Raw genomic sequence first — 112,388 nt, 5'->3', positions numbered from 1 at the left:
CTCCCCACCCAAGTGGTCATTCAGAAATGTAGATTTGCTCGTATCCGTCCACTACCTGAAAGTCACCAATGGCTCCCTGTAGCCCTCAGGAGGGAGTCTAACATCCCTAACATGGCCTACAGGGTCCTGTGTGATCTGACCCTTGCTCACCTGTCCAGCACCATCTCCTTACACTCCACCCTTCACTCTAGGTTATTCTCTTTCTTGTGCCTGGACCCTTCTTCTCACCCCTTATCTCCTTCTGCCTAACTCTTTCTTATCTGGAAAGTTCCAGCCCCAAATTTCTTCCTCTGGAAAGCCTTTTAGGATCTCTCAAGACCAGGTTAGGTGACTGTTTCAGAAAGTCAGCCATCATATCTGTTGGTCCATGGCCCCTTCCAACGATGAAAATGTCCTATCAACTGTCCCTAGAAGGGGCACCATGCAGCCGCATGAGCCTGCCCCTATCTGCTGACTGGTGACTGGACAAGGGGTGGACACTTGAGCCAGATGCAGTTAATCCGTATAGACTTGCCATTTATATAATTTGCCAGCTGCAAAAAGTACTTGAAAACATGGAGGAAATGAGGCACTAAGCAGCAAGAAGTGAGGGGGAGAGCTGCATAGACAGAGGCCCTGATGTGGAGTAAAGCCCCTAAGGCGGTTGGTTTTTTTGCCACTTTGGCACCAGTTAGGATTTTTAGTTGTAAGTAACAGGAAATGTTCTGCCTAATTTAGGCTGAAAAGGAATTTATTAAAAATACATTTTGGACTTCCCTGGCAGTCCAGTGGTTAAGACTCCACGCTTCCACTGCAGGGGACAGTGGTTGGGGAACTAAGATCCTGCATGCCACGTGGTGCGGCCAAAATAAAAATAAAAATATGTTGGCTACTTCACAGACTTCTCAGTGAGGGCTACAGAACCAGACGTGGGACTGTGTAGCTAGGAGCAGTGCCCAGAACCAGGCTGCAGAACCAGTCTGGTGAGCAAATCTCTGCTCCTGCTGCAAGACCAGGTCACAGAAGCTTGCTCCACTGCAGCTGCTGAGCCAGGAACTCAGTGTTACCACAGCCTCCCGACTGCAGAGAGAGAATCTTGCATCATCCCTACCCCTTTGTGATACTAGCTCCTGATTCAGAGTCTGGGTGTGAGTCTGATCGGTCTTGTACCTGTGACCCAGCTGCAAGGGAGTCTGGGAAAGCAAGTGTCTGGCATTTTCAGCTTCTGTAATAGGAGGCAGGTTCTGCTTCTCCAAAGATTTCTCAGTTGAAGGATTCTGCAGACATAGAGAAGAGATTCATATACTTTGGCACCTACTGAAATGGTCCTAATGTTTTATTTTCTTCACATGTCGACATCCTGAGTTGTTTCTAATTTTGCATCTTTGAATGTTTGGGATTAATCCTACTTGGCCGTTATGAATTATTCTTTAAATATAATTATAGGTTGGTTTGCTCACATTTTATTTAGAGCTTTTACATCAAAGTTAGAAAATAGGAGTGGCCCATAGATTTCTTTTGAGGGGCCTTTGTCTTATTCTGTTCTTTTGTTGTCAGAGTTATACTGGCCTTGTAAAATAAGTTGGAAATTTTTAAAGCCTCTGGAAAAGTTAGAGATCATAGGGATTTTCCATGCAGTTTTGGTGGAATTCATCTATAAAACCGTCTGGACCTGATGACATTTGGGGGAAAGCGCCTTGAATACCTTTCCAATTCCTACTCTAATTGTTTGTCTATTGAAGTTCCTACATCTTGAGTCAGTTTTGGTAACTGATATTTTTCTAATAAAATATCTATTTCATGTGGCAGTTCAATTTATTATTGCAAGTTTGAGTATTTTATACTTTTAGCATTTGTTAAAATCTCCATATCTGTAGTTATGACCCCTAATGTTGTTTGTTTGTATTTTTGCTCTTTCTCTTTTCTGTCTTCCGCCCTGCCCTTTTTTCTTTATTCACCAGACTTGCCAAAGATTGGTCTATTTTATTGGACTAAAGAACCAGATTTATTATTTTTACTAGTCAATTGTTGGTTTTTTATTTTTTTTTATTTTTATTTATTTTTTTTTTTTTTGCGGTATGCGGGCCTCTCACTGTTGTGGCCTCTCCCGTTGCGGAGCACAGGCTCCGGACACGCAGGCCTAGCGGCCATGGCTCACGGGCTTAGTTGCTCCGCGGCATGTGGGATCTTCCCGGACCAGGGCACGAACCCGTGTCTCCTGCATCGGCAGGCGGATTCTCAACCACTGCGCCACCAGGGAAGCCCAATTGTTGGTTTTTTAAAATTTGATGACAGATGTCTACTTTTATCTTTAATAATTTCTCATACTTTGAGCTTATTTTCTTTTTTAAACTAATTTATTTTTAAAGGATTGTCTTTTCAAAAAATATTTTTGTTTATTTATTTATTTACTTGGCCACGCTGGGTCTTAGCTGCGGCACACGGGATCTTCGTTGTGGCATGCGGGAATGTGGGACCTTTTTTTTCAGTTGCAGCATGTGGGCTCTTAGTTGCGGCGTGTGGGATATAGTTCCCCGGCCAGGGATGGAACCCGGGCCTCCTGCATTGGGAGCACGGAGTCCTAACCACTGGACTACCAGGGAAGTCCCTAAAATTTATTTTATTGAAGTATAGTTGATTTACAACATTTTGTTAGTTTCTGATGAGCTTGTTTTCATGTTCTCTTTCTACCTTCTTGAGTCGAACTCTTCGTTGACTTATTTTCAATCTTTCTTGCTTTTCAGGTAAATTCACTTAATTTATACTTTTCATTTGAGTGCTGCTTTGTGCCATCTCACATTTTTTATCATCTAATACCTAAGATGAATGTTTGTAATTTTTATATCCAGCATCTATTCCTCTAAAATAAGAGGACCCCCATTTCCTTTTAAGAGATTACACCTCCCCAGATTAGTGCAGACTTGATGGGAGCAGGTATTCTGGCCTCTTGCTTTGGAAACCAAAATGTCTTTGGAAGTTTCCTTCCACTAGATCCTTCCTGTTACCACCTGAGTTCAGCCCAGAGATGTGACCTAATCATGGACAACCATACTCCCTCTCCTGGGATTTCAAATGGTGAATGAGGTGACAAAAGAAGAGAAAATAGACCTGGACTTGATTCATTTCAACAAAGTGCTCAGGAAAAGCTGTAGAATAGTTCCTGCTACTAACTCCTCAGCCTCGCCTAATCCCTGAGCAGTCCTGGATTTCCCGTGTTCACTTGTACCCCGTGAGCTTCTGCATCTTTCCAGGAAGTCTGTGTTGGATTAAGTTAGGTAGAGTTGATTTCTGTTGCATGCATCCAAAGAAATCCAATTCAGGGCTCTGGTGTGGTTCATTTTTAAAGAGTTAGAGCAGAAGTCGTTAGTTGGAGGTCTACTCAAGACCCATTCAGCTTTTCCTCTTTTTTTTCTTTTGAGAAATTACTCCTACCCCGTCCTTAGAATTTTTTGTGCGAACGGCTCTATCCCAGCTGCATGAGTGAGGTTAACCTAAGTTAGTCACTAGACTTCCTCCCCTTTGACAGGTTCCCTGATGCAAGGTGGTCAGGGTATTCCATGGTCAGAGTGATTGGTCCAAGCACAGACACAGGAAGTAAGCTGGTCCTTTCATAATGAAGCCCAAGACTTCTGTTGGATGCTTGAGGTATGCATACTTTATCCGGCTGCAGACAAGGAAATATGTAACCCCAGGTGAGCTGTTGGCACCCATCTTGTGATCACAAGGGGATCTGGCCTTAGGATGAAGCTAATGTCAGGAGAGGTATAATGAAAAAGAAGTATCCTTGGCATCATTGAAATGCTGTATCAAACCAATTTTGAAGTTCAGTGAGCCAAAAATCCTCTTAATTATTTCTTAAACTGATTGGTATTGGAACTGTTACTTACAACATCATGGGCTTAAAGATTGTATTTTCTATTTTTTTCTTTTCTTTTTTTAAAAGTAGAATTATTTACAAAGATATTTTTTAAAATTTCAGGTAGACTTTTAAAAATTAAACTTTTGGGGGTGGGGGAAAAAATAAAAATTAAAATTAAACTTTTTATTTTGAGATAATTATTGATTCACACGCAGTTGTAAGAAATAAGACAGAGATTCCGTGTACTCGTTACCCAATTTTCCCCAATGGTAATATCTTGCAAAACTGTAGTACAGGGACTTCTCTGGTGGTCCAGTGGCTAATACTCTGTGCTCCCAAGGCAGGGGGCCCTGGTTCGATCCCCCTTCAGGGAGCTAGATCCCACATGCCGCAACTAAAGATCCTGCATGCCGCAACTAAAGATCCCACATGCCGCAACTAAGACCTGACACAGCCAAATAAATAAATATTTTTTAAAAACTGTAGTACATACAATATCACAACCATGATACTGACATTGTTCTGTCAGAACATTTCCATCATCATAAGACTCCCTCATGTTGCCCTTTGATAGCCTCACCCTCTTCCTTCGTACCTCCCCCCTCCTTACCCCCCCACCCTGATATCCACTAATCTGTTCTTCATTGCTATAATCTTGTCGTTTCAAGAATGTTATATAAATGGGATCATACAGTTATAACCTTTTGGCACTTTTTTTTTTTTCCACTCAGCATAATTCTCTGGAGATTCGTACAGGTTGTGTGCGTCAGGAGTTCATTTCTTTTTATTTCTGAGTAGCCTTCCCTAGTATGTATGTTCTGCAGTTTATCTGTTTACCAATGGAAGGACGTGTGCACCAATTCCAGCTGTTGGCTCATTACAAATAGATCTGCTATAAACATTAATGTGCAGATTTGGGTGTGAACGTAAGTCTTCATTTCCCTGGGAAAAACTAATCAGGAATGCAATTTCTGGGTCATATGGTAGTTGCATGTTTATTTTGGGGGGCTTTATCTTTGGGTTATTCTTTGACTTTATCCTGTTTGGGATTTGCTCAGCTTCTTACATGTGTAAGTTTATGTCTCTCGCCAAATTTGGGTAGTTTTTAGCTATTATTTCTTTGAGAACTGTTTCAGCCTCATCCTCTTTCTTTCTCCTCTGTTTCTGGGGCTCTGTTGACACAATAGTAGATCTTTTGTTATAATCCCACAGCTCCCATGGGAGACTATGTTTTTTTAGTCTTGTTTCTCTCTGTTATTCAGAGTGGGTGATTTCTATTATTAAATCTTTCAGCTCACTGATTCTTTTCTCTGTCCCCTCCATTCTATTGTTGAGCCTGTTCCCTGACCTTTCATTTCAGTTATTATATTTTTCAGCTCTAAAATTTCCATTTGGTTCTTCTCTAGATCTTCTATTTCTTTGCTGAAGCTTTCTATTTTTTCATTTGTTTCAGGCATGTGCATAATTTCTTATTAAAGCATTTTATCGTGGCTGCTTTAAAATATTTTTCAGACAGTCCTAACATCTCTGTCCTTTGTGTGGTGGCAGCTACAGATTGGCTTTTTTTCATTCAGTTTGAGCTCTTCCCAGTTTTTGGTATGATGACTAAATTTTTTTAAAATAAATTTTTATTTATTTATTTTTGGCTGCGTTGGGTCTTTGTTCCTGCACGCAGTCCTTCTCTAGTTGCGGCGAGCGGGGGCTACTCTTCGTTGCAGTGCACGGGCTTCTCACTGCGGTGGCTTCTCTTGTTGCGGAGCACGGGCTCTAGGCACGCGGGCTTCAGTAGTTGTGGCTCACGGGCTCTAGAGCGCAGGCTCAGTAGTTGTGACGCACGGGCTTAGTTGCTCCGCGGCATGTGGGATCTTCCCGGACCGGAGCTTGAACCCGTGTCCCCTGCATTGGCAGGCGGACTCCTAACCACTACGCCACCAAGGAAGCCCCATGATGACTAATTTTTAATGAAATTTGGACAACCTAAAGTTAATTTTTAATGAAATATGGACATCTTAAAGTTATTTTATGAGGCTCTGGATCTTATTCAACCCTTCTGTTTCAGCTGGCTTTTTCTGCCACTGCTCTGGCAGGGAAAAGGGTGTTGCTGCCTTTTTACTTTTACTGCCAGGTGGAGGCAGAAGTTCAAGTTTCCCATTCAGCCTCTGTTGACATCTCATGGATGAGGGTGGGAGTTCTGGTTCCCCACGTGGTCTCCACTGCCCCTTGGGTGAGAATGGCCTCAGTACTGCAGAAATGAGTGAAAGTTTTTTCTCCAGGAGGGCTCCTCGGACACCACCCCAGCAGGGATGCCTCACGACTGCCGGTCTGGATGAAGTCCAGGCTCCCACGTAGTCTCCATGGACCCTGAGTGTGAGAGGCCTCATTACCAGCAGGCTGGGCTGCAAGTCCCCTCACCCTCATTGGCCTTCTTAGAAACCACCCTGGCAGAGATGTTGGGGTGCCTCGTGGCAAGCGTGCGGAGGGTGGAAATCTATGCTCATCACTTGGTCTTTGCTGGTATGGGTGTGGGTGGGGCCGAAGTTTTTCTGTAATATTTGGCTGGAATCGAGTGGTTATTTTCGAAGTTTTCTGTCTTATTAGGCTGCCCCTTTCCTGCCCCTTTGGCTAGAGAGAGCAGGCTTTTGTTGGGGCTGTGTCTCTGGTGTTTCCAGGTTGCTGATTTCTTTACCTCCAAGTCTGGGACATTCGAGGCGAAAAGAAAACCCAGGGAACTCACGATCTTCGTGCTGTTCCTTGGATCCCGAGGTCCCTAGCCTTTGTGCCTTCTTCTCTCCATCTTTGTCTCTTGATGTTTGCTTTATATATAATGTCTAGTTGTACTTAGCAGGTGGAATAGGAAAAAAATCTATTCCATCATCCCAGGAGCAGAAAGCTCTCAGGTGGATTTGGCTAACTTTTTATTGCAAACTTCTAAATTTATTGCAGTTGACAATAAACATCCCATGTATATCGTAATGGTTAATTTTATGTATCAACTTGGCTGGGACTCACCATTTGTTAACATTTTGTCTCGTTCGCTTTATTGCTTTTTCTCTCTTACGTGTTTTTTCCTGAACCATTTGAGAGTCAGTTGGAGACATCATGTCCTTTACCACTAATATTTTAACATATTTCCTAAAAACAAGGACATTTTCTTATATAACTGCAGTATAGTTATTAATTTCAAGAAATTTAATATTGATACAATACTATTATCCAGTACATAGTTCATTTTCCCATCTTGCCAATTGTCTGAAATATGTCCTTTATAGCTTTTTTCCCCAGTCCAGGATCCAATCCAGGACCATATCTCTTAGTTTCCTTTAGTTCCTTAACCTGTTTTTATTTTTCATGACTTTGGCATTTTTGACAACTATCATCCAGTACTTACACAGAATAACCCTCAATTATGTGGAGTTTCCCTCAATTTATCTGATGTTTCTCATGATTGGATTTGGGTTGTTTTCCTGGCACGAATATTACAAGAGTGGTGCATCTTTCTCATTGCATTATTTCAGGAGATATGTTATATCAAGTTGACCCATTACTGGTGATGTTAAAACCTTGAGAGTTTGGTTAAGGGGAATCCACCCAGTCTCCATTATCAAGATACTATTTTACCTTTTGTAACTAACAAGCACTTTCGTGGGGAGATACTTTGACAGCATGTAAATATCGGGTTCCTAATCAAACTTTAGCCAGGATCACCCATTGCACGAATCAATTATGGCTGTGAAGGTTGAGAAACTTTTTTTAGGTGATTTAACTTCATTCCTTTTCCTTGTAACCAAAAGAACCCAACTAAAGCAAAAATTAGAATCAGAAGTGTGGTTTCAGGACTTCCCTGGTGGTCCAGTGGGTAAGACTCTGCACTCCCAATGCCTGGGGCCCGGTTCGATCCCTGGTTGGGGAAGTAGATCCCGCATGCATGCTGCAAGTTAAGAGTCTGCATGCTACTAAGGAGTCCACATGCTGCAACTAAGAAGTCCACACGCCGCAATGAAGATCCCGTGTGCTGCAACTAAGACCTGGCTCAGCCGAAAGAAAGGAAGGAAGGAGGGAGGGAGGGCAGGAAGGAAGGAAGGAAGGAAGGAAGGAAGGAGGGAAGGAAAAGAAAGAAGTGGGGTTTCATGGAACTGAACCTGAGTGTCAGCTGGTGGAATGGAATATTTCTATCCAGTGTTTGTATGGTAAAGCCACTAGCTGGGCCAGCCCCTGGGGCCTCTCGGACTCTAAGCGTGAGTGCTCCATCAGGGGGGGCTATGATGGTTTGGTGGCTCTAGCTCTGCATCATTTCTGGGAGGGGTGGGTAACTGTTCTTTGAGCTCCCTAGACTGAATTTGTTACTGCATGTAAGTTCCCTACAACCCTGCCAAAGCTATGATGATACTTTATTTTAATGTCTGTCTACCCCTCTGGACGGCAAGCTTTGGGACAGCAGGCACTCAGCAACATGGCCCGTGCTCTAAGGGATAGAAACCGCTGCATGGATTGAAGGGAATGACCACATCAAATAAGACACCTCCTTGGCTTGTCTCTCTGTGTCTCATACCTCACTTTTATAAACTTTCTCTAGTGTCTTTTTATTATAGTCTTAACAACGATCCTGCCAAAATACTACCTAAAAATACATTTTGCTGAAAAGAGGCCATTTTTGGAGAATGTACTCGCCCTGCTCTGTCACTCAACAACGCCAGTTCAGCCACATTTCTGCAGGGATCGTGTTCACTGTTGTGTATATTGTTCACTGTTGTAGCTCCAGTGCCTGGCATAGTGTTTAATAAATATTTATCGAATAAGTGAATGAATGTAAGCAGAGGAGGCAGACAGCAGTGGGTAGGGTCTGTGATGTCCTTTGTTGAACAGAAACTCTTTTCTTATTTATTTATTTTAAAGATTTATGTTATTGAAGTATAGTTGATATAGGATGTTGTGTTAATTTCTGTACAGCAAAGTGATTCAGTTTTGTATCTATATATATGCATTCTTTTTCATATTCTTTTCCATTGTGGTTTATCACAGGATATTGAATATAGTTCCCTGTGCTATACAGTAGGACCCCTTTTATTTATTTACTTATTTGGCTGTGTCGGGTCTTAGTTGCATCATGCGGGATCTTTTGTTGCGGCCAGTGGGCTCTTTGTTGCGGCATGTGGACTTCTCTCTAGTTGTGGCGCCTGGGCTCCAGATTGCACGGGCTCAGTAGTTGCGGCACGTGGGCTTAGTTGTCCCGAGGCACGCGGGATCTTAGTTCTTCCCCCAGGGATCGAACCTGTGTCCCCTTCAGTAGAAGGCGGATTCTTAACAACTGGACCTCCAGAAAAGTCCTCAGTAGGACCTTGTTGTTCATCCATTCTCTATACAACAGTTTGCGTCTGCTAATCCCAAACTCCCAATCCATCCATTCCCCCAACCACCTGCAAGCACAAGTCTGTTCTCTATGTCTGTGTGTCTGAACAGAAATTCTTTTTTTTTGGAGCAGAGAAAGGTTTATTGCAGGACCATGCAAGGAGATGAGTGGCTCAGGCCCAAAGAAACCCCAAGCTCCTGAACAGAGATTCTTAATATTAATGTATTCAAATCCATCAATGTTTCCCTTTATGGTTTGTGGGTTTGGTATCTTGTTAAAGAAGATTCCACCTCAAGGTCACAAAAATACTCTCCTACATTTTCTTCTGTTAGCTTTGTAGTTCTACCATATGTTTTAAAGTCCTTAATCTCTCTGGAGTCTACTTTTGTATATGGTATGAGGTAGGGATACGGCTTTTTCTTTTCTTTTTTCCTCCATAGCATGAGGTGGCTACATACCCTATCTGCTAATCTACCTTGATCCCACCGACCTTTATCCATATCAAGCTTCCATAGGCACATGGGCTGTTTCTGCACTCTCTGGTCAGTTTCCTCCTCTTGTCAGTTACTGAGCAATACCAACTGTGTGTGTGTGTGTGTGTGTGTGTGTGTGTTTGCTGTTGTTTGTTTGCTGTGGCTTTCATGATATGTTTTACTCTTCGGCAGGGTGACTCCCTCATCTTTTCTCTTCTTTTTCAAAACCAATGTGGCTATTCATGTACCTCTATACTGTCATATACATTTTGGAATAAGTTTGTCAAGTCCCTGAAAATATAACTTATATATTATTTTAGGGAGAATTAACATCTTTATAATATTGAGTTGACCCATCCAAACAAACAGTTGATCTATTTATACCGACACTTTATGTCCTTTAACAATGTTTTTCCAAAAATGCTTTATGTAAATGTAAAGGACATTCTTAATTAAGTTCTGAATACTTTATATATCTTATTACTATTGTGAATGTTTTCTATAATTATAATTATTGTTGTTTTCTGTAATTCCTAGTTGATTAAAGTTGTAATGGAGAGCTATTAGTATTAAATTTTTCCTGTAGCCATCACAGTCCCTGACTCTCCTATTGGTTCTAACAGTTTGGTTATTGTTTCTGATAGATTTTCTACATAGGTGATCATATCATCACAGGTAACAACAGGTTTACCTTTACCTTTCCTGTCTCTATACTGCTTATTTCTTTTTCTTATCTTAGCACATTGATCAGGACCCCCAATGTTGCAGTAGTGGCAAGCCCATCTTATACCCAGGTTCACAGGGAGGGCATGATTAAATATGTTAATTATAGGGTTGTTTTGTTTTGTTTGGCCATGCCACAAGGCATGTGGGGGGTCTTAGTTCCCCAACCAAGGATTGAACCCGTGCCCCCTGCATTGGAAGCATGGCATTTTAACCACTGGACCACCAGGGAAGTCCCCTATAGGTTTGGTCTTCTTAATTAATTAACCAGTTCATTTTTGGCTGCATTGGGTCTTCATTGCTGTGCACGGGCTTTCTCTAGTTGTGGAGAGCAGGGGCTGCTCTTCGTTGTGGTGCATGGGCTTCTCATTGCGGTGGCTTCTCTTGTTGTGGAGCACGGGCTCTAGGCGTGTGGGCTTCAGTAGTTGCAGCATGCGGGCTCTGTACTTGCGGCTTGCAGGCTCTAGAGCGTAGCCTCAGTAGTTGTGGTGCATGGGCTTAGTTGCTCTGTGGTATATGGGATCTTCCTGGACCAGGGCTCAAACCCGTGTCACCTGCATTGGCAGGCAGATTCTTTTTTTTTTTTTTTTTTTTAAGTTTATTTATTTTATTCATTTATCTCTGGCTGCATTGGGTCCTTGCTGCTGCGCGCGGGCTCCCTCCAGTTGCGACGAGCGGGGGCTACTCTTTGCTGTGGCGCGTAGGCCTCTCATTGCGGTGGCCTCTCCTATTGTGGAGCACGGCCTCCAGGTGCTCAGGCTTCAGTAGTTGCGGCACACGGGCTTCAGTAGTTGTGGCCTGTGGGCTGTAGAGCGCAGGCTCGGCAGTTGTGGCTCACGGGCCCAGCCGCTCCGCGGCATGTGGGATCTTCCCGGACCAGGGCTCGAACCCGTGTCCCCTGCATCGGCAGGCGGACTCTCAACCACTGCGCCACCAGGGAAGCCCGGCAGGCAGATTCTTAACCACTGCACCACCAGGGAAGTCCCCCTACAACTCTTTAATATATGGTCTTTCAACGTAGATAAGTTGTTTCTATTCCTAGTTTTCTGAAGTTTTAAAGATTAAAATTAGGCATTGCCTTCTGAACTTTTCCTATTTCAAATTATGTGCTCTTTCTCCTTTATTCCACTAATGTAATTAAATTTTATTTCTTTATTTCGGCCGCTCATTGTGGCTTGAGGGTTCTTAGTTCCCCAACCAGGGATTGAACCCGGGCCCTTGGCAGTGAAAGTGCGGAGTCCTAACCACTGGACCGCCAGGGAATTCCCAAAGGGCGGTAACTTCTTCACAAGCAGCCTGGAGATGGACCATCTCAGGTAGGTCCAGCAGCTTGACTGTGCCATCCAGTAGGAGGGGTCCATCTTTCTATTTTGCCATGCTCAGCACACTGGCTTTTTGTCCTCATGCTAATCACCTCACGAGTGCAAGCTGGCTACCACATTCAAAGGCATGAATCTGGCGGTGAAAGGGAAAGAGCAGGAAAAGAAGCACAAAACTGCTTAACCATAAGCGACTCTCCTTTCACCAGAAAGGTTAAAGTTCCACAGACGCCTCCTCCCCCAGCTGACGTGTCCCGGTGTCATTAGTCAGAAGCGGATCACGGTGCTTCTGGCTGCAAGAGAGGTTTGCATTCGGAGTGTCTGGCAGGGGAGCAGGGAATGGCTGTGACTAATGGTGACTCAGCCCTTGGGTCTGGGGCACACACGCTGTTCCCAGCAAGATGGGGTTCTGTCAGGGAGGAAGAATGTGGGGTGGTACACCCTCCTGGCATCCCCAGGGCAAACTTGACTTAATCAGATTGCATAATTTCTCTTCCAGTAAACTTTGGATTTGGTTGGCCCATATTTTATATAGGATTTTCACACTTATGTTCCTTAGTGAGTGAAGCCTATAATCTTTATTTTCTTGTCTGTCCTGAGCTGGAGTAAAAATTTTATAAAACTGGTTGGCTTGCCTTCTTTTTCTATTTTCTGGAACAAATGATATAAAATACAGATGATCTGCTCCTTGAAAGTTTGGTAGAACTCATCCATAAAGCTACCTGGGTGTGGGTTCGCTGGGAGGAGAGATCTTTCACCATTTCATCACTAGCTATTCTTTATCACTTCTTCATTCTGCTTCAGTTTACTGATATTTCCCCCGTTTTGGGGTATATACAGTCGGCCCTCTGTAGCCACAGGTTCTGTGTCCATGTATACAGAAGGCTGACTGTATTTAAGATGGCCTTTCAGAATTATAATACTGAGGTCTATGCTCTATAAATGCTCTGTAAGTAGTCCTCTATTGTGCATTTAAACAATGTCTGACTTTAACTTTTTAAACTAATAACCTTTAAAATTTTTTTTTGGCTACACCACGTGGCTTGTGCGATCTTAGTTCCCCAGGCCCTTGGTGGTGAAGGCGTGGAGTCCTAACCACTGGACCACTAGGGAATTTCCTAATAACCTTTTAAAATTGAGAAATAATTTATATATGCAGAGAAATACACAGATCGGAGGTGTAGAGTTCCATGAGTTTTGACAAATGTGTCCGTCCGTGTAATCAGCACCGCATCAAGGTAGACAACGTTTTCACCTGTTCCCTTGTGCCCCTTCCTGTCGGTCCTCGCAGCCAAGCAACGCTTGATCTGGTTTGTGTGCAAATCTTGGGCAGACGTAAGCTTTTCTCTCTCTCAGATAAAGTCCTAGGAATGGAATTCCTGGCTCAGGTAGGAAATGCATGCTTTTATAAATTTATTTATTTTTGGCAGCGTTGGGTCTTGTTGCTGCGCGCGGGCTTTCTCTAGTTGCCGCGATTTGAGGCTACTCTTTGTTGTGGTGCGCGGGCTTCTCATTGCAGTGGCTCCTCTTGCTGTGGCTCACCGGCTCTAGGCACGCAGGCTCAGTAGTTGTGGCGCGTGGGCTTAGTTGCTCCATGGCACGTGGGATCTTCCCCGACCAGGGCTCGAACCCGTGTCCCCTGCATTGGCAGGAGGATTCTTAACCACTGCGCCACCAGGGAAGTCCCGCCACTACTTTTAATATTAATAGTATAAATACTAAGAGTGTTAATAGTGAGAGTTTAGGAGTATGAACCACTGGATCTAACACACTTCATTTATAATTGCCTTTTGCATCCTCTTGGCTTGAGGAGTCCCATTTCATCAGGCTGTCAGGAACTGGGAGTTCTTAGTGGTTTTTCTCTGACTTTGAATCATTTTCTCCTGGGCCTTCAAAATTGGCAGAATCCCGGGGGCGCATCTACGCATCCACGGTGGCATCAGCTCTGAAGCCAGGCCCACGAAGTGTAGAAACTTCCCGGGAAGGTGCTCTCGGTTCTTGGCTGATACTGAGACTTTCCTTCCTGATTCATTTTCTTGTCTTCTGTCCTGAAGTGAAAAGTTGATTGGAGGGACTTCCCTGGTCGTGCAGTGGTTAGGAATCCACCTGCCAATGCAGGGGACACGGGTTCGAGCCCTGGTCCGGGAAGATCCCGCATGCCGCGGAGCAGCTAAGCCCGTGCGCCACAGCTACTGAGCCTGCGCTCTAGAGCCCGTGAGCCACAACTGCTGAAGCCCGTGTGCCACAACTACTGAAGCCTGCGTGCCTAGAGCCCGTGCTCCACAACAAGAGAAGCCACCGCAATGAGAAGCCCGCGCACCGCAACGAAGAGTCCCCGGCTCAGTGCAGCTAGAGAAAGCCCGCGCGCAGCAACGAAGACCCAAAGCAGCCAAACGTTAATTAATTAATTTTTAAAAAGTTGATCGGAGATCTTATTTAGCAAGACGAGTATGAACTTCCTTTCCTGTACCAAGTCGCAAGGACTTTTTTCTTCTTTACCCAAGTCGGTACAGAGAGCGCTGGCCTGGGGGAGCGAACCCTTCACCCCGGGCCTCCAGGCGCCCTGGGTGCGCTCGGCGTCCCCGGCTTCTCAAGGGTCCCCCAAGGGGACGGCTGTGCTGCCTCCCTCCTCTTCCTCTTTCTCTCCCTCTTTCCGCTACCCCTTCATTTCCGCCCTCCCTTTTTTTTTTTTTTTTTTGTGGTTTGCGGGCCTCACTGTTGTGGCCTCTCCCGTTGTGGAGCACAGGCTCCGGACGCGCAGGCGCAGCGGCCATGGCTCACGCGCCCAGCCGCTCCGCGGCACGTGGGATCTTCCCGGACCGGGGCACGAACCCGTGTCCCCTGCATCGGCAGGCGGACTCTCAACCACTGAGCCACCAGGGAAGCCCCGCCCTCCCTTTTTGAAGGTATTTATTATGACTCTTTACCCTTTTCATCTCTTTCCAATGGAGCCATACGCCCTTCTGCTCTGGCTGCCAGTTCCCTCCGACACCAGGACCATCCACCTCCTCTCTCCCCAGGGGTCTCTCACAGTTTTATAGCAGAGCGTCTACATTTGAGGACAGAGACAGCAGCCCAAGTGAGCTCACCACCTTGTCAGCTTTTTAGGGCTTCGATGAGCACTTTATTAATAAAGGAGAAGTCACTGGTTGCCAGTATTTTCTCCCACTTTGTTATTTGCTTGCCTTTGATTTTTTGACCCTACAGAAGCTTTCTGCATTTTTTTTTCTTTTTTTTTAATGGCCTCTGATTTGGGGCTCCAGGGAAGGGAAGACAGACCTCTCCAGGATGATGAATACATCAATCCTTGTTTCATTCTAGGACTTTCTTGGCTTCAATTTACATTCAACTATCTGATCCACCTGGTGGAAGAGATGAGGGTCTGGTGGCTATTTTAATGATTGGTTCTTCAGTGGTCCCAAAGCATTTATTTGATTAACCTAGTTTTCAAAAAAAAAATTTTTTTTTTTTTGGCCACACCATGGCATGTGGGATCTTAGTTCCCCAACCAGGGATTGAACCCATGCTCCCTTCAGTGGACGCATGGAGTCTTAACCACCGGACCTCCAGGGAAGCCCCCTAGTTTTCAACATTGGTGTAACATTTTATCTTCATTGTATTTCAGATTCTCATATATTAGAATAAATATTATTTTGTTCACTGATATGAATGAACAGTTGGGTTTTTTAAAATATATACATATAGGGCTTCCCTGGTGGTGCAGTGGTTGAGAGCCTGCCTGCCGATGCAGGGGTCACGGGTTCGTGCCCCGGTCCGGGAAGATCCCACATGCCGCGGAGCGGCTCTGGGCCCGTGAGCCATGGCCGCTGAGCCTGCGCGTCCGGAGCCTGTGCTCCGCAACGGGAGAGGCCACAACAGTGAGAGGCCCGCATACCGCAAAAAAAAAAAAAAAAAATATATATATATATATATATATATATATACATATAGATGGCCAAGATAACTGCTGAAAAAAACCCTCAGTTTTCTTAATCAAGACATGTAAATCAAAATAATGAGACAGCAATGTTCACCTGTTGGTTTGGCAAAAAATTTTAAGTTTGGTAATAGGCTGTCCTGGGGAGGGTATGAAGAAACAGGTATCCTCGTTGTGTCGGTGTGAATGTAAGTGTGTGCGTGCTTTTTGGAGAACAACATGGGAAAAGGCATCAGTAGTTTCTTTTTTCTTTTTTTTTTTTTTTGCGATACGCAGGCCTCTGACTGTTGTGGCCTCTCCCGTCGCGGATTTATTGTCAGAGAGGTTTTTCCTGGGCATTTTTGTTTTCTTTTATATCTGTTTCGCTTTCTTTTTTAATAAATTTTTTAAAATATTTATTTATTTATTTATTTGATTGGCTGCGCTGGGTCTTAGTTGTGGCACACGGGATCTTTGTTGCTGCATGCGGGATCTTCGTTGTGGAATGCAGGGTCTTTTTTAGTTGTGGCCTGCAGCATCTGTAGGCATGTGGGACCTAGTTCCCTGACCAGGGATGGAACCTGGGCCCTCTGCATTGGGAGCGTGGGGTCTTTACCGCCGCACCACCAGGGAAGTCCCTCAGTTTATTTTTCTTAAATCTTAATGTTTTTAAGCCAAGAAAAGGGGGATTTACTGGGAAGATACTGAGGTACCTCATTCAATCAAAGGAATCGCTGGGCAACCAGCCTGCAGGAGGAGACAAGCACAGCTGGGCCTCGGGAATTTTTGGAACCAGGGGCTGGGATGCTGGAGGCCCTTTCTTGTCTCTACTCATCTTTGAGTATCAGCCACATTCTCTCTTACTCCACGTAAAGTGCCAGGAATGACGTGGCTGCCTCATGCGTCTGAATCTCACGTCTTGCATCTCCTACATCAGGGAGAGACTGACTTCCTGAGTTCCTGTTTAACAAAATTCCCAGGAAGGACTTTCTTTAGTCTGGCTGGGGTCAGGTGTCCTGCCCGGGACCCATGACTCGGGCCGGGTGGGGGAGGTGTCTCTAAGTACCTGGCAGTTCCTCTGGGGTCACATGGTTTGAGAAGAACACTTCTAGTAGAAGGGAGGGTGCTGGGAAGATTACACACTCATTTATTCTTACTCATTTGTCCAGTAAACGTTTATGGAGCCTGTTACGTCCTAGGCTCTGTGCTATGTGCCGTGAACACAGGAACCCGGCAAGGTCTGAGCGATCCAAGAGCTTAGGTCCCAGTGAGGGAGACGGCCTAGAAATCACTGCCCTGTCCTGGCTCAGCCAGACCCACTCTCCCTGTTCATGAAAGAAAAAGGAGCCCCTCTGTTGCCTGTGGTGGGGCCTCGGCAGGCCAGCTGGGGGACGTTTCCCCTGTGAGGTGCTGATGGCTAAGGAACCCAGCTGGCACCTGGCAGCAGCGCAGCTGTTTCGAGTTGCCAGCCAAGAGCCGGGAGGTGAAGGGAGTGGCTTCCTGTTGAGCTGAGATCTTTGGCTCCAGCTTGGAAGTCAAGGCGTCCCCAGAAACAAAAGTGCCAGGCAGCGCACTGAGGTTCTGTGGAATTTTCATTATAACATACAGAACCCGGGCCTAGATCAGGTGCTCGACCCCACCAGTGTCGGTGTCTCAGGCCCTCAGGCAATTGTCATCCTGAGCAAACACGGGAAGGATGCTGGCTCAGCCCCGGGCCCAGCACTGGCAGGAAGGGACCACTGTGGGGTGGGGGAGGGGCGGGGGGGGTAGGTCAGAGCCTCTCCTGGAGACTCCCCAGGTTTTCTGATGCGCTGACTCTGCAAGAAACGCCCACAGGATTCACTGGTCTGAGCAAGAACTCCACCCAGGAGTTACAGCCCTGGCCGAGGGCTGCAGCAAAGCGCTCTCCTGTAGACCGTGATAGATGCCTGGGGCCAGCGACCCAGGCTGTGGTACCTGGGTTTGGGCATCAGGGATGAGGATTTCTCCTGACTGTTCCTCCACCCGAGACTAGTCTGACATGCAGGTGGTTGGTCCAAGCGTGGTTTTGTCCCACTGTCGTATCTTTTTTTTTTTTTTTTTTAAATATATTATTTTATTTATTTAGTTTTGGCTGCATTGGGTCTTGGTTGCTGCGCACGGGCTTTCTCTAGTTGTGGCGAGTGGGGGCTACTCTTCATTGCAGTGCACAGGCTTCTCATTGCGGTGGCTTCTCTTTGTTGGGGAGCACGGGCTCTAGGCACGCGGGCTTCAGTAGTTGTGACACACGGACTCAGTAGTTGTGGCTCGCGGGCTCTAGAGCGCAGACTCAGTAGTTGTGGCGCACAGGCTTAGTTGCTCCGCGGCATGTGGCATCTTCCCGGACCAGGGCTTGAACCCATGTTCCCTGCATTGGCAGGAGGATTCTTAACCACTGCACCACCAGGGAAGTCCCCACTGTCGTATCTTATATGATGTGTGTGTGTGTGTGTGTGTGATGTATCGCTTATACATGATGTAGTGATGGTGATTAAACTGGGGATTTTGCCCATAGTTTGGGGAATGGACAGAAATCACACCTGGAGGAGACTGTATGTAAACCTGAGAACACTGGACTCTGAGGTTGAGAGCTGTTTTGAAGGGCCCCTGCCACCATCACTTTTGGCAGCAAGATACCACGTTTCAATCCTGCCGGGAAGGATATAGTGCATCTTCAGTTGTGGCAGCGAGAATGGAATCACGACAGGGTGTTTGGGGAGCTAAATGTGTAGGAGGCGGGCTGGGTTGGGAAGGGATGGAAGGCCCCGGTCGAGTGGCCACACACACCACCCTCGGTTAAACGGGGTGTCCTAGGCCCACCCCAGCACCCTTCCATGCCCGCACCCGAAGCCTCATGGCGTCGGGCAGCAAAGGCTGAATTGGCTGCACCTGAAGAGAAAAGCCGAGGTCAATTTGTGGCCAAGACCTTAGATGCAATGATGCAGAAGCCACGAGAAAGCAGAGACCACACAGTAGAAAGAGGATATACAAAGTAGAGAGAAAAGGCAGGTGTGAGAGGAGCCCAGAGCAGACAGTGCAGAGGCAGGAGTGGCGGGTCCCCAGGGCTGCCTTGGCCTCTGACATTGGTCCATGTTGGCCCAGTCCATGTGGAAACCTACAGGAAACCTAGCTGGTGGATCTGACTCTCGCAATGCAAAGAAGCTAAGTGACACGGGACCCTACCTACAGCCTCCATGGTTTCTGCTTTTCACCCTGTGAGGTCTCTCCCTCCTCCTTGGGGCTATGGCTTATTCATCTGTTTAATCAGAGCATCTGGCCCTGTGCAGGGAACCTTGTAGGTGCCTATTAATGTTTAAATAAATATCTGTACTTATCACAACAAGCCTTGGCCCGGCCCTCACCAAGAGGCTGTGGAATAAGCAGCAGCACAGATTTTAGATTCAGTACCCGTATCGGCCATGTGCAAGGAGGTGAGCTGGGCCAAGGAGATTCTTTCTGGGCGTCTGAAGTGGAAAACAAGCAATGAAAAGGCAGTTAACGGTGGGAGCCAAGGCTTCAAGGCCATGTGGCGAAATGGACAAGCTGTGTGGACATTCAGTATTCTTGCTTGTAACAGGGGGGCGGTTATGAAGGAGCTCAGAAGTAGAAGGAGATCCCAAAATGGTGGAGATGAAAGGGTTTTGTGACCTGTGAAACGAACACAGGTATCCATGATCAGTAAAGCTGATTATAGGGAGTTCTCCGGTGGTCAAGTAGTTAGGATTCCAGGCTTTCACTGCCATTGGCGAACTGAGATCTCGCAAACCGCGAGGCGTGGCCAGAAAAGGAAAAAGGAAAGAAAGAAAGAAAAAAAAGCTGATTATAATTCTCATGCATTGTTTGTTTTTGTTTCTTGTTTTTTCAGTGTAAATATCATCAGGTATAATCTCTATGCTTTCTTTTTTAAAAAAATTTTTATCAGAGTAGAGTTGATTTACAATGTTGTGTTAGTTTCAGGTGTACAGCAAAGTGAATCATTTATACATATATATATATGCACTCTTTTTAAGATTCTTTTCCCATACAGGCCATTACAGAGTACTGAGTACAATCTCCCCGCTCTCTACAGTAGGGCCTTATCAGTAAGTCTCGTGCATTGTTGCCAACTACTTGTGTGACTGTAATAGGGGAGAAGAAACTTTGTATTCTCTTACAAGTTAGTCACTAAAGAAATGTTGCCTATAAGCTTCAATTATACATAATGGCCCATCTCTGGGAACCCCGCCTCCCAGGCAATGAGCATGAAGCTAAAATGCCTTTGTTTAGCTCACAAGGAAACTTCCTGACCAGGCCCACCTGTGAATAGCTGCAGCGCAGAAGAAATCCCTTCCGGAGTCTGGCCACAACCAGGACTTTACCCCCTCCTCTTTCAGTATAAAAGAAGCCTGAATTCTAACTCAGGGAAGCTGGTTCGCTGGGCCGCTGGTCCACCGTCTTCTCAGTCTACCGGCTTTCTGAATGGAGTCACGCACGATTCCCTGCCCCGGCAACTTGTTACTTGATCTGTTGGCCTGTCGTATGGCAACCAGTATAAGCCGGCCAGGGCTCTTGCTGCTCATGGCCAGCCAGCTCTGCTTGGGGAATTTGGGGGTGAGGCCCTAGCAGCTGCTGGGACCGCTTGTCCTGAGGATACTCCTTTTAAAGTTCCCTGAAGCTGCACTGGCTGCCCCAGCTGTTGGCAGTTGGAACAAAGGAATCAACATCTGGGAGCCGAGGGGGCCCATACGGTAGGGTAAGTCACTCCAGCATGTAAAGCTGGAAACTTTCTTTCCTCTCTGTTTGGGGCTTTTTTCTCTAGAATAAGCCATTTTGTTTTGTATTTGAGTGGGGTACCCTGTTGGAAAGAGGATAAGAGGAAACAGCTGGTGGGCTTTTACCCGATTTGTGAACTGGTTCATTTCTTTGGATGTGCTGGTTTGTTGTGTGCTGGGGGTTTTTGTTTTGGGGGGTTTTTGTTGTTGTTTTGTTTTTGGCTGCGCTGGATCTTAGTTGCCACATGCAGGCTCTTTTAGGTGAGGCATGCGGGATCTAGTTCTCCGACCAGGGATTGAACCCGGGACCCCTGCACTGGGAGCGCAGAGTCTTAACCACTGGACTACCAGGGAAGTGCCTGTGCTCTTTGTTTTGTCTTGTATTTATGTCTTTAAAAAATGGGGGGGGGGCTTCCCTGGTGGCGCAGTGGTTGAGAGTCTGCCTGCCGGTGCGGGGGACACGGATTCGTGCCCCCGTCTGGGAGGATCCCGCGTGCCGCGGAGCGGCTGGGCCCGTGAGCCATGGCCGCTGCGCCTGCGCGTCCGGAGCCTGTGCTCCGCAGCGGGAGAGGCCACAACCGTGAGAGGCCCGCGTACTGCATTAAAAAAAAAAAAAAAAAAAAGGAATGGGGCTTCCCTGGTAGCACAGTGGTTAAGAATCCGCCTGCCAAGGCAGGGGACACAGGTAGAGCCCTGGTCTGGGAAGATCCCACCTGCCACGGAGCAGCTAAGCCCGTGTGCCACAAGTACTGAGCCTGCGCTCTAGGGCCCGCGAGCCACAACTACTGATGCCCACGCACCTAGAGTCCGTGCTCCACAACAAGAGAAGCCACCGCAATGAGAAGCCCGCGCACCACAACGAAGAGTTACCCCCGCTCGCCACAACTAGAGAAAGCCCGTGTGCATCAATGAAGACCCAATGCAGCCAAAATAAATATATAAATAAATTTATATTTTAAAAAAATCGTGTGTTAGTTCCTGGGGCACAGGGACCTGGTCTGGTATCACCATCTAAGATGAGACCCAGTTTGGGCCAGGAGGCATTCCTGGGGCAGGGCAACTTCCATTATGCTGTTATCCCATCGGGGCCTGAATGCAAATGGCCAGCAGACTGGGCTTCTACAGATGCAGAGTCCTTTCTCCCCCGCAGACTTGTTCCTAGGGAGGATCCTCTATATGAAAGGAGAATGGTCATTGATCAGGCCAGGGAAGCAACTCCACCTAACAGACCCACATGGTACACCTGAAGCGCACTGGACCCTGATGAGAGAGGAATGCCCTTATCAGAGCACGACTGCGAGTGCATCTTGGCTTTAAAAAGGGGAATCCAAGCAAGATTTTGAACAAAATTCAAGAAATTCAGCAGAAACCAAATGAAGATTTATCAGGCCTACAGGTGTTACACTGATGCAGATCCTGAGGGCCCTGGAAGTACTGGAATGGTAAATTTGATCTTCATTGGGCAAAGCGCCCCAGACATAAGAAAAAAATTACGAAAGTTAGATGGTAAATTTGGAACGAACCCTTCTCCGTTGGTAGATCTTGCTTTTAAAGGGTTCAACAACAGAAGAAAGAAGTCGCAAAAGACAACGCCATTTTTCTGGCAGTGGCACTTGCCAGAAGGTGAGTGACCCAAAGAGAGGTCAGCCACCATTGGGAAAGGAACAAATGCACTTACTGTAAGGAGGAAAGGTACTGGGAAAAAAAGGTTGCCATAGGCTAAATAGGAAGGAAACCAATAAAAGTCAGGAGCCTCTCAGATGGTAGAAAGAGAGGAACACCCTGATAAACAAAGAGGCCCAGGGGTGGGGGGGGCTCCCTTGGACTTGAGGTGCCCAATTCCAATTTCCCCACAGGAGCCCCAGGTAACATTGACAGCAGGGAATGAGCTGATTAACTTCCTGTTACAGGTGCAGCATACTCTGTGGTAAACACCAAGGTGGCGCAGAAAACATCTCAATCCATCCCAGTCACAGGAGTCCTTGGAGGGGTACAAAACTGCTCATTCTTACAACCTTTAGAATGCCAACTAGGGAACCTTCCCCTGAAATAGTTTCTTATAGATGCTAGAGTATCCAGTCCGTCTTCTGGGGCAAGATCTCCTGTGTAGAAAAGGACAAAGAAGGGCCAAAGAGTGGGGTTTCAGGCCTCCCCAGATGGGGACTGAGCACAGAGGAACCTGGCAAATAGACTTTACTCAAATCCTGGAGCTGCAGGAAATTTCAGATAACCGGCTAGTATGCGTGGACACTTTGTCACGATGGGTGGAAGCATAGCCCACCTGGACAGAAAAAGCCTCAGGAGTGTTTAAAGCCCTCCTTAAGGAAATAATCCCCCAATTTGGATTAAAGCATTGCAAATTAATTGGAAAATATATTTATCCTGGAGACCACAAGTGATAGGAAAAACCAAGGAAATGAACGATGCATTAAAAAGGAGCGTTGCTAAAATTTGTCGAGAGACTAATGTAACTCGGGATAAGGCCTTGCCAGTTGCCGGGCTACTCTGGGAGCAGAGTGGCTCCCAGAAGCAGGCTTAAATTCAGCCCCTTTGAAATGCTGTATGGTGGGCCATTCAAGGTTTCTGCCGAGGCAGGAGAATCTGCAAATGCTCTAAGAGACCCAGCAATTGCCAGTTATATTACATCTGTGGGCACTATACTAACCTCTATTCATGAGTTTGCCTCCAGCAGGTCTGCCTACCCAACTAACGTAGGCTGACATCCATTCTGACCTGGGACTGAGTCTTCCTTAAAACCTGGAGAGAACCAGGGCCTGAACTTCAGCTGACTGCGAGGTGAATAGGACCACACATGGTATTACGTACCACGCACTTGTCTGTAAAGTTAGCTGGGGTAAAGCCATGGGTTCATCATCACACTCGGATTAAAGCAGCACCACTGTCATCAAAAAATGACCCAGTTTCTTTTTTTTATGGAACTCCTTTATTTATTTATTTATTTAGGGCTGCGTTGGGTCTTCGTTTCTGTGCGAGGGCTTTCTCTAGTTGCGGCGAGCGGGGGCCACTCTTCATCGCGGTGCGCGGGCCTCTCACTATCGTGGCCTCTCTTGTTGCGGAGCACAGGCTCCAGACGCGCAGGCTCAGTAGTTGTGGCTCACGGGCCCGGTTGCTCCGCGGTGTGTGGGATCTTCCGAGACCAGGACTCGAAGCTGTGTCCCCTGCATTGGCAGGCAGACTCTCAACCACTGCGCTACCAGGGAAGCCCGTGACCCAATTTCTGAGACGCCTAGAGAGTAATGGGTTTGTGAACCCTTAGATGACTTACGTTTGCTCTTTATAATCTCAGTACTTTAAAAAATTTCATTGTAGCTGAAGAAGGGTCAACCTATTTGTTTAATTTTGTCCAAATAGCACAGGAATTTAGTGTAATTCTGGCACAAAGTTAATAGATAAGTATTGGGAACTAGAACCAATACCCCCAATTAAATTGCAAATTAGACAACAAAGGGCTAAGGGGTTTCATCAGGTTCAAACAGTTGTAGATAAAAAAGGAAAGGGGATTGTACAACTGACTAAAGATTTTAAGGAATAGTCCCTGTCCAAGGCTGATCAATTCCATCCCATAATCACCTCTTTGTCACCCCTGTGCAGCAGGTAGTAGAGCGGTCTTTGTCCTTTTTCCCACAGGATTGTGGGATGGATCATTGACGGTGGGGAATTGTAATAGGGAAGAACCTTTGTGTTCCATTACATTAATTACTAAAGGAGTGTTGCCTATAAGCTTAAATCACACATAATGGCCCATCTCTGGGGACCCTGCCTCCCAGGTAATGAGCATTAAGCTAAAATACCTTTGTTTAGCTCACGGGAAACATCCTGGCAGGGTCCACCTGTAAGTGGCTGCAGGAAGGAAGAAATTTTTTTTTTTTCTTAGCTGTGTGTTGGGTCTTCGTTGCTGCACACGGGCTTTCCCCAGTTGCAGCGAGTGGGGGCTACTCTTCATTGCGCTGCACGGGGCTCTCACTGCGGTGGCTTCTCTTGTTGCGGAGCACGGGCTCCAGGTGCGCGGGCTTCAGCAGTTGTGATGCATGGGCCTAGCTGCTCCGCGGCATGTTGGATCTTCCCGGACCAGAGCTTGAACCCGTGTGCCCTGTATTGGCAGGTGGACTCCCAACCACTGTGCCACCAGGGAAGTCCAGGAAGGAGGAAATTAACATATCCCCTCCAGAGTCTGGCAGGAAGCAGGACTACCTCCTCACCTTTTAGCGTAAAAGAAGCCTGAACTCTGACTCAGGGAAGATGGTTCATTGAGACACTAGTCCACCATCTTCTTGGTCTATTGGCTTTCCAGATAAAGTTGCTATTCCTTGCGCCAGCAACTTGTCACTTGATTTATTGGCCTGTCATGAGGTAAGCAGTAGGAGCCTGGACTCAGTAACGTGACCTTGGACCTGACCTGGAGTCCTCTTTCATACATTCTGGACGATGGTAACTGCTTTGCTGGATCGGTGTGAGGAAGCAGTGTGTCAGGCAGAAAAAGCGCTTCCTACCGCATAAGGAAACATATGGGGAGTTTCTTAAATAAAGCAGATTCCTGGCACCCCATCTCTGCCATCTTACTAACTTGGGATTCTTTGGGGATGGAGCCTAGGAAACTGAATTTTAAATAAGCATCTCCAGTGATTGATTAGGGTGGTCCAAGGAGACTTAGGAAAGATTGAAAGGTGTGTGTGTGTGTTTGGGGTGGGGAAGACAGTACTTTTCATATGTGGCCACGGGGTGGCAGCAGAGAGATGAGAAACGGGTGTCTCCGGTGAGTGCCCCGCCCCCGCCCGGCTGAGAGTGGGCAGACCTGGGGATGGGTTGCAGGAGGAGGTGGGCCCTGTACTGTGGCACCCTCTCCTTTGCCAGGTGGAGTTTGGTACTGCAGACTAACCACCTGTGACCGCCTGTCTCTACCAGATTTTATGGACACTCTGCTTTTGCCAAACTGCCGACGGAAACGGCATTAGTGTGACCTTGGCTGGGCCGTGGGTGGTGGTGAGTATGGGCGGCAAGCGATGTCACCTGCACAGGGCAGCTGACTCAGAGGACACCAGTGCATTATTGGAAAGCAGGGCCCTCCACACCCCCACTGCCAGGCTGGTGGTTCCGGGTGTTCCTTAAAAGACCTGTTCACCTGCATCAGGCCTGTTCCAGTCATGAGGGGATTGGGTCTGTGGCTGGGGAGCTGGCCGAAGCCCAGGCAAAGGCTGCTGGGATGGGCTGACGGCAGGGAACTCGGGATGGGGCAGCTGCCTCTGGAAGAAGCCAAGATGTCCCTGGCTGCCGTAGGGGTAGTAAGAGGATTAGGTGTCAGTCCCTAACCCAGCCCGGAACTCACACCCTCCTCCACTGACAGCCCCTCCCCCTCACTCACAGCGCCCTGCCTGCCCCGCGGAGCCTGCCAAAGCCCAGAATAACGCCGGGGACCAGACAGTGGGATGGCGGGGACTCTGCTCAGCGCCCTGCTGCTCTTGCAGCTCCTCGGTATGGACCAGGGTTGGGGGAAGTGGTCGGACACACACACACACGGGATGCTGACATAAAGGGACGAGACAGAGACAGAGACTGAGATGTCGACGGAGACACGATATTTGGTCCCCAGGCACATCACTGGTTCGGGAGACAGACACGGAAAAATACACTGCCTCAGACAGACAGACAGAGAAGCAGAGCCATGCAGATCCAGAGGCTCCCTAGCCTCTCCATTTCCAGTGACCCCGCTGCTTGGCCCCATCCCCAGGCGGAGGCGCAGGGAAGAATGAGGAGCTGCGTCTCTACCACCACCTCTTCGACAACTATGACCCAGGACGCCGGCCAGTGCAGAAGCCTGAGGACACTGTCACCATCACCCTCAAAGTCACCCTGACCAACCTCATCTCGCTGGTAAGATACCCCCACCGTCACCCCAAGCGCCATCTCTGAGCCTAAAATCCCACTTCTGGTCCCAATCGCCGAGCTCTATCCTAAAGCTGGTCTCCATCGTCCTGATCTTCCCACCGCAGAATGAGAAAGAGGAGACCCTCACCACCAGCGTCTGGATTGGAATCGTGAGTGGAGTCCGGGGAACGGTGTGAGGTCTTGTCCAGGGGACCCTTTTCTCCCAAACGCCTCTTGGGCACCAAGGCACACGTCCTTCCGTCCCCCTCCTCTTCCCCTCCCCTTAGGACTGGCATGATTACCGACTCAACTACAGCAAGGGCGATTTTGGGGGCCTAGAAATCCTGCGGGTCCCTTCAGAACTCGTATGGCTGCCAGAGATTGTGCTGGAAAACAAGTGAGGACGGGGCCAGACTGGAGGGAAGCCGAGGCCCGGGGGGCTGGGCTGGACCTGGTTGGGGCAGGTTGCTGGACGGAGAGGGGGCCACAGATCTGCGCAAACCCTCGGTTTCCCGGAGCCCACAGTATCGACGGCCAGTTCGGTGTGGCCTATGAAGCCAACGTGCTGGTCTCGGAGGGCGGCTACGTGAGCTGGCTGCCCCCGGCCATCTACCGCAGTATCTGCGCCATGGAGGTCACCTACTTCCCTTTCGACTGGCAGAACTGCTCGCTTGTTTTCCGGTGGGAATTGGCCCGGACCTTAGTGGAATTACGGGGGCAGGGGGTGGGGCCAGGTGTGGGCGGGGGGGGAGGTACTTCTAATCCGGGGCGGGGCTTTGTGCTGGAGGTGGAGCTAGACATTCGAATGGGGTAAGGGCGCCGTAGCGGGTTAGAGGTAGGTGTGGAAACCCAGGTGTGAAGGCTAGGCCTGGGTTGCTGGGTGGGAGCTGAATTCCCCTGCCAGATCCCTGCTTCCAGGACGGGGCCTGAGGCTGAGGCCCGAGTCCCAGCCTCTGGGGTGGGGGGTCCGGGCCCTGGCTCTGCAGCTCGCAGACGTACAATGCAGAAGAAGTGGAGCTCGTCTTTGCTGTGGACGACGATGGCGTCACCATCAGCAACATAGATATCGACACTGAGGCCTATACTGGTGAGGCCCCCTCCTGCTCCAAAAAACTCGCTTCTAGACGGCTCCAGAGAGGGGACTTGCAGAGTGGGGCTGCCCCAAGCCATCGATGCTGAGATTGACTTTGGCAACCTTGCTTTAACTTGACCCTTTCCTGAAATCATTCTTGATCTTCGGACTAGTCCAGCTTCCTCGCTTGTGGTGGTTCCCCAACCTCTCTGGGAATGCCCCTTTCTGACCAGCCCAAGCAATCCAGACCACCTGCCCCACCCACCCTTGTCCAGATAGTTTGCATCCTCTCCTCGCCTTGAGTTGCAGGCCCCCCGCGGTCAGATGAGGGGACGGAGAGCAGAGCAGCGCGCCCCACCCCCGAGAGCCAGCTGACCGCGCCTCCCGTCCTCCGTCCTGCAGAGAACGGTGAGTGGGCCATCGACTTCTGCCCCGGGGTGATCCGCCGCCACGACCGTGGCTCTAATGATGGTCCAGGGGACACTGAAGTCATCTACACGCTCATCATTCGCCGGAAGCCGCTCTTCTACGTTATCAACATCATCGTGCCTTGCGTGCTCATCTCGGGCCTAGTGCTGCTCGCCTATTTCCTGCCGGCACAGGGTATGGCGTCGCCCAGACCCCAAACCCCGGCTCCCTCCTGGGGGGCGGGGCCTGCTCTCACCAGGCACTCCCTCCAGCTGGCGGCCAGAAATGCACCGTCTCCATCAACGTCCTGCTCGCCCAGACCGTCTTCTTGTTCCTAATTGCCCAGAAAATCCCAGAGACATCTCTGAGCGTGCCGCTGCTAGGCAGGTGGGGGCAGAGTGGATCCCTGTGGTGCCTGCGTGGGGCGTGGCCAGTGTGAAGGGCGGAGCCAGACGAGCATGGGGTGGAGCCAAGAGGCTCGTTGGGGAGGGCAGGGCCCAAACCTAATGACTCTGGGAGAAGCCTCATTTGTTTCATCCGCGCCTGGGTTTTATTTGGACGCGGGGTGGGGCTGGGATGGTGGTGGCTTCTCCGGTCCCCCGTCCTCCGTACTGCTGCTGGACGCCACCTGGAGGTCTCCGGAGTATCTCTGTTGGGGGCGGGCCGGCATAGTGCCCACCCAGCCCCGCCGCCTCTGGCCCCCACCTCTCCCCTCATCCTGAACTCACCGGTTCCCCGGGGGTGCCGAGGCCCAGCTGGCGTCGCTACTGTTGCAGGAATGAGGCGGATCCCTGCAGACCTCGTGCACACAGGCATAGCCGCGCCCCCTGGAGCAGAAGCCGGGCGCTCGCGCCTGCCGCAGACCGCGCTGGCCGAGCCCCCTGCCCCGCGGCCTGGGCTACCCGGGCCAGGGCTCCACCCGGATCCCCGGCGTCTGGGGCCGGGCCCGGGCCGCCGTCTAGTCGCCACACCTCCTGCTGCACCCACAGGGCTGAGATCTGCAGCGGGGGTACAGGAGTTGGCGGAGGTGCAGAGGTCCCTGCTCCTGCCGCTCGATCCCCCTTCCCCACCCCTCCTCAGCACACCCGGCACCCCACCTCTAACAAGGTGGCCCCGAAGTTCACTACGCTGGCTGCGGCTTCTCTTAGCACCAGCCCCAGGGTGGGCTTCGGGGCGGGCGGGTGGCTTCTCTGGCTCTCGCGGCTCCAGGGACTTTGGCTCTCTGAACCGCTGCTCCAGATATTCAGGGGCTGTGGCCACAAGTTCCAGGGAAGATAGAAGCGGGGGCTGGAGGGCCACCTGGAAAAGCACAGGGACTGTGGGGTCATCAGGTCCTAGGGCAGAGGTAATGGGGGGACGCTGGAAACCTTCCCCGAGCGTTTCGAGGTGCCACCCTTGGGGGTGGAGGGTGGGCATCGGCGTAGGCGCACCTCCGTGGAGCAGTGGAAGTGGTAGACCCACAGCAGGGCTTCCAGGGAGCTGGGGGTCCCCTTCATGGTTGCCACCGGCGGGGCGAGGGGGAAGAAGGGCTTGGGGGGGCGACGCGTCTGGCCCGCAGAGGAGCAGCAGCTAAGGGCGTAACTCCACCCCTTGCGGAGAGATGCGTTTGTGAAGTCAGAGGACTAGTGGCTCCCTCTGTGGCTCAGGGGAAGTGGGGAGGCTGCGACGTCACGAACTCCGGGCTCCTCAGGTACCTCATTTTCGTCATGGTGGTTGCCACGCTCATTGTCATGAATTGCGTCATCGTGCTCAACGTGTCTTGTCGGACGCCCACCACTCACGCCATGTCCCCGCGGCTGCGCCACGTAAGCACCCGGTAGGCGGGGCTCTGGGCGGGAGGCGGGGCTTCGAGCTAATCTCCTGGCCGCCCCCCCACCCCTCGGCCGCCCGCCCACCCGCCCGCCCCCAGGTCTTACTGGAGCTGCTGCCCCAACTCCTGGGCTCGGGCGCACCCCACGAGGTCCCCCGGGCCGCCTCGTCCCCAAGGCGGGCGTCGTCCTTGGGCCTACTTCTCCGCGCAGAGGAGCTGATACTGAAAAAGCCGCGGAGCGAGCTTATATTTGAGGGGCAGAGGTACCGGCACGGGAGCTGGACTGGTGAGCAGTGCCCGAGCGGGCCAGCGGGGGCACCTGCAGCGGGAGAGGCTCCTAATCACCCCCCGGGGTCGCTCCCACCAGCTGCCCTCTGCCAGAGCCTGGGCGCCGCCGGCCCCGAGATCCGCTGCTGTGTGGATGCCGTGAACTTCGTGGCCGAGAGCACGCGAGACCAGGAGGCCACCGGCGAGGTGGGGCAGGAGCCGGAGAGGCTGGGTGGGGAGCTGCTGGGGGCCTCCGCGCTCCCTGACTCGTGCAGCAGGCTCCTGCAGCTTTTAGGGACTCACCTTTGCCCACCCCTTCCCCAGGAGGTGTCAGACTGGGTGCGCATGGGGAAGGCCCTTGACAATATCTGCTTCTGGGCCGCTCTGGTGCTCTTCCTTGTCGGCTCCAGCCTCATCTTCCTCGGGGCCTACTTCAACCAAGTGCCCGAACTGCCCTACCCGCCCTGTATGCAGGCGTGAGCCTGCAGCCACGGTGACAAACGTTCCCACCCATCTTCAGGAGGAAATCTGAAAAACAAGTTGCTCCCACTGCTTTATTACGATCCTTTCGTACTGCCGGTGATAAATCTGTGTTCAGCTTCGCAAGAGTCATACGTGCCCACGTGTGTAGGTCTGGCCACCGGGGCAGACAGGAGGAGGTGGCAGATGGTTCAGGCAGGCTCTTGCGTGTCAACCCTCCAGACGGCAGGAACCATCTTCAATTCATTCTTCCTGACCTCCCAGTTTTTCTTGGGCCCCAGCTCCATGTGACCCTCTAGCCCCCTGAGCCTCTAAGAGATCTTTATCCATTTGTTGCCAAACAGGAGAGAACCCCCCCCCCCGCCCCCATGCAGGACTTGCATATAGAGAGGCTGGAGCCAGGCGCCTTCATGGCCTGGCCAGGCTGGAGTGGGTGGAAACCAAATGGCCCCTGTGTAGGGCCCCACAGGTTTAAGGCTGAGGATGCCCCAGCCCTCCCTCAGTTGTTTCCTCTAGGTTTTATTGGCTCAACAAACCACCTACCCCCCGGCCCCGCCTCCACCAAGGCTCACTGACTGCAGATTCCACGCCACCCTGCCCCCTTCATCCCAGCAATGCTGGCGGGCCCTGGCTAGTAAGTACCTGGGGTGCTGAGAGAAAACAGAATAACGTTAAGGCCTGAAATGGTGGGAGCTGGTTGAATTGTCTTTATTAACAAACGGAGATCTCCAAGGCCACTACATTAAGGAGTGGTGGGGGCAGGGAGGGGCCAGGGCTACTTGCTGCTCACACTATATACAGATGCAAGCAAGGGGGTATGGAGGGCGAGAGCTCCCTGCTCCCTCCCTCCACCAGGGAAGGGCAGAGGCTAGAAGAGACGGGGGTTGGAAAGGGGTAAATGTTTTGGCTGGCGGGGTCCCCCCTCCATTCCCTGGGGTTTGGGGGGAGGGGAATCATTAAAGTGCTTTCAGAAAATGAGGAAATGGTCCCTGCCCCTGGAGTGGCTGGAGACCCCCCTAAAACCTAGGGCCCAGTGACCCCCCCCAGGGTCTGGTACATTCAAGGGGGGAGCCGGCTCCCCTGACGTGCAAATAAAGGGGCCCAGGGCCCTGCCGAGTCAGCAGCAGTGGGGTATGGGGTCCAAGCCCCAAGCATTCTCCTCTTAAGTGGAGAAGGGGGGGGTGGGGCTAGGCCCACTCAATTCCTGGTAAGGGGAAGCTGTGCCTCTCCCCAGAAGTTGGGACGGGCACAGTTTTGGGGAGAGAACATGTTGGGGAAGAGGATGGTCACGTGATCACAAAAGCATCAGGGGTCAGAGGTCACGTTCCCAGCAGGCTCCAGTGAATCAAACCAGTAAAAGCAAAGCCCAGGGAGGGAAAAGAAGGGCGGCCTGGGAAGTCTGGGTGTGGGGGGGGGGGAGAGCTGGTCCACGTGGGACAGCCCCGTCCAGGGCCCCGTCACCAGTTCATGATGCAGTTACGGTTCAGGGTCATGAAGTAAACTTGGCTGCTGCCCCCGGAGCGGACTGAGGCAAAAAACACCTGGGTGGGGTAGAAGCAGAAGTCACCGAGGCATGGGGGGGTGGGGAGAAGGGGAAAGAGGGAGAGAGAGACCGCAGAGCGGAGTCCCTCCGAAAGCGGGCCCACCTGGGGAAGTGGGCAGCAGGCAGACCTCCGGGGGAAGGAATCTGGAGAGTTCTCAGAGAGGGAAGACGAGGGAAGGGCAAGCTGTGACCCCACAGAGCGCTCCCTGGAGGCGGCCTTCCAGGAAGACCTAGAAGCACCCCCTCCCCCAGCTCTGCCCAGGGGCCCAGGTCCTGGGGGCCCACCCAGTGCAGGAGCCCAGGCCCCTTGTCACTCCCACCTTGTCGTTCCGCTCACACAGGAACTTGAGCCTCTGGGCTCGTTTGTGCATGAAGACCCCGTCTAGGTGGCCCGTCTCCACAGAGCGGATCTCGATGGCTTTCTCACCCCAGCCCATGATCTGGTTGGAGCAGATATAGGCTGCGGGGGAAGGGAGTGGAGGGGCAGTGAGTGGGCTGCAGCCCAGCTCGGCCGGGAACACAGGCTTGGAGGGCGGGCACCTCACTCACCCACTGAGGTGGGCATCTCTCCCCACTGCAGCACCACATCCTTAATGATCCGCCCGTACGTGTTGACATAGACGCCCTCATCCTCGTAGCACAGCAGCATCTCCATGCCGTCCGTGTTGGGGAGGAAGATGATGGCGTGGGGCGTGATCTGGCTCTGGATCTGGGAGGAGAAGGTGGGCTGGAGGCCCCAAGTCTGGGGCACAGACTGGTGGCCCCAGTCTGCCCGCAGCCCTGCCAAGCTTACGTGCACAGGGATGTAGATGTCGTAGCTGTTCCCCGAGTCGACATCCACAGCGTGGAAGCCAGCACTGGAGCCATAGATGACCTTGAGCCTCTGTCCCTCCTCTACCGTCAGGTCCACCAGCAGAGGGCGGTGTGGGAGGTCAGCAAACGACTGTGGAGGACAGAAGGGCTCAGGGGACGTGGGTGGAGGAGCCAGGCCTCGGAACAGTGTTGGGGGCTGAGGCTGGGGTTACCTTGAAAGCCATGAATTTGTGGTAAGGTTTGGGGGCCCAAGCATACACCTCCACAGAGTTCTTCAGGGCGATGACCAGGAATTTGATGCGTTCATATTTCACTGGGGGCAGGAAAGAAGAGGGATGCAGGCACTCCCATAGGTCTGTCTGCACCTCCCACTGTGTGCCCCCCATCTCTGGCTACAAGGCTTTCTTAGCCCAGGCCCGTTTCTTTCTCTTCTCACAAACAAATGTGCCCCGGCCACCGTGCCGTGATCTCCTCACCAACGCGGTAGTGCCCGCAGCCCTCCATGTCCCCCACGGTGGTCCAGCCCTGCTTCTTCTCCACTTCTGGGTCATTGTGCAGGATCTTGTTCCGGAGCCAGGACAAATAATATACCCGCAATTTGTTTCTTTTCCCTGAGGGACAGACACACACACACACACACACACACACACACACACACACACACACACCTCATCAGAGGTCCAGCTTCTGCCTCCCCGCCGTCCGTGTGCGAACCGCGAGGGGTGAGAAAGTGCGGCCCCACCTTCCAGCTCCCGGACCAAGGCTGCCCTCCTCCCAGACTGAAGGTGGTGACGGAGGGCCCAGGGGCTGAGCCCTCCTCCCGGCCCTGCCCTCCACACACACCTGAGATGGTGATGAGCAAGTTGAGTCCCTCCAGCACATCCATTTGCTGGAAGCGTCGCCGCCCGATGAGTCCATACACCTTGCCCTGCCCACTTCGGTCCAGCAGCATCAGCCCGTTCTCCGTGCCCACCAGCAGGTTGACCCCTGCAATAGGAGCCCTTGGGCAGATCAGAGGCAGAGCCAGGCCCTCGCCTGACCAGCAGCAGGGGGGCACACCAGGCCCCTCCTTTCCTTCCCGGTCCTGGCTTACCCCAAAGGGCCGCACAGAGGATCTCGGAATTGAACCGCTTCTTGTACTTCCGAATCTCGGGGGTTTCGCTGTGGGCCCGGGTGTTGGTGGGGTTCACGTTGACCACAGAGCCTTTCCTCACGTCATACTGCAGCTGATCGAGCCGACCGCCCTCTCCACCCACCAGGGCTGCCAGAAGGACGAGAGGAACGGGCAGTGGGCTGCAGCCCTCTCACCCCGTCGCTCTCTACTCCGTACCCCAGAATACTCAGAACGAAAGGGAAAGACTGGAGAACGGAGGAGGCACCTGGAGGAGTTTAAACAGGGCCAGAAGGACTGGCAAAGTCCTCGTTCTGTCATGCGAGTCCCTGGGCCACCACTGAGCATTTTTTCTCTTGGGTCAAGGGGGCCCCTTGGTGCCAGGGCAGGTTCAGGCCACAGGGGAGGCCGTGACCGCTTTGTGAAGCCCAGTCATCAGAGACCCACCTGTGCCCATCTCCAGATCTCCCGTCTCACCTGTGATGGGGATGGTGTCCCCACTGCCTCCAGGCTGGTAGATCCCCAGGTCCACAAACATGGTGAACGAGCTCTTGCCAGGGGCCTTTACCAGCCCACGAGACTGGTACTGCGGGGTGGGGGCGGCAGTGAGGCAGACACACCAGACCCCAGCCCTTGCCCTCCCCCTCCTGTTGTACCCTGGCCAACCAGCTCCCCGGGGCTCCACCCTGCTGACCACAGCGCCCCCAGCACCCCTGGGGCTCCCGCCCACGGCCAGTGATCTCTTCTCGCCCTGTGGAGCCACCTTCACTGACTTACATCACTGCCTCCATCCTTCAAGGTGGGGCTTTGACCTTTGCTGCTCTCGGTGGGCGAGTGGCTGGGCTGGACCACATCCGGCAGGTTCGTGTAGCCGTTGCTGTCAGCGTGCAGCAGGCTTCGCTCCTCTTCGGGGGTCTAAAGGAACAGAGAGAAGGGGGCCAGTGCTGGGGCCAAGGAGGTGCACGGCAGGCTGGGGAAGAACGGGGGGGGGTCCCACTCACACGCTGGACCACCATGGTGCCACCCCCATAGGGGGTCTGGGTTCCGGCTATCTCCTCCACGTCATGGACCACCATGGTGCTGACGCTGTCTGTGTCTCCATCGCTGCTACGGGAGAGAGGAAGGTCAGGAGGCCCTCCAGGCTCTGCCTGCCACCCAAGCGCCACAGGGAGCAGACAAGAGCCGGAGGACTGGCGCCTTCAGTGTCCGCTGGAACACGACGCACTCAGCCCTCAGCCGGCAGCCCCTACCCCCTGCCCAGCACTCGGGGAGGGCTGGCCGCACAGAGGCACCTGAAGAGGCCCCCCAACTGACAGGACAGTGAGAGAGAGCCGGGGACACCAGCCCCCAGCCCTGTACCCCATTCTCTAGGGAAGGGGAGGAAGAACTGAGCAGCAGTGGTAGCCGGGGACCCCCACTCCGGGAAAAGGAAACCGCTTTCCCTCAAGCTGGCTGCACCGCCCCCCCACCCGCCCCCAGGATGCCCCATACCGGCCCCCAGGGGTATCCCTGCTCCCCTCTGACGGTTCCCCGTTGCTCTCCTCCTCGTCGTCCTCGCTGCTCTCCACCTCCTCGCTGGATGACGAGTAGTCCATGGCCTTCTTGGGAGGCCGGGGGGCCTCGTCCAGGGTCCGCTCTTTCAGCAACACAAAATCCTGCAGGGGAGGAGCTGCATGAGGGTAGAGGCGGTGGCACGAAGGAGGCAGAGAGGGGCAGGGTAACAGGAGGGGCTCCCGCCGGCAGGCCCCTGCTCACTAACCTCACCAATGGCTCGCTTATAGCTCTGGGAGGGGCCGTGGGGGGAGAAGGGCAGCCAGGAAGAGGCAGGAGAGAGGTTAAGAAAGGTTAGTAACTGAGCAGCGCCCCCCTGTTAGCCCACAGACCCTCCAGTCGCAGGTTAACGAAGGCCCTGACCCTGGAACCAGCTCCCTGGGGCTCAAGAGGCTCCACATCAGCCCCAAAGCCCATAACCGGGAGAAGGCAGGGCCGGAGGTGCCACCCAGTGACTTACTGCGGGCCGGCCTGGCCGCGAGCGGTGGTCATCGGGCTTGGCTTTGTTCCCGGGGGAGAGCACGGGGGAGCTGTCCAGTTTGGAGGCTAGAGGGGGCGGGGTGGGGGAAGGGAGGTCACTGACACCTGCACAGCAGGTGGCCTCAAGCCCAGCCCACTCCCCTCCCCACCCCACACCCCCCACCCAGCCGAGGGCAGCCAAAGGCAGGGTCCACCCTGATGGAGGCTGCCTGTGAGGCCGAGGCCGGCTCACATACCTCCCAGCCGGTTCCGCTCCAGTGAGCCAGCCTGGGGGAGGTGCCCGTGAGAGGCGGGGAGGACGCCGTCTGAGCGCTCCCAGCCAGGGTCGCTCCTCCTGAGGTCAGGGTTACTGTGGGAGGGGCAGAGGCAGGGTCAGGGAGACAGGGCGTCCCCGCCTGGGGAGGCTGAGCTGCCCCGAAGAGGGAGCCATCACCAGGGGCAAGCAGGTGGCAGAAGTGAGTAGTGGGGGGACAGCTCCATTACCTACAAGCGCTGGGCGGGCCAGGGGGCTGAGCGGGGGGCCCTGGAGGCTTGGGGCTGCCCCGCTCTGCCCGCCTTTGCAGGTAGATTTGCCAGGCGGAGTTGCTGCGAGGTCTGCGGAGGGAGCACAGGGGTGCCGGGGCGGGGGGCAGGGAGGGGGCTGAGGTGACTGGGTCGGGGCTTGCCCACCCCTAGGCGGGTAACCTGGCACACTCCCCTCTGCCCCCCACGCCACTCCCTGGGCTGCCGCCCGCCCGCCCGCCCGCACCCAGGGGGGCTTACCTGGCACGGACAGCCTGGGCTGGCCGGGGCCCTCCAGCCCCACTGGTGTTAAGGGCAGTGGCGATAGACGAAGTCCTCTGAGGCACCTGAGGAGAGAAGAAAGGGGTCAGTGCTCTGTGCTGGGTGCCCGGCGGACACTTGTCCTCACGGAGACCCTGGAAGGGGCTCTCCCCACCTTTATGGAGAAACAGACTGAGATCGGGGAAGCTAATGAATCTGTCTAAGGTCACGAAAATGGGAAACGGCGGAGCTGGTGTCTGACCCAGAAAGTCTGGCCCCTGGTGCCCCCCAAACCCTGGGCAACTCTTCCACTGCCACATGCACCATGGAATCACCGGGACACACTCGGGGGGCGGCCCGCCCACCAGACATTAGGGTAACACCTGTGGGACGCGCCGTGCTAGACGCCTCGCCCTTTTCTTCCCTCCCAACCCCGAACCCACGTCCACCTCGCCTGCTGCCCACCCGACCTCCGCTCCCCTCCCTCCCTATTTCTCTGCCCTTTTCCGGCTCAGCGAGGCCGTCCTTACCTTGGGAGGGGCCTCATTATCAGGCCGGACCCAGGCTGGGGGGTTCGGGCTGGGGCCAGGCCCTTCGGAAGTGGGGTCTGAGTTCTGGCGGATGACGGCTCCTCGGGCACTAGGCGTGGCAGTGGGCGCGGGCACGGTGGGGTCGGGGTCGTGTGAGGCTGGGAAGGCAGCCAGGTTTCGGGTGGGCTGGTCCTGCAGGGACTGGGATCGGGGTACAGGCGCTGCATATGGCTTCAGTGGGACCCGGTGTGCCACCAGGCTCTGCGGGGAGAGACCAGGGAGGGTGGGCTGCCTGCTCTGTGGCACGTCCCCACCTGGGACCTGGGGCCTGGGCTGGGAGGAAGGGGCAGGTCAAGCCTCTGGCTTCCGATTATCCACTGAAAGGGGCTCCTAGAGCCCAAGAACAGGGAAGACACAGAAACAGATGTGTGCAGCCGCCTGTCTCTGCCCACGTATCCTGAGGTCTGTGAGCCTGGCTAAGGGCATGTGCATGTGTGTACACAAGATGTAGCTGTGCTGCGTGAGGCCCCCTGCGTCTGCGTGTTAAGACAGGAACAGGGAGAGACTCACCTTGTGTGGTCCCTCCTGGGGCTCCACCGGCCTCTGCATAGGAGGAGTTTGGGAAAGGGGTCCTGGGGGCCCAGGGGAGGCCTGGGGGACGGGGGGCTCAGGCCCTGTGCTGCCTGGCTTGGTCTTGGCCAAGGGAGAGTTCTGCTGCTTGTTCATCCTCGTTCTCTCTTCTACCTGTGATGCAAGAGGATGCCAAGCAGGACCACTTCTGTCCTGTTCTCAAAACCGAGGTCCAGCCCTCCGCAGCCCTCCGCTTGCACTGCGTGCCCCTTTCCCCTTCCCAGCGCCCGCCCATGCGGAAGGAGCATGCTTGCAGCTATCAGGCCCCAGGCGGCGGAGCCTCAGGCAGCGGAGGGGGCGCTGAGTACCTCTCGGGCCCAGGCCGGCCTGTCGGCAGGGTTAGCGCCCCGACCGTAATGGTACAGGGGCTTCCTGTCCGCGGGCACGGCCTGCTGCTGCTGCAGGGACTTGAGGTAGGCGTGCTCCTGCTGCAGCTGCCTCTGCAGGCGCTCCGACTGCCGCTGCTCCTCCAGCTGCTGCCTCTTGTATTCCTGGGCCCAAGGGTGGGGAGAGAGGGCTCAGCAGGGCGTGGCCTGGAAGCTAGAGCAGCCGTGCCCTTGCTCTGCTCCAGCTGCCTAGAGAGGCGATGTCTTCCCTCGATGCTGGGGTGAACCCCTTCCCCTGAAGGGTTCCCATCCCATTCCAGCAGAGACACTCTGAATACGCATCTTCCCAGAGGCGGCTGGGGACCCCGTTACCAGCAGTAGGGCCTGTTCCTGGAGCAGCTGTTGCTGAAGGATCTCGAGCTGTCGCTGCTCCTCCTCTAGCCTGTGACGGATATACTCCTGGGGGGTGGGGTGGGGGGCAAAGGGCAGGGAAAGAGGGAGAGGCAGAGCGGGGGGGCGGCGGCGGCGGCAGCAGAGGTGGCAGCAGAGGTGGCGGACAGGGTCAGTGGGTGAGGATGAGGAGGTGGGGGTAGAGTAATAGAGAGGCCGGGGTGGGGGTGGGATGAGCCCCGTAGAGGGCAGGGGATGAGGAGGAAGCCGGGGCGCAGGCCCCATAAGGCAGGGGCAGGGGGCGGGGGGGTGGGGGCGGGCAAAGAGATGGGAATGAAGGCACAGAGACAGGAGGAGGGCAGGGAGCCAGGGTGCGGGGTTGAAGGGTGGGAGAAAACAGAGAGAAAGAGTGAAGCTGGAAAAGATAGGAGGAATCTCGGGGTAGGGAAAGGAGGGGAGAGGGGAGGCGGGCGGCGGGAGCGGGAGGGGAGGCCCGGCGGGGCGGGGAGGGGTGCGTCTGCTGCGTGCTGGGGGCGCCTACCTGCTCCCGCCCGGCCTGCCGCCTCTCCTCCTCACGCCGCAGGGCCTGCATGTCCTCCAGCCGCCGCCGCTGCTCCTTCTCCTGCAGCTTCCGCTGCTCCCGCTCCCGCCGCTGTTGCTGCGGGGGAAGAGACGCGTGGCCTTAAGGGCTGCACCAGACGCTGGGACCCACCCCAGGCCACTTCTGGAAAGCGGGTCCCTACCGGACAGTGCGGGCTGGTCTCCATCTCACCTGGCATGGAGGTGAGAGAGGGTGGCTTCAACTTGTTTCTACAAACCTACCTACCCTCACGTAAGAGCCCACGGGGGCTTGGCTTGCGAGAAACTTCTGTCTAAGGCGGCTGTGGGCTTCGGACTGCAGCCGCTGAGAGGCTGACTGCTGCCCTCGGGCAGCCGAACTGCATCAAACTGTCTCCTATGCACTCCTCCACCAAACAAACAGAACCTAAAGTCAACAAGAACCCCCCCGCCCCCCAGCCCCACTCCTGGCCTCTCGAATCTCGGCCCAAAAGCCCAGAGAGAGTGGGCCGTAGTGCTAGCCCCCAGCCACCAGAGGGCACCAGGTGCCCATGAGCAGAGAAGCAACCTAGGGACCTGGCCGGCATCCTTAAGTGAATGTGACCGGGGCTGCATCACTACTAGCCCAGGTCAAATTCACTTAATAACTTTCACAATCTTTCTGCTTAAAAAAAAAAAAAAAAAGAAAGAAAGGAAGGGAAGGGAAGAAAGGAAAGAAAGAGCACAAGCCCTAAAGATCCAGCAGGCCTGCTTCAGGAAACACCTTGGTAGACACAATTTTTGGTTACTCTGCTACCTGAATACAGTACTTATTAAGAAGAAATTTTACTAGGTTTTCCGGCAAATCATTCTTTTTTTCAACAAAGATAAGGGCCCACTTTGGGGAGTACTACATGGGCAGTGTGGATGCTTCCATCTCCTATTGCTCAGATAACTTTTAAATGAAGTTCAGCTCTCCATGAACTTTGGAATCATGTAATTGTTTCAACAAAAAAACGCATCACTTAAGGCAAAATTTTAACCAATCTATACACCTCTTCTTCCCCAGCATGCCCCCTCCAAAATAAATACATTTAAATATATATGCATAGATACAATGTATTTTTTAAGTTGGTGATGTAAAAAACTGTCCCTATTTTAAAATGAGCCTCAAAAATAAATAAATAAGATTCTTTATAAATTAAAATGAATGTCTCCCACCCACCTCCAATTAGTGCGACTGACAAGCCTGTACACAGGAAATCTAAGCCCAAACAACCAAAAGTAAAAGGAGGGTCTTTAGAAGGATCTTCTTCATGTTCAAAGGGGGCGGCTGCTGGAGAGACCGATGCCCAGGGCACTGAAGTGTTCGTACACAGACCCCCAGCTCCCCGGGACTGAAGGTAAAGGAGCAGACAAACCCGGAGTGGAGGTTTACGTGCAGAAACAAGGAGGGGGGACAGTGTGGCTTTTCAGAAAAATCTCTGCTCTTAAGGACCAGGGGTAGGACCAGTAACCTGGTCAGGAGGCCTTTCCGGGACGACCCCGCCCCCTCAACACCCTCCGCCCCTCTACGTGCCCCGCCCCTCAACACCCTCCGCCCCTCTACGTGCCCCGCCCCCTCAACACCCTCTACGTGCCCCGCCCTCTCAACACCTTCCACCCCTCTACGTACCCCGCCTACTCAACACCCTCCACCCTTCTACGTGCCCCCCCAACACCCTCCACCCCTCTACGTGCCCCGCCCCCTCAACGCCCCCCCCCAACCCACCTCCTCAACCCGCCGCCGCTCTTCCTTCTGCTCCTCGATGCGCCGCTGCCGCTGGTGCAGCAGGTGCTTGATGTGCGCCTCTGGGTCTCGCTGTTGCTGCTGCTGCAGCTGCTGCTGCTGCTGCTGCTTTAAAGCCTCCGAGTTGCTCTTGTTCTCCTGCTGGAGCCGGAGGAATTCCCGGCGGAGGGTCGACTCCCCGGGCACATTCATGATGGAGCTGGGTCAGGGCCGCACACGGAGGATCGGGGTCAGAAGCCACCCTCATCCCTGGGAGCCCTAAATGGGCGCTTCACCCGACCAGACCAGACGGTCTGCCTCTGGTCACTCCCGCTGACCGGAGGCCTGCCCTCCCTCTAACCCCTTCCAGGCCCTGATTCCTTTAACATCCCAGCCTGCAGCCCTGCATCCCCCTCGCACACCTCTTGCTCATTCGTTCGTTCCGTTCCATCTCAGCACCCAGGGATTCCATCTTATGGGTCTGTCTGTGCCCACCACCCCCAGACTGAGTCCCCAAGCCAAGGTCCACTGTTGCCCCCGCAGATGGTAAGCGATGGTCCCCAACCTCCGCCTGCCAAGCCCACCTTGGCTCTCCTTCCTCTCCATGGCTGTCGTCTTCCTCTTCGCTGCCACTGTACTCATATTCTGTCTCCTCTGCAGAGGGGGGAGATCACTGCTGTTTCTACAGCCAGTGCCCCAGACCCCACCCTGGGCTAAGGAAACTTAGATGAGGATAACCAATAAGGTCTGTCCGGATGGCCACGCTCCCGGGTCCCCACCCGCCTCCTCGGAGCAACGGGGTGACGGTGGGTCGCAGGTTTGGGCCTGGACACAGATGCGGGATTAGACCCCGCCGTGGGCGGGATGTGGTGGCAGGTGTACATGCACTCACACATGCACACGCTCAGCATGAGCCCTCATGTGGAAGGCGGACTTAAATCAGGTGGCGACAGAGGAAAAACCCCTCTGGGGTTGGAAGTTTGGGAAAGGAGATCTCCTTGGACAGGGAGAGCCGGGGCTGGAAGGGGGCCTGAAGGGGAGCCAGGAGGAGCCAGGGCTGGTGAAGAGGAGCAGGGGCTGTGTGTGTCCCAGACCCGCCCCCTCCCTCCGCCCGCTGACCTTTCTCGCCTCGTTTCTTCCGAGATCGGTCAATGTGGTCCTTGAGCTGGATGCGGACCTGCCGCTCGGTGGGCTGGTCGCGGATGAACGGGAACTTGAGCAGCTGCTCCGTGGGTGGGCGGCTCAGGTAAGTCTTGATGAGACACGTGTCAATGAAGTCGATGAACTTCTTAGACCTGGAAACGATGGTGGCTCACACTGGGAGGGCCCCCTCGGAAGGGGGGTGATGCCAGCAGGAAGGGGGGATCCACCCTGACTTCCCTCCTGTCTCCCCCGTATCCCAAGCACCAGGCTCCTGGCTCCCCAGCTGCGGTGCCGCCCCTGCCCACCCCCTCTTCTCTGGTGCTGACCCAAGCCTGGGCGCAGTGGGGGAGGTGGAGGCCTTGTCCGAGGGCCTCCTTCCTAGACGCCAACCCCCGAGAGACCTACCATTTCTTGGACTTGAGCCTGGGTGGCGGGTTCCGGGGGATGAGGAAGAGGGCTCGCATGGGGTGCATGTCACACAGAGCTGGCGCACGGAAGAGACGCAATCAGCCCCTCCCGCCCGGCCGAGGGCCTGGAGTCCCTCTCGCCACAGGCCTCCCGCGAGCCACCTCCTCCCTAGAGCTCTTTCCGGGCCCTCCCTTCTCTCCCAGCCTCTGCACTTACGGGGGGCTCCCTCTGCCATCTCGATGGCTGTGATTCCTAAAGACCAAATGTCACTCTGTGGAGGCAAGAGAAGAGGGACAGGTGAACGTTCCCGACTACTCTTCCTGGTCCACGCCCTTCCTGAGGCCCCTGTGCTCCAACCTGTGCTCTCCTCCCAACTCCCCCACCCTTCCCAACCGTACTTTCCTGACCACAAAACGTTCCTCAACCTCTCACTGCTAACACGACCCTAGGCCGCCATTCTGCTCCCCAACCTGCTCAGGCTCCCCCCGTTTTCAATCCACCCACGGCCCCCACCTCCTTCCCGCCCTCGGCTGCCTCCACGCGCCGACTCCCTGGCTCCGTACCCTGTAATCGTAGGTGGCATCAGGGTTCTCATCGCAAGCGATGACCTCGGGGGCCATCCAGTAGGGGGTCCCGATGAAAGTGTTCCGCCTGCCCACGGTGCGGTCCAGCTGCGCGCTCACCCCGAAATCCACTGGGAGGACAGAGGGAGAGGCTGTGATGGAGCACCACGTCTGCTCCCTCGTCTGTGCTGGCGTCCGCGAGTCCTACCTGGCCACTCCCAGCCATCTCTTCACCCCATCAACATCCCCAAGACCCTGACTTAGTCTTCCTGCCTCTGGGGGAAAAACCAAGGTGAAAGGACCAAGGGACAACGTTCCAGGCCGAAGGAGCCGAACAATCCCATCTGCCCAGAGGGGCCTGCACAGCACCTGGGACCTAACAGGGAGCAGGCAAAACAAGTTCTCGGGTGATCTTCAGCAGAAGGAGAGGAGCAAACCTCCCAGCCCATGGGTAGTTGGACTTGAGCCACTGGAGGGAATGAATAAAGGGGCTCATTCCGTGCTGGAGGTCAGAAGGCGTCGGCGTACCTAGCTTGACCTCGGCGTTCTCTGTCAGCAGCACGTTCTGCCCCTTGATGTCTCGGTGGATCACCTTGTGGGCGTGGAGATGGGCCAGACCCTGGGGCAGCAGAGAGGGAAGTAGCCGCGGCGTTAGAGGACAAGGATGTGCGCCGAGGGGAGGCGGAGGCATCAGTGTGGTCTGGGCTGGGCTGAGGCAGCTGCCCCTCTCCACCCAGGAGCCCAAGTACAGGCTGAACTTTGGGGGGAGCTTCCTCAGAGGGGCGGCTCTGGAGAATCCAGCTGCAGGGTTGCCGGTGGAGAAGGGGCAGTGCTGGGAAACAGAGGCGCCCATTTCCTCCGAGTGTTCTCCAAGGCTGGCACTCAGCCTCCACCCCCACCAGCATCAGGCCCTCTGCTCCTTCAAGAGGGCACAGTCCCATCTCCTTCCCCGTGTGGGCGGGGAGGGTCCCCGTCCAGGGAGACGCTCCACGGGGGCTGGCCCGCGCGGAGGCGGCGGGGAGGGCCCGGCACCCACCCGGAGGATCTCCCTGCAGATGTAGGCGATGCAGTCCTCCTTCAGGGCGTTCCCTTTGGTGTTCTTCACCAGGTCTGTCACAGAGCCGGCGCCGCAGAACTCCATCACCAGCTACGGTCCCAGGGAGGCACCGGGAGGAAAAGCATCTGTCAGGCTAGGCCTCCTTCCCCTGCCAGGCCCCAGGAGGAGGACTGGAGTCCTTGGGGCCAGAACTGGTATGAGGTGGAGAGCAGGGGCCATGAGACCCCTCATAAAGGCTACAGAACTTGCTGAGATTAGGGAAGAAAGGGGAAGGGGACACAGCTGGGAAAGACAAGGCAGGTGGGCTGGGTCCTGAGCAGGAGCCCACGGAATCCCTAAAATTGTAGACAAAATGACGTGGGTTTGTGCATTTTCCTTGGGGAAGGGTCCAAAGCTTTCATCAGGTCCTCACTGGGATCCATAAACCCCCAACTGTTAAGAACCACTCCTCTGGAGCAGGGGTCGGCAGTCTATGGCCAGGAAGCTAAGCATCGTTTTTACATTTTTAAACGGCTGGAACAAAAATTAAAGAAAGGGGACTTTCCTGGTGGTCCAGTGGTTAACACTCCATGCTTCTGCTGCAGGGGGCACGAGTTTGATCCCTGGTCAGGGAACTAAGATCCCATATGTCACGGCCAAAAAAATTTTTTTAATTTTTAAAAAAATCAAAGGAAGAATCAGATGAAATTGAAACCTTAGTGTCTCACATAAAGGTCTTTGGGAATCCAGTGACAGTCCTATTCCCATGTATGCATTATCTATGGCCGAGCTGGGTAGTTGTTGGAAACTTTATGACCCACAGAGCCCGAAATATTTACTAGCTGGCCCTTCACAGAAAAAGTTGGCCAATCCCTGACCGAGAGAGAAGAAAGGGGCTAAGAGTCAGAAGTCCCCAGGTCTGCTAGAGACAAAACAGCACACGGGGCTACCAAAGAACTGCAGGAGGGAACCTGTGAGACTTCGGCAGAGACCCCGCAAACAGGCAGGGCCGAAGCAGGGAGAGAGAAGAGCTCCCGGCCGGTCTCCTCTAGGGACCCAGAGGCGGTGGCCAAAGAAGTCCCAGGGGATCAGTATGCCTGTCCAAATGTTTTCACTGTACATTTTCTGAAAGCTGCGTCTAACACACACACAAAAATGTTGGCTGGGATACATACATTTGTGTGCACACTAGAGGTAACTTGCATACAGCCCGCATCTGGGGCCTCCAACTCCCACGGCAGAGCACGGGGGGAGGAAGGGAGGATGGTGTCCGTCGGGTCCACAGCGGGGCACCTGGTCACCAGCGCGCGGTTTCTAGCCCTCAATGATCACCCGCTACACACTACCTGACGTGTTACTCACCTTTCTGTGTGTGCGTGTGCGTGTGTGTGTGCGTGTGTCTGCCCGAGAAAGACTAAGTGCCTTGGAAGCAGGGACCAGAACTCATGACTAGCTGTGCGGGGTACACAGAGGGTGCTCAGTAAGCACTTGTCTGGCAACTGCTGGGAGGGGGGACCTGGCACGAGCTCCAGCCCCCCAGCCATGGCTGTGCTCCCTTCTGCCCTCTCCTCTGTGCTGGGCTGAGCGCCAGAAAGGGTGAGGCTGGGGAATCAGCTGGCACCGGTGCCCAGGCTAGGGAGGGCGATGACTCCTAGGAATGTTCTTGGCCAGGAGGGAATTTGGGGGAGGCCCAAAAGAGCTACAGCAAGCTGTGGCTGAGCAATCGTCCACAAAGTCTTGTGCACTGCCGGGAGGGGGTCGGGTCTTGCCAACACCCACAAATATTCGGATGTGTTGCTTTCCCAGGAACTGTGCACGAAGGCGGAAGAATGGATGGACTAGCGGGGGGAGGGGCGGGTGGGCAGGCCAGGGGCGCTTCTCACCCAGAGCTGGTCGTCGTTCCCAGGGGGGCTCTTCTTGATGAAGGCCCCGTAGTAGGTGGCGATGTTGCGGTGGTGAGAGTATTTTTTCAACATGTTGATCTCCTGTTTGATTTCTTCCTCCTCATCCTAGGTGAATCCAGGGGGGTGAGCCCTGAGTTCCCCCCCCCCTCCAGCCCCCTTCTCAATGCTCTGACCCTCCCTCTGCCCCACACAGCTCCCTACCTCCGTGACATCCATGACCTTGATGGCAGCCAGCTGCCCGGTCTTGACATGCCGCCCCTGCAGGACAGAGAGCCAGGCATGGAGGGATCAGGGTCTACGCTCAGGAAGGGCTTAATGTGGGAGAGGCCACAACTTTGGGCTGTTTTCTGTCTTACAAAGTGCCCCCTCATCGTGGCTAGACACCTCAGTTTATGGGTTGGTCACAGGCAGAGGACTACAGGAAAACCACCGAGGCTGGATTCCAAGTGCTACGCTGGATAAAGATGAAGGGTCTCCTCCCCTGAAATGCTCAAGAGGGATGAGTGAGAGACCCTTGTGCTCTGCTCCAGGCTCTCTGGCTTAGACGTCCCGGTTTGAAAGTTAGAATGGGGAGTAAAAGATACCTCTCCATCCTCAGACGGAGCTGGAGGGAGCTGGGGGACGAGGCTGGGAGGGCTTTGCCTCTCCAGCATCTTCTATGCAAGACAAACTGCCTGGGTGCTTTCCTGATCCATCCCCTCTGGTCAGGAGGCCTTTCCCAGAATCACCCCCCCCCCCAAGGCTTTTTATTATTGTCCACAGGAAAGAATAAAGATAGAGCTGAGATTTTAGGGAACTCGGAGGAAACAGAAGGGCTGACTGACATGTCAATGCCATCACCAGTGCTAATGGGAAGAGACGACTTGTAGAGTGTGTCCCTGCCATCCCCCACCCCCGTCCCCCATCCTTCCGAAATTCCCAGCAGGAGCCATCTCAGGCTTAGGTATGAAAGTCCAAGGCTTCCTGGGAAAGAGTGGGGTGGGGGTATTGCCAGCCATGGATTATTTTTATCCTCAGCAGTCTTTCACGACCCCAAGCCCAGAGAAGCAGTAGAACACAGAGCTGCTATTTCCATGGCAACAACTAGGCAAGAGACGGGGGGTGGGGTGGGGTGGGGTGGGAATGGGGGGGGCGCCTGCTTCCCAAAGCTTACAGGGAAGAAGGGTAAGAGACAGGCAGGTGGTCCCAGTGACCCAGGAAACACAAGCCCCTGAGATGCAGAGGAGACTCATGAAAAGACCTCGGAGCATCGGTATCTGGAGACAAAGCAGCCAGGTATGTGCTCCGGGGCAGCACCTGCCTTGAACCTCTCTCTGCTGCAGCTGCCTCCCCCCAGTCGAGTGTGACCAGTGGTCAGGCCACGTTAAAGGGGTGGGCTGGCCAGGCTAAAAGTCACCATCAGTGGTCAAGGAAATGCCACTTCTGTGGGGGAGAGTGGCGGCCTCAAAAGCAGAGGGCCTGAGCTCCGGCTCCAGCCCTGCAGCAGGGCCACTCAGGGGAGCTCAAGAAAGCTGTCTGCCCTCTGCAGAAGGTCACCCACTAGGTCCCACCAACCCTGAGTCCCGTGGTCTCAGGAGAAGCCAAAAGTGCACCTCTGAGCTCTGACACACACGTGTCCCCAGACCCTTCCCACTGTTCCGTGTCCCTGTCCCATACCCACCCAGCTCCAGACTTCCTGCCACACCCAGGACTATTTCTAAACTCAGAGGCAGAGGCCGGCCAAAACACCCCACTTCTTGCTGCTTCCTTCCCTCATGACTTTTATCCCTCTCCTCTCCCTCCCTCCCTGGCCCTCGCCCCCTCTTTGCCAGGGCCCCCAGCCCCCCTCAAATCTCCAGACTGGGGCCCACTCCCGCGGAGGCCCATGGGGGTGGGCCCCGCTGCTACACACAGAGCCTCACCTTGTATACCTGCCCGTAGGTTCCATTGCCGACCACCTCCACCAGCTCAAAGATTCCAGCAGGGTCCTGGGGGGGAGAGGGAGGAAGAGTAAGGCGCCAGCACCTCAGAACGGGGCCACGCGGCGAGAAACACGGAAGGGCTATTCAACCAGGAGACTACGTGGGGCTGCAGGGGGGCCTGGCGGCCAGCTGCCCTCTTCCTGGACTGGGTCAGAGTTCATGTTCTAGGGGAAAAGTCAGAAGGAGGGGAGGGAAAAACGGAAGTCAGAGCCCCTCTGGCTATTCAGACATGCTGCTGCTTCCAAACTCGGTGACAAACTGAGAGCCCGTGGCCTTGTCTGCACCATGGGGATACCTGAGTACCCACCTCTGGGCTGGGGTCAACTTCAAACGAGGCGATGCCCAGAAAATGCTTAAGACGGTGCCTGGCACAAGTTATTTCATTTTAGTTTTTATTATTTAGTTAGTTAGTTAGTTTGGGCCGCATTGGGTCTTCATTGCTGCGCGCGAGCTTTCTCTAGTGCGGCGAGCGGGGGCTACTCTTCGCTGTGGTGCGCGGGCTTCTCGTTGCGGTGGCTTCTCTCGTTGCGGAGCACGGGCTCTAGGCACGCGGGCTTCAGCAGTTGTGGCGTGCAGGCTTCAGTAGTTGTGGCTCGCAGGCTCTAGAGCGCAGGCTCAGTAGTTGCGGCACACGGGCTTAGTTGGTCCGTGGCATGTGGGATCTTCCCGGACCAGGGCTCAAACCCTTGTCCCCTGCATTGGCAGGCAGATTCTTAACCACTGCACCACCAGGGAAGCCCCCCTGGCACAAGTTATTTTATTTTTTAAAAGCAGGGATGAGGAAAGCTAGGAGGAGCCAAAATGTGAAAGCCACCCTCCTTGCGCCCTTCTCCCCCTTCCCAGTCCTCCTAAGCCCCAGGGCTCCCAGCATTTGGCAGGTAACAGGGACCTGGGCAGGGAATGGAGAGCAGGGAGGGGTGGTGAGAAGGGAGAACTTGCAGCTCCGCTTTCCCCAGCCAAGCAGTACCAGGAGAGGAGGGGAGGGGGCCCACAGGGCTCAGACAAAGCTCCGAAGAGGCTCATCGCCTGCTGGGCCAAGCAGCACAGCTGCTGGGAGGCCACCCACCCGGCCCTGGCAGGGCTTCTTTCTGAGACAGAGACAGGGTGGGCAGTGGGGCTGCAGGCTGAGTGGCCGGCCCAGGGCTGCCTGGACCTCCCGCAGGACAGGCTCACAGGCAGGCTCTCCCCTACCGGCAGGACGGAGAGGAGGCACATGTTACTTAGGAAACAAACTCTCCAGGCAATGCCCATGCTCCTGTGCTGACAACCCTAAAAGTATATAATCGAAAACTCCTTCCTCCCTGATTTTGAAAACCAATATAGGATTTTTGTGAAAACAACCAAAAAAACCCCAGAACCAAACAAATCTCCTTCTTCATTCACAGCAGCAAGCGTGTGGAAGGGAACCAGGGTGTGCTGGAGACCAGGGAGGCCCCAGCCCCAGGCTTTGTTAGAATGTCCTGGGAGGACTGGAAATGTCGCCCTGGCTCCTGGATGTCCCTTGTCTGAGCCTGTGCCGCCATGCACTGGGACTGTGCACTGACTTGTCTATAAATTCCATAAGGAAGGGACTGAATCCTCCTTGCTCATCTGTGTGTCCAGCACCAAGCCTAGGGCCTGGCAGGCAGCAGCCTAAAAGAATATCCCAGAACTGCTCAGGTGGAAGCCTTGATAGAAGTTGCAGAAGGATTCCTTCCACTGGCTTTGGAGGGGCCTGGGCTGACCAGACCAAGAATTTCATGGTTCTATGTTCAAGTATTTAGCTCCAGCTGAAGTGACTAAAAAAAACCCCCTTGAACAGGCCTAAAAAACAGCAGGCTCCACAGGAAAGGGAGAAAATGTCACTGCAGCGTGGGGGGCTGATGAGAGGTCTGTCTGAACCTGAGAGCTGCAGGGGACCTGGAAGAAGTTATCTCATCCACCTGGAAGTCTAGACTCAGAGGCTTGAAGGGAACAGTTCCCAAAAAAATCTCCCCCAAAGAAGGCCTCATCCATTCTGGGGCCTCTTAACCCTAACCATTAGGAAGTCCTTTCTTACATCTTAATTCTTTCTGAGATGGATAGTGATAGGAAAAAGGACTCGTGGACTTGATTGTCTGGACACTCCTAGTCTAAGAGGGGAAATATAAGTGGCCTGTTAGAGTCATGACGATACACCACCATCACCTTGGATCAGCACAAACAGATTTAAGTTTGTAATCTTAGCTTCCAGTCTGTCTCCTTCTGGTACATTTGGGAGGCACTGAGGGATGAAAGGACAGCCTTTGAGGTCAGACACTCAGGTTCAGATCCTGATTTAATGGTTTCAAGCCTGTTTCCTGACCCACAGCCAGGAAGACCACACTTACTTAAAAGGGTTATTCTGAGGATTAAGCTGAGACCATGCATGTAACACAGCAGTCCTGATACCAAACATCCTCCACAGAACGTGCTCCACAGAAGCCTGGCCCTGCTCTGCTTCTTTTTTTAAAATAAATTTTTTAAAAAATAAATTTATTTATTTATTATTTATTTTTGGCTGCATTGGGTCTTCGTTGCCACGTGCGGCTTTCTCTAGTTGCGGCGAGCAGGGGCCACTCTTCATTGCGGTGCATGGGTTTCTCATTGCAGTGGCTTCTCTTGTTGCGGAGCTCGGGCTGTAGGCACGTGGGCTTCAGTAGTTGTGGCACGCGGGCTCAGTAGTTGAGGCTCGCAGGTTTTAGAATGCAGGCTCAGTAGTTGCGACACACGGGCTTAGTTGCTCCGTGGCATGTGGGATCTTCCCGGAGCAGGGCTCGAACCCGTGTCCCCCTGCACTGGCAGGCAGATTCTTAACCACTGAGCCACCAGGGAGGGCCCTCTGCTTCTTAATAGCAGCACCATCTTCACCAAAGTCCACCTCTGCAGCATCTTCTTCTCCCTCCCTTCCTTCTCCACCTCACACCCACCCTGTCCTTTCTCCCTTTAAGATGCCAATCTGTCTCCTCCTCTCCATTCCCGAAGGTGCCACCCCAGACCCATCCCGTCACTCCTCCTTCCCGGAGCACCTGCCTCGCCATCCTGCCTTCTGCTGCCAAAAACAGCACTTTCCTGATCTTACTCCTCTGCCTAGAACGGGCGTGGCCCCCCGCTGCTTACGGAAGGGAGTCCCAGCACCTAAGACGGATATTTCAAGTTGCCCCATCATTAACCAACTGATAAATATCGCCCACGTGAGTGTCTACATCGGCCCTGCACTGGGCTGGGCCCTAATCAGGGGAGACCTGTCAGGCGACTTTACCTTCTTTCATTTACCCATTAAATATTTATCGTGCACTGACTGCATCACAAGTCCTCAATTAGGCACAACGGGGATCTCAATGGTTTATGAGAACCATGGACAGGCCCTCAAGGGCCTTATGATTTTACCGACAGGCCAAGCACCCCAACATGGACAGGCGGCGGTTTATGATTGATTACACGCCATGAGAGCAATCGAAGGCACTCAAGTCTGGAGTAGAGGCGAGAGCGCTGGAGAGTGACTTTCTAGAGGGAACGGAGCCGTGTGTCTCTGAGCAAGTATTTAACTGTCTGGGGCCTCATCTTCCTCACACAACTGAGAGGAAGCTGGACTGGGTAAAAAGTCTGCTCTGCAGTTTCAGGGGACAGAATTAAATTCAGAGTGGGAATCTCAGGCAGGCTCCCTGGAAGAGGTGGTATCTGAGTGGTGACAAGAACTGAAGAGTGGGGAAGGCCAGGCCCTGCTGAGGGACAGTAGTTTGGGTTTGGATGTTGAGTGTGAGATGTTAGGGGACGCACAGAGCAAACGTCTAACAGGCAGCTGGAAACAACGTCTGGAGATAAAGATTTAGAGGACGTCTGTGAGTGTGAGACACGGTGTCCAGGGTGAGTGCACAGGGAAAGAGGACGGGAAGGAGGGCCAAGGCCAGCCGCCGAGGAAGGGCCACGCGCTGCACACCGGCGAACAGACACCAGAGGGGAGGCGGTCAAAGAGGACTGAGAGAGATGCCACTGGCCTTAGCACTGGGGGAGCCCGTGGGCATCCCTGTGGAAACTGCAGCTGTGAGAGCAGAAGGCAGACAGCGGGGGCGGGGGAGGCAGGGTGATGAGGAAGTGAAGGCTCTGGGTGCAGCACCCTCTCTAGAGAAGTCTGACTTTGAGAGGAAGGGGGAAAAGCAGAGGAGGCAGCAGGGTCAGACACAAGGGTTTGCAAAATAGGGAAGATCTCTCATGCTTATGGAAGGGAAGAAGACAAAAAGAGATGAGACTGATGACGCCTGACGACTTGATTTTTTTTTTTTTTTTTTGCGGTACGCGGGCCTCTCGCTGCTGTGGCCTCTCCCGTTGCGGAGCACAGGCTCCGGACGCGCAGGCTCAGCGGCCATGGCTCACGGGCCCAGCCGCTCCGCGGCATGTGGGATCTTCCCGGACCGGGGCACGAACCCGCGTCCCCTGCGTCGGCAGGTGGACTCTCAACCACTGCGCCACCGGGGAAGCCCCTGACGACTTGATTTTTTTAATGATATACATGTGTGCATATGTGTGTATTAGTAGGTAAACTGTATCTTCCACTGGATTACAGCAATGATGAAATATAACAGTGCCTATTTCTCCCTGACACACATACCCAAGGATTCAGAAGGCCCAGAAATGAGAACTACCACAGTTCAAATACGATTTACGCCATTGATCTGGCTTTAAATGTGGGCTGTTCAAACATCTGCCTGTCCTTGTGCCTGGCCACCCTCTTCGATGATGATCTAGAAGAGGCACACCCAGAGGGAGGTGCTCTGCTCCTGGGAAGCCACCAGGCGGTCCTGGTCACCTCTGCACACGGGCACAGCTCTGTAGCAGTGCTACTGAAGGCCTCCTCCGGCTCCTTCCCTTGGCGCTCAGACTCTGTTCTCAGAGGCCTGGTTCTTGTCCAGCCAGCTGCTGGGAGGTGGAAAGGGATGGGGACAAGGGTGCAGGTAACTAATGAAGGAGGGAGAGAGGAGGACAGGAAGAGATGAGACGTGAAGAGACACTGGTCTGTTGAGGTTAAAGAGGAAGGAAGATGGGGGAGCTCCATGAATGCCCAATGACCTTGACTTAAATGATTATGTCAGAGGGAAGATGATCTGCTAAGTAGGAGTGTGGGGCTTGAGGAATGAGGTGGAAAAGCTTGGAACAGATGCTACACAGGGGGCATTAGGATATGTAAGAATCGTAGGATCCTACTGCAGAGATTCTGATTTAGCACCATAGGTCTGGGGTGAAGCAGGAATCTATACATTTAACAGATCCCCTGGGTGATTCCAATGCAGAGGGGCAATGGACCCATTCAGAGAGACTGAGCTACTTTAGGGAGTTAGTAACAAGCGAGTGGAAGGTGCAGGACTGTCGGTGGGCAGCTGAGATCTGAGTGGAGTCACAGTGGTGGAGAGCTGCCGCTCTCCCCTGCAACGGCCCTGCAGCAGCTCCGTCTGCACTGATTCAACTCATGCCCCCTTTTTTCTATGCTCATGTGGCCAACCCTCCCTAAAAATGAGCTCTCTTGTCAGCCAAGCCAAACCCCAAGGGTTTTTTTGTGTGTTTGTTTCTTGGTTTTTGTTTTTTTTTTTCAAGAAATCTTCTCTAGCCACTCTAGCCCACGACAAGCTATCCAACCCATGAAGTTCAACCTCAATTTCACGTATTAATCTCATCCATTAGACTGATCAACGAGTTCAGCAAGGTTGCAGGATGCAAGATCAATAGATGAAAACCAATTCTATTTCTATATACTACAATGAATGATCCCTAAAGGAAATTAAGAAAACAATTCTATTTATTTACAATAGCATCAAAAAGAATAAATCGAACCAAAGAAGTAAGAAACATATACACTGAAAACTATAAAACACTGTTCAAAGAAATTAAAGAAGCCCTAAGCAAATGGAAAGCTATCCCGTATTTATGGATCAGAAGACTTAGTATTGTTAAGACCTACACATTCAGTGCACTTCTATCAAAATCCCAGCTGTTTTTTTTTTTTGCAGAAATTGACAAGCTTATCCTAGAAATCATATGGAAATACAAGGGATCCAAAAGAGACAAGAAATCTTGAAAAGGAAGAACGAAGTTAAAGGACTCACACTTCTCAACTTAAAAACTTACAATAAAGCTACAGAAATCAAGACAGCGTGAAAAAAAAAAAAAGATACCGTGATACTGGCATAATGATAGACATATAGATCAATGGACTGGAACTGAGAGGACTGGAATTGAGAATCTAAAAATAAACTCTTAAATTTGTGGTCAACTGACTTTCAACAAGAGTACCAAGACTGGGTCTTCCCTGGTGGCACAGTGGTTAAGAATCCGCCTGCCAGTGCAGGGGACATGGGTTCAAGCCCTGGTCCGGGAAGATCCCACATGCCGCAAAGCAGCTAAGCCCGTGCGCCACAACTACTGAGCCTACGCTCTAGAGCTCATGAGCCTCAACTACTGAGCCCGCATGCCACAACTACTGAAGCCCGCGTGCCTAGAGCCCGTGCTCCACAACAAGAGAAGCCACTGCAATGAGAAGCCTTTGCACTGCAACGAAGAGTAGCCCATGCCTGCCGCAACTAGAGAAAGCCCGCACATAGCAACGAAGACCCAACGCAGACAAAAATAAATAAAATAAAATAAATAAATTTATTTAAAAAAAAGAAAAAAAGAGTACCAAGACCATTCAATAGTCTTTTCAACAAATGGTGCTGGGACAACTGGATATCCATATTTAAAGGAATGAATTTGGACCCATTATCTCACACCATACACAAAAAATTAACCCCAAATGGATCACCTAAAAAGGTAAGGGCTAAAACAATTTAAAAAATCAAAAGAAAACACGGGAGTAAATCTTCGTAATCTTGGATCAGGGAATGGTTTCTTACATATGACACCAAAAGCACAAGTAACAACAACAAAAAAAGGTGAACTGGACTTCATCAAAATCTAAAACCTTTGTGTTTCAAAGAATAGCATCAAGAAAGTGAAAAGACAACCCACAGAATAGGAGAAAACATTTGCAAATTATGTATCAGCGATAAGGGACTTGTGTCTAGATAAAAGACATATCTGATAAGGGACTTGTATCCAGAATACTAAAAGAAACTCAATAATAAAATAACTCAACAATAAAAAAGAGAAATGACCCAACTTAAAAATGGGCAAAGGATCTGAATAGACATTTCTCCAAAGAAGATACACAGTGGCCAATAATCACATGAAAAGATGTTCTACGTGAGTCATTAAGGAAATGTGAACCAAAACCACAAGACACCACTTCACACCCAGGAAGGTAGCTATAATCAAAATGACGGATAATAACAAGCACTGACGAGGATCTGGAGAACTTGGAACCCTCATACATTGCTGGTGGGAATGTCAAATTGTGTAGTCACTTTGGAAAACAGATCAGCAGTTCCTCAAGATGTAAAACAGAGAGTTATCACATGACCCAGCAATTCTACTCCTAGGTAGATACCCCAGATAATTGAAAACATATGAACACACAAATATCTGTACATAAAATGTTCACAGCAGCTTTATTCATAACAGCCCCAAAGTAGAAACAATCCAATGTCCATCAACTGATGAATGGATGTGATATATCCATTTATGGATATTCCAGTAATATGATATTCTAATAATGGAATATTATTAGGCAATAAAAAGGTATGAAATAATGATACATGCTATGGCATGGATGAACCTTGAAAACAGTATGCTAAATGAAAGAAGACAGTTAAAAAAAAAAAAAAAAAAAAGACAGTTAAAAAAAAAACAAACCCCACATATTGTAAGACTCCATTTATGTGAAATGTCTATAATAGGCAAATCCATAGAGACAGAAAGTACATTGATTCGTGGTTTCCAGGGGCTGGGAGGAGGGAGGAATTGTAGTGACTGCTAATGGGTACTGGGTTTTATTTGGGGCTGATGAAAATGTTCTGAAATTAGATAGTGGTGATAGCAAGTCTGTGAATACACTAAAAACCACTTAAAAATACTTCAAAAGGGTGAATTTTGTGCTATGTGAATTATATATCAATAGAGCTGTTATTAAAAATAATAATCCCAAAGCCCCTCTCATAATGCTCAATAAATTATTGTTGATTAGTGACAATTTCCATTCTAAGAAAGCTACCCTATCACATGAAACGGAGCCCCCCAGAGTGCTTCTGGTCTAATAACACATGTGAAAAAGTCCTGAGACAAACACAGACAATGATAAAATATAACCACGTATATGATATAAAATTAGGCAACCTGGTTTCTATACTTACTTGGCTCTGCTGCTAACAGGCTGTGTGTCTGAGGGCAAGTCACTTAACCTCTCTGGGTCCCTTTCAACAAGAAAACTTTCCAGTTCTAACTCTATGATTCTAAATGCTCAAGTCCACACTCCACCAAGCTGCCAACCGGATGACTATGTATTACTTCCTTACCGTGTTCCAGGAGTTGTGTTAGGCTCTGGAATACAGCAATGAGTGAAATGGCGCAGTCCCTACCGTAAGGGTGTTTCCGTTCTGATGGGGGAGGCAGACACTAAACGAGTCTACAATTCTCTTAATTATAACTGTGGTACCACTCATGTGCCACGGAGAAGCACAGGGTGCTAACAGAACAAACTTGACCAAGTCTGGGGAATCAGGAAAAGGCTCTACTAAGGACGACATATTTAAGCTGGGGTCTAAAAGCCTTCCCAGGACCCTCTGAGCAATGAATGCTATTATCTGTCCCATCCCTGTGGCCCTTATCTTGACGACCTCATGAGATCTCCCACATTTTCTGTCTCACAGATCTCTTTCATTGCCCACCCTCCCCATATCCCTCTAATAATTAAACAGCTAACAGTTTCTGCGCATTTTCTTTGGTCCTGGGTACTGCTGAGCACTTTAGAAGTATAATCTCATAGCAAACTCTAAGGTAGGTGCTACTGGCATATTTATTTCACAGGGAAGCAAGTTTAGAGCAATTAAATGACGTGCCCAGGGATTACACGCAGCCAGGAAGTGATGGAGCCAAGGTTTGACCTCAAAATTTGACTCCCAGGCCTGCTTTACCCTGATCAAAGCTCCTGTTGCCTAAGGGACCATGTTTCCAATCATTTTATCCCTTTCTAGCCCTAGTCATAGCTCATGAGTCCAAGAGATGGGCTCCTGGTCCAAAGACAGCCAGTCCAAGACCAAGAGAAGAGACGAACGAGGGCAAATTTCCCTCTCAGCCATTCCAGCTAAAACCCAGAGGGAAGATGCCAGATAGGTACCTGGAGAGTCAGGGCTGCAGAGGCTATTCTTATCTCAGTAAAGGAAAGCAGAGGCTGTTTGTGAGCAGAATGGAGGGAGAGGGAAGTGGTGGGGAGACTGACTGGTTCTCCCTGTGCCCTGGTGCTACCACGACCCAGCTCCAGCCTACATTTCCATCTCCAAGGAACTGGCTATGTATGCTGCATGCAGTTCATATGCTCGGACTGCGGTGAGATTCTGGACCTTGAAGTAAATAAAAATCAACAGTGAGAGCCAGCGCTGTTCTAAGAGCTTTAGACATACCACTGAATTTAACCCCACAAAACTCCACGACACTGATACTATTATGATTCTCATTTTACACATGAGTGAACTGAGGCTCAGGGAACATAAGTAACTTGCCCAACAGCTAATTAAGTGGCAGAGCCAGGATCTGAATGCGTGCAGCCTGGCTCGAGAGTCTCTGCCCTAACTATCCCTTTATTCAACCTCACTCGAGCAGGTTCCCTGCAACCGAACAAGCCAGATCGCAGCATCACTATTTAGCTTTTTTCATGATTATGTCTCATCTCCCCAAGCAGAAGAGAAGCTCTCTTCCAGGGCAGGAACCATGCTCAGGTGATACCTGGGTACCATCTGGTATGAGAGCTCTGCAGACTTCTGCTGATATGGGTGCCCAAATGTTTTATTATATTACCTGGGCAGCCTGGAATCTGTATCATACGCAAAATCACTTTTGTTGCATTGTGAGCACGTGGAGTGATGGTCCGTGGCTACTTCCTCTCACTCACTAGGGTTTATGTTACTAAGCATTTCTTATCCTCCATATATTTTATACACTAAAACTCTATAAAGCCTTCAGTTGGTGGAGAGGTTGCAGAAGGCAGCATAAAAGTGTTGGAATCCATTACTGAAGAGTGGGGCTCTGAGCCGCCTGAGAGACCCCTCATCCAGGTCAAAAACTGCCAGAGAGATGTTACATGGCACCGGGCGTTAAGTCATATGATGTCTGTCATTTACGGTTTACAATGGTACGTGTTCAGGTATGAAGAGACAGCAGTGATGTAACCTGCAAGAGCTCTCCGGGTAGATGTGCCCCCAGGTGCAATACAAAGGACCGCGTTCCGCATGCGCACTTCATCCCGACACGCACATGCACACATGCGGTGACACGCAGCTCATGCGGGATGCTGCCCTCCCACGACTCTCGAATCGCCTGGCGCCTATTCCTGTTTTCCTTACAGCACCAGGTGCATTTCTAAGTACCCGTGAGGTGCTCAGATGCTTGTTGATTTAACCTTTAAATGCCAGCAAAGCAAGGTAGAGGTGGGTTTGGTCAAGGAAAGTGTTCTGCAAGAAGTGGAGGATAAAGAGCAGAGCTGGAGGGGCTGGAGGGAGAGAAGAGGTGCCGAGCTGGGTGGGTAAAGAGGAGACACGCAGCGGGAGGCGGGGCAGGGGGGCAGACGGGATGGGTTGTCCCTTCAGACTCTTCTCCTCCAAGTCCCCCTTTAATGATTTCGAGTGAGTTAGTCTCCCCAGCGTAGCCCGAAGACTTCCTGAAAGGCACTGCCTTGCGCTTCAGAATCTCCCCAGCATCTGACATGCTATGTGCTCGATAAAAGTCAGCTAAACAAGAGGACTGGGCACGGAGCCTTGATCCCTCCCAAGGTGCAGACCTGCACCTTCGTTGTAGGCTCTGCTCACCAGGATTAGCCAGGAGAGAACTGGGCACAAACTGGCCTTGGGCTCTTTCTTCCTTGCCCTGCGGGCCCTCGAGGGGCTCCCTGGATCCGCCCCCCAGCTCGTATCTGGAGAAAGCACAAGGGGAAGATGGCGAACAGAGCTCTGACAGACAACAAGGCAGTTACTCTGACCCTCGCCAGCACCAACTGGCATTCTCCTTTTCCTTCTCTGGAAACCAAGGAATCATTTTAATGCAGGAGTAGGACTGACTGAGATTAGGTGAAAAATGAACGCTGTGACTATTTCCCAAGAGAAAAATGTGAAAGAGTTTATGCATCGATGTTTGAGGACTGGCTAAGATGGGGTGGCAGTGGGGATAATGATAGCTGAAGCTCAAGGACGGGGAGCTGTGAGCCACGGCGGCAGGACACGGGAAGGAGAGGAGGAGAAAACCCCAACTGCTCCCTCACAATTAGTGTGTTGGTACCTAGAAATGTCCAGGAGCGGTCTGGGGTCACAATGGAATCAGGATGAAGGGGTGGGCGACAGAAGGGGCAAAAGGAGGCCAGCCCCTCAGGTTTGGGGTCATTTCTTTCATTCATTCATTCATTCATTTATGGCTGCGTTGGGCCTTCGTCTGGGGTCACATTTCTATCTATCTATCTATCTATCTATCTATTTATTTATTTATGGCTGTGTTGGGTCTTCGTTGCTGGGTGCGGGCTTTCTCTAGTTGCGGCGAGCAGGGGCTACTCTTCGTAGCGGTGCGCGGGCTTCTCATTGTGGTGGCTTCTCCTGTTGTGGAGCACAGGCTCTAGGCATGTGGGCTCTAGGTGCGCAAGCTTCAGTAGTTACGGTGCGTGGGCTCAGCAGTTGTGGCACGCAGGTTCCGTAGTTGTGGCTCACGGGCTCTAGAGCGCAGGCTCAGTAGTTGTGGCGCACAGGCTTAGTTGCTCCACGGCGTGTGGGATCTTCCCAGACCAGGGCTCGAACCCGTGTCCCCTGCATTGGCAGGTGGATTCTCAAACACTGTACCACCAGGGAAGTCCCGGGTTCACATTTCTTGAAGTGGCCCAGAGCTGGCAGATCAGACCCTTGGCCCCAGGGCTGTTCCACCGATAACACCTCTTCTAACCACATGCGTCCCCCTGTGCTGCTTCAGATTGTCCAGCTCCAAGTGGGGAGGACGTGTGCGCTGTGTCTGCTCTGCACGTAGATGAAATCCCCTGAGGGGTACAGGGGTTTTTGAAGTATTTAACAAATGCAAACTGTTATTATCAACATTTGCGGCATCTTTTTAAACTGCCTGCCAACGACTGCCTTCTTAAACCTTGGGTCTACCTTCTAGGAGCTTATAAATCAGACACTAACACAGAGAATTAACATGTGGAGAAGAGTTACAGATGCTAAAATATCAGGGGTAAGATTGCTTGTGAGGCAACTGTAGGAGAAGCAGGTCGGATAGGAAAATCTGTCCCCCGCTTTTTTTGCTGACCCATGAGTCTTAAAGTTACAGGACTTCTGAGCTGGAAGGGCCCATCCATTAAGAATTCCAGGAGATTCTAGGAGGTTGCTGGAATGGTAGAAAGAACTAGAAAGACCTAGAACTCTAAAGCTTGGGAAGGGCTGAGAATCCTTGGGAAAGAGACAAGGGAAGGTCTGGTCTCTCCTGTGCTTCAGGCCCAGCAGTGATTATTCACTGGGATGTGCCCTGGCAGGTCCTCCTGCTGAAACCAGTGTGGTTCCCTAACCCAGGCAAGGTGCCGTCCTACCCCAAACGGGGGAGCACTGCCAGGAGGCGGGTGCCAGTGCCAGGGTCGGGGGGATAGGAGGACAAGTGCTGGGGAGGGGGGCCACAGCCCCACCTCCTCCTCTTGCCAAGCCCACCAGGACTCCACAGAGGACCACAGACTCAGAGAAACCCGTGATACAGATGGGGGACGGGAAAAAAAAAACCGCGGGGCCACTAGGGAAAGAGAGTGGGAACTCGTGGTCCACAGAGGGAACCAACGAGAGCCGGCAGGATGGAGTCCGGAGCCAAACCACCCTCTTGCCTGGAAGAACGGGGCTGCCAGAGCCTGTGGAGCCTCTATTTATCTAGTACTGAGACTAGGCTGGGTGGAGAGGCCCTCCTGCCCTCCCCCCCTGAGAAAAACAATGGGCCTGTTTTCCTGAGCTCTTCCTGTGACCCAGCAGGCCCACACAAAGAGGAAGCGAGGGGGCAAAGGCAGGCCTGGTACCAAGTCACAGCCTGGGGGAGGGGGACCTTCAATCTACTAGCAGCTCATGAGCGGCCCCAAAACCACCAGCCCCCCAAACACCAACCATCTGAGCACTAAAACACTGACTGCCATACAAACGCAGCTTTAAACCCCATCCCTTAGTCCCACCACCAACCAGATCACTAACCCTAAACGCCTTCTATCGGAGCCGCCACCAGAAAGAGGCAGACAGGTTTCCCCATCAGCTCGAATCCCACAGAGAGGCAGGCACACTCAGTGCTGGCAGAGGTGGGGGGGTGGGGGGGGGGTGGGGGGGCGGGGGGCGGGTGTTCTGGTGGAGGGTGGACACCCGGATGTCCTTCAGTTAGCTGTGAGCAGCTATATAAAGGATGTGCGTATATGTATGCACAGGAGAAGAAATATGGGAGGCTGTGTGTTTGGAAGAAAGAACGTGGGTTAAGAGGAGGCAAATGGGAATGAATGTGGGGGCTGGGGGTAGGGGCGCGGCAGGAAAAGTTTCATCGGGTCACCTCTTCCTTCATCCCCAAGCAGAGAAAGCAGACACAGCCCCAAGGACCCAAAGGGCCCAGACGCCTGCCTCTGTCAACAGAAGGTGGCCCTCCGAGGCCTGAGTCAGCCTCCATCTACCCTCTGCCAACCCAGGGAGCATGCCGTGTTACCCCCGTTCCCACCCCAAGGGCTCAGTATGGAAAGCGGGCCCAAGGCCAAAGCATAAAGACAAATACTCCCGTGGGAAAAAGGAAGCCGGGAGAAGGATCGTCAGGGCACCTCTTCACTGAGCCAACAAACTGGACGGAAGAGAGCGCGAAAGGAAGGTTAGAAACCTCCTCAAATTCCCCATTGTCCGCAGCGTCCGGTAATAAACCGGACGGCCTTCAAAAAACTCCTTTTCCAGCTTTCATTACTCTCTAAAACTGCCGCTCCACTCTGCTCTGGATAAGCCTACCCCTCACGATGCGGAACTGAATTCCATCCTTTTATTCTGGTTCCACACTGTGAAGTACTAGTCCTCTGTTTGTCGGCAGATTTGAAGTATTTTTACGGGAAGGGGGTGCAGGAGGGGAGGAAATCAAGAATGCCCTGGGAGTAGAGGGGCGGGAAAGAAACCAGGAGAGATATTTATGGGCTGGCAGAAGGGTAGTTTTTAAGTCACTCCTCCGGGGTCTCTACAGTAGAAAAACATACACACAGACATGAACACACACACACACACACACACACACACACACACACACACACAGAGATACATGCAGAGGCAGAAGCAAGTCCAGACCCGACACACACATAGACACAAATTCCATGCTGATCAGAAACCAGTCAGAGCAGACAGGAGCCCTGCCTGAGCCGGGCTGGGAGCAGTTCCCCTCCACACCTCAATGCCCAGGTTCCCCACAGACACGGCTGCCCCAGACACAGGCCCTGGGCTGGGGGCTTTATCCAGACCAGAGGTCTTCATGATGGAGAGGCCCACAGGAGGCGGGTAGCAGGGAGCTAGATGAAGGAGCAGAGGAGAGAAAGGCAGGCAGTAGGGGAGAGAGGGGAAGAGAAGAGGGGCCCAGAATTCAAGCAGCCTTGTGCTGGTTCTAAAATGGCCGCAAGCAAGGCAGGGGACAGATGGTCTCTTTCTGATGCTGAGCTGGAGAAGTGGGGAAAGGGAAAGGGAAATAATTACCATTGCAGTCAGAAATTTAAAAATAAACCAAAAAACCTGAAAGATAAACAGCCTGCTTCTGAGGTTTCACCTGCCTCCAGAACCTAAGGGAAAACCGAGAACTTCAGGCCTGCGGGGACAACCCCCAGCCTCAGGTCTGAAGACTGCTGGAGGTCATTCTAGCCACCCCGCTGCCCAGAGCCGGAAGATCTTGCAAAGTCTTCTAGGCAGCTGAGGTGGTATCTTCCCTTTACCTCTCTAACACTCACCTCTCAAGTCTCAACTTTTTAAGGCCTTTGCGTTTAAAATGTTACAAGCTATCAGAGTTTGACCCTGGCTCTGCCACAAGAATCGGTCTCTGTAACCAGGAGAGTCAAGTTCACCAGCTCCCAGCTGCTGCCACTGCTGCCATCAACCAATCACCTAGCTCTCCACAACCTACAGGTGCTTTCACAGTCATTATGTCATTTGTCCCTCTGACCTGTAGGGGAGCCAGGCAGGAATTATGACCTCATTTCACAGATGAGAAAACCAAGGCTCCAAGACGTTAAGTGTTTTCAAAGTGGAACCTGGTTAGTCTTCTGATGGTAAATCCAAGGAGGCACGGCACACACCCCCTAGAGCATTGTCCACTGGATTCCATTTGCCTTCTGTGGGCCAAAGAGGTTCTTCCTTAAGCTCAGATCTGACCGCCTTACAGCTGACGATCCCAGGGACGGTTAAGGTGGAGCCCTGCCCGCTCCCATCCCGGGGTCATTTGTTTCTTGCTGGTGTGGGGAGGAGGTAGAGGAGCAGGAATGCCCTCTACTGGATTTCTCTTGGGTCTTCTAATACCCCTTGCCCCTTCTCACCTCTGGGTCTTTGCACATGCTGTCCACCCTTCCAAGGGCATCTCTCCCCTCCCCTTTACCTGCATGCCCCATGCCCATCCTTCCAGACCTCAACACAGACATCACCTCCTCCAGGAAGTCTCCCTGACTATCCTGCTCCCGCAGTACTCTGTACAGCCCCTCTCATGGCACCAACTACACCAATTACATGACTGATTCTTTAATTGTCCGTCTTCTGCAAGACTAAGCCTTAGAGGTCAAGGCCACATTCAATACCCTTCTGTTGAATGAATAAATATAGAAACAAAAGCAAGTTGGTGTTGTCTGGAAGAACCATCCCCTTTCCCTCCTGCAATGGTTTCTAACACTAGGTTTTGGGTTTATCTCCATTTTTCCAAAATAATCCATAAATATTCACTTAAAAGCAATGTACCAGGGCAGCTACTAAAAGTGAATCCTCTTTTGCTATGTGAGTCAGCGCCCCCTAATTTATATGCTTGGTAAACGTGTATTACTAGAAAGTGGACTTTCTTAAGGCACAAACTCCTATATAGCCAGCTAAACCCAAATGAAAACATTAATAAGGACCCAAAGACCGCAAGAGGCAACAGGTCAAGAAGAGGTAGAGGGGAAGGTTCCTGAAGGAGAAAAGAGTGAAGCATTTTGGAAAGGAGAAAGAAGTGGGCAGAGGCTCGGTTAGGTGAAGGGCAGAAGACAGACGCATGTTAGACACAACTTGAAAGAAGGTTCGGGGCTTCCCTGGTGGCGCAGTGGTGGAGAGTCCGCCTGTCGATGCAGGGGACGCGGGTTCGTGCCCCGGTCCGGGAAGATCCCACGTGCCGCGGAGCGGCTGGGCGCGTGAGCCGTGGCCGCTGAGCCTGCGCGTCCTGAGACTGCGCTCCGCAACGGGAGAGGCCATAGCAGTGAGAGGCCCGTGTACCGCAACTTGGGGAAATATTTTCTTAGTTGAAGCAGAAAGGCAGCCAGGAGTCTAGTAATACAGAATGATAGGGAATGGTTAGCGTTTATACCTCACTAAGAATCAGAAGGCCTGGGCACTGGTCCTGATTCTTTCATGTAATGGAGGCAAATTAGCAAATCACTTAAGCTCCCAGAGCCTCTTTTCCTTACCTACCCAACCCCATCCCACAAGAGTTCATGGATGTAAAAACATTTTGATATCCACAAAGTGCTACAAATTTGCACAGTCATTATGAAGAGACTTGCCTCCCATAGAGCAAGAAAAACACTGTCAAAAGGTGATTTACCAAGACTGTTGATGTTACTGGGATTTAGAGTGAAAAGTGGCAGCTCGGGAGAAAAGAAACAAGATAAAAAAGTAGAATTGTGAGGAGGGCAGGTGAGAGAGAAGGGAGAAAAAAAAAAAAAAAAAGAACGATGGCCTTGGAGGTAGGGCTGAAAGGGGTGGGGGGAGGGGTGGTCCCTGGGAAGCAGACGCTCGGGCGAGAAAGGGCAGAGCACGGAAGCAGGAGGGGGCTGGGAGGGGGAGAGGTCAAGCCCATTCAGGCTGGCAGACACCAAGCTCTCGGAGGAGGACAATAATCAGGGGCGGGATAATAATAAGGCTTCTCACTGCTGGTTTTCCACCGTGGCACAAACAAACCATTATACCTCATTGCCAAGGGCCTCCTGGGGGAGACAGGTGTCCCCAAATGCTAGGCAAGAGGCTGGAGAGGCTTCACGGCCGAGAAAGCCTGTGACTTGTCTAACCCCTGTGTGGCTTCTATCTAATTCCGGATGGGAGGCCAACCAGATAGCATGAGAGAGGACTTAGGAAGGAAGGCTCTGACACGGGACTACGGAAAGACACCTTGGAAGGAAGGGTGGAGAGAGCAAAGCTGAGTCAGCGGGGAGAAGAGCAGGTGGAGGCTGGGGCCCAGGGGCACGGGGAGGAAGGACTAGTCATCTGCATCACAGACTTAGAAACGGTTACTCTCCAAAGGGTGGAGGCCAGCTACTCTCCGGCCCCACCAAGGATCAGCTCAGAATAAATTACAGCCCAAAGGATATAGGTGAGACAGAAGGAGGAATTTCCTGACCAGCAGGATGGAGCAAACATGCTCACGCAACTTTTCACCAGGCCCGTCTCGCCTTTTTTTCTAAGAAACCTTCCCTGGCTGCATTCATGCCAACTTTAGGGACCTGTGACCAGTTCGTGCATTCATTCAGCAAACATCAAGTGCCTGACAGATACTGGAATGTGGCAATGAACAAAAGAGAAATGGACCCCTCCTTCGTGGAGCTTACAGGAAGCAGGCGTTAAAGATGCCATCACACAACTACATAAACTCAACTGTGATGGGCTATAAGAAAAAGTGCAGGGCACTATTAGAAAGGTTAAAGGGAGGTCATGATGGGGGTTGGGGCCGGGGGGAGGGGGGCAGTAAAGGGCTGCTGGGGAAGTGATATTTATTCTGAGACCAAAAAGACAAGTCCGAGTTAACCGAGCAAAGGTCAGGGGTGGGGAAGGCCCAAGGCCCTGAAGCAGAAAGAGCCTTTAGTCTCCAGGCAAGGCCAGTGAGGATCCGAGTGGCTAGGCGGCCCGCCTGAATCTGTGCCTTTCCATAAAGCGCTTTACACATTTTTGCGCCAAAGTCCCGTCTCTCACATCTGAACAAAGCCATGTACCCCCATCACAATGTCGCGAAGGCTGAGGTGCAGGTTTCCCCACTCTGGCTGACTGCTTCCTCTGGGTGGGCCCAGAGCTTTTACACAAAAGGGCGTGCAGGGCCGGAGGCACTGCCCAGCCACTGCAGGAATTCCTGACTCAGGGGGCAGGACAAACAGGAGTTTCAAGTTCAGATATTAGATTTTGAAGTTGCTCTTTCTTCCAATGAAGCTGGAAGATGGTAGAAAACTCTAGGGTAGGGAAGGGGAAGCCAGGCCCACACCTGGGGACTTAGTGACTCACCCACCCACAGCTGTTAAGATTGCACTCAATACACTGGGTGGTTTTCTCTTTCCCAAATAAAATGTGAAGGAGGAGAGGAATGTTACCAGAACCTTTCTGCTAACTTTCATATGAGACACCCTTTCTGGGCACTTTCACAAGAGAAATCATGTGGCTACCACCTATCTAATGAGCAGTTACCAAGCTAAGCACTTTACTTACACTTTTATTTAACCCTTGAAACAGCCCTATTAGGTGGGTCTTGTTACCCTCGTTTGACGAATGGCGAAAATGAGGCATGGGGGTAGTTATGACCTTGCCAGGGGTCACGCAGTAGGTGACAGATCTGGGATTAGGATTCACATCTGTCTCCAACGTCTATGCTTTCGGGCGTGAGAGATGCTGGGGAAGGCCTCACTATACCAGGTCCCTCCCTATCTTCAAAGACCAAGTAAAAACGCCCTCTTCCCAGGTCAGTCCTCACTTGGTCTGCCTGCTCTTCCCTCGGCACTAACAGACTCAGGAAAGTCTAAGCAGTGCACGCACATACACTGAAGCTCATACTTCAAATGGTCCTTCAGACCTTCTTCTGGACCTTCCCTTTATTTAGCGTTCTTCCCGGATACCCAGCCCCAGGTCCACACCCCAACTTCGCCCCACCCTGAGCTCTCTCCACAGTAGGTGCTTGTGTTTCCCAGGCCATCAGGGAGACACCACACTCAGTTATCCCACCCTGACCGACCCCTCCCCCAGTATTGTTTCTCTCAACTCCCCCTTTGCCCAACTTCACACGCATTAAGTGCACCTTTCCTTACATATACTACACTGCAAAGCACACATCTGATCCATTTATGTGCTTAAGTCAGTGTTGAGAACAAACAGACCACCCCACACAGCAGGCACGCAAAGAAATTTAGGAAGGAAGAGAGGAAAGAAAGGAGGAAGGGACTCTTGGATCTGGGGGACCTTAAGGATTATCTATCTGGTCCAGTAGTTCTCAAAGGCAAATCTGCATCAGATCACCTGGGAAAACACACATACCAGGGCCCCACCCTGGACGGGCTAAATCACCTCCGGAGAGCAGGGCCTGGGTACATGTAGGTTAAAAAAAAAAAGCTACCCAGGTGATTCTGACTGAGCCTCTGATTAAGAGCCACTGTTCTCATCCCCTTGTTTTTCAAGTAAGGAAATCAAGTCCCAGAGAGATGACACGCATCCTGTAAACTAGAGGGAACTGAAACAGGAACCACGTGTCCCAGCTCCTAATTCCACACTGGCTCTATGCATCACGTTGCCTCAACTCCAACAGCCCCTGTGTCGCAGGCCTCCGGCAGGGAGCTCTCCGGAGACGTCAACATCACCCTATCTGAGCAGGTTCCAAGGCCAGGGTGGGGGATCTGGGCAGCAGCGGGGGCATTAATCATTGACTTGTGAAACACACCTCACCTGCTCAGAACGCACCTTGGACTCCAGGCTGACCAAACACACATGAGCCCTTCGTTTCTGGTGAGACGTGGACACTGCCGCAGAGCCGCAGGGCAGTGCATGGGAAGTCACATCTAACTCGCTCTGGGACCCTGGCCTGCTGCTGGCACCTTTAGAAATGTAAGATGGTCTATGGATGCTCTGCTTTAAACACAGGCGCTTAAACCACTTTTTGCTTTTATTTATGACGGTGATGATAACCATATCCGGGCAGGCACAATGCCAGACTGCGGGGTAACAACTAGGGAAGGCCGTGTCTCCATGAGTCAGGGAGTGGAACGCTCCTTCATTCACACTTTGAGCACCAGTGGTGGGTGAACCAGGCTCAGCCCAAGAAAAACAATCAACCCCAATTCATACCTGGCTCAATCTAAGAAAGAAATAGGCTTTAGATGGTAGTGAGAGGGAGTGAGGTGAGAAGGGCCACTGGGCAGACCCTGGAAGGTGATGCTGAATACATGTAGCTTCCCGTAAGCTTGTACACAGAAAACAGAGAAAAGACTATGAGTCCTCAGAACCTGGGATCCGACTCAAGGACAGGTGATCTAGGGAAACAGCCCTGAACAGGGGACCCTAAGTTGCCACCCCCAACCTACTGGCTAGAGGCCCCTGTGGCCTGGATCTTGACCTGTTAGGCCTCTCTATGACACAGGGCTCTCCTGCCCTCCTCTCTTCCTGGGTGACTTGAGTGCCAAGCCTGTCTCTCCTTCCTTTTTCTTTCTTTCCCCATGAAGTTTGATGAGAAACTGTAAATTGTGTGGACAACGTGAGGAGGCCGGGCAGGCCACTGAATTGGTCACCTCTATTCTAAGAAATCCAACTCAATTCTAGGTCATGCTTTCGGTCTGTCCAGGGGTGCGGACACCACAGAGGGATACAGCCTGACCAGGCTCCAAACTGTGCAGGCCTGGAGGCCCAGGAGGGTGACATCAAAGGGGCCTCAAAGGCTGCCCAGGATTTCCCCAAGACATCTTTAGCAGCTAAGCACCCCTTCTCCTCCTGTAAGAATCTAGGCCTTTTCTGTGCCCCATCATTCCACAGCAAAGAAACTCCTGAGCTCATACTGCCTGGTATTAAGAACCTACCCTCCCTTTACTTGATGTCACCCATGTATGAGCTTTCAGTTCCTAATGATACATGAATACATGATGTTGAATAAAGCCTCCAGCCAAAGCTGCACCGCTGGCCACCCCTCGGGAAAGGTGGAACGCAGGAAGCACAGAGATACTCTACCGGGTCCAAGGTACTCATCTAAGGATGGTTTTCTTCTACTTCCAGGGAGACTCCCAGTTAACACAGGAACCCCTCACACACAAACACATAAATGTTGTTACCTTTTATTATCTCCATGCCCTACATGATTTTCTTTCCACCTTCCTACAGCAGCTACCCACCAGACCACCAGGATGAGAAGTAAGAGCTGAGAACAAGTAAGACGATGGATGTCAGCACAAGAGAACCAGAAAGCAAATGATAGCTGGGAGGAGGCAAAAGGAGCTGAACATGGAAGAGAAACCCTCAGCTTCCCTTCCTGCTGCCTAATTCTTTTGTGATTCCATGTAGGCATTTCATTTACAATCCCTCTCGGAGGTGACCGCCTTGCACTGGAGCCAGGAGGGAGGGGGGGTGTCCTGAGCTGGCTGATGACACATGGACTTCTGAAACAGGTTACCTCACCTGACTCAACAAACAGTAAGCATCTGCTATGTCAGCCCTCTGCTGAACTCTGCACACACAGAAAGGGAGGAGACACAGAGCGGTGGTTGCCAGGGGCTGGGGGAGGGGAATGGGGAGTTCATGTTTAACGGGGACAGAGTTTCAGTTGGGGAAACTGAAAAAGTTCTGGAGAGGGATGGTTGCCCAACAATGCGAATGTACCTAATGCCACCGAACTGTACACTTAAAAATGGCTAAAACGGGGGCTTCCCTGGTGGCACAGTGATTAAGAATCCGCCTGCCAATGCAGGGGACACAGGTTCGAGCCCTGGTCCAGGAAGATCCCACGTATTGCGGAGCAACTAAGCCCATGTGCCACAACTACTGAGCCTGTGCTCTAGAGCCCACAAGCCACAACTACTGAGCCCGCGGTGCCACAACTACTGAAGCCTGCGTGCCTAGAGCCCGTGCTCTGCAACAAGGGAAGCCACCACAATAAGAAGACTGCGTACTGCAACAGAGTAGACCCTGCTCGCCACAACTAGAGAAAGCCCGCCCACAGCAACGGAGACCCAACGCAGCCAAAAAAAAAAAAAAAAAAAAAAAAGCTAAAATGGTAAATTTTATGTTATGTATATTTAACTACAATTAAAAAACATTTTTTTTAAGGTGGGAGGGATGAGATAGCCTTCCTCTCCTCCCTCTGAAGAACAGGCCTTCGGAATCATTAACTCTCTTTCCTCCAGAATAAATTTGAATTCTTGTGCATGCTTCCCCCTCCTATCATCAGAGTACTGTGCCCAGCAGCCTGACATCTAGAAATCTCTACCAGTTCTGGGCACAGGCCCCATGGAGCTTTGTGTTCCCAGCAGGTGCCCACCAACGCCAACCCACCAGCAGTTCACAAAGGCTCAGGCTAAAGGCATTTACTTAAAAAAAAAAAAAAATTTTTTTAAGTCACTTAATCCATCAATCAAGTCACTCTTCTCAAAAAATGCGCCCACGCGATGAAAACCTTTCCTCTACCAAGACGCAGATCTAGACCGTGTGCTCTTGCAGGTGGTGACCACTTCTCATACAGGCCACCTCCAATCCATGAAACAGGCCATGTTGCTAAGTCTCCTGATACTTCACCATAGAAACTTTATGGACAGTGTTATATTATCGCAAGTGAGCCCACAAAGCCTGTTTCCCACAGGCCACACATTCATGATTAAAGCCAGTTGAAAACAATACTGCTCCAGGTACACGGTCCAGAATGTCAGCTGCAGGGTGCCCTCCCCTCAATACACACCCACAGATACAGACACCTGCCACCTGGGTGCAGGCCTCCACCAGCACAGGGGCGCACAGCGCACAGGCTCAGGTTCTGGGTTGAGTCTGAACCCGAGTCTTTTTTTTTTTTTTTTAAACTTTTTTTGGGCATGCCACTCTGTATGTGGGATCTTAGTTCCCCGAGCAGGGATCGAACCCGTGCCCCTGCACTGGAAGTGTGGAGTCTTAACCACGGGACCACCAGGGAAGTCCCTGAACCCGAGTCTGAATCTGAAATCTGCCGCTTACTGGCTGTCCAACCTTAGGCACGTTATTTAACTTCCAAGTTCTGTAAGCCTTGATCTGGTCATCTTGAAAATGAGTAAAATATCCCACTTCAAAGGGTTATTGTGAGGGATAATGAGATTATATAAGGAGGGAACATACTGCATAGTAAGTATTCATTATTATTCCTATTCAACCCCAGAACCCCTTCTGAAATGAATCCACGTTAAAATACAAATGACTTGTATCAGAGCAATTTTTGTTCTGAACTGAAGAAAGAGAGAAAAAGAGGGCTTCCAAGAGGTCTGGAGGGATAAAGGAACCGGCCAACTTCTGAACCACAGGCTGCCCGTCCCCCGCAACCCTGCTTTGTGGGGTTGAAGGTAGTTTCCACGGTGAAGAAGGACCTTGTGAAGGTTAGAGGGACCTTCTCCAACTTCACCAGACCTTAGCTAGACTAGACCAAGAGCCCATCCAGTCCTGCCCTCCGAAGTTGGATTCAGACAGTGAGAAGTGATGGTGGCTCTGCTGCACGGCTGCATCAGTGCGTCCCCACCAGCCCCTCTACTCCCAGCCCCTCACCCACCCCCAAAGCTCTGTTCTTCTCCAAAGGATACCAGGCAAGTGGCCTTCCCTCTAGTTATTCCCTGCAATTTGAGCAACGACACTCACTCAGCACACCTCTGTCTTCAAGGGGCCACCGCAGGATGCAAAGACACGAGAGAAGAGATACATACGCCCGCCTCCCCTCTCACGCTGTGCCCACACACCTACCTCCGCCTCCCCTCCCGCTGCTCAGGCTTTTGGGTGCCCCTGCCCAATTGTTTTGTTCTGTTTTAATTGAAGTATAGTTGATTTACAACATTATATCAATTTGTGGTGTATGGTAGAGTGATTCAATTATATACATATATATATTTTTTCAGATTATTTTCTGTTATGGGTTATTACAAGATATTGAATCTGTCTGAATCTTTTCTTGAAGACTCTTTTGTGAATATGCAGAACTGAAGACCAAGTATGACATGCTTTCAACCACTTTCATACAAATGTGCCTTGAAAGAGAGAGTGGCTAGGTGGTGAAGAGAGAACATGAAAATCTTCTTCCTTGCAGTCTGGCTCTGGAGACTGCCCGGTTTACCTCCAGAGGTGTTCGGGCAGACAAATGAAAGCTGTGAGAAGACCTATGGGCCATGCACACAAGTAATTTACAGCCTACATTCCTCTCTCCACCCAGCAAGAAGGAAAGGAGGGGACTTAGGACCTACTTCCGACTTCATGGAAGTAAACATGTCTAGTCCTTCACCTGACCTTTCCCACGTCCACAGCAAGTTCACAAGAGGCATATTGGCAATTTGGGTGGAAAAACAATTCTTCAATGTGCTGTCCCATCACGGCAGGGCGGTTAACATCCCTGATCCCCACTTCCCAAATGCTGTTAGTGCTTCCCAGACACAGTGACAATGAAGCCTCCCTCCCCAACATTTCCAAACACCCCCAGGAGGGCAGTGCCCCCTAGGTGAGAAGCGCTGAGTAAGGACCTGTACTGTTTTGTGTCACACGGTGCCCAGCACACACCAGGCACTCCAGTGGGAAAGTCACAAGAATACTTAGCTCCAGCGACTTCCCTGGCGGTCCAGTGGTTAAGACTCCATGCTTCCACTGCAGGAATCTTAACCCTGGTCAGGGAAGGGTTTGATCCCTGGTCAGGGAACTAAGATCCCACATGCTGCACAGTGTGGCCAAAAAATTAAAACCCCCCAAAAACACAAAAAAACTTAACTCCGTATCTCTACCAAGCGAGCAATTACTGAAGCCCTACTGTGTGCTCGGCATTTCTGTAGGCACTGTGAGCATCAGCAGGAAGTATGGATCATGGTTCCTGTACGTAAGGAAGTATCAGGGAAAACATGACCATGAAATATTCAATATGGGTAACATACACTCAGATGCTAAATTACAAGGTCCATGAAAAGGTGGAGAAGGTGACCAGCGAGAGCTGGCTCGATCAGGGGAGGCTTTGTGGGAAAAGCGGAAGCTGAGGTTTGTTGAAGGAGGTGGGATTTTGTTCACACAGCCCTGCTCACCCTCCATCTGTCCCTGCAAGGACCGCTGTTCATAGAAAACCCCTCCAAGCCTGTGGTTCCAGGAGCAGTTCAGCAAGCCCAGCCCTTCAGATCCTGTCCTGGGATGATTTCTGGTGGAAGAGGGTGTGAGAAGTTTCCCCTTCTCTCTCAGAAGACCCGCTGCTGTCAGGCCTGCTTTCAGGAGGCCCTTCTCATCCTAAAGGCAGAGCAGAGGTGCATTCACTGCCACACGCACTGACTGAGCCAACAGATTCTGAGCAGCGTAAGACTCTCCTGCCCCGGGGACACGCACTTCCCTCCTCCGTCAAAGGACTTCTGCCTGCTCCCTTACCAACCTTCAACTTTCCTCTCAGGCAAAGAGTCTCCATGCCCTCCACTCGGCCCTCTCTCCACGGCCCTCTCTCCACGGGGCGTGCCACCAAGCGCTTCCCACGGCCCACCCGGCCCCCTGACATTTCAGCTGCTCCTGGAGGCTGGCTCCTCCAAGAAGCCCAAGACTGTGCTTCTCCAGCCCTGTTTCATTTCAAACGTGCAAAATCAGCAACGCTCCCCCTACACACCTCACTCATCCTTGACTTGTACAACAATGTTAAACTGAGAGTTGCGTACACACACACACACACACACGTGTGTGTGTGTGTGTGTGTATGTACAGTATCTACCTAATGTTAGGAAGAATCCCACATCCCACAACCACAAAATGTAAGCCAAGGATGGGCCTACTAAGTCTCCTGTGAGACTTACCGACCTTCCTACCCTGGACACTCGGGCTAGTAACATCGATTCAAACACACACACACACACACACACACACACACACACACGTGAGGTGATGAAAATGTTAAGTAGCTTGACAGTACTTATCATTTCACTATGTCTGTGTCTATCAAAACGTGGTACACCTTAAATACACACAATTTTTATTAAAAATACAGTAAAAACATCTAGCGGTATACCCTTCTCCCTCATACAGCCGCTCTGGCCAATCCGCGCACCCGCGCACCCTCTGCAGAGCGACATGCGAGTCCGCACGGACCCAGTACTCAGAGACGGTCCTCCCGATGAGTAAAAATGACAGTTATATGCCCTTTCCATATAATGCCCTTACCCTTTGAAACAAACTTTTTTTTTTTTCCCCTCCCATAGGAAGGTTCAGAAGAAATCCTTTTGGAAATTAAGCCTGGAGTTCCTACCGCATCCTCAGACCCCTGGCCCTTGGTTGCTGACCAAATGCTCCACCCTAAGAATGGCCCTGGGCTTCCCTGGTGGTGCAGTGGTTAAGAATCCGCCTGCCAATGCAGGGGACACAGGTTCGTGCCCCGGTCTGGGAAGATCCCACATGCCGCGGAGGGGCTGGGCCTGGGAGCCACAACTACTGAGCCTGCGCGTCCGGAGCCTGTGCTCCGCAACGGGGGAGGCCGCGACAGTGAGAGGCCGCGCATCGCGATGAAGAGTGGCCCCCGCTCGCCGCAACTGGAGAGAGCCCTTGCACAGAAACGAAGACCCAACACAGCCAAAAATAAATACATAATAAATAAATTTTTAAAAAATTAAAAAAAAAAAAAAAGAATGGCCCTGATCCAAGGTCTCCCAATTCTGGCCGTCGCCAAATTCTACCTGCTGGTTCACCTCTATCTACTCTTTCTGTGGCAATGCCAGCTCAGTTTTTCAACATGTGATTTGTTTCTCTCTCAATCTACCAACAAAATATTTGTCTTGCAAAAAGTAAAAACAATTCTTTTATGGGCTCTCATGGCATGCCAAAGTTTCCTGCTACACAGTCCTTATCATGACTTGCAATTTTATGTATATGTTATTATATATATATATGATTATTTTATTAATGTCTCTCCCCACAACTAGACGGTAGGAAAACCATGTCTATCTTGTGTGTCATTGTATCCTCTGTGCCTAGTTCTAGCTCTTTCCTCAAGCAGAATAGGAAATCCTACCCACCATTAGCAAGTGCATCCCCGCCTGTCTGGCCACTGGGCAACATGTCTAGGGGCTCCTTTTGGATCACCACAATTCCATCCCCTTCTTCTCTCCTCCCTCTGCCACTCCCTCCCCTTATTAAGAACAAAAAGCCTCAAACACCTTTTCAATTACCCTCTGGAGGAGCTTCCCTAGACTCAAGTCAAGAACTGGTTGGTTAGGAGAAGAGCAGGAAGAACAGGAGAGAGGAGAGAATGAATACGGGCTTCTACCAAGTCATGTCCTTGTATCTTCCTATATTCTGTGGGCACTCAAGAAACACTTTGAGAGCTGGCTTGTTAACCTGATCACTTTTTGGTCAATTTCTTCAACCTACTCAAGAAAAAACTGAGGGAGCTGTGGGTGTAAAGTGAGTGCTGGGGGAGGGAAAAGACTGCATATCAGATTTCAAGATGACTGACCAGGGGACAACAGAAAATGAGTATAATTCACAGCAACCAGATTTAACGTAAACTTCCTGACCCTGAGGGTTCTAAGATAATGAGGGAGGCAGTAACAGTTTAAAAAAAGGAGGTGGGGGGAGAGCCTCAGCTTGCAAAGGGATTGCTTAGAGGGATGCTTCCAGAGGTCTGATTAAATAGCTCAGAATAGTATAAGCTCGCTACTACATACTTCCCATAGTATCTAGAACCCTATTCTCAATAAAAAAGACCAACAATGCTTGGTGACTGACTGATGCAGGGAAGGATATTAGTCATAACTTCCTCTGGTACAACTTTGGAGACAGAAAGATTAGTCTGGCAGACTCTCCGATGGCTTCTGGAGATGTTCTGCAGCCCCAGAACTGTTTTATGTTCCTGGATGGAGAGGTCACTGCATTCCTTATTTATAGACCAATGCCAAAGGACAAGCTTGTAAAGAGTGGTTGCACACTTCCCGCTATCTTGTCCCCAGGATGACAAGCAAGGACACTCAACATACCCAAACTGTGTGAGTTACCCCCTTGTAGGCACACAGTTCGGAGTTGAAAGGAATGGAGGCCATATCTGAGATCAGGATTCTACACAGCATAGTCTTAAGTGAGCTCCTGGGATAAGCGTGAGGGGGTGGGCCAGCCTGCTCTCTTGCTGATCTTCTTACTGTTCTCTTAACTGTGAAAACCTCACTTCTTCAAAGACCCTCCCCTCCGTGTGTTACGAAGGAAGGGTCATGGCTCTGTCCTATCCCGCAGCGTAAAGGGGGGCGACGCCTCTTCCCTCGTTTGGGGGATGGCTGAACACCTAGTTGCAGCAAAGTTCTCCGCAACCTTCCTTCCACCCTCTTGCCAAAGCAGCTTTTCACTTCACTCCAAGTGCCACTAGCTCCCCAAACAGCCCCGCTCCCGTCTGCGGTTCTCCAGGAAAACAGTCCCCGGTCAATGCCATTGCTTCTGCTGCAGGAGGTCAGTCTCCCCAACCCCTGCCTGAGGCGTCTGTCGTCAACATTTGCACAGCGAGCACATCAGAGTGCAGCAGTTGTTCAGCAGCCTAGACACACATGCCCAGAGCTGCCAGCTTTCTGAGTGGTGCTGGCTCCACAGCCTCGTGAAGAAACAAGGAAGGGGAAGCGACTCCTCCAAAGAACAGACACAACAACATAAGATCATTTGAGAAAGAACATCTCTGTCAGCACTACTACCCGGCAACAAGTCCCTCCTGACTGCACGTCATGGTATTATTTCAATACAGCCACGCTGCGCACAGCTCCGTGGTTCCAAGGACACTGCAGTCCAAAACCTCCAGCTGGCTGGACAGTAAAGAGAGGCTGCTTGGGTTATGAAGTGGGTCAACCAAAAGGAGCAATGCAAAAGCGGAGAGAGGTCAGCCCGGGGTCTGCTCCCTCCTTGTCCCGTCCTCTTCCACTGATACTTGTCCTTTGTGAGAAGCCAAGAGTTCCGAGTCAGAAGATTCTCCTGGAATATAACCAAGCCTGGACACGGAGAAGGTTTGAAAAAAGAGGCCCGCTTTTTCTCTTGGAAGATCCTAACTTTACTTCAGGGATGTCGCTCCGATGGAGGCTTCCAGAACTCTTGTCTACCACAAGGTCTGATTCCAAAAACAACCCAGAAAAGATATATTCTTAATTGTGTATATATAGACGGCAAGAGAAAGCCTAACAAGCATGACACTTACTGAATGCTTTCTCTAAGCAAGACTGTGCTAAGAGCTTTCACTTGTTATGATACACGTTTATTCAACAAACAGTTGAGCCCCCACTATGTTCAAAACACTGTTACAGGCACTGGGGATGCAAAAATGAACAGAACAGTCAAAATCCTAACTTGCACTGAACTTATATTTTAGTCGGGGTTGATATATATAAATATATGTCAGCTGGCGATAAATACTATGAAATAAAAGCAGGCTAAGGGATGCTATATAAAAATTTATATGAAAACGAAGCAGGGTAGGAAGTGCTATTTTAGATACACTTGTGCTGGAAGCATTCTCTTATTGTCATCTGATAACAATTAACAGTAAGGGCGAGGGCTTCCCTGGTGGCGCAATGGTTAAGAATCCACCTGCCAATGCAGGCGACACGGGTTTGAGCCCTGGTCCGGGAAGATCCCACAAGCCGCAGAGCCACTAAGCCCATGAGCCACAACTACTGAGCCTGCGTGCCACAACCACTAAATCTCATGTGCCTAGAGACTGCGCTCCACGACAAAGAGAAGCCACCGCAATGAGAAGCCCGCGCACTGCAAAGAGCAGCCCCCACTCATCACAACTAGAGAAAGCCCGCACGCAGCAACAAAGACCCAATGCAGCCAAAAAAACAAAACAACAACAACAAAAAAACAATAAGGGCGATCATATAGTCACGATGTGCCAGGAACTGAACTAAGTACTTAATATGCAGTATTTCACTTAATCCTCAGCAACTCTGAGTTCAGTACCATCACCACTACATACAGATGGGCAAATGGAGCCTTAGAGAGGTAAGGCTCTTTGCAGACTCTGCAGCAAACTAGGGAAGAAGGGGGAGAAAGGCCAAGGTTACACAGTAAGTGAGAAAGCAGGGACTTGAACTCAGGAACACAACCCCATGCTACTGGGTTGGTGGATAAACAGAGCCTCAGAGAGGTCAAGTGGGCCTGTGGTCACAATGTGGTAGGTCCACCCGCCTCTCCACACATGGCTAAGAGATAGTGCAATTCAATCTTCCCTAATATCAGACTATTACTCTCATCATCAGCTGGAAGCCAAGCCCTATCTTGAAATAAGAGGAGAAAGACAACTTGGGCTCTTTGACGCCACCTAATAAATGCTGAATATGTTCCTCTCCCATCCCCTCCCTAGGCCCCCAACAACACATGATGTAGTACAGGGAAACAGGCTTTTCTGCTAATTCTCCAGGTTGCCGTTTTTCACTGGAAAACAGACAGAAACAGAACAAGAAATGACTGAGAGAGCTTCTCAACAGTGCCACAGGGGCTCTCCAAGGTGGGGTGGAGGGGACAGGCCCTGAGCAAAGGCCAGCAGCAAGGAGAAAGCAGGCCTTCTGCAGTCCCATTTCAAAGAAAGCACTCCCTCCGGCCCAGGAGTACTGGGGTGGTAGCGGGGGAAGGGCAATGCTTTCTTAAGAAGCATGAGGCAGGAAAGACAGAAGCACTGGGAGCGGGTCACAGGGCTCTCTTGGAAGAAGGGAGAGGAGAATAAAGCAGGAGGCAATTGAGGAAAGAGGCTAACATTCCTTCAAGTAGAGAAGTCCAGAAGGGAAATACCAAATCCAAGGTCAGATGATGTTTGCAGAATTGCTGGAAATCCCAGGTTGAGGGTCCAGGCCAAACTACCAGAAGAGTTTGCTAAAGGGAAAGAGAAGTCCAAGGAGAGTCCCACAAGGTTGAAACCAAAGGTCATGGTTTGGACCCACCTTCTTTTTTATTATATTTAAGTCACCACAAAACAGGAACCTGTAGCCAGAGTTAATCAACAACCAAGGTGGGAAGGGAAGATGGGAGCTCATCCTAAAGACAAGCTCATTAAGGGGAGCCTGGATTTCCATCTTATATCCCAGCTGGCTTAACTTGAGAATCGCAGTTTAAACTGGTCTTAAGAATCTCCCTCCTGGGCTTCCCTGGTGGCTCAGTGCTTAAGAATCCCCCTGCCAATGCAGACGACACGGGTTCGAGCCCTGGTCCAGGAAGATCCCACATGCCACGGAGCAACTAAGCCCACGCACCACAGCTACTGAGCCTGTGCTCTAGAGCCCGTGAGGCACAACTACTGAAGCCCACAGGCCTAGAGCCCATGCTCCGCAACAAGAGAATGAGAAGCCCTCAATGAGAAGCCCGTGCACCACAACGAAGAGTAGCCCCTGCTCGCCACAACTAGAGAAAGCCAGCGAATCTCCCTCCTAAAGCCTTCAGACCCTCTTGCCACCAACACACACACACACACACACACACACACACACACACACACACACACAGTGAGAGAGAGAAATCAATGTTCCGTCTTCCTCCTCAGCAACTTATCACCTTATCTCCAGCAAGTCAGGTCTCCTAGCCCAACACTGCACCAAACAAATTATGACCTGAATGGCAAGAAAAACTGTGTCACCTAGAGAAACCCAATTAACGACATGACTCTGCTCTCTTAATTCCCCTCTCCCCTCCAGTCATATCCGGGGCACCTGTGTAGCTGACCGCCTTTTCCCACTACTGGCCATGTTCCCTGGCTAACTCAAAAGCCAGAAGACGATTTCAACAGGGGCCTCCAGAGCACCTAATCCAGAGATGGGAAATCTTGCTCTCCCCAACACCTTGGCCTGTTGAGAAAGCCGGAAGGACACAGGACAAAAACACCCCCTGGGGGACAGGTGGGAGTCTTCACCTTGAAATCACTCAGTTGCCCCTTAAGCCAGGGCTCCCAGCTGAAGGAAAAACATATAAATGCTGCTGAAAGCCCCCAAATGAGGGCATGCAAGAGCCCCAGGAGGGAACACGAATATTTCGAATAAATTCCTGCTGCACTTGTTTCCTCTGATCCCTTTTCTAATGAACCCCTCCCTGGAGAAATCTCCATCGCCTCCCCCTCCCTCCAGCAAAACCATGAATACCCAGGCCTTTCCAAACCACATGCTGCATGTGTTTGTACGTGTACAGACATATAAACATCCTCTTCCCAGCCCAGTCCAGAGTTTCTGAAGACAAGAAACGCATCCCCCCTCCTCCCCCAGTGCACTTGTCTTTCCTCCCAGCCCCACGCTGCTGCAGAGTTGGTAATGTAATATGCGGGGACCCTGAGACCGGAAATGCCTGGTTCTGGACTGCTGCACTTGAAACGCCAAGGCACGGGGAGAGCTGAGCAGGGGATGAGGGCGGCGGTAGGAGGTGTGCGGCGGAGAGGGGAGGCTGAAGTGCCTGCCGACCGGGAAAAGATGCAATTCAGGGCTGGGAGAAGAGGAGAAAGGGTGACGAGGGGGAGGCTGGCAAGGCAGTGGCAAAGTCAAAATTCGAGGAGCCGAAAAAGAGGAGGGGGAGGAAGAAGATCTAAGTAAGAGCAAGGGGGGAAAGAGGCCTCAAAGCATGTCAGGCGCTAGGGAGGGGCATCACGGTAAAGATTCTGCAGGCTCAGGAGAACCAGAGGGTGACCCTCAAACACCTGGGAGGAAGGGGATCCGGAACCTGAGTAAAGGTAGAGGAGGAGGGAAGAATGGGGGCGGGGCACCCCAGGGCGGGGACCGAACTGGCTCCCAGAATCTGCAGCGCATGGAGAGCGGAGGGGAGAGGAGGGCGGAGGCCTGGCACCAGCGGGCTCCCGGAAGGGGGCGGGGGTCGCCGCGGGGCGAGGCTCGGGGGCAGCGCGCTCACCCGCAGGGCGGACAGGTCGATGTCGTCCAGGCTGCGGGCGGGGGCTGGGTCGCCCATGGCCTCCGCCGGGAACGGGGCCCCGGGGCCGCTCACGCTCCGGCTCGGTTATTCCGCTGCCGCCGTCGCCGCTTCTCCCCCATCGGGGGATCCCGGGGGCGGACTCCACCGCGCCTCCCGCGGAGAACCGGGAGGGGGAAGGCCGGCGGGAAGACCGACCCACCGACTGACAGGCGATATCGCCCCAGAGCCTGCAACCCGAGCCTCCAGACACTCCCGCGCAGGCGCAGAATGGCCGAGCACCGGGGAGGGTGGAACAGGGAACGTGACGCGAGCGCGCCGGGTTCCCCCTCCCCCTCGCCGACACCTGCGCGCAGGCGCAGGAGAGAGAGAGCGAAAGGCGCGCGCGAGGACCGAGCGACCGCGCGAGCCTGGCGTGAAAGAAGTGGGCGGTGGCCGGGGCCGCCGGGGAGCGCGCCCACCAGCTGGTGCGCGTGCGCACACGCGTTTCCTTCCCTCCCCGTGTTTTTTGCCCTTTCTCCTCCCCGTTTCCTTCTGAGCTCTCCTTTGACGCCTTTCCTTCCCTTTCCCTCCACTTTCGTGTGCCCAGCTGCCAATCAAGCCACCCACCTCTCTATTTGCGGGGGGAGGGGGGCGGGACCCAACACCCTCTATTACTAGGGGGGTTGTTATGGTAACTCCCCACGCGAGGGCTGGGTGGCCTCTAGATAGGAAGGGCTGTCCACCCACCTAATTGCCATGGCAACAGTGGAGCCGCTGAGGGAGGGGCCTCTTCGTGAGAAGTTGGCTGGAGAAACCACCTGGGGGATGGGGAGTGGAGAAGAGGACTGGCTGCCTCAGGAATGCCCCTGACCCCATTACCCGGCTGCAGTGGGGAGGGCTGAGAAGGGGATCTCAGATCTCAGGATAGGGAATCCTACCGCAGACCTTTGTCTCTGCTCCTCTTGTTCTGTACATAGGAACTGTTTCAACAATTATTCATTGACTGATCCCTGGAGCTGTGTGAGGGGGAGCGGGTGGCAAGGGGAGGTGGAAGGGAGGAGGAGGGATCTATGTCCAGCCCCTTCAAATCTTGCTTGGGTCACCTCAGGTCTAGTCATGTTGGCGTAGCACCCCCCAGCCATTAGCCTCACTGGAGGCTGGGTAATGCTATATAAAGAACAAGGAGTCATGTTCTGCCACTGACATGCTGTGTGACCTTGAACAAGTTGCTTTGCTTCTCTGGGCCTTTCTTTTATTGTGAATTTGAAAGAAAGAGAAGGCCGTTTGATCTTTGAGATCACTTCCAGCAATGATGGTATCTCCAAAAGACCCCACTGTCAGCCTTAATGTAAACATCACTTAGAAGAGTTTGAATGAAAAGTCCTTGGAAAGAGGCAGACATCCTCCTTTCTGGACCCTTCTCCTTTGCACATTCCGATGCACATCCAGTCTTGCTCCTCTCCCCGCCCCTCCGCCACACCCAGTTTACCTTGCTGTTGTCCTTGTCCAAGCCATAATCATCACCTACCTCCACTACTCTTATTAGCCTCCTACTTGGTTTTTGTGACTGACCTCCTTAGGTCAATTCTCTATACTCAGAGTGAATGATTTTTCTAAAACTCAAATCTGATGTCACTCTTCTGTTTAAGATCCTTCACTAGCTCCCCACTGTCTTTGGAGCCTCAAGTGTGGCAACCATGACCCTTCAAGATTCTGCCTGCTTCTCCTGCCCTGTTTTTCAGCACTCCACCATTCAACCTCACATGTTCTAGCCATATGGAAATCCTCTACACGCAGTTCCCAGAACCCAAAAGACCCTCCTCAACCATTTCTTCTCCCCCAGAATATTCTGACCATGCCCATTCTCACTGACTTTTGCTTTGTCCTTCATGTCTAAGTCACCTCCTCCATGAAGACTTCCTTGACCCCCCCGAGACTGAGTTTGGCTCTTCTGTTTTAGCTACCTGCCTTAAACCATGAAAACATTTAACACTTTGAATTGTAAACGTTGAATCTCCTTAAAGGCAAGAATTATGTCAGCCTTGTTCAACACAGGGCCTGGCACCCACCAGAGGTTCAGTAACATGTAAGTGAATGAAGGCCTCTGTGTCTGGGTAGGCACTGTGAAATATAGTAACTCAAGGACAAGAGCATGGGATAGTAGGAAAAAACACAGTGCCTTGTGCAAGTCATTAATGTCTCAGGTTCAATTCTATTATCTGTAAAACAGAGATAATAACAGGAAGGTTAGGATAAAATAAAATTAGGTATGTGAAACACTTGGTATATTCAAGGTCCTCAGTAAATTTACTAATGCCTGACGCAGGCAGTGTTGAATAAAGACATACTGAATCAAAGAATGAGCAGATTAAGATCACAGAGGTAGGACAGATGGCCACCCAAACCTCAAGAGGCAGTCTAACCTGGGGAGTGGGGAGGATAGAGAAACAAGATTGGCCCTGTGCTGATAATTATTGAAGCTGGAGTATTGATGTGTGGGTACCTGAGGTTTCATCTGTCTATTCTCTACTTTTATGTATATATGAAATTGTCCATAATAACTTTAAAAGAGACAATGTGGTAGAGGAAGCCCTGGATCAGGTATCAAGAAAAGTTAAACTATTAAAAATAAGACAAATTTTGGATCTCTGGGGGTTGGACATTTCGCACAGACCCAATCACCCTCAGGGCCTCCCACCCACCTTGGGAGGCTGGATTCATTCTCTTCACACTGGGTCTAGAGGCAACTCTTCTGATTGCAGGCCCACTGCTTTTTTTCCCTACACTGTGCCGGCCTCCATTCAAAAAACTCCAGGACCGAGGAGTGGGGAGCAGATAGACCAGCAGACGGTATGAAGCAGAAGCCCACCTACCCCTGGCCCAGCCCTGGGGCAGCTGCTGCCTCCACTCTACTCCACAGTTAATGAGGGAATGGTCCCCTAGGGAAAGAGGCCCTTCGTGCTGACAATGAGGCTAATTAGCAGATTGCCAATTAGTACCTGGGGACTGGCTACACATGGGAGGGGGGATTTCTTGTGTGGAAGTGGCTTCTTCAGAGGAACAGAGGGCTGGACTCAAAGGAGAGGACGGGAGCGAGGCCACAGTATCCCCTCTCTCCACGTCATCATCCACAAGCACACTCCTCCTCCAGGAAGGCCTCCTGAACTGCTCACCCTATTCCCCTCTGTTTCTTCCTGCTCCTGTGGTCAGTTCTGAGATTGGGGAGTGAGGCTGGGGGAACAAAGGGCAAGATCCAGGACTGTGCTAAACTTTTTTCTAATTGCAAAATATTTCACATATACAAAAAGATATGGAAAAAAATATCTAAAGTTCATATCCCACCACCCAGCTTAAGAAATAAAAGTCACCAATTCACTCAAAGAGCTCTCTCTGTATACCCCTGTTATCTTATACTTCTCTCTCCACCTGCCGTGGGAGGTAACGCTCCTCAGTCCAGTGTGAACTACATTCTCTTGTAGACTACACCATCTATTTTCTCTCTTCCCTCTGGAGCAGTGTCAACCAAGAGAACTCTGTGCAATGATGGAAATGGCCCATACCTGCACCCTCCAATGTGCTAGCCACTAGACACGAGTGGCTCCTGAGCACTTGAAACGTGGCTGCTGTGAGTGAGGAACTAAATCTTTACCTATTTCTAATTGTAATTAGTTTAAATGTAAAGAGCCAAATGTGGCTGGTGGCTACTGTGCTGGACACTGAAGCTCCAGGACATACGTGCCTGTCCCACGAGGGTGGGGACTTTGCTGTACTCACTGCTGTGAGTTTAGAATAGTGTCTGGCAAAGAGCACGTACTCAATAAATATCTAAGTCAATGACTGAATCTTTACAGCAAGCCAGTTATTAAGTATTATTCCCATTTCCCAGTTGGGATCACCGAGGCCCAGAGAAGTGATGTGACTTGACAAGGTCACCAAGGTAGTAAGTGACAAGTCCAGGATTTGGGTCCAGTTCTTCCTGACCTCAAGCCTATACCCTTATCCACTCCCGGGGGCTTCGCTAAGCCTCTCACCCTGCAGTCACTTGAGGAACAAGAGGCAGCCCCTCTGGGCCCTTCTTTGGGCGCCTCCCTCACCTGAAGCTGCACCGTCAGCTCCACTGTCCTCCAGGAGTCCTGGTTTGGCCCGGCCCTTCTTTTACCCAGGCATCCCCGTGTGAACACCTGGTCTTCCCAGCACCTACTGACGGAGCTCCCGAAGCCACAGACAAGCGGAGCGGAGATGAAGTCACAGAAAGAAGAAACCAGTGGTGTGGAGAGAGGATGAAGGGGCCTGTGCTGCTGTGTGTAGGCCTGGGGGCGCAGCTGAGACAAGCACTCCGTTCGGCCAAGGAAGAGGCAAGGACCTTTTCTAGGCTTTTATTTATGAAACGCTTATTGAACTGATACAAAGTTAGTGTCTGTCATCAGCTGGTGAAGGGGGTTAGTGTGCACCCCCCCCCCCATCCCCTCCCCACCATGGGCACTGAAGCCGAGTGGCTCCATCCTTCCCTCCACCTTGGCAGTAATGAACTGGGAAAGACCCTGGGGCAGGGAGGGGGTTCAAGGGCGGGAAGATGAAGGGAGAGATGGGAAGGCCCAGGGCCGAATCTGGTCCTCCTGGAGTAGGAGGCTGGCCGCAGGCATCCTGGCAGGAGTTTTGCTTCTCCTTTGTAGCAGTGGTTTGAACTGGGCAGCGAGGAGGATGAACTTCTCTGGACCCTCTGCTGCCTCCCCAGCCCGGGCTTGAGAGTGTCCTCTTTGGCTGCTTCTCAAGAAAGGGTCCTCTGTGACTTCTCTAGTCCCCCTGCAGGGATGCCTGCCTCCCCCAGGTCTCAAAGGCACTGCCCTCGGTCCCCAGGGTGTGGGGGCAGGGAGCCAGACGAGGTGGACCCCAGTGGCTGGTGACCTCTCCCGGGCTGGAGCCGCAGCTACGTCCACACTTCTAGGGGTATCATGCCCTCCTTGCTACCCAGGGTGGGCAGCAAAGACTCATCCTCCAGGAACTTGAGGGGGAAGTGGACCAGGTGGCCCTGGACCTGGGTGAGTTCAGACCGGGCCAAGGGAGGGCTGACCGTGGCCAGCGGCTCCACGGCCACATACTCCCGGAGCGCCCTCAGGGAGCGAGTGGCGTTGGACGGCAGGCAGCGGAAGATCTGTGGGCGAGGGGCATGGAAGCCAATAAGCCTTGGGGAGACTGCCCAAGAGTCCAAGCCCAACTGGGCTAGATGCCCCTATGCCCACCATATCCCTCTACACTGACCCTGAGCCACTGAATCCCATGATGTCCCCAGACCCTCATCCTCTTATGAGGATGGCTGTGCAGGAGCTGCTCTCTGTCCCACCCTAGACAGGATAATCCATGAACTTCCCCCTGCCAGCACCCCTGCCCACCCCCCTTGCCCACCTGCTCATAGATATTGGCATTGCTCTCAGCTGTGTCTTGCCACGACTGGAAAAAGTCGTCACAGACGGGGTCTCGGAGATCCAGGTCTGGCCGGGCATCTGCCCCGAGAATCACGCTGCAGGAGAAAGGGGTCCCAGCAGGGCCAGATTAAGATCCTTTGAAAGCCTGAACACCAGAAAATTATAATGTGCCTACCCAGGTATTTCAAAATAGAAGCAACGTGAAACAGTAAAATAAGTGTAAACGAGTCCAACAGAGCTTTAATTTGTCTCTACTTTGGCAAATACTTTAATGCTTTAAAAGATATACCAAATTACTTTTGAAGTATCTGTTTCTCATTTTTTTGGTATCCCTGCTTTGCCGGTACCTTAAACTGGATGAGTCTGCCTCTTGGGAAATCTACCTCTAAATCTACCTCTAAATCTACTACCTCTAAGCAATCCTCACACTTGCTCAAAAGGCAGACCCTCCCCCTTTCCGCCTCTCCCACTGCGCTGTAGCACCCCACCCCGGCTCTACCTGAAGCAGTGTTTCCGCAAACTCAAGGCAAACCTGCCCGCCTGATATTCCACACCATTCATGAGGGATGCCTCCATCTCCGTGTCCTCGATCAGTACAGCCAGTTCACTGTCCCGCTTCCCCAGTAAACTCCGGTCATTGATGTTTGCGGAGCCTGGGGTGGGGGGTGCAGGACACACTGCGTCCTCCTGAGCCCAGGAGACCCCATCACCTCTACCCAAGAACCAGCCTGGGGGCAACACGCCTTCTTTGGCCTCCATCCCCAGTTGGGCCTCTGCTGCAATCTCCGTCACCCACCTCCACCCCGTTGCCCCTGGCTGGGCCCTGCTCCACTTCTCCCCACCCCCCTCTCGTTGCCGGGGACTGAGATCCAGCACTGACCAATGATGACTGTCCGGTCATCTGCAATGAGCATCTTGCTGTGGATGTAGATGAGCTCTGAGACCGGGTGACTACCCAGCTCTCCGTGTGTGCGAAGCCCACAGATGGAAATATAGTCCCGCCACGCTGTCCCCACTGTGAGTAAGAGATGGGGGGAAGGGGAGTGAGGTGAGAGGTAGTCTCCACGTGCAGACAGAGCCCTGCCCCATCTACCTCCTCACTTCAGAAGCCCTGGTCCATATACTTCTCTCTGCAGTGTAAGGCCACCTGCGGGCTCAGGCAGTAGCCCCAGAAGCATGCGGGAGTGATAGCCTCCTTCCCTCCATCCCTGGGGCTCCAGTCCCACAATCGCCCCCTCCCCGGGGGTCCAGGGCTTGAACCCCCAGCTCCCAGCACTCACTGGCTGCTTTGAGGCGATGTAGAATTGAATATTCCCCACGACATAGCGTCCTGAGGGGAGAGAATGGGTGAGGGAGGTGGAGACTGGGGGGGAGATGGGGGATGTCAGGAGAGAGGTGGACCTCAAAAGTCCAGCAAGAAGGGATCAGGACGGAGTCAGGATGGAGGCATAGGTAGGATGGGGCCATGGAGAGGCAGAGTCTGGCTGAGGGGGGTGCTGGGGGTCACCTGTAAGTGAAGTGCAGAATGGCCTGCATGGAGTTACCCCCGCCTGTGGAGATGTCGCCCTCGAACCCGGGGAGCAGGGGCAAAAGCATGTAGACTCGGAAGCACTGCCCCTGTCTGGGGAGGGGTGGAGTCAGAGGTGTGACCTCTCCCCCAAGCCCCACCCATCCAGTCGGGCTTAAACCACGCCCACATTCCTCACACTCTGGCTGGTCCATCTTACTTGTGGGCCTTCAGGATCCTGTCCACAATCTCATCGCCCACCTTGTTCAGCACCGTCCGCGCATCTGAGCAGCTAATGAAGAATTGATTCTGGGGCAGGGACCAATGACAGGCATCAGCAGTCCGGCCCCAGCCCCTGCCCTCAGCTCCCGCTGCCGTCCCCACCCCCAGGCTCCAGGCCTTGGCCCCAGGCTTCTGCATTTCTCCAGGCCCAGTTATGCCAGTCCTCAACGATTGATGCCACTGACATCCTAAGTCTCTCCCCTGGGAGGTCCCCTGCGTTCTCTGCGCCACCCTCAGTCCGTCAGACCTCAATGTAGAGGAAGTGCTGGCTCTCCCTGATGGTGTGCAGGTAGGCATTGAGGATGGAGTTCTCCAAGGTCCCCGCTGACCAGTGGTCCACTGACCGCAAGACCTGCGGGGGACGGCGAATATGATGATGTGGCTTCTGAGCCCGGGAGAGGAGGGGTCTGGCGGGGGCTCTCAGGTCAGGGAGAGTGGGCCGGGGCATTGGGCTGAAGGGAGGGAGGCGAGGGCGGGCTGAGTCGGAGCCTCACCTGCACGGTGGTGCACTGCACCCCCGGGAGCATGAAAGGGAGCTGATTTGCGGTGCTGGTGGACTTGGGCAGCAGGTAGGGGTACGTGGGTATCTTGTACTTGGCCTTGGTGATCTGAGGAAGAGGGATGGCAGAGCCAGACGGAGGTGACGAACTGCCCCAGGCTCCCTCCCGCCCTCCAACCTCACAGGAGGGAACAGGAGGGATCAAGCACCTTGGTGAAATTCCAGCGCTGGATGAAGTGCCGGGCAAGGTCCCTGGCGGGTGAGCCATGGACCACCACCCCGACATCCCGCCACGGCATCCGGGGTGTGGTCTCCCTGTCAATGAAATCTGGGGGGGGGGTCCCAGGAGAGTCAGGGGAGAGGTCAGGGACGGTCTCCTGGGGACACTTGGGGCAGGGAGGAGGAGGGTGCATTACCCTTGAGCCAGCTCATCGAATCCTCAGTCCCAGCCCTGCCTTCTGGCCCTGCCCCCAGCTCTCACGGGCTCTGGAGGAAGGGAACTCCTACCCTCAAAAGGCCGATCCAGCTGGACCCAGTCCTTAGTGATGAGATTGCTGTAGTCCTTGCCCAGCCAGAAGAGTTGGTTGTGAGAGAGGTCTGGTGTAGCTGGAGGGTCTGAGCATTCGGTGGGAGGCTGTAGGGGGAACACACCCAAGCCAGGGGCAAGGAGAGGTCATGGGGCCGTACAGAGCCAGGCCAAGGAGAAGAAAGGAGCACTGGAAGACTGGGAGACACAGAGACACACAGAGTGAGAATGAAGCAGAGAGAGTTTGGTGCCCCAGTCCTCCCCTTCAGATGCATTTGAAATCCCTAGAGGAATGAGGGGAGGGGTGGGTAATGGACATGGGGAGGGGACTGGGTCATAGTATATTCAAAGCAGGTTCTTGGGGTCCCAGAAAGGCCAAGGAACCCTGAGTGTGGGCTTGGAATGACGGGAGGGGAAGGCTGGAGCTGGGAAGGGGTGTGGATTTAGGTTAACTGAGTTCGGGAGAGCTCAGGAAGGCCTTGGGGGATTACCTGGGGGGCAGCTGACGCAGAGGAGTCCCCAAGGTCGGTCAGTCTGTACTGCAGGTCATCCCAGCGGCCATAGGCGAGGTCCAGTCCCCCCAAGAAGGCCACTACTTGGTCCACGACCAGGAGCTTCTCATGATGGGCCCACAGAGTCACCTGGTTCGGGTGGCGCATCACCTGGAGCAGGTATGGGGGAGTTCAGGAGAGTGAGCTTAGGTGGGAGAAGAAAGAGGAGCTGTCGGGGGAGACAATGGAAAGACGGAAGGATGAGATGCTCAAGGAAAGGGAGGCTTGAGGGGATGGGAAAGTGTGGTGAGGAGGGCTGCAGGGAAGGGGTCTCTGCGGGCTGAGAGTCACCTTTATGTTGGGATGCAGTAGCATCAGAACCTTCTTGCTATAGCCACTGTTGATGGTCAAGGCCAACTCCACTTCCTTAAACAGCAGTACGGACACCCGGACACCCTCCTCCTGGTGGTCAGTGAGGGAATCAGATGCTAATGCCTCTCTCGGAATGACCCCTTCCCACCCTCCCAAACCCTTCCCCATGCTCAGGATTCCTGTATATTCTCCCTCCCTGCCTGGAGGTCCTCAATGCCCTGCCCCTTACACCCTGCTTTGATGCTTACAGCAAACCTAGATTGAATATCATCTATCTGCTCACCCATCCACACATCTACCCGCCTACCCAGCATTACCTGTCCACCCATTTTCCCCCAAATTTACTCATCCCCTTATCTACCATCTATCATTCATCCATCTACCTACCCACTCTCCTACTGACCCACCTTCCCAACCTCATATCCTTCTATCTGTCTCCCTTTCCATCATCTACCCATCCACTCACCCACCTACTCTCCAGCATCCACATATCTTTCCTCCCACCCATCCACATCTATGGATGCCCCCAACAGAGCAGACGCTATGCCTTGTATTGGAACTAGTGATGTTCATCAGCCCAGGGAGAGAGACAGACATGTCCACCCTGCAGTAACATAGCAGAGTGTAATGGATACTGGGAGGAAAGTCTATACCAGGTAGAGGAAGGGCAAGAACAGGGAGGTGTCAGTTCTCCTTAGGGAAGGGGAGGCGGCGATGTTTGCCAGACACGGAGCCAGGATGGGCATATTTCCTCCTCCTCCAGTTTCAGATTCCCTGCCTTTCCCCATCCTACAGTCCCTTCTAACCAATCTCCACCACAGGCCACCCCGCCACCAACCACTCTCCTCACCGCCTTCTTCTTGAGCATAATGTCCAGTCTCCAGTCATCTGAATGGGCCGGACGCTTCAGGTAAATCTCAGGACTCAACCTGGGATTTAGGGCAGCAGGTAAGGGCAGGCTAAGCCCCCGACAACACTCACTCCTCCCCTTCCACTCCTTTTTTGGCCCATAAGCTGATCTGTTGTAGGCCCCATCCTACCGCTTCTTGCTCAGGCTTTTTCCCCCACTTACCACCAGTCTGTGATGAAAATCTCTTCTTGAGCTCGCAGGATGGCATCAGCTACAGCAGCAAAGTAACCTGCCCCATTCACAAACCTGGGGGGAGGCCAAGCCAAGGAGGTCAGAGGAGTCAGAAGCCAGAAAGTTCTGGAGAGTGAAGACCGGAGGACAGTCAGGGGTCAGAGGTGACAGCAGGGACAAAGACCAGGAGTGATCAGAGAGGTCAGACAGTAGCAGATATATCAGAGTGGGATAAATTTGCCAGTACGAGCTAAATAAAATTACAAACTACAAAAGACACAACAAACCAAAGAAAATGACTAAAGATTGGGAAGATTAATACATCACATATAAAGAGTTCCAACATATCAATAACCAAAAGACATATAGGCCAACTGAACAAAGAATAAGAACAGGTATGGGAATTCCCTGAGCGTCCAACAGTTAGGACTCTGTGCTTTCACTGCGGAGGGCACGGGTTTGGTCCCTGGTTGGGGAACAGGGTCCCACAAGCCGCACGGCACGGCAAAAAAGAAAAGAGGACTGATAGTTCACAGGGGGAAAATGGCCAATCATAGATGAAAAGATGTTCAACTTTATCACTAAACAAGGAAATTGATATTAAAATGAATAACACTTTTAAAATTCACTAGATTGGCAAAAATTAAAATTGCAGGTTACATTCGATGTTCGCATATGGGGAAGTGAGTATTCTCATAGTTTGTGAGAATATACATTGGTTTTATAGCTTTTTTTACAGGACAGTTTGGTAGTATCTATCAGGATATTAAATCCACATACCCCTGATACCATTAAATGCACTTTGTAATTCTATATCTAGGAAGACATCCTATTAAGTGCTTAACCAAAGATTATGTTCATTGCAGTATCGTTTATAAGACTGAAAGCGGGAAATAATGTAAATGCCTAATCTCTAACGCATGTATTAAGTGAAAAAAATAAAACAAAGAAGAGAGTGCATGATCTCATTTACATTAAAACAAAAAGTAACATATATGCTAAGCTCATGAAAATATGCAGGAAAAGATCTGGGAGGATAAATATCAAACTATCACCAGGATTACTACTGGGGAGAAAAATGGGATTTGGGGGAGGGGGGTGTAGAGAAGAACTAAGGGCCAGGGGGTAAAGGCTTGTGCAGTGAACTTTAATTTTTTACTTAATATGTTTCTGTCTTGTTGGACTTTTAATAACTAACAGTCCTGTTTGATGGTGAAGAGCAGGGTCTTGACCCAGACCACCTGGATTTGAATCCTGGCTCCACTGTTTACAAGGTGTGTGACCTTGACAAGTTACTTAACTTCTCCTTGCCTCAGTTTTCTCACCTGTAAAGTGGATATAACAACTGTACTTGCTTCGCGGGGCTGTTGTAAGTTCATAAGCATAAAACACTCAGATGGTTTCTGGCACACACTAAGTGCTACATAAGTATTAGCTATGATCAGTTCTTATGTTAAAAAATAAATCTCAGGCTTCCCTGGTGGCACAGTGGTTGGGAATCCTCCTGCCTATTGAGGGGACACGGGTTCGAGCAGAGCCCGCGAGCCACAACTACTGAGCCTGCATGCCACAACTACCGAAGCCTGTGCGCCTAGAGCCCGTGCTCCGCAACAAGAGAAGCCACCGCAATGAGAAGCCCGCGCACCGCAACGAAGAGTAGCCCCCGCTTGCTGCGACTAGAGAAAGTGCTAGCTCAGCAACGAAGACCCAACACAGCCAAAGATAAATAAAAATAAAAGAAATAGTTTTTTAAAATAAATAAATAAATCAATCTCTGTCCCACCCCTCTAGGTCATCACAAAGCATCGAGCTGATCTCCCTGTAGGGAGGGTGGGAGGGAGGCTCAGGATGGAGGGGATATGGGGATATACGTATACATAGAGCTGATCCACTTTGTTGTACAGCAGAAACTAACACAACATTGTCAAGCAATTATGCTACAATAAAAAAATATCTCAACACCACCTCCAAGAAAAATTCTTTCCATGACTCCTCTCTGCCTATGTCAAAGGTTAACCCCCTCAGCTTAGTGGGAGAGGCACTGATCAGACCCTGCGACCCCCAGACTCTTTACTGACCACTGCTCCTCACGCTGCAACAATAGTCAGTCTTTGTGGTTCCCCAACACGCTGGGCTATTTCTAGCTTCTCTGCACGGACAGCCCTTCTCCATTTTCTTTATCTTGCTAAGGTTAACCTCAGGGTTACTGCCTTCTAGAAGCCAGTCCTGACATCCTACGCTGGGGCAGATGCCCCTCCTCTGTGCTTGGTACCCTATATCTACCACCAGCGTGACAAACTCCCATTGTTTCGTGACTGAATCACCTACTGAGTCTTATCCCTGACACTGGACCTGGCACATAGTGGGTGCTCAGAAAATTGTTTATTCAATGGACGAATAAATCAGAGACATTTGAGATCACTGAGCACAGAGAGGGTCAGTGTGGTGAAGGGAGGTTAAAAAGGTCACGGGAGGTCGGAGAGGTCGGGGTCAGAGATTACCCAGTTTGGGGTTCAGAAAGATCAGAGGGGAATCAGGGGGATCAGCATGATTGAAGAGGTCAGGGGGTCAGGGAGATTTGAGAAGTCAAAGGGGGAGGTTTTTGAGGTCAGAAGGGGTCAGAGGAGATAAAGAGGATCAAGGACTCAGAGAACACCACGGAGGTCGAAAAGGCCACTGTTAATTTCAGAAAGAATGTCAGTGTCTCACCACCGGGCCAGGGTCCCAGGCCGGGGCGGAGCGTAGCTTTCATGCCGGTGCAGCCGTACAAAGTCTCTGCCCGGGCCCTGGGCCAGCTCAGTGATCTCCTGGGCCCACCACCGTGCCTGCCGGTAGCTGCTGCACTTGAGAATCAAAGACCTGGACGGGAACAATGGACGGACCACAATCCTTACCCTCCACACCTCTGTCCTGGCCCAGAAACCACCCCTTTAGCTATCACCTCTTTCCTACCTCTTCCCTTAGTCCCTACTTGACTTCACAGGGACAGGGAGTGTATCTGCCTTATTCACAGTTGGGTCCTTGGCACCTAGTATTGTGCCAGCCACTTAAGTTTGTTTTTTTCATTTTGGGGGTTTTTTTTTTTTGGCCATGCTGCACTGCATGTGGGATCTTAGTTCCACGACCAGGGATCAAACCTGCGCCCCTTGCAGTGGAAGCACGGTGTCTTAACCACTGGACCACCAGGGAAGTCCCTTAAGTTTGTTGAATGAATGAATGGAGTGCCCTATCTTTTGCACCAAAAGTCCTTCCCCCAGGCTTATACTCAACTCTCTTTCTCTGGGCCCAGCCTCTAAGAGCAGTCCCAAGAATCTGGCTAGAACAGTTCTCTGGTTCCAAATCATGGCCGGCTCCAGGGAGGTGGGAAGCCCCTCCTTTCTTCCATGGTCTCTTCCACTTAGCTCCCCTTAGGGCCCCAGGCTGGCTCTTCACTCACCAGGTGTCTGTCCACACCAGGGAGGCCTTACCTGTGGGAGGTGTCGATCCGGACCCCGTACCTCGCCTCTGTGCTCCTTTTCCCCACCTGAACCTTGAACCCAGGGTCGAAGAGCTGAACAAATGTGATGGCGCTGGTCTCGAGGCACATGTACAGCAGGAAGGAGTCCTTCACCACCAGCCACCTGGAGTGGAAGGGCTCTGACCATTCCTCCATTGCCCCTGGGATCTCCTTCCTCACCCCCACCCACTGCCCCGCGGCTCTGCTCAGGCCTCACCGCTTGGACCAGTGATAACAAACTTGGTCTTGGCCACAGCAGGCGAGGCCAGGAACACGGTGGCCACCTGAGCGCTTCCGGATCACCCCCTCCCTGTGGGGAAAACCAGAAAGAGATGTCGGATGAGGCTGGATGAGGGGTCCAGACCTGCAGACCGCTGTGCACTGCTCTTTCCCTATTCTCAGCCAGGGAGAGATCCAGATATTGGCAGATGGCGGGCGAGGGGTGTCAGACACTCACAGTCCTTTGGATCCAAGGTCTGGGATAAAGGACAGCTGACTGACTTCCAGAAACTCTGTCTGCAGAGGAAGAAAAAGGCTCAGAGGAGAGACTCTTATTTTCAGCCCCTCAGACTCTACCGACCCTGATCCTCTGCCCCCCGCTCCATCTCAAGGGACCTGGCACCAGCCTCTTGACCTTACCATGGCGTGGTAGTTGCGGTAGAAAGACATGGTCAGGAGGAGGTTGAGGTAACTCTCCAGGTATTTCTGAAGTAGGGGTGGGCAAGAGAGAGAGAGACAGATGGGACCAGAACCATTTGCACCCAAACACCTTCCCAGAGGACCTGGTGTCCGGTCCTTACCTGTTTGCTGGATGCACGTCTGGAGGAGCCCTCAGGACCTGCTCGGGGTAGAGAGGGCATCTGTCTGTTGTTTGCCTCTTGGGCTGGAGAATAGGCAACGGCAAAGCTGTGGAAGGGATGGGGGAAGGTCAAAAGGAGGATGGGAGGCTGGGTGCCTGGGTTCCTGAAGCACTGGAGGTGGGATCTTGGAGGAGGCGAGGGGACCTAGAGGCTGGCAGAAGGAATGCCCCCTACCCTGAGGATGGAGACAGAAAAGGGTGGGAGGCTGCCAAGGGTACTTTGGGCATCCAGCCCTGCTGAGATACTGGCCCAGAACCATGGACAGGGAGAGCTGAGCAGGGAAGGTTTCCTGGTAACCGGGGTCAGAGGAGCAGGCCCAGTGGCCAGAGTTGGGGGAGGAAAGCAGCTGGGGGAGGAAAGGCTGTGGTCTGGGGATGAGACGGACAGAAAGCAGCAATGGGGGCTGGGGCAGTGACATCCCATGCTGCCCCGCGGTGAGGGGGCACCTGCCCTTCACAGGAGGCAGTCTTGTCCCCCTCACCGAGACAGAGGGAGCAGACTCATCAAGACTTTGTGTCTCAGGAGGTCCCGATGCAATTCCTGGAAATGACGGAACTTCTTCTTGGTTGTCCAGGTAAAGTCACCGTGAGTCAAGCGGACAGAATACAGAGTGCAGGTGCCCACCTGGGGGAGTGAGGCACTGACTGAATGGATGTTCCCTGGTTGGGTGGCAGCTCCCGCTCTGGCCAGCCCTCCCCTTAGCCCCCTCCCTGGTTGCCAGCCCAGCCACCTTGGATCCACTGGTGTATCTTTCAGTGCCCACCACCTGGGCTGTGACGGGAACCCCAGGGGCAAACACCGAGGGGTGAGTTTTCAGAGGCTGGAGGTCGTAGATGGCCAGAAAGGGGTGCATCCGGTCAGCTGACAGGAGAGAAAGTGGAAGAATGTGGACTCCAGAAGGTCTCAGCCCCCTCCTCCTCCTCTCCCTGAGGGCGTCCTCCCTGTGTACCTGGGTCCTCTCCCTCCTTCAGCGTGTCCACCTCATCGGGCTCCATCTGTAACTGGCTGGAGTCCAGGTCACCCCCAGAGGGGAAGAGGCTCTCGGAGGTCGCCGCCATCCTAGGAATATGGGGAGGCCTCAGGAAGGTGACCTGCTTTGCAGAACCCTGCTCCCGCTCGCACCCCCACGGTCTTCCATCTCCCACAGGTCCCCCGCTTCCCCCCACCTGGGTCCCGCTGACTCCCCGTCTCTCTGATTATGGCGCATCGGTCTGCAACGCCCTGCCAACCCGCCTCTAATCTCCATCCCCTATCTCGATCCTTCCTGCATCCAGAATGCCTGAGTCCCGCCTCCCGTCCCGTAACCAGGGTGCCGAGGAACACCCGGCCAGGCCCGGATGGCCCCGAAGTGGGGCAGAGCAGAAGCCAGGGGAGGGGCTCCGGGGGTTGCCAGGGGTCCCGAGCCACCGGGGCTCCAGCCAGGCCAAGCCAGCTGGAAGAAGGGGTCCAGGCGGGAATGAGGAAGTTACGTGTTTCCCCGCCCGGGAGGGAAACCCCGAAATCTGAGCATGAGGCTGAGTCAGGAGGGCCCGCAGCCCAGGCTCATTCCCGTCCCCGCCCGATTTCCTGGGCCCGGGATCTCCGCGGCGCCCCCTCCCCGGCCCCCTCACCCGGGCAGCCCGAGCCGGCGGCAGCGCAGCTTCGCGAGCAGGAGCCTGCAGAGTCAGAGCAGGAGCCCGCACCCCAGAGGGCCAGGGCGGGGCGGGCGCTCAGGGCCTGCCCTTGGGGGCGGGACGGCCCCCGGCCTCACCTCCTCGGGATTCTCGTCGGTCCTGTCCCGCCCCCGCCGCCCTCGGCCTTCCCTTGCAGTCCTGCGTGCAGCCTGGGCGCTGGGGCCGCCCTCGGCTCTGCGGGACGGCGCTACCCTCTCCGTGCATCGGTGCGGCGCCGTCTGCCGGCTGTCAGTCTGTCCCGCGCCGTCGGTCCGTGCAGGCCCGCTCCTCCCTGTGGGCGCTCGGCCCTGCGCACGCTCCAACGCTCGGGCGCCGCCCCCGCCCCCGGGTCCTCTCCGGCCACCGATCCCGCCAGGGCCCCTGGCGGGACGCGCCTCCGCGGCAGAGACCTGGCTGTGTCCCCTTCCCGGGCCGGCTGAGAACCACATTGGGCCGGCCTAGGCAGCTTTTGTAGATGGAAGGAATGACGAAAGGCCCGAGGGCCGGTGGCCACAAATTCATTGACGTACGCAAGCTTGCATTCTTTCATTCATTCACTATTTACTGCGTACTTGCTCCGCTCCAGACTCTGAGCACACAGTAGTGAAAAAGACTATCACGGGATTTGCTCTTCTGGAACTAAAAGTCTAAGGGGAGACAGGAAAAATTTCAGGTTCTAATAGACAAAATATTTCATTTTTTAAAAAAGTAGATTTCTTTATCTCTTCTAGACGGAATAGTGGGTTGATGGATATTTCTTCATGGATATTTGGGTTGTTTCTAGGTTTTGCCTGATGCAAATAAAGCTCCCGTAAGTATTCTTGAGTAAGTCTTTGTGTAGAAATATGTTTTCGTTTCTCTTGGGTAAATAGCTAGGAGTGGAGTTGCTCCATCATTTTAACTTTTTAAGAAACTAGCCAAACTTGTTTGATCTCTAATTGCACACGTTTATATAGAGGCAGGGTGAAGAAAGTGACAAAGGCTGTTTTTTAATGGTCATTAAAAAGCACTTTAAAAAAAATAGATCTTCATTGGAGTGTAATTGCTTCACAATACTGTGTTAGTTTCCGTTGCACAACAAAGTGAATCAGCCACATGCGTGCATATGTCCCCATATCCCCTCCCTCCTGAGCCTCCCTCCCATCTTCCCTATCCCACCCCTCTAGGTCATGGCAAAGCACTGAGCCGATCTCCCTGTGCTCTCCTGCTTCCCACCAGCTCATTTCACCCCAGCTTCACCCTCCCACCCCAAGTCCTCAAGTCCATTCTCTACGTCTACCTCTTTATTCGTGCCCTGCAACTAGGTTGATCAGTGCCATTTTTTTTTAAAGATTCCATATATATGCGTTAGCATATGGTATTTGTTTTTCTCTTTCTGACTTACTTCATTCTGTATGACAGACTCTAGGTCCATCCACCTCACTACAAATAACTCAATTTCATTCCTTTTTTGGCTGAGTAATATTCCATTGTATATATGTGCCACATCTTCTTTATCCATTCATCTGTCAGTGGACATTTAGGTTGGCTCCGTGCCCTGGCTATTGTAAATAGTGCTACAATGAACATTGTGGTACATGTCTCTTTTTGAATTATGGTTTTCTCAGGGTATATGCCCAGTAGTGGGATTGCTGGGTCATATGGTAGTTCTATTTTTAGTTTTTTAAGGAACCTCCATACTGTTTTCCATAGTGGTTGTATCAATTTACATTCCCACCAACAGTGCAGGAAGGTTCCCTTTTCACCACACCCTTTGCAGCATTTATTGCTTCTAGATTTTTTGATAATGACCATTCTGACCGGTGTGAGGTGATACCTCATTGTAGTTTTGATTTACATTTCTCTAATATTTAGTGATGTTGAGCATCTTTTCATGTGCCTCTTGGCCATATGTGTGTCTTCTCTGGTGAAATGTCTATTTAGGTCTTCCGTCCATTTTTTAACTGGATTATTTGTTTTTTTGATATTGAGCCACATGAGCTGTTTGTATATTTTGGAGATTAATCCTTTGTCTGTTGTTTCATTTGCAAATATTTTCTCCCATTCTGAGGGTCGTCTTTTTGTCTTGTTTATGGTTTCCTTAGCTGTGCAAAAGCTTTGAAGTTGAATTAAGTCCCATGTGTTTATTTTTGTTTTTATTTCCGTTACTCTAGGAGGTGGGTCAAAAAAGATCTTGCTGTGGTTTATGTCAAAGAGGGTTTTTCCTATGTTTTCCTCTAAGAGTTTTATAGTGTCTGGTCTTATATTTAAGTCTTTAATCCATTTGCAGTTTATTTTTGTGTATGGTGTTAGGTAGTGTTCTAATTTCATTCTTTTACATGTAGCTGTCCAGTTTTTCCAAAACCACTTATTGAAGAGGCTGTCTTTTGTCCATTGTATGTTCTTGCCTTCTTTGTCGTAAATTAGGTGCCCATATGTGTGTGGGTTTATCTCTGGGCACTCTATCCTGTATCATTGGTCTATATTTCTGTTTTTGTGCCAGTACCATACTGTCTTGATTACTGTAGCTTTGTGGTAAAGTTTGAAGTCAGGGAGCCTGATTCCTCCAACTCCGAAAAAGCACTTTTTAAATAAGTGAAAAAAAAATTTTTTTTTCACGGTACGTGGGCCTCTCACTGTTGTGGCCTCTCCCGTTGTGGAGCACAGGCTCCGGATGCGCAGGCTCAGCGGCCATGGCTCACGGGCCTAGCTGCTCCGCGGCATGTGGGATCTTCCCGGACCGGGGCACGAACCCGTGTCCCCTGCATCGGCAGGCGAACTCTCAACCACTGCACCACCAGGGAAGCCCTGTATCTCTTTTTACGTGTTCAATTCTTTCACTGATTTTTTTAAAAAACCATGTTATTTGTCTTATTATTGATTTGTAAGAGTTATTTATATATTTTGGATACAAATCCTTCATCAGATATATGTATTGCAAATATTTTCACCCAGAATGTGGCTTGTCTTTTTAAAATAATGGTGCCTTTTGGGAATTCCCTGTTGGTCCAGTAGGACTTGGCTCTTTCACTGCTGGGGCCCAGCCACTCAGGGTGGCCAAAATAAATAAATAAATACAATAACGTTGCCTTTTGAAGAGCAGAGGTTTTTTATTTTGATTAATTTGTGGCCTGTAGACTATTACTCAGCAATAAAAATGAATAAAGTGTAAGATGGTACAGCCACCTTGGAAACAGTTTCAAAATGTTAAGTGTAGAGTTACCACATGGCCCAGAAATTCCACTCCTAAGTATATGCCAAAAAGAATTGAAAATGTATGCCTTCACAAAAACTTGTACATGAATGTCCATAGTAGTATTATTCAAATAGCAAAAAAGTAGACACAAACCAAAATGTCCATCAAGTAATGAATGGATAAACAAAATGTGGTGTATCCCTAACCATGGAATATTATTCAGCCATAAAAAGGAATGATGTAATGATACGTGCTACAACAGGGATGGACCTTGAAACATTATGCTAAGCGAAAGAAGCCAGACACAAAGGACCACATATTATATGATTCCATTTCTATGAAATGTCCAGAATAAGTAAATCCAAAGAGACCATAGCTGGGACAGTAGCTGGGGAGAAGGACAGGGGAGTGACTGCTAATGGGTACAGGTTTTCTTTTGAGGGTGATGAGAAGGTTATAACATTAGTTGTGATGGTTGCACACCTCTGTGAGTATTAGTGAAAAACCACTGAATTGTAGACTTTAAAGGGTGAATTTTATGGCACATGAATTATTTCTCAATAAAGTTGTTATTACAAAAAATACAAACTGTTAATACATACAACACGGGTGAATTTCAAAACCATTATGCCGAAAGAAGCATACACAAAAGAGTAGTACTATATGATTCCATTAATATAAAGTTGTGGAACAGAAAAACCAATCTATAGTGATGGAAATCAGATCAGTAGTTGCCTGTGGCAGGGAGTGGGGAAAAAGAGGGACAGTAAAGGCCACACAGGGAACTTAGTGAAGGAGATGTCCTATATCTTGATTCGGGTGGTGATTACATGGGTGTATGCACTTGTCAAAATTCGTAGAACTGTACACTAAGATGTGTGCATTAAATTGTATGTAAATTTTTACTTCCATAAAGTTAATTTAAAAAACAGATTTTCCAATATAAAATTAAATTAAATTTAAAAAGAAATAAAATAAAATAACAGATTTCAGTCAGGCAGCATAGTCAGCAGTGCTTTCCAACCTTTCCCACATCATGATACCCTTAGGGAATGATAATATAGTTCTTGGAGGGCATTTAGAGTCCTTGGTTAGCATGCTGTGGACCTGAGGCTCCCAGCCCGGGCTCTGGCTGCCCTAAACCTGGCTGAGGGCAATACCTGCCAGGAACATGCTTGGGAAGCTCAGTGTGGCAGTTAACAGAGTGGGCTCTGGGGTCAGACTGAAGAGGGTGAGGGAAAGTACTGCTCTTCTGATAACTGCCTGTGTGACCTTGGGCAAGCTACCTAATCCCTCAGTGCCTCTGATTCGTCATCTCTGAGATCAGCATAATAATAACACTTTAAAAGATCATTGATGTTAAAAAAAAAAAAAGGGACTTCCCTGGTGGTCCAGTGGTTCAGACTCCCAATGCAGGGGGCATGGATTCAGTCCCTGGTCCGGGAACTAATATCCCACATGCTGCACCAAAAAAAAAAAAAAATCATTGACACAATCAAGTGAGATAACACGTAAAAGTCCCTAGAAGCTACCTGGCACAGCATAATTAATCAATTACAACTATTTTCATAAAAGGGGTCGAGAGCTACTGGACCATTTGAGAACATAACATTTGCCTAACTAGGAAAGTTTCATGTTCTAAAAAACTAAACTATTCTTTAAATTTTTTACATCTTGGGCATTCTAAATACAAATGAATCTCATTCTAAAATACAAATGAGGGACTTCCCTGGTGGTCCAGTAGCTAAGACTCCGCGCTCCCAATGCAGGGGGCCCGGGTTCAATCCCTGGTCAGAGAACTAGATCCCACAGGCCGCAACTAAAAGATCCCGCACGCGGCAACGAAGATCCCATGTGCCGCAACTAAGACCCGGCACAGCCAAATAAATAAATATTAACAAAAAATAAAATAAAATACAAATGAAACCCCAGCAGGGTCCAGCCTGGCACCGAGTTGTCTGGCATTGCTGTGATGAATTTTCACTGCATCTGTCTGTGCCGGCACTTGTGTGTCTGTCTCTACCATGCCTCCCCTCCTAGTCTTCTCCTGCTTCTCCATGGGGATCAGAGACAGCCCTCAAATTAAGGGGGCACAAAAGGATAGGTGTTTGAGTGGGGGATCCCCCACACCTTCCCTCCTTCCTCTTCTCCCCCTTCCATCTCCTGGCGCCTGTAATCACCAGGCGGTCTGAGGCTAAGTGGTAGTTTTGCCCACAGTGGAGGGGCTTGGAAACCACACCCCTCCCAGGGCGCTCCTGGCCATTGTCAGCATCCGGTCTCATCCATTATTGAGATGGATCTGAAGGGGGCATGGTGTTTCCCATGGTGTGAGTGCCGGAGGCAGCGGGGGACTGAAAGAGGAGCAGGTACGGGGGAGACAGAAGAAAAGGTGGGCTGCCAGGCAGACAGACAAACTGCACTGGGCAGAAAGGTAAATGCTCAAATCAGGGAAGGGAAAAGGATAATCTGCCCTGTAGGCGGGAGGTGGATCTATCACTTCACCAAAGGATTGGCTAAACATTTTGCAGGGCCCAGTGCGAAATGGAGAAGTGGGACCCCCTTATTACAAAAATTATTAAGAATTTCAAGGGGCTTCCCTGGTGGCGCAGTGGTTGAGAGTCCGCCTGCCGATGCAGGGGACACGGGTTCCTGCCTCGGTCCGGGAGGATCCCATATGCCGAGGAGCGGCTGGGCTCGTGAGCCATGGCCGCTGAGCCTGCGCGCCCGGAGCCTGTGCTCCATAATGAGAGGGGCCACAGTGGTGAGAGGCCCGCATGCCGCAAAAAAAAAAAAAAAATTTCAAGACAGTGACAGAAGAGCATTACACCAAGCATGGGGGCCCTTCTGAGTGTGGCCCCGTTTCCAGTGCATAAGTCACGGACCAGGGAAGCCAGCCCTGCTGTCAACGTCCCCTCTCCTCTCCCTGCTGATTCTAGCGACACTCACCCCCTAGGTTCCTTGGCCTCTTTCCTCCTCCTGACCCACAACTCCCTTCTTCCCCCTCCAATCTCCCTTTTAGGCCTGGATCCAGCTGCCCCTCCAGATCCAGATCCCAGCCCAGCTGTAGCCTCCATCGTGGCTAAGGGAGGGATACCGTCCCTTGGGTCTGGCGCCTACTTCAGCAGGAAAGCCCGTCTCTCCTTCCGCCACCAGCTGCATGACGTAGCATCGGCCAACGACTCCACCATTTGAAGGGGACAACCAGGGACTGAACTTCCAGGAGGCCTTGGCAACCTTCCTTCCCCCGCCTTCTCAGTCATCCCAGTGTCCGGCTCCCTCAGATCCCTCATGACCTGCTTATTAAATACACTGAGAATTGCCAAGTGCTGTGTGTATGTGCATATGTTTTGGAGAGGAGATGGGGACCACGACACCAGGGCTGTTACGGGGCTGAGGTGGGACGTACAGCATGGGGTAGGAGCGAGGACGCAGGAGTGGGGAACAGGAGGCAGCTGATCTCATGCAGCGCCCGGGCCTGCCTAGCAGGAAGTAGGTTTGTTGAAATCAAGCTTCAGAGTTGAGTGTGGTGAGAGCAGTTTGGGGCGGTTGCGGGGTAGGCAGGACAGCGGATGGGGCTAGGGAGCGTATTCATTCAACGACTATCAAATGTCCACTCCCTGCCAGGCATTGAAAATATATCAGTGAATCAAGCACAAGGAATTCTCTCTTCTCATTGAATTTGCTTTCTGGTAGGGGAGGCAGACAGTAAATAAATAAGCATGGTAATAGGAGATAGCACGGTAAGTACTGCTACGAAGAAAATTAAACAGGTAATGTGAGAGCAGGGTGGAGGAGGGTGGTGTTTCTTAAAATTCAAGTGGCCAGGAAAGGCCTTTCTGTTGAGGGATGTAGAGTTCTCAGGATTGTGGAGTACAAGGGAAAGAGGAATCAAAGATGCCTTGAGACAGGGAGGACCGGGAGAACAGGTTTTGCAGAAGATCAAAAGTTCTGCATTGGTTCTTTTGAGATACACGTTTGGGGTGAGAGATCCTTCTTCACTTAATTCAGGACCTCACCACCTCCTTAGGAAGCCTCCTCTGTACCCCCCGAAATCCTCCAGGGTAGGATTATATTCTAGAACCAGGTTTTCAAACGTGGCTTCCACAGTTCCCTTATCCATAGACTGGAGAAATGTAGATTAGGGCAAGACTCTCGGTCACTGTCATTGAGCACTTGGCTAGAGTGGGGACCGTCCTGCAGGGGCCAGAGCCGGCTCTCAGTTTCTCATCTGTGGGGCTGAAAGGTAACTTCCCATCACCTCCCCATGGGAATGAATGGTGGCTTCTGGGGCCCACCCACAGCACTCCCAGTGGCCGCCCTCTCCCACTCAAGGTCAAACTTAAACTCCATGTGCACCAAGGTCCAACTTCCTCCCAAAAGCCAAAGAAGTCACACTGCTGCTTCTGACAAGATGAGGTGACAGAGGTGACTGTGAAGAGAGGGGACTGAGAGCCTGGGTCAGACATGTGGCGTCCTTCTGACTTCAGGGCCAGTAGCCTCCCAGGAGGCAGGAGGCAGGCTGAGGGGAGGTGACTCCAGTCTCTATCAGAATTTTGAGTTCCCCCTTAGGCTTAAACAGGGAGGGGAGTGGGTCATTTGCTGGGAGCCCCTACACCAACCACACTAGTGTCTCAAAGACCTGGATATGGTAACGGAAGTGTGGGGCATGACGGCCTGGAGAAGGGTCCTCTCCTGCTCCCTCAGGGCAGTGGTTTACACAAACAGAAATGGGCCAGAGAAGTTTAGGCTTGAGGTTAAGAAAAGAACCCCAAAGCACACAGATTCTCGTTGATAAACTATTTATTGAATTTTGTCATCAGTATGGGGTGTCTCTTGTTGTGTCTTAGAATCCTAGGATTCAGCGAGGTGGTAAAGTGGCAATGGTGAATTTGGGAATCTGGTCTCCCAAAAGTACCTGCCGCTCTACCCCCGATTCTGCAATGGCTGCCAGGCGGATCACTCCTCCGCTGGAGCCATCCCGCTCCATGGCCAAAGCGAGAGCTGTGGAGAAAAGAAGAAAGTTGGGATTGGAGTCAGATGCTGGGATCACGGAAAGGAAAGAGGAACGCTGACCTGGCTTGAGTATGGGGATTTATGCTCACAGAGCCAGAAGCCGCAGTTCTCACCATTGGCAGTGAATTGCAGACATTCTTCTTTGGTCATGCCCTCCCGGTAGGTAGCATCGACATAGCCATAGATATAGGAACTCCCGGAGCCCCCGATGGCAAAGGACTGTCTTACCATCATACCCCCCATGGGTACCGAATACACCTGCCAGACGGAGGGAGGAGAAGAGTGTCACCATTTGTACCCTCCCCACAACACACGTATCTTCGCCTGTCCACTGCAGAACTGGTACGCGAAAAGTTGACAGTAAGTGATGTAGAGACTGGAAAGAGAACTAGAAAATGCCTGCGGTGGGGAGAGAAATGAAAGGCATGGTTCCAATGTTCTCGGGGTGGTGGTATCTGACCTGCCCGCCTTCTTGGGGGTCCCAGCCCGCAATGATGATTCCTGCCATCAGGTCTTCTCGGTATCGGTAACACATCTCCTTAAAGAGGCTGGCTGCCGTGTGTACCAGAGGAGGCTCGTTCAGCTCAATGCTAGAGGGTGAAGGGAGTCATAGGGAAGGCAGTGTCAGGACCTGGAAGCCAGACTATTCAGCTCCTCAGGTCCCAACTCCTTTCAGATACTCCCCCCCGCCCCCGCGCCCACAAGTACCTGTGGAAACCAAGCTGATAAGTGACTGCGTCAGCTACTGCCTGGGTATCAGCTGCTGAGCCTGAGCGGCAGCAAAAAATACGGTCATGAATAGGGGTCAGCTTGTCAGTCACTCGATTGGCAATGTACGACCTGCAGGATAGCAGAAGAGTGAGGGAAGGACCCCACCTCCCACTTTCATCTTTTACTATACACTCCCTCAACAGGAATTCCAGTATTTCCCGTTAGTTCTCATCTAAACTGAAGCAGGCTGGAGAACAAACTTTTACAAGAGCTCACCAAAAAGGTGAAGAGAACTACGAAGCAGGAAAAGCTGGAACAAGTCCTCATCTCCCGGGAGGGGAGAAACCTCCCTTCCCACAGTAGTCTAAAACCTTTCACATATCTGTCTTGAGCTCACCCAGTGGTCGTTCTGGAGTCGGCTCCTAGAACCACGCCCCCTTCAAATTGCACGGCCATGATAGTGGTCTGGAGAAAGAGGAGAAAGGACTGAGTCTGGGCCTCTCCATTTTCTCCAGCATACACATACCTTAATGATCCGTCTACCCAGTCCCTAGAGTATGAGAAAGTCGTGCGCCACCAACACGTCGTCAAATCTCATGGGGTTCTCAATAACTCGCAGAATACCGGAAATCCAATATTCAAGTTCCCAAAGGCCCACCCTGACCGTAAGCTTTCGTCCTGCAAGATTCCAGAATTCCACGCTTCAGCCTACCTTCCACCTCCTCCCACACCACTCCAGCGTCCTTAGGATACCTCCTCCCCTGCCGGAGTGCATCGCACAGACCTCTCTTCCCCGCCCCTCCAGTTCTCCCAACCCACTCCAGCCTTATCTTTTCATCGCTTTAATCCTTGTGCCTATCTCGTGAACCCTGAGTCCTTCCTCACCCCTGTGGAGACTTCCCGGTTTTCCCAGTCGGGGGTAATGGCCTCAAGCCCCCAGGCTGGTGCTGGCCGCGCTCCCCGAGCAGCTACTAAGGTGGCCGCCATCTTCCTCCTCCCGTACGGCCACAAAGCAACTGTCGTAAAGCGCTCCGTCACTCTCTTTAGTCGTGCTCTGAGGCCTTCTGGGGGCGAAGCTGCGCCACGGTTGACGGCAGAAAGGAAAAGAAATGTGTAGTGAAAGTTCTTTGCGACCGTAAGAGCTTGATGGCAGCTTGGGTGGCAAACAAAGAAACAAGAAACAAACAAACAAAACAAACAACAAACAGATCCAAACCGTCTGGAAAAACTAGTTTCCTATCGGTATACGCGGGGCTGATATATCCGATTGGAGTTGCGATTCAGAGAAGGCTTCAGGATAGACTTGAGCGTCTCCGATTTAGAATGACCGCACTGTTTTCATTTCTCTTAGGTATATACTTAGGCGTATATACTAGGAGTGAAATTGTTGGGTCATTTAGTAACTTTTTGTTTAACATTTTAAGGAACTGACAGCTTTTCCACAGCAGCTGCCTCGTTTTACATTCTCACCAGCCATGAATGAGGATTCCGATTTCTCCACTTCCTAATTGTTGTGGTGCATTTTTAATTTTACCCATCCTAGTGGATGTGAAGTGATATCTTGTGGGGTTGTTGCTGTTGTTTTTGCTTTTCCCTGTGATGAGTGACATTGAACATATTTTCATGCGCTGACTGACCATTTGTATATCTTCTTTTGAAAAATACCTATTTAAGTCCTTTGCCTGTTTTAAAATTGGGTTATCTTTTTATTGTTGAGTTTTGAGGGTTTTTTTTTCCCTTCACGAGCAAAGCATCAACCTTTTTCTTTTCTTTTTTTTTCTTTTGCCGCACCGCGCGGCTTGTGGGATCCTAGTTCCCCCACCAGGGACTAAACCCCGGGCCCCTGGAGTGAAAGCCCAGAATCCTAACCACTCGGTCACTAGGGAACTCCCAACATCAAACTTTTTAAAAAATTGAAGTATAGTTGATTTACAATATTGTGTTAGTTTCAGGTGTATAGCAAAGTGATTAAGTTATATATATATATTTCTATTATAGGCTATTACAAGACACAGAGTATAGCTCCCTGTGCTATACAGTAAATCATTGTTGCTTATCTATTTTGTGTATAGTAGTTTGCGTCTGTTAATCCCATAATCCTAATTGTAAGAGTTCTTTTTATATTCTACATTTGCAAATATTTTCTCCCATTCCATGGACTGTCTTCTCACTTTCTTTTTTTAAAAAAAATACATATTTATTTATTTTCGGCTGCGTTGGGTCTTCATTGCTGTGTATGGACTTTTTTTTTTTTTTTTTTTTTTTTTTTGGCAGTACGCGGGCCTCTCACTGCCGTGGCCTCTCCCGTTGCGGAGCCGCGCAGGCTCAGCGACCATGGCTCACGGGCCCAGCCGCTCTGCGGCATGTGGGATCTTCCCGGACCGGGGCACGAACCCGTGTCCCCTGCATCGGCAGGTGGACTCTCAACCACTGCGCCACCAGGGAAGCCCTGGACTTTCTTTTTAGTTCCAGCGTAGTTGCTCCGTGGCATGTGGGATCTTCCCAGACCAGGGCTCAAACCGGTGTCCCCTGCACTGCCAGGCAGATTCTTAACCACTGCACCACCAGGGAAGTCCCTGGAAGGGAGATTGTTAACCACTGGACCACCAGGGAAGTCCCAGATTTTGTATTTATTCTTGAGTCAGGTTTGGTAGTGTGTGTCTTTTTAGGAATTTGTCCATTTCATTTAGGTTATCTACTTTATTGGCCTACAATTGTTTATAGTATTTCCTTATAATACTTTTTATTTCTGTAAGGTCGTTAGTAATGTTTCCTCTTTTTTGTTTTTGTTTTTTTTGCAGGATCTCAGTTCCTGACCAGGGATTGAACCCAGGCCACAGAAGGGAAAGCCCGGAATCCTAACCACTAGGCCATCAGGGTACTCCCCCTCTTTCTTTCTTCTTTTTAAAATTTATTTATTTATTTATTGGCTGCGTTGGGTCTTTGTTGCTGTGCGCGGGCTTTCTCTAGTTGTGGCGAGCGGGGGCTACTCTTCGTTGCCGTGTGCAGGCTTCTCATTGCAGCGGCTTCTCTTTGTTGCGGAGCACAGGCTCTAGACACACAGGCTTCAGTAGTCATGGCACGTGGGCTCAGTAGTTGTGGCTTGCAGGCTCAGTAGTTGTGGCACTCAGGCCTAGTTGATCTGTGGCATGTGGGATCTTCCTGGACCAGGGCTCGAACCTGTGTCCCCTGCATTGGCAGGCGGATTCTTAACCAGTGCGCTACCAGAGAAGTCCCTCATTTTTTTTTAATACTCTTTTGTATTTTCTTCTATAAATTCTTTTTTTTTTTTGGCTGCAATGGGTCTTCATTGCTGCGTGCGTGCTTTCTCTAGTTGTGGCGAGCTGGGGCTACTCTTTGTTGTGGTGTGCGGGCTTCTCATTGTGGTGGCTTCTCTTGTTGTGGAGCACAGGCTCTAGGCACACAGGCTTCAGTAATGGCAGCACACAGGCTCAGTAGTTGTGGCTCACAGGCTCTAGAGTGCAGGCTCAGTAGTTGTGGCACACGGGCTTAGTTGCTCCACAGCATTCCCTCTTTCATTTTTGATTTTAATAATTTGAGTCTTCTCTCTTTTTTTCTTGGTCAGTCTAGCTAAAGGTTTGTCAATCTTAGTGGTCTTTTCAAAGAGCCAACTTTTGTTTTAGTTGATTCTATTGTTTTTCTGTTTTCTATTTCATTTATTTACACCCTAATCTTTATTATTTCCTTCCTTCTGCTTTCTTTAGATTTAGTTTGCTCTCCTTTTTCTTTTCTTTTCTTTTCTTTTCAGCTGTGACACGTGGCTTGCAGGATCTTAGTTCCCCAAGCAAGGATTGAACCCAGGCCCCATGCAGTGGAAGCGGGGAGTCCTAGCCACTGGACTGCCAGAGAATTCCCTGCTTTTCTTATTCTAGTTTATTAAGGTAGAAGGTTAAGCTGTTGATTTGAGATTTTTCTTCATTTTTAATAAAGGCATTCATAGCTACACATTTCCTTCTGAGCACTGCTTATGCTGCATCCCAAGTTTTGGTATGTTTTGTTTTCATTTTCACTAACCTCAAAATATTTTCCCTGTGATTTTCTTTGACTCAGTGGTTGGTTAGGAGTGTGTTTTTTACTTCCCACATACTTGTGAATTTCCCAAATCCCCTTTTGCTATTGATTTCTAATTTCACTCTAGTTTAGTAGGAGAATATTTTGTGACTTCAACCTTTTTAAATTAATTGAGACTTTTCTGTGGCCTACCCTATGGTCCATCCTGGAGACTGTTGCATGTGCGCTTGAGAAGAATGTGTATTTTGCTGTTACTGTGTGCAGTAGTCCTCCTATGAACCTGCCATACAATTTCTACATACTACAGCTGGTGTGTTTTGTTTTTTTTAAAAAATATTTATTTATTTATTTATTTGCCACGTAGGGTCTTAGTTGTGGCATGCAGGATCTTTTGTTGTGGTGTGTGATCTTCTCTCTAGTTGTGGTGTGCAGGCTCCAGAATGTGTGGATTCCAGAGCACGGGGGCTCATTAGTTGTGGCGGGTGGGCTCCGTAGTTGCAGCACGTGGGCTTAGTTGCCCCGTGGCATGGGGGATCTTAGTTCGCTGACCAGGGATTGAACCAGCGTCCCCTGCATTGCAGGATGGTTCTTAACCACTGGACCACCAGAGAGTCCCTGGAGCTGGTGTTTTGAATTGAAAATATCCAGACAATCCCCCACTTAAAATTAACTCTCAAGATAAAGTCCTGTCTCTATAACATAGTTTATAAGGCCCTTCATGTACTCGCTCCTGCCCACTTGTCTGGAGTCACATCTCTTATTTACTTCTAAATTTTTTACTGTAATAAAATATAAAATAAAATTTAGCATTTTAACCATTTTTGGTGTACAATTCAGTAGCATGAAGTACATTAACCTGTTGTGCAATCCCCTTTTTTCTTTTTGACACTCTTGTCTCCAGCCATCTGAACTGTTTTTAGTACTCAGACATTCATTCAACAAAAGCTGTTGAATGTCTACTAGGTGCCACACACAGTTTGAGGCACTGGAAGTACATCAGGGAACAAAGTAGACAGAAATTACTAGCCCCATGGAACTTACGTATATTAAGGGAGACGAAAAAATAAGTGCAATATACAGCATGTTAAATAGTGAATCATACTAAGAAGAAAAAGCAAGGAAGGGAGATAGGAAGGTGTGTGTGTGTGTGTGTGTGTGTGTGTGTGTGTGTGCGCGTGTGTGTTGAAATTTTAGAAAGAATAATCAGGGAAGGTCTCACTGGAGAGACATTTAAATAAAGACCAGAAGGAAGGAGGGAAGTCATTTGTATATTTTGGGGAAAAGCATTCTGGACAGAGGGAAGAGCAAGTGCAAAGTCATGAGGCAGAATCATGCCTGACGTATTCAATGAATATTGATGAGGTCAGTTTGGCTAGTGCAATCAGATCACATAGGGCCTTTGAGAAGCTTTTCATCATTCTCAGCTGATAATATGATCCAGAAAATTCCCTGCAATAGGAAGCCATTGGAAAGTTTTGAGCAGGGAAGTGACATGATATGCTTTATATTTTAAAGATCACTCTGGCTGCTGTATTGAAAATACACTGTAGGGCTTCCCTGGTGGCGCAGTGGTTGAGAGTCCACCTGCCGATGCAGGGGACGCGGGTTCGTGCCCCGGTCCGGGAAGATCCCACGTGCCGCGGAGCGGCTGGGCCCGTGAGCCATGGCCGCTGAGCCTGCGCATCCGGAGCCTGGGCTCCGCAACGGGAGAGGCCACAACAGTGAGAGGCCCATATACCGAAAAAAAAAAAAAAAATACACTGTAGGGACGCAAAGTATGGGAGAGAGAAACAATTAGGAGGCTATTGCAATAATCCAGGTGATAGATGAAGTTGACTTGACAAGGTTGGTAGCAGTGGAGATAGTGGGAAATAGTCAGATTCTGACTGCTTGGAGGTGGGTACGATGAAAGAGAAACCAGAGAGTCAGGATGATTGCAGGGGTTTTGGCTTAAGGACCTGGAAGAATGGAATTGTCGTTTACTGAGCTAGCGAGGACTGTAGAGTATTTTGGGAGGAGAGAATATTGGAAGCTCAGTTTTGGACTTGTTAAGTTTGCTATCTCTAGTTGAAATCCAAGTGGAGATGTGGAATAAGGAAATGATATAGTATTCTGGAGTCCGGGGGAAAGTGGGTTGGAGTTATAATTTGGGAATTATCAGTGTGTAACTTTGTTTACTATTGTGGGAATGGAGTCATTTAATAAACATACATTACTGAGCTGAGCACCTGCTTGGCATGAGGCAAGACGTACAGGTTTTAGCTTTGGGTAGTCGACAGGAAAGGGTGTCATTTATTGAGATAGATGACACAAGAAGAGGTGCAGTTCTTGGAGGAGGTGACTGGATTCATGTTGATGTGTTGCATTTGTGGTGTCTGTGGAGGTGTCCAGGAA

At 51.5% G+C, this 112,388-nt stretch overlaps 6 protein-coding genes across 41 annotated transcripts; 2 read left to right on the top strand and 4 right to left on the bottom strand.

Moving 5' to 3' along the window:
* Window positions 1–19,900: 19,900 nt before the first annotated feature.
* CHRNE (cholinergic receptor nicotinic epsilon subunit) lies at window positions 19,901–30,391 on the top strand. Of its 4 annotated transcripts, XM_059046742.2 has the most exons (14): window positions 19,901–20,366; window positions 25,309–25,386; window positions 25,768–25,875; window positions 26,132–26,274; window positions 26,394–26,438; window positions 26,556–26,665; window positions 26,794–26,949; window positions 27,255–27,355; window positions 27,743–27,943; window positions 28,021–28,135; window positions 29,439–29,553; window positions 29,658–29,844; window positions 29,926–30,032; window positions 30,150–30,391. In XM_059046742.2, exons 3-14 carry the CDS (start codon window positions 25,830–25,832, stop codon window positions 30,303–30,305), a joined length of 1,482 nt encoding a protein of 493 aa, XP_058902725.1. In that variant the 5' UTR covers window positions 19,901–20,366; window positions 25,309–25,386; window positions 25,768–25,829; the 3' UTR covers window positions 30,306–30,391. The 4 variants fall into 4 exon arrangements, with proteins under 4 accessions (XP_058902725.1, XP_066877063.1, XP_066877062.1 ...); XM_067020962.1 differs by lacking the exon at window positions 19,901–20,366 and having other exon boundaries at window positions 25,318–25,386; window positions 26,361–26,438; window positions 29,658–29,821; XM_067020961.1 differs by lacking the exon at window positions 19,901–20,366 and having other exon boundaries at window positions 25,318–25,386; window positions 26,361–26,438.
* Window positions 28,400–29,290, bottom strand: C19H17orf107 (chromosome 19 C17orf107 homolog). The gene is given in 4 exon segments (XM_059047471.2): window positions 28,400–28,746; window positions 28,846–28,927; window positions 28,929–29,047; window positions 29,179–29,290. Coding segments are annotated over 4 exon segments (552 nt in total). The 5' UTR covers window positions 29,245–29,290; the 3' UTR covers window positions 28,400–28,461.
* A 598-nt stretch (window positions 30,392–30,989) lies between the features above and the next one.
* MINK1 (misshapen like kinase 1) lies at window positions 30,990–81,325 on the bottom strand. 28 transcript variants are annotated; one of them, XM_067020939.1, is made up of 34 exons: window positions 80,875–81,164; window positions 47,702–47,767; window positions 46,002–46,058; window positions 45,780–45,905; window positions 43,897–44,007; window positions 43,389–43,479; window positions 42,861–42,991; window positions 42,514–42,568; window positions 42,295–42,373; window positions 41,866–42,041; window positions 41,331–41,400; window positions 40,750–40,966; window positions 38,983–39,099; window positions 38,424–38,510; window positions 38,034–38,216; window positions 37,666–37,839; window positions 37,096–37,356; window positions 36,566–36,651; window positions 36,287–36,397; window positions 36,040–36,152; window positions 35,784–35,869; window positions 35,532–35,555; window positions 35,264–35,427; window positions 34,774–34,879; window positions 34,550–34,687; window positions 34,250–34,358; window positions 33,755–33,922; window positions 33,505–33,648; window positions 33,138–33,272; window positions 32,874–32,974; window positions 32,642–32,791; window positions 32,398–32,557; window positions 32,169–32,308; window positions 30,990–31,846 (listed from the first exon to the last, which is right to left on the bottom strand). In XM_067020939.1, the coding sequence occupies exons 1-34, from the start codon at window positions 80,929–80,931 to the stop codon at window positions 31,763–31,765; spliced, it is 4,077 nt and encodes a 1,358-aa protein (XP_066877040.1). In that variant the 5' UTR covers window positions 80,932–81,164; the 3' UTR covers window positions 30,990–31,762. The 28 variants fall into 28 exon arrangements, with proteins under 28 accessions (XP_066877040.1, XP_066877041.1, XP_066877043.1 ...); XM_067020940.1 differs by having other exon boundaries at window positions 34,774–34,876; XM_067020942.1 differs by having other exon boundaries at window positions 37,096–37,296.
* A 3,911-nt stretch (window positions 81,326–85,236) lies between these two features.
* On the bottom strand, window positions 85,237–97,379 carry PLD2 (phospholipase D2). Of its 4 annotated transcripts, none has more exons than XM_067020782.1 (25): window positions 97,162–97,379; window positions 96,361–96,470; window positions 96,142–96,272; window positions 95,893–96,035; window positions 95,352–95,457; window positions 95,191–95,256; window positions 95,009–95,067; window positions 94,769–94,861; window positions 94,523–94,675; window positions 93,765–93,914; window positions 91,047–91,130; window positions 90,825–90,903; window positions 89,954–90,064; window positions 89,603–89,773; window positions 89,093–89,219; window positions 88,795–88,913; window positions 88,581–88,694; window positions 88,334–88,438; window positions 88,025–88,113; window positions 87,805–87,918; window positions 87,578–87,627; window positions 87,178–87,312; window positions 86,830–86,950; window positions 86,278–86,392; window positions 85,237–86,026 (listed from the first exon to the last, which is right to left on the bottom strand). In XM_067020782.1, exons 2-25 carry the CDS (start codon window positions 96,467–96,469, stop codon window positions 85,802–85,804), a joined length of 2,769 nt encoding a protein of 922 aa, XP_066876883.1. In that variant the 5' UTR covers window position 96,470; window positions 97,162–97,379; the 3' UTR covers window positions 85,237–85,801. The 4 variants fall into 4 exon arrangements, with proteins under 4 accessions (XP_066876883.1, XP_066876881.1, XP_058903908.1 ...); XM_067020780.1 differs by having other exon boundaries at window positions 86,797–86,950; window positions 97,162–97,359; XM_059047925.2 differs by having other exon boundaries at window positions 86,797–86,950; window positions 97,022–97,304.
* Window positions 97,380–102,531: 5,152 nt separating this feature from the next.
* C19H17orf114 (chromosome 19 C17orf114 homolog) lies at window positions 102,532–103,442 on the top strand. Its single transcript, XM_059048012.2, has 2 exons — window positions 102,532–102,604; window positions 103,258–103,442. Exons 1-2 carry the CDS (start codon window positions 102,532–102,534, stop codon window positions 103,428–103,430), a joined length of 246 nt encoding a protein of 81 aa, XP_058903995.1. The 3' UTR covers window positions 103,431–103,442.
* Window positions 103,443–105,020: 1,578 nt separating this feature from the next.
* PSMB6 (proteasome 20S subunit beta 6) lies at window positions 105,021–106,995 on the bottom strand. Of its 3 annotated transcripts, none has more exons than XM_067021009.1 (6): window positions 106,848–106,995; window positions 106,360–106,427; window positions 105,960–106,091; window positions 105,712–105,841; window positions 105,341–105,509; window positions 105,021–105,239 (listed from the first exon to the last, which is right to left on the bottom strand). In XM_067021009.1, exons 1-6 carry the CDS (start codon window positions 106,947–106,949, stop codon window positions 105,097–105,099), a joined length of 744 nt encoding a protein of 247 aa, XP_066877110.1. In that variant the 5' UTR covers window positions 106,950–106,995; the 3' UTR covers window positions 105,021–105,096. The 3 variants fall into 3 exon arrangements, with proteins under 3 accessions (XP_066877110.1, XP_058903979.1, XP_058903980.1); XM_059047996.2 differs by having other exon boundaries at window positions 105,365–105,509; window positions 106,848–106,994; XM_059047997.2 differs by having other exon boundaries at window positions 105,105–105,259; window positions 105,365–105,509.
* Window positions 106,996–112,388: the final 5,393 nt, after the last annotated feature.

Source organism: Kogia breviceps, chromosome 19 (assembly GCF_026419965.1).
Source record: "Kogia breviceps isolate mKogBre1 chromosome 19, mKogBre1 haplotype 1, whole genome shotgun sequence".
Classification (NCBI taxonomy): Eukaryota; Metazoa; Chordata; class Mammalia; order Artiodactyla; family Physeteridae; genus Kogia; species Kogia breviceps.
The sequence above is the reverse complement of the archived record's forward strand: the minus strand, read 5'-3'. Positions and strand labels throughout refer to the sequence as shown.

Coding starts and splice junctions, on each gene's coding strand:
- CHRNE (XM_067020961.1), top strand. CDS start 25,830: ATGGCGGGGACTCTGCTCAGCGCCCTGCTGCTCTTGCAGCTCCTCG. Junction 25,876..26,131: donor GCTGCTCTTGCAGCTCCTCG/GTATGGACCAGG, acceptor CCCCATCCCCAG/GCGGAGGCGCAGGGAAGAAT. Junction 26,666..26,793: donor GAGATTGTGCTGGAAAACAA/GTGAGGACGGGG, acceptor CGGAGCCCACAG/TATCGACGGCCAGTTCGGTG.
- MINK1 (XM_067020939.1), bottom strand. CDS start 80,931: ATGGGCGACCCAGCCCCCGCCCGCAGCCTGGACGACATCGACCTGTCC. Junction 38,217..38,423: donor AGGAACAGGCCCTACTGCTG/GTAACGGGGTCC, acceptor CCTTGGGCCCAG/GAATACAAGAGGCAGCAGCT. Junction 33,273..33,504: donor CTTGCTCATCACCATCTCAG/GTGTGTGTGGAG, acceptor TCTGTCCCTCAG/GGAAAAGAAACAAATTGCGG.
- PLD2 (XM_067020780.1), bottom strand. CDS start 96,469: ATGGCGGCGACCTCCGAGAGCCTCTTCCCCTCTGGGGGTGACCTGGAC. Junction 89,774..89,953: donor TACTGCATCCCAACATAAAG/GTGACTCTCAGC, acceptor TACCTGCTCCAG/GTGATGCGCCACCCGAACCA. Junction 87,628..87,804: donor ATTCTGCACTTCACTTACAG/GTGACCCCCAGC, acceptor CTCTCCCCTCAG/GACGCTATGTCGTGGGGAAT.
- C19H17orf114 (XM_059048012.2), top strand. CDS start 102,532: ATGGATCTGAAGGGGGCATGGTGTTTCCCATGGTGTGAGTGCCGGAGG. Junction 102,605..103,257: donor GGGGACTGAAAGAGGAGCAG/GTACGGGGGAGA, acceptor TCTCCCTTTTAG/GCCTGGATCCAGCTGCCCCT.
- PSMB6 (XM_067021009.1), bottom strand. CDS start 106,949: ATGGCGGCCACCTTAGTAGCTGCTCGGGGAGCGCGGCCAGCACCAGCC. Junction 106,428..106,847: donor ACCGGGAAGTCTCCACAGGG/GTGAGGAAGGAC, acceptor CTCTTTCTCCAG/ACCACTATCATGGCCGTGCA. Junction 105,240..105,340: donor GAACTGCGGCTTCTGGCTCT/GTGAGCATAAAT, acceptor TTTTCTCCACAG/CTCTCGCTTTGGCCATGGAG.